Consider the following 144179-nt stretch of genomic DNA (forward strand, 5'->3'; position numbering starts at 1 on the left):
AAGATAAATATTACCTCACACAACAAAAAGATAAATATTGCCTCACATGACAAAGATAAATATTACCTCACATGACATAGTTAAAATATGACCTCACATGACATACAGGTAAATATTACCTCACATGACATACAGGTAAATATTACCTCACATGACATACAGATAAATATGAACTCAACCAAAAAGTGCAATGAGACTAATAACTTTTGAGCTCTTTACCAAAATATATGGTTTGATTTAATCAAGCAATGAGGAATTAAATTATGTTTGACAATGTCTAGTAAAAATCTGCGGGAATTAAATTACATACAACACTGTCTTGTAAACATTCTGCTAAAAGCAATTAGTAAACGTTTTTATTTATTTGTGATTTAAATGTGATATTTATTGATTTCCAGTATAAATATTCCGTGAGTATTCATTTTCACATTATATAGTGACCACAAATAGAGCAAAACTGAATCAACAATCATTACCGACTATGCCAATACCATTTAACAACAGTTGGATGATACAGGCCCCTTTGGCCTTTTGCCTAAAGAATAAGGTTGTATTTTGATTTACATCAAATATCTATGGGAGCGAATCCCTGTCTCTTTTATGGTTGAAGAATGGGTGACATTAGGCATTTTCACTGTACAGTTGTCGGGGACATCCTAACAAAACAGTGTTTAAACATATAAACAGGACCAGCGTGGGATCGGAGTGTCCCATAGAAAAGGGATGGGTACAGCCCCTAGTGTAGGAACATGTGACACTAATTGTAGGGTGCCATCGATGTAACACAGGGCAATTGTTAGGTACGGGGTACCTGTTTCCCAACAAATGATTCACTTGAAGTAGACCGGAGTCCAGTGTGCTTCAGTATATATACATCATAATACCTTTTATAGTTAGTCATTTGGGTTTTTACTCAATTCTAAAATCATGTACCAGGTAATTCACTTATTGAGTATTTATAGAATTAGATTTCTACATGATCATTTAAGTATGAAAAAGATATTCCTGAATACATTTCATCAACAGAAAGATATTCCTTGGTAACACATTTCAACAAGAGAAAGATATTCCTTGGTAACACATTTCAACAAGAGAAAGATATTCCTTGGTAACACATTTCATCAAGAGAAAGATATTCCTTGGTAATAAATTTCATCAAGAGAAAGACATTCCTTGGTAATACATTTCATCAAGCTTTATCCCATAATGATCATGATTAGTGATAGTCAGGTTTTACTTTGAAAACTTAGCAGAATTATTTTACCTCAGTTTGAGATAAGGTCCAGAAAGATCTCACCTTAATAAGTAATGTAGATTTCATTGTGTTGTATATGTTTCCATAATTAAGAGTCATTGGTCAAAGGGCGTGTCTCCAATTAGTGCAGCCATGCCCTTACAACTTAATGTACTCTTAAGTTCAACATGACTAAGTGTAACCGGCCACAATATTATCCTCCACAACATCCTGGTCATAAAAAATCTTAAACCCATACTAACTTAATGTTAACATGGGGATCTATAGATCAGTGGTGCCAGCTAAAAGCTAAGTCATGGCCGATTTGCCTCCTTGTCGGCCTGTGAACAGCTATGTCAATATTTTTGTGGTCAATCAGCTGATGTTTTATGATTCATGTCTTGTTTGACAACAAACCTGTCTCCCAAGGTAAAAACCTGTTTTTCACTACTACAACGATTTGGCGTGGTGATTCACAGGAAGAAAGGGGCTACATGCCACACTTGTCTGCACCCATCCATCTTTGTGCTGTGGTTGACCTCTCACTAATGCATCTCACTAATTCAATGCTAGTTTAAAATGTCTGTGTCTTCACAATTTGTTATTAAATTAATCTTACAAATAAAACAAAAATACAAAAATAAATATATTTGACAGTTTGCTGTAAAACATTAATTGACCATTTCTTGGTAGAAATTATCTCCACCAAAATATTCTAAGTTTATTTTATTTTATTTTTTTTTTAGCTTATTTCAATCATCATAGCATGGATTTCCAGATTAAAAAAAGTGATTTGTCATAAAAATGGGTGAAGTTTATAACTACATTTATATAGGTAGATGGATGGGAACAATATCCGTCAGAATCACAGTCCAGAACCGCACATTAAAGCACATCTAGACCTATATATAGCTACTGTATTTAACTGCCCTTACACTCTTGCCTGGTAATAAGCCCACAGTTATCTATTTCTGCCAAAAAAATACCAAGCTGGTGCAGATATTATTTGATCGTATTGTAATGAGTTCATCCTCTACTTCAGTCACAGTTTGTGATGTCACTCCCTGGGCTAATTAGATTAAATAAAGATTGTGATCATGACTTCTGTTTGTTTGTTTGTTTGTTTGTTTGTTTGTTTGTTTGTTTGTTTGCTGGATTTATCACCCCATGAACAGCCAAGGTCATTTTGAGGCAGGGTTGACTTGTAGTAGCTGGTGTCAAGCCCAAGGACACAACCATGACAGCACAGACTGGCCCATTTCTCAAGGAATAACCATTAGCACTTTCATTTTTTTCAATCTTCATGATGCTTAAAATGCCTTATTACACTGATGCTATAGATAGTAATATATGACATCATTACAAGGGTGATTATCTGACGTCATGGTTATGCTTAAGCTGAAGTCTGTGTGTTGTTGTAATTTTATTTGAAGGGACATGGTGACCGATTGGTTAAGGTGTCCCGACACATAATCATTAGCATTCACTACTGGGTCGCGAGTTCGAAACCCATGTTGAGCAGTTGCCTGGTACTAACTTTAAGCCAGTGGTTTTTCTGGGGGTACTCCAACTTTTATCCACTTCCAAAACCAGGCACGTCCTTGAATGACCCCAGCTGTTAACAAGATGTTACACAAAATAAACAAAAATTTATTTTGATATTATTTCCAGGGAATTAATCTGTAATATTTCATTGTATATATAATGAAATTGTTAAATATGAGCCCTACGGACTAGGAAATGCGTATAGGAAAAGAAAAACTCAAGATTTTTATATGAAATGTATAGAGCTTCTTTTGTATCAGTGACTTTCTTTCAACTTCCTCTTGTAGACTTATATATTTGTTACAATTAGCCTTCTCCCCCACAGGGTTGGAACTAGATTTTTGATTACCTAAAGATATAATATTGTCACAAAATCTCCTCCTCTGTAGGGCGGAAGTATCCAGTACCTTTATAACAAAGAAACAAGAGTCTTAATAACCAGGATATACAATGAATCTGTCACAAAACCTCCTCTTCCGTAGGGCCGGAAGTCTCTCCTTGTCTCAGCAAAGAAACACGAGTTTTAATAACCCAGATAACAGGAAATTATAGTGACCAATAGCTAATTGACACATTAAGAGATTGTTGACCTCCGCTAACCCGAATATCTGAAACACCAATACCATGTATCTTATTTAAATTCGGTACTGTAATGCTATCGGTATATAGCAATCAAACTCTACATCACATTAAAATATATGACACTACTAGAATTACTTTTAACAACTGCAGAAGACTGACATTAAATAGTTAAATAAGTACTTATGTCCTCACTTTGACAACCCTCGACACCCGATTAGGTCAGTGTTCTATCTACCGTTGGTCAGGATCGTGTGGTAATGACCTTGAGAACGCAGAGGTCAAGTTAAATTTTTCTCTACTGGAAATCCATTAGACTGATGTATTTAACGAAGATCATTCAACTTTCTCTTTCGATAGATTTGAGATCATAGATATCGGAAATAAGATGTTATATAAACATTTCAACAGTGATACATTAAAATGTATTGGCTGTCTGTGGTATCTCGTAGTTTTACATCAGAACTGGAGGTCAGTGGTCTTCGCTGTCTAAGATCCCCCAGATCGGTAAGTTTAGGATAAATAACCTTCACACCCTCAATTATGTATCGCTTACCTATCGGTCACCTATGCTAACTCTTTCATTTACCTGTCGGTCGGACTGATTGACCATACCGTTTAGTTAGCGTTTACTTGTCGGTCAGTTTATAATTGACCACACAGTCCTATAACACAATGAAGTTTGTATAGTTGCGACACCTGTACTATCATGACGACGCGGCTATGGAGTTAAATAGCCAGGTATACCGCACTATTGTAAATTATAATTGAATCACAACAAATAAAGTTGACATAACACCAGGGGTTTTGAATTTGTGGTTTATTTTTTGCACCTGGATATATTCTTTGACTAACAGAATCGATCCCCTGAGTGCTATGATTACACCTGTCGAAGGTAATATCAGGTAAGAAAAAGACAGGTAAGTCAAAGACAAGCAGGTTGGTGTCGGTCACCTTGGGAGGGCTTTACCAGCCGGGGACGTAAACCTTTCTGTAAACAGTCCCCACGAGAGTCTTTGATGTGCCTGTAAGGTTGAGGACAGGTCCAACCCCCTAGGAGCCTGGCCCTGCTGGCCTGTCATATTTATATCATAATGTGTTTAACAAGGTCAAATGCTGGCTTGTTTGTGTGATCTAACTGTGTGTTGGGTCAGATCTGGGGAAGGTGGTGATAGGCCTGAAATTGTTATTAAATGGAATCCCATGTTTACACTTTATTTGTCCCCTACCAGTGAAACCGGTTCCCTCCCCATCCGTCTGTCTGTCAGTCCATCCACTCAGTTTTCTGCACTTTCTCAGCCATGCTTCAAGGTATGTTAGTGAAAGTTGGTATGTAACTTCAGTACGAGTAGCTACACATAAAATCCAAGTTTCAAGGTTTTTTGGTCAAGGTCAAGGTCACTGTTACTATTTTTAGCAGGGGGTCGGTAGAAGACATCTACAATAGTTGATTACCGGTAAACTTATGGGTAATGAAATGTTAACGGTAATGTTTGTGTGTAATTTTGATCATATTTAATGATAAAAAGTGCCCCAATTCCCAGCAACCTTGGACAAAATTAATGCACCTGAAAAATTGAGAAAAAGTGCTTATAATTGCTGGTATGAAAAATCTAAGGATGTCAATGATGTTAAGATACATGTATGTCAAGTAGATAGTCTATAGGACTGTTTTAAAGCTTGAAATTTAACTGAATTAAATATCGCAATATTATAATACGAAGTTGCAAAGAATACGCGACCTGCAATCTGTATGATCCGAACTGCAAATAGCATTCGATAATGACACAATTATGCATTAGTTCTAGTAAGCAGGGTTCATGACTTTCTGATCCCAGATAAACCAGGGGAGGTCTAAGACTTACCTGTGTTCAAAATAGTTAAATTTGACGTGACATCATTTGATAAATCGATCAGTTCTTGTCAAATCAATAATACTCTAGTTATTTGGGATTTGTATACCCGGAACACAGCGGTGAGTCATGACAGTTACGTAGATATCGATGGATCAGGGTAAATCCAGAGACTATGGAATTCTGTGACAGTTAAAAGAATTAAGCTATAGTTAAAGCTTGTTTCAGAAATGTTCTCCAACGTTTATAGGCAACACACATATAGTCGGGGATACTTTTAAGTTTTCTTCGCAATTGCAGCATACATGTATAATGCAAGAAGTAGCTATTTGACTGTAACTAAAGCTGTAATGAAAATTTTATTTAATTTACAACAATTGCAAAGCAAATGATATTAACTTATGTTGGACTGATAAAATTGTGCAAGGGGCTCTTACTGTGGAAGGAAATAAAATACCCAAAGAAACCCACCTGGTCAGGCACCACCACCACCCCCATATTTCAGCAGGTTTTTTAGGATGAAAATTGTCCCACTTTGAAATACAAAAAAAAATCTTTTTGACACTATCTTGCAAATAAACTAAGCTCCGGTGATTTGAGGAAGTCAGATGTTTCAGACAGTTGCTCAAAAAGTGACCTTGCAGTTGCATCATATAATATTTCTCAAAGAGTTACTGTATACCCTGTATCTTCAGTCCTGTAATGTATTGAAGAAATATTGATTTTGCATTTCTATAAAACTGTTGAAAAAAAAAATATAGAAAATATTCAATATATTCTATCTACAGTCCTGTAGTGTATTGAAAAAATTTAGATTTTTCAGATTATTTCTCAAAAAGTGATCTCTCATTTGCATAAAACTGGGGGGAAAAAATTGGAAAATATTCAATATATTTCCAAAGAGATTTTTCATACATTTTCACCAGAGTTCTGTAATGTATTGGGTAATCAGTCTGATGGGGCCGGCCATTGTTCCCTACATGATACCAGGAATTCTACATTAATTGGATGGTTCCTGGTATAGGCCGTGTATTGCAGGTGTCCATTATATGGCCCAGACGTTGGTCAACACCTGGAGTTTTCGCACCACAGTCCTGTATCATCTCGCTCCACTGGGAGATCTCCTGTTTATGTTTAAGTGCTCTGCACCAAGATTTAACACATTAAATCACATCGCCACCCTTGGCCCCCTCTGTGTTTTCTAAATAAAACCAGTCAATCTAGTCATTGTTCATGGTATGGGGATGGACTCTGTAGAAGGAACGGCTGCCGATTATTGTTTATCATCGGAGGATATTTCCAGCTCATGAACAGCATATTAACATTGTTTTATGGGTTGTGTTATTTAAAAGGAAATTGAAAATTGTTAGATGATATATACACTCTGTTTTCTAACCAGCAACTACATTTTTTTTTTCTATGAGTTAGAATTCTCAGACTCTTTCATTAGGCAAGTTTTAGTAAATTTCTTTTAACATTGTTAAGTTTGCAGATGTAAGACACCAGGTGTATCCTTAAGTACCTACATGTACCTAGCAATGATTTCTGATAGACACTGCCGTATATAACAAAACTTTCCGATAGACACTGCCGTATATAACGAAAGTTTCTGATAAACACTGCCGTATATAACAAAAGCACATGCTACTGAAAATTCATTAGCCAAAAATCTATGTTTTAAGGAGATTTTCTCATCCTCGCTTTGTAACAAACAGGAACTACACAGTTCCAGCAGCTCCCTTTGGGTATCGCAGAGATATACTTAAAGGGACCTCACACAAGAAAGAAAGTAGCACGGAAATCAATTTCATCGGTGGTTTGTATTTTTTGAGAATTGATAGCCCTCTGGTGTAGCTATCTATAATTTTGGCAGTTAGAAGACTTGGCAGGTATTCACAACACATTTTCCCGTCATGTCCACTAAACCTCTCTGTAAATCACATACTATGAAACTCAACATCCTAGAGGTTTTCAGAAGGTTTGAGTCACTCCATAGTATTCCTAAAGATTTTCCCATGTTGGAGGGACCAGAGTTTGAAAATTTACATGTATAATGTCCATGTTTCCTGAAATAACAGTTGAGTAAATGCAACAGGCTTAATACAATACAGGCCAACAGGTTTAATACAATACAGGCCAACAGGCTTAATACAATACAGGCCAACAGGCTTAACGCAATACAGGCCAACAGGCTAAACACAATACAGGCCAACAGGCTCAATACAATACAGGCCAACAGGCTTAATACAATACAGGCCAACAGGCTTAACGCAATACAGGCCAACAGGCTAAACACAATACAGGCCAACAGGCTCAATACAATACAGGCCAACAGGCTTGATACAATACAGGCCAACAGGCTTAACACAATACAGGCCAACAGGCTCAATACAATACAGGCCAACAGGCTTAATACAATACAGGCCAACAGGCTTGATACAATACAGGCCAACAGGCTTAACACAATACAGGCCAACAGGCTTAATACAATACAGGCCAACAGGCTTGATACAATACAGGCCAACAGGCTAAACACAATACAGGCCAACAGGCTCAATACAATACAGGCCAACAGGCTTAATGCAATACAGGCCAACAGGCTTAATACAATACAGGCCAACAGGCTTAACACAATACAGGCCAACAGGCTTAATACAATACAGGCCAATAGGCTTAATACAATACATGCCAACAGGCTAAACACAATACAGGCCAACAGGCTTAATACAATACAGGCCAACAGGCTTAATGCAATACAGGCCAACAGGCTTAATACAATACAGGCCAACAGGCTTAACACAATACAGGCCAACAGGCTTAATACAATACAGGCCAACAGGCTTAATACAATACAGGCCAACAGGCTTAACACAATACAGGACAACAGGCTTAACACATTACAGGCCAACAGGCTTAACACAATACAGGACAACAGGCTTAACACATTACAGGCCAACAGGCTTAATGCAATACAGGCTAACAGGCTTAATGCAATACAGGCCAACAGGCTTGATACAATACAGGCCAACAGGCTTGATACAATACAGGCCAACAGGCTTGACACAATACAGGCCAACAGGCTTAACACAATACAGGCCAACAGGCTTGATACAATACAGGCCAATGTTGCCTCTTGGAAACATGGGAAAATCCTACTTCCATCCAATGTCCTATCCAGAATAAAAACATCAGAAATTGTGGACGAGACAGACTTTCATTCAGACTTTCACACACCGACAAATATACAAGTGCTATATGTGTTTTCTTTCTCTCATCATCGTCATCGTCATTGTTGTCGTTGCCGTTGCTGTCGTCGTCATCATCATTAACAAATATACCATATAGAAAGCCAAAATGGCATTACTTTCTTTTTTATACAAATATAAAAGTGCTGTATTTGTTTTCTTTTATCATAATCAGTGTCGTTGTCACTGTTGTCCTTGTCATCATCATCATTCATCAAATATATCTGTTAATATAGAAAGCTAAAACGGCATTATTATTTTCTTTTTTATACAAATACATATCATCATTAGCGTGTATATATATTTCATTCTAGTTGACACTCAAATGTAGACATAGGACGGACTTACATGTCGGGCACAATGGAATTCGACTGAAAGCTATCACCCAGACTGAAGTTTTGATGTAATAATATATGTTATACGATGATATCGATATATACAGTCGTAAGGTTATACAGTCGCAGACACAGTTAATATTTAGAGAGTATCGCTATAAAAGGATGATATCTCCTATAGCCTTGGTAACCATTGAAGAACACAATGACATCCCCCGGAGGATAGTCGTGTGCTGTCTACAGGTAATCACATGGGTACCAATGATATCGGAACTTTTGTATCAAACAGCCTCAATTTTCTCGTCTTTCCTCTGTATAAGTGTGGCTCACAGTTTCACATCTTGATCGTTTACTACCTAGCTATATTGTATAAGTTGGATTCAAATATCTGAGAAACTCAAAGATCTATCTGGTGGATAACATCAATGGGGATGGCAATCAGTTTCACTTTCAGAGTGGAAACTGTTTTACAGTACTCTTTTATTTATTTATTTTTTTTATTTATTTCATATTTTAATTTAGACAATTATCTGGGTGCATTTTGGTGAAGATCTTATTAGCTACACCTCATATATCTAATCAGTTAATAATAAACATAATACATGCCGGTAATTGAAAGTTCTTAATAAAACATAATGTATACCAGTAATTGAATGTTCTTAATTAGGGTGTATTTTCAAGTTTTACTAATTACTAAAATTATGTGACACAAAAATAATTTTATTTCTAAACATTTGGTGGATACCAACCAGTAGCAGACGTGGATAAGTTTTGAATGACATTTCTGAACACATGCCAATTAACAATTTACATGGAGATGAAGGATATATTGATGTGAGGGGACTGGCCGGGGTGGGATTGGTCGGGACTCGCAGGAAACAGGAAGGAACCTATTAGAGAAATACAAGTACAACAGAACAATGTCGGGCAGAATTAGCTTTATTTGTCCATATTTCAAACCAACTAAGGCTTTAAATCAGATGATGAAGACATATTGCTTCTAGTATTGATCGTTTGGGATGGTCACACCATGGACCGGTAACCGCGGAAACAAGGCGGGGCCTTCTGATTATCCCTTCTGTTGGTTTGATCGAGTCGCAGTACAATAGCAATCAAACAATTCCATTAAAATTGTCATTGGATGATAATTAGGCATGAACAAAAGGGAACAGCAATCAGAAAACCACAGCAAGGAATTGTAGTGGCCACACTTAGTGGGGAACTGTTACAACCAGTTACCAAGCATCGACCTTGATCATAAACTTTGACCTGCTTTAAAAAAAAACTTAAACCTTGGCCACAGCACCCATAGGTTAACCATATGAGATAGGTCTTTCATTTTTAACAAGTGTTCCTTGTAATAAGACCTTTGGATTAATTGGTACTAGATTTGCAAACCTGCTGACATTGACTGTGACCTTTGAACTTCTTTTAAAAATTTAATTAAGAATTTCAACCCACTCAGCAAGCAATGTTGTTTTCCATACAACTCTTGTTCATTTTAATGACTTCTCAAAAAACAAAAGGTCCAAGATTTGTGATATTTGTGGTAAGTTTCTGGAGTAAGACCCATCAAAATATTCAAGGTCACAGGGTCAAATATGTCACAGTACATAAACAAGTTCTTTTGAATAAATGAAAGGCAGAAAATTATGAAAGAAGTAAATACCAGGTGAGAGATACAGGCCCATTTTGCCTCTTGTTGTTCCAATTGTATACCATGAATTCTGATGAATGATGGCATTGGTTCAGAGTATACCTGCATACCAGGTATATTCCTTGTTATTTCAAAATAACCAATATCTAAAAGGTCAGGAAGTAAATGTAAAAAGCATTTTGTTATGCAATATTTTTATCATTACTTCTTTTAGGCCTATTTTAAAATGTAACGCTGGATTTCAATATTAAATGCTGGCCTGAATCAAGGCACTTTTAACAGGAATCTGCTTTGCGATAAAAGGATGACAAATTTGGTTAGAGTAATCTATTTTTGGCGAACAAAACTGACCAGACAGCAGCATCAAATGCTGACCAAGCACAATTTCTCGTCAAAAATTGGTTTAGGATTCATTTTCTGTGAGCGTAAATTGAATTATTGACAAGAATTACACTGATTGTAGTCTGAGAAGTTGTATGGTGCTGTGCTTAGCTTAGACAAGTTATCACCTCCCTGGCGGTCAACTGAGAGAATATTTGATTTTTTTTGGACCTGTGGCAACATCAGAACTTTCGAGATGTAGCTAATGCAATCAAAGCAAATGACATTAGGCTCGGGAAGTGTCTTCCATCTCACTCAGGGCAGCGGAGAATTACTTGACAGAGAAAATGAGTAAGAAGCACTATTGTAGACAAGGTACAATCTGTTTATAAGGCTTGGTATTTCCTTAAAACTTAAGAAAATTCCACAACTCTATGATAAAGACGAAATTTCTTTTTCATTCTTAAGGATTAAAAAGAATTTCAGAAAATTGGATCCACTTTCTGCTTCAGGAAGCTTGTTTAGTCCAATTGTTTGAGTTTTGATGTTGGAACAGTGTGTAGGTCTAGTTGTTAGAGTCTGGATGTGGAACAGTGTGTAGGTCTAGTTGTTTGTGTCTGGACATTGGAACAGTGTGTAGGTCTAGTTGTTTGAGTCTGGACGTTGGAACAGTGTGTAGGTCTAGTTGTTAGAGTCTAGATGTTGGAACAGTGTGTAGGTCTAGTTGTTTGTGTCTGGATGTGGAACAGTGTGTAGGTCTAGGTGTGGAGTCTGGATGTTGGAACAGTGTGTAGGTCTAGTTGTTAGAGTCTGGATGTTGGAACAGTGTGTAGGTCTAGTTGTTAGAGTCTGGATGTGGAACAGTGTGTAGGTCTAGTTGTTTAGAGTCTGGATGTTGGAACAGTGTGTAGGTCTAGTTGTTTAGAGTCTGGACGTTGGAACAGTGTGTAGGTCTAGTTGTTTGTGTCTGGATGTTGGAACAGTGTGTAGGTCTAGTTGTTTGAGTCTGGATGTTGGAACAGTGTGTAGGTCTAGTTGTCTGGATGTTGGAACAGTGTGTAGGTCTAGTTGTGTCTGGATGTTGGAACAGTGTGTAGGTCTAGTTGTTAGAGTCTGGATGTTGGAACAGTGTGTAGGTCTAGTTGTTAGTGTCTGGATGTTGGAACAGTGTGTAGGTCTAGTTGTTAGTGTCTGGATGTTGGAACAGTGTGTAGGTCTAGTTGTTAGTGTCTGGATGTTGGAACAGTGTGTAGGTCTAGTTGTTAGTGTCTGGATGTTGGAACAGTGTGTAGGTCTAGTTGTCTGGATGTTGGAACAGTGTGTAGGTCTAGTTGTTAGAGTCTAGATGTTGGAACAGTGTGTAGGTCTAGTTGTTAGAGTCTAGATGTTGGAACAGTGTGTAGGTCTAGTTGTTAGAGTCTGGATGTTGGAACAGTGTGTAGGTCTAGATGTTGGAACAGTGTGTAGGTCTAGTTGTCTGAGTCTGGATGTTGGAACAGTGTGTAGGTCTAGATGTTGGAACAGTGTGTAGGTCTAGATGTTGGAACAGTGTGTAGGTCTAGTTGTTAGAGTCTGGATGTTGGAACAGTGTGTAGGTCTAGATGTTGGAACAGTGTGTAGGTCTAGTTGTTAGAGTCTGGATGTTGGAACAGTGTGTAGGTCTAGATGTTGGAACAGTGTGTAGGTCTAGATGTTGGAACAGTGTGTAGGTCTAGTTGTTGGAACAGTGTGTAGGTCTAGTTGTTTGGATGTTGGAACAGTGTGTAGGTCTAGTTGTTAGAGTCTGGATGTTGGAACAGTGTGTAGGTCTAGTTGTCTGAGTCTGGATGTTGGAACAGTGTGTAGGTCTAGTTGTTAGAGTCTAGATGTTGGAACAGTGTGTAGGTCTAGTTGTTAGAGTCTGGATGTTGGAACAGTGTGTAGGTCTAGATGTTGGAACAGTGTGTAGGTCTAGTTGTTAGAGTCTAGATGTTGGAACAGTGTGTAGGTCTAGTTGTTAGAGTCTGGATGTTGGAACAGTGTGTAGGTCTAGTTGTCTGAGTCTGGATGTTGGAACAGTGTGTAGGTCTAGTTGTTAGAGTCTAGATGTTGGAACAGTGTGTAGGTCTAGTTGTTAGAGTCTAGATGTTGGAACAGTGTGTAGGTCTAGTTGTTTGGATGTTGGAACAGTGTGTAGGTCTAGTTGTTTGAGTTTTGATGTTGGAACAGTGTGTAGGTCTAGTTGTTAGAGTCTGGATATTGGAACAGTGTGTAGGTCTAGATGTGTGAGTCTAGATGTTGGAACAGTGTGTAGGTCTAGTTGTCTGGGTCTGGATGTTGGAACAGTGTGTAGGTCTAGTTGTTTGAGTCTGGATGTTGGAACAGTGTGTAGGTCTAGTTGTCTGGGTCTGGATGTTGGAACAGTGTGTAGGTCTAGTTGTTAGTCTCTGGATGTTGGAACAGTGTGTAGGTCTAGTTGTCTGGATGTTGGAACAGTGTGTAGGTCTAGTTGTTAGAGTCTGGATGTTGGAACAGTGTGTAGGTCTAGTTGTTAGAGTCTGGATGTTGGAACAGTGTGTAGGTCTAGTTGTTAGTGTCTGGATGTTGGAACAGTGTGTAGGTCTAGTTGTCTTGAGTCTGGATGTTGGAACAGTGTGTAGGTCTAGTTGTCTAGATGTTGGAACAGTGTGTAGGTCTAGTTGTTTGTGTCTGGATGTTGGGAAAGTGTGTAGGTCTAGTTGTAAAGTCTGGATGTTGGAACAGTGTGTAGGTCTAGTTGTTGGAGTCTGGATGTTGGAACAGTGTGTAGGTCTAGTTGTCTAGATGTTGGAACAGTGTGTAGGTCTAGTTGTTTGAGTCTGGACGTTGGAACAGTGTGTAGGACTAGTTGTTAGAGTCTGGATGTTGTAACAGTGTGTAGGTCTAGTTGTTGGAGTGTGGATGTTGGAACAGTGTGTAGGTCTAGTTGTTTGAGTCTGGACGTTGGAACAGTGTGTAGGACTAGTTGTTTGAGTCTGGACGTTGGAACAGTGTGTAGGTCTAGTTGTTAGAGTCTGGATGTTGTAACAGTGTGTAGGTCTAGTTGTTGGAGTGTGGATGTTGGAACAGTGTGTAGGTCTAGTTGTCTGGATGTTGGAACAGTGTGTAGGTCGAGTTGTCTGGATGTTGGAACAGTGTGTAGGTCTAGTTGTCTGGATGTTGGAACAGTGTGTAGGTCGAGTTGTCTGGATGTTGGAACAGTGTGTAGGTCTAGTTGTCTGAATGTTGGAACAGTGTGTATAGGTCTAGTTGTTCGAGTCTTGATGTCAGAACATTATAAGTTATCAGAATTTGGATGTACATTGTACATCTTGTAGACAGAACCTGGGAAAAAGTGTACTCTCAGGTAGACCCTGTCAGTCTCCCTGTATAAAGTTGAAGCTATGAATGGCTGGTATGAGGAAGGTATGAGTGTTGATGGATTCACCTTTAATCAATGGTATGCTTTAGTGTACTGCAGTAGAATAGCTGGTTCATTACCTGGTCTGAAATCTTTCTCTTCTGTCAGGATGTGCAAGATGAACGAATCGGAAATAGGAGGGTTTGTCAGTTTTATTTGGTCAGTTATCATTGGGTCGTGATTTACAGCCGAGGTTGACATCACACTGGCACGGTCAATGAGATGAGAGGTAGAAAGTACACCTGATGTATCGTCTACCTACCTAGCTAAGACAATGAGAGGACTCCTCTGAAGAGCTTGTCTGATATACATCCGCCTTCACAATATGTACCCTACAAGTACACATTAACATACTGACCCTACCGAGAGACAGACATGGCTGTCCTGATCTGGTCACCAGCTTGTCCCCTGATGTGCAAGCTTCCATAGAACACTCTGTCCTAGTCGCAAGTCAACCAGAGCTATATAAAATCTGATCTATTGTAGACGGGCCTGTATGAAATGTCAGTTTTATATAAATATCTTGTAAATATGACAACATTGATGATGATTTTGTAACGATCGTAAGGATGTAGTTCATTTGATGGAGATTTATTAATTGAGAGAGATTTAGTTCATTGATAAAGATTTAGTCAATTAATAGAGATTTAGTTCATCAATAGAGATTTAGTTCATTAATAGAGATTTAGTTCATCAATAGAGATTTATTCATTTATAGAGAATTAGTCAATTAATACATATTTAGTTCATTAATAGAGATTTAGTTCATCAATAGAGATTTATTCATTAATAGAGATTCAGTTCATTAATAGAGATTCATTCTTTGATAGAGAATTAGTCAATTAATACAAATTTAGTTAATTAATAAAAATTTAGTTCATTAATAAAAATTTAGTTCATTAATAGAAATTTAGTTCATTAATAGAGACTTAGTTCATTAATAGAGATTTATTCTTTGATAGAATTTAGTAATTTAGTAGTTTTATTTATCTGTCCGTACATCACAAGAGGTTTTCCTGAGTTTGTCATACACTCAATAATACTGATAGAATGACTATATTTTTCTAATGAGTGATCTTTTTGAATCAATCATCAATTCTGTGCATTCAAGTTCAAAAATTTGACATTAATCGTCTGTGTAAGAAGCCTCCCATTGTCTTGGATGTTTTACTTCTCTCTTTAGTCTGATACTAAAGGTTTTTTCTCTCTTTAGTCTGATACTAAAGGTTTTGTCCTAGATACAATCAAGAAAAAAATAAGGTCATCATGCTTTTGAAGAACATTCTTGATAAACTATTATGAAACAAAAGAGTGAACATTTAAGCAAAATTGTAATTCAAACTCTCTGATGTGCTGACTCGGCAATATTCCTCAATTTTGTGTATTTTACCGACTAGAAGTCATCCGACATTGGCAGAATCTTGTCATAAAGAACTGTCTTCTTCTTAATTGTCATTTGAACTCGTGTTTCTTGACACAACAGGTCCCTAGGGCCTGCTTCTTGCCCGGGGATGAAAACTGATGAGGTGTTATGACCGTGGAATATGGCCTTTGTTGTCCATTAGTGTACGCATATAATACCATTTATACAGGCGATGGGCTTCTATAAACGGAGCTATTGGAGACCGTCAAGAAAATACAAAAAAACCTGATAGTAGACATTAAGCTAAAACTAAACATTAATGGCTATAATCGGAACCAGGGGGGGAAAAATAATGTGTTACTATGGCGATTTGGAATATAATCAGCTATTGATAACGGCAGCCTATGGTGATATTTAAAGCTAAGCGTACATGTAACACCTAATTTGCATATTGAATTTCTGTATCATCATACGTATTGATTAAGTAATCAAGTTCTGAAATGTGAAAAAGCCGAGAAGGTGAATCTTGTATTCGAATATGTGACGTTTGACCCTGGCTGTAGTCAGAGCACGTTAATAAATGTCTATTTTATGATTTTATCTGAGATATTGATAGCGAGATAATATTCATCGGGCATAATTACAATGAGAAAATCACATTCTTCTTGGAAATGGCCTTATCTAAGGATGAAGATAAAATACCACCAGGGTCCGTGGGACAAGCTGACATTGAACAGTACCTGATTCGTTATTATCGATTACAACCATTCAGGTACAAATCCGTATTCTCCATTACAGAATCGTCCAGGATTGGCAGCATGGAATCGATCCATGCTTAGAAAAAAAAAAAAATTCTAATATTTTATGACAAGTTTGATCAATGGAATTTTGATTATCATTGTATCAAGATCAATAAATATTATAGAAAGCTGTCTAATTATTCATAATTAATTACTAGGGGTCTTTGGTGTAATTTTTTAGCCCACCATCATCAGATGGTGGGCTATTCAAATCGCCCTGCGTCCGTGGTCCGTCGTCCGTCCGTCCGTCCCTCCGTCCGTCCGTAAACAATTCTTGTTATCGCTATTTCTCCGAAAGTACTGAAGGGATCTTTCTCAAACTTCATATGTAGGTTCCCCTTGGTGCCTAGTTATGCATATTGCATTTTGAGACCAATCAGAAAACAACATAGCCGACAGGCAGCCATCTTGGATTTTGACAATTGAAGTTTGTTATCGCTAATTCTCAGAAAGCACTGAAGGGATCTTTCTCAAATTTCATATATAGGTTCCTCTTGGTGCCTAGTTATGCATATTGCATTTTGAGACCAATCGGAAAACAACATGGCCGACAGGCAGCCATCTTGGATTTTGACAATTGAAGTTTGTTATCGCTAATTCTCAGAAAGCACTGAAGGGATCTTCCTCAAATTTCAAATATAGGTACCCCTTGGTGCCTAGTTATGCATATTGCATTTTGAGACCAATCGGAAAACAACATGGCCGACAGGCAGCCATCTTGGATTTTGACAATTGAAGTTTGTTATCGCTATTTCTCAGAAAATACTGAAGGGATCTTTCTCAAATTTAATATGTAGGTTCCCCTTGATGCTTAGTTATGCATATTGCATTTTGAGACTAATCGGAAAAACAACATGGCCGACAGGCAGCCATCTTGGATTTTGACATTTGAAGTTTGTTATCGCTATTTCGTAGAAAGTACTGAAGGGATTTTTCTAAAATTTCATATGTAGGTTTCCCTTGATGCTTAATTATGCATATTGCATTTTGAGACTAATCGGAAAACAACATGGCCGACAGGCAGCCATCTTGGATTTTGACAATTGGAAGTTTGTTATCGCTTTTTCTAAGAAAATAATAAAGGGATCTTCCTCAAATTTCATATGTAGGTTCCCCTTGGTGCCTAGTTATGCATATTGTATTTTGAGACTAATCAGAAAACAACATGGCCGACAGGCAGCCATCTTGGATTTCGAAAATTGAAACTTGTTGTCGCTATTTCTAAGAAACTGATGAAGGGATCTTCCTGAAATTTCATATGTAGGTTCCCCTCGGTGTCTAGTTATGCATATTGCATTTTGAGACCAATCAGAAAACAACATGGCCGACAGGTAGCCATCTTGGATTTTGACAATTGAAGTTTGTTATCGCTATTTCTAAGATAGTATTGAAGGAATCTTCCTGAAATTTCATATGTAGGTTCCCCTTGGTGCCTAGTTATGCATATTGTATTTTGAGACTAATCGGAAAACAACATGGCTGACAGGCAGCCATCTTGGATTTCGAAAATTGAAACTTGTTATCGCTATTTGTAAGAAACTGATGAAGGGATCTTCCTGAAATTTCATATGTAGGTTCCCCTCGATGTTTAGTTATGCATATTGAGACCAATCGGAAAACAACATGGCCAACAGGCAGCCATCTTGGATTTTGACAATTGAAGTTTGTTATCGCTATTTCTCAGAAAGTACTGAAGGAATCTTTCTCAAATTCCATGTATAGGTTCCCCTTGGTGCCTAAATCTTAAATTTTATATATAGGTTGCCCTTGTTTGAAAAGTACTAGAGGCTTCTTCTGAATTTACACAGATTAGTAAGACTTAGAAGAAGAGAAAAGTAGGGAAAAGATCAATCTGACATGGAACCTATGAAGAACATTCAATGGTGGGCGCCAAGATCCCTCTGGGATCTCTTGTTTTTATTGACTTTACCGTGTTTATCGTAGTTTTATTCTAAAAGCATTCATTCTATTATTCCACTGTTGAAACATATCTTATTTGCAAAAAACTAAATTCATAGGTCCACAAATGAATATAGATTTCTAATAAGTCTTCTCACTCATAAACTGACACTAGAGAAAGATGGAGACATTTTTTTTCAATTTTAATTCTTTTTTATTTCCTCCTTTCCTTGGCATTTTACATAATATTATACATTCTCGTTTGTTTGTATGCTGGGTTTATCGCCCCATGAACAGCCAGGTTCATTTTTAGATGGAGTCTCTTTGTAGTAGCTGGTGACTACCTCACTGAACAACATACGAGAGACTAGTCACATGCCATCCAGAGCAGCAAGGGTAAAGTGTCTTGCCCAAGGACACAACCGCAAGTCAGCACAGACCGGTCCGTTTCTCAGCTTCCCGAGAAACGAAAACCAACACGGGTATAGGAAGTGTTAAACCAATCATCTCGGATCTTCACCCGAGTTTAAGTTACTGGTACTGACTAAGCTGCCGTGGCTCCCTCTACATACATATACAAAATAGTACTCTTACATATAGGTATAGAAGTACTACATAAAGCTATAAGGAACCTCTTGAATAAGTAATATTTTATTGGTAGCTCGATTCTGTGTTGAATATGTATATATATTTATATACGGTATACATATGTAGCGGAACTGGAGAGGGTCGATTGTCGACGATCAGGTAGCTCAGACAGTAGTGTGTCCGTCTAGAGTTCGGAGGGTCCTGGATTCGAACCCCAGTCTGGTTGTCATTTTCTCTTTCTCCTGTTACACATATATTGAAATCAATAAAACTCTGATATGCAATCAAATTATGTTTAATTAGCATAAGATATTAAAAAAAAAAATCGCATTTGCAATTAGTAATATTGCATTGATATATAGTGTTGGTAAGAGAAATCATATTGATTGACAAATATCAATCCCCCTACCTAATATCAAAGCTTCTTTTCTTACAGTAAACAATCTTTATTAAAATACTGGCCTTCATATTTAGCCAATTTCAATTACTGTGTTATTATTAGCTTATAATCTACTGTTAAGTAACTACATACTTTATATATGACAATGCACACATCTTGCTGGTAATAACCGTTTGAATTATTTAAAATTGGATGTATTTATTTTCTCTTTGAGTATAAGCCTATTGATCTATTATGGTATAGATTTAATTCTAACAAATACTATATTTGCTATTTGCTACATGTTTTTGAAGTTTTATAATCAATGTACAATTGATTGTTACAGATAATAATATCCTATATTTGTTATTATCTAATATAATAGTACTACAATATTATTAGATCACAGATTATACATCGGATTAGGTTTTGTTAAACTTGACAAGATTAACTTTAATAAAAGGAACATTATGTGTTATTTAAAGATCTTAATAATTATCTAATTCATCTGCATTTTAAATCCTGGCAATAATGGCCTTAGGCACCAGAGATCAAAGCAAAGATTTTTTTTATAAATATAATATTTTGTAACCTTGCTTTCTAAATTAGGAAATCAACATTGCAGTTAGAATTTAACGTGTGCGGTCATGTGGAACAGTCCATGATAAACTCCTGATTAGAAAAAATCTCCTGTGTTATGTACTTATGGCTAATTTCATTGTTACCTAACATTACCCCTTAACACCTTGATGATGTTATCCAAGGTAAGATTTAGAGGATTAACATGTTCACACTGACCACGGCCGGCACACTTCTCATCAATGGTTATCAAAAGTTACATCTCAACGCATATTTCATTTTCGGCTTTTGTACCTGGCCAGGTATTGTGATTAGTTTCTCCCCAGGTAAACTGACACACCTGGCCAGAGGCAACACATGTACAATAGTCAACACAACATGTGTTTTTATCTGTCCTTTTCCCAGCGGCCCTTGTGGCATGTCCTTCAGCTTACATATAGCATACTTTTGTCTGGAAATATGTCAAGGACATGACCAGAGTTCTGTTAAAGCTCCCAGCATGCATGTGTGCGTTGTGTAATGGGCCTGCCCCCTAGTTGTGACCATTCCCCTTACAAAGGGAGGTAATTACCAGTATGGAGGACCCTTGTGTTATCCAATCAAATATCCGCTCAATCATTGTAGCTATTCAAACATGAGGAGAGGCTTTGTAAGGGATTTTGATATAAACCATGTCAGATGCAAGAGAACATTGGAGGGGCTTTGTGTAAGGTGTCAGAAATTAGATTTACAATGACTAGAGAAAGGGGCAGGGAGGGGGCCGATGTTGCAGATGTTTTATTTGGTACTTCAACACATTGTCCCCCTCGAGCATCATTTTATCCTAAAGAAAAATGTAACAAAAGAAGAAAAATGAATTATAAAATATTGAATGAAGAAAATAAAGTAAATTTGAGATTCTGTATGCATTGGTCATGATATTCTAAGCTGGTCATTCTGAACAGGAATCTAGGACTTGATGTGCTGGTCAGTTAGAGCACCCATTGGTATCTTAAGACTGGTCAGTGGTATCAAGTCTAAGCATTTCTATGCTGGTCAGTTGGAACACCCATAGGTATCTATAAGACTGGTCAGTGGTTCAAGTCTGGTCATTGGTCACTTTCTGCGCTGGTCAGTTGGAACACCCATAGGTATCTATAAGACTGGTCAGTGGTTCAAGTCTGGTCATTGGTCACTTTCTGTGCTGGTCAGTTGGAACACCCATAGGTATCTATAAGACTGGTCAGTGGTTCAAGTCTGGTCATTGGTCACTTTCTGTGCTGGTCAGTTGGAACACCCATAGGTATCGATAAGACTGGTCAGTGGTTCAAGTCTGATTGGTCACTTTCTGTACTGGTCAATTGGAACACCCATAGGTATCTAATTATAAGATCAGTGGTATATTACTGATTATATTTCTCACCCTTCATCATACCAAGCTCAGCACCATTACAAAATACAAGTCTATTGCCTTCAAGTGGCAAACCCAATTTTCCCTTGAGAGAAAGTTAATCGTCACAGTGACCAAATCATATACAGAACATGGCCACTAATTGAAGCAATTGCTCCATTTTTGTAGCACTCCGAACTAATCTGTACTAATTAAGGTAGTAAGTACCGTGCTTAGTACCTACATCCAATTCACCTGACAGTAATTGACGGTCATTGTTGTCCCCCTAAGTCATTTGTAACCAGCTAATGGTCCGAAGTATTGACCTAAGTACTTGCTAATCACACGTGATTGCAATGCCCACTGGCCCATTCTAAAGTTGTTGCCTGCACAATGTCCGTTGTAAAAGGTTTTCCACATTTTGTATGCCATATCTGAACTAGACTAACAAACTCTAATACGGCACCTGATCTCTGTCAAGGAGACTCTTCAAGTTGGCAATACATTTAGATTATGTGTGACATGACACTAAACCTTTAGAAGATGGTGATTTGGTCATAAAATGGACCCTGTTGGTCTGATGTTTGTAATTGAATTTTTTCATTATGACACAGATGGGGATTTTTATTCAAACACTTCCTCATGTCACATTGAGATTTCTATTGTGGTTTAAATGTTTTCTTCCTAGGTCATTGTATAATGATAAAGCGAGCCAATGTCATGACCTCTGTGTGGGGTTTGACAGATATCAATGTGTCAGTTATACCCTGTACCCTTGACATCGTAAAACAGGTGGAAAGCGATGTTCTCCGACGGAACAAAAATCACCAGCAACTTGACGAAAAAGTGTAGCTATAATCTACATTTATTAAAATACCTTCAAATTTTTTTGAAAAACACACACAAACAGACGTCTGCACATTTTTGATTATTGATAGAAACTGCAGTTATAGCAGTACACATCAAATTAAGGTAAAAAAAAATCTGTCAAAATATTGTCTTTCATTTCATTGTCACCGCCTGTAAGATGTCCAAAAAATTTAACACAGGGCGATTAGGTTATGGCGGAACATTTCACAGGGTTTAATTTCTATGTAAGGCAGAATACTATTATAACAGTTTAGAGTATTTTTTGTAAGAAGATATTGGGAGGAGTTAACTACACTTACACACAGAGTCTAAATCAGAATTTGTGTAACAGAAAAGGAGATGAAACCTTACTGGGTGCCGGCTTTATACGATTAATCAGGAGTAACGAGGTCCTGATGGCTGCTTGTTTGCCGTGTCCACCCAGACATCTAATAGCCCGGAAACGTCCAGCAGGGACATTCTCCCTATCTCCCCGCCATAGTGGAAACAAGTGTCTCGCAGATGGTCAATTTTACTTTCTGTTTGGGTTGCCAAGGACAATTGTGAAAAGAGGTTTGGCCAGGCCAGGAGATTTCCATTGATTTTGTGATTTTTCCCCCGGACTATACAGCTTGATGGATTCAACACTTATCTTAGGGACATAAAAAACTCCTACACAAATTTGTTTTACGTAATAAACATATTGAAAATCACATCATATTGATGAAAGTCTCATGTATTCTCATGGTTTTTTCAATTGGCCAATTTTTGTACTGATCTTTTCAAAAAAAAAATTTTTGTTTACATCTCGTAAAACTGACCATACTTTGGTGAAGTGGACAGTGGTCATTAGATGGAGGAACTGACCACATCAGGATGGATCAGTGCTAAAACCCAATGACAGGGTCCATAATTACATAGTGTCTTAATAACGATATCTACTGGTCAGCAACTTGTCACTCTTTCTTGTCTGGACGCTGGTCAAGGACTTCCAATGTCTCCCACCTTCCAGGACTTGAATGGTCAGAGTAATTTTAATTTCACGGTTAGTCCACTCATAAAAACTTGCTTATAAATATATTCTGAAGAATTTCTTTTTGAATTTGAAATATAATAAAGTGTTCCGCAGTCTTGTGGTCTTAATTATTCAGTCTGTTTAAATTTAATGTAGTAAATAACATTGATGAATTTCAAAAAAGCAGTTTAGATAAAATTCCAGACGGTCATTTGACTTGAGATGGTCATTTGGCTCACGAGTTACGGAGTTTAAGATGTCATTGACAGTAAATCAGCGAAACGAACTACTAATGACCCTCATCATCGTGTTGATTCAGCCATTCTAGACATTGTCTCTGGATTTCATGTCTACAACATTGATCATGGACCATATAAATAGCTTCATTCCTCCTCCACTTTTGCACTCTAGGAAAAAATTGTCACCAAATTGTCTGGAGGACAAAGGAAAGGGATACTGATAGATTTCTAGCTTCCCTAATGCTGACATTTTCACTCTTGTATATATTCTCAACTTGTGTACTTGTGAAGCCGGTGACAGGCAAGTCACATCCATACTACCCTAGGTCAGAAGATCTATGGAGGAACTAGATCATTTCAATTGGCAGACGGGGGTATGTTTATATTTATCTATTTTTTTAACGTTATTAGTCCCCTACTGATAAAATTGGGGGGACTATGTTTCCTCCTAATCCATCTGTCCATCCGTCCGTCTGTCCTCTCAGTTTTCCACTCTTTTCTCGGTCATGTTTCAAGGTGTGTAGGTGAAAGTTGGTATGTAACTTCAGCATGAGTAGCTATACAGATGAGGTTTTAGAGTTTTTGGCTCAAGGTCAAGGTCACTGTTACTATTCTTAATAGAGGTCAATAGGGGACATGTATTGCTTTAGCAATACCCGCAGTATACTTGTTTATTTTACAGCCATTGCCAAACAAGTCACATCAGCCTATAGTAATCACACTGCCATGGACCGGATGGAAGTGAGCGAGAGGTCTTAGTATGAGAGAAAGCCAGAGTAGACCCAGGGAAAACCAACGTTGGTCGAACAGGTGACCCCATACCTTTTTCACGTCTGATCAGGGAATCCAACCCCGGTCGCCTAGGTGAGAGGCCAGTGTTACCAGCTTTGTCACCTTGAGTGTTTATCACCTTCACAATAACAGGAATTAACATTTGTCAGGATTCTTGTATTCCCTTTGACTATCTATCCGTTTGGCTGCAAAATAAACTGCCCCAGTACAACATCCTTGGTGAGAATTACGGTTTCTGCCGTAATGTAATTGTCGGGGGTGAAATATGACACTCTGGTATTATCGATACTTGTCCATGACATTTCATTAATTCATATGCCAAATGTAATAAAAATAATATTGCCTTCTGTTTAATCCAATCTTTCATAAATTGTTCAATGAATATCATTTGTATTATACAGAAGTGGGTGGACTGTCGTAGCATCATATCTTATAGCCCATTCATGCTTTTTAATCATGTTTAACCCAGAACTTGCCTAACATTTAAATGTAATATAGATTAACATTGGATTGAGCGAGTCCACAGAAGCCTGTAGGTTTAAAAGGTCTCAAAACGGTCAGCATGGTGTGACCTGACTTTGACAGCTAAATCATATTATGCTGTAACTTATGTTATGTACTAAGCAGAATTGACCACAGAGCTTTCTATAGGTTTAATGGTTTACAGCCCCATGTGTTATTTCACCTTGAAATACTGCCCGAAAGACTATTTCACTGTTGAATATTGCCCCATGTTCTGTTTCACCATGTAATACTGCCCCACGTGTAATACTGACCCAAATAAATATTATTTCAACATGTAATACTGCCCCACATACCATTTCACCATGTAATACTGCCCCACATACTATTTCACCATGTAATACTGCCCCACATACTATTTCACCGTGTAATACTGCACCACATGTAATACTGCCCCACATACTATTTCACCATGTAATACTGCCCCACATACTATTTCACCATGTAATACTGCCCCACATGTAATACTGCCCCACATACTATTTCACCGTGTAATACTGCCCCACATGTAATACTGCCCCACATTCTATTTCACTGTGTAATACTGCCCCACATACTATTTCACCATGTAATACTGCCCCACATACTATTTCACTGTGTAATACTGCCCCACATACTATTTCACCATGTAATACTGCCCCACATACTATTTCACCATGTAATACTGCCCCACATACCATTTCATCATGTAATACTGCCCCACATACCATTTCATCATGTAATACTGCCCCACATACTATTTCACCATGTAATACTGACCCACATGTAATACTGACCCACATGTAATACTGCCCCACATACCATTTCATCATGTAATACTGCCCCACATACCATTTCATCATGTAATACTGCCCCACATACCATTTCATCATGTAATACTGCCCCACATACTATTTCACCATGTAATACTGACCCACATGTAATACTGACCCACATACCATTTCACCATGTAATACGTATACTGCCCCACATACTATTTCACCATGTAATACTGCCCCACATACCATTTCATCATGTAATACTGCCCCACATACTATTTCACCACCAATACAAATGTTGCAACACAAATTGTTGTTCTATATGGTCTTTGCCAATTATATCTCATCAGTTACCAGAAACCATTATCAGCATGGTGTAATATTGGAAGATCGCTTTTCCAGACATACAAAATGGATGGCTCCTATTTTTGATTTGGCCCACATGATCCTGGGGTATGATGGCTGGAGTCTGATGACGGGCACAAAATACTGAATGTTGGCCTTCTGGTTCAGAGTAAATTTTTTGGTTATAAAATTACCATCTTCAATAGTGTCTTTGAAAATATCACCCCATGGAAAACGAACTTTCTGTACGTTTGCGTTCAATCAGATAACGAAATGGAGTCATACTTTTAATGATATTTTTTTATCAATTTAAGAATTTAACGAGTAATTAAACTAATTACTATTAATTCAGATGAACTGCTAATTGTGCTATGTAGGGCATCACGTCCTAATGGTGTAAAACTTGTGGGTACAGGTCACCTTGCCAGCTTCCTTGTGGGAATTTCCCTCCAGCAATGAGTTAGTATGCCCACTTACAGAGTGAGAGGGCGCTTGTTGGAGACTAGCACGGATAGTATGTTTCATTACTAATTCCCTTTACGGATTTGGTGCCTAATCACTCCAGGAAACTTAGAGAATCAGGGCTGTAATGGTCTTTGGGGACAAAATGTGCTTTAGAGGCGATATCCTTCACTCTAGTGGTTTATGTCAGCAAAAGGTTGTTGTACATTGAGTCACAACAGAATAAAATAATTTAATTTTCCTTCCTGTTGCACTGTTCGGACGGTAAAGTTGGTTTCTAGTAAACTTGATACATTATAATCATATGCTAATCATATGCAAATTAAATTAAGTGCTAATTAGTTATGCGAACATGTGATTGTAATTGCTTTTTTTTTTCGCTCCATTTACAACAGTTCAATACTCGTGTAGCTAAGTAATAAAATATCGGACCCGTAACAAAAGACTGGTTACCATATTTGACGAGCTTCAAAGGCTCGGGTACAGGCTAAATCTATAAACAAGTATTTAAACTGGGGTTACCATGGCAACAGTCATTGTCTCGAATATTTGTTCAAGATTAATTTACAGCCATTGAAAAAATATTGGCGTTTTTCATTGTTGTTTGAACAGTTGACAATAGCTGGTAAAGTCATGAAAATTTTGTTTGTTTCTGCTTTCAAGGTTGATTCCTGATAACTGTCAGCTGATATATGCGTAACCTTCAAACCGTGCATACAACCTTGTTTTCTATTGGATGGCTAAACTTGATGCATATATTAAATTTCATGGTTTGATTTTTTCTTCCTAATTTACAAATTCAAGATTCAGGTAAATACAGAAAAAACAAATTTAATGATGTACATGGTCTAGCTTTGTAACATGACTTTGTTTCCTGATAAATGTATAAACAAACGTCTAGCGTTGATTGATAGCGCATGATAAAAACTAAAAAACAAATTTTAAAAATAATTTAGTTCAAAAGATGAATGCATAATTTAAACTTTATCAAAAGGACTTTTAACTTTACCTGAATATTTCCTGATGTTTTGTAATTAATTCATTGTTAGGTAATTTGGCCCCAGTTTTTGTCATCCCTGTTGCAAATGTGTTGGGGACAATGTTCCAAGTGTCACTTGTAACTTTATAAATGGCTGTCATGCCTTTTGATTTTCTGCACTCCTGGGTTGGATGCTGTCCTGACAAATATCTATACATGTAAAATAAACTCAATTTATTTACAACAATCTTATATTAATCACTCTTTTTGTCCTGGATAGAAGAGCCTGAGGGGTCCTATATAACTGGGGGGGGGGGGGGGGGGGGGGACTGGTGTACCCGGAGAAATCCGGCATGGTCGAGCAGGTGACCCCATACCTTTTCATGTTTGATCGGTGGAGTCGAACCCCTGCCACCTAGGTGAAAGGCAAGTGTGCTACCACTGTGCCACCCAAACACCAATCTACACGAGTCTACGTGTACATGGACGATAGAAATGGACATCCTTGCTGTCTAACTGTCACATGATAGATATTGTTATGCATGTGACTACAGCATAATGTCACAAGCCTGCCAACAGGGGCGTCCATTGTTATGGTATCTAGATTGTCTTCTGTTGGGGGGGGGGGGGGGGGGGGGGTAGGAAGGCAGCATGTAAAAATTGACAGAAAAGTGTTGGTTTTTTTTTTCATTTATTTGCAGCAAGTCAATTTTGACTCTAGCACAATACATATGGGTAGACTTATTACCATGGCTTATTAGGCCTATTGTCAGATAAATATGTGGTACCTCCAACTCCATGACATTTCAACCATCTTATCCGCCTGACTATACAACTCATTAGCGTGATCAATAATCTATTTTTAGCTCTTTAATTAGGTCAATCCATATTCAGTATGGTTGCTCCTGAACTAGGTCTTCGTATTTCAGTATATAGTATTTTGCATATATTTTTCATTATAGATGGCAGGCATGGTACGATTTCACCAAAACCTAACCACAGCTGGCTGACTATATAGCTGCAATCAATGACTGAAACAATGTTAGGATGTCAATAATCAAACCTTAAATTACCAGGTAAGTAATGTATAGTATTAAGTAACAAACCAGAGTAAGGTACGGAGTTACAGCACATATCTATCGAGTGTTTATGGTTATATGTCTTCGTTAATACCTTGATTTTAATGCTACAGGAATAATTTGTTATAATGAATCTTGTACATCTGTTCCTTGTCAGTAGAAGACTCTAGATCCATAATATCTTATGTACATGTAATCCATAGAAAGCAAGGTCAGATAAGGTCACAAAAGGCGAACATGCAGCATTGCATGGCAGTAAATGTAGAATGCATGTTTAGGTATTGAAACTGAAAATGATGTATAGGTGTAAGAGTCTGGGTGTTACCTGGTGTAAGAGTGTAGTGTTACCTGGTGTAATAGTGTGTGTGTTACCTGGTGTAAGAGTCTGGGTGTTACCTGGTGTAAGAGTGTAGTGTTACCTGGTGTAAGAGTGTAGTGTTACCTGGTGTAATAGTGTGTGTGTTACCTGGTGTAAGAGTCTGGGTGTTACCTGGTGTAAGAGTGTAGTGTTACCTGGTGTAATAGTGTGTGTGTTACCTGGTCTAAGAGTGTGGTGTTACCTGGTGTAAGAGTCTGGGTGTTACCTGGTGTAAGAGTGTAGTGTTACCTGGTGTAATAGTGTGTGTGTTACCTGGTCTAAGAGTGTAGTGTTACCTGGTGTAAGAGTCTGGGTGTTACCTGGTGTAAGAGTCTGGGTGTTACCTGGTGTAAGAGTCTGGGTGTTACCTGGTGTAAGAGTCTGGGTGTTACCTGGTGTAAGAGTGTGGGTGTTACCCGTTGTAAGAGTGTAGTGTTACCTGGTGTAAGAGTGTGTGTGTTACCTGGTGTAAGAGTGTGTGTGTTACCTGGTCTAAGAGTGTAGTGTTACCTGGTGTAAGAGTGTAGTGTTACCTGGTGTAAGAGTGTAGTGTTACCTGGTGTAAGAGTCTGGGTGTTACCTGGTGTAAGAGTGTAGTGTTACCTGGTGTAAGAGTGTAGTGTTACCTGGTGTAAGAGTCTGGGTGTTACCTGGTGTAAGAGTGTAGTGTTACCTGGTGTAAGAGTGTGTGTGTTACCTGGTGTAAGAGTGTAGTGTTACCTGGTGTAAGAGGAGTGTAGTGTTACCTGGTGTAAGAGTGTAGTGTTACCTGGTGTAAGAGTGTAGTGTTACCTGGTGTAAGAGTGTAGTGTTACCTGGTGTAAGAGTGTAGTGTTACCTGGTGTAAGAGTGTAGTGTTACCTGGTGTAAGAGTGTGTGTGTTACCTGGTGTAAGAGTGTGTGTGTTACCTGGTGTAAGAGTGTAGTGTTACCTGGTGTAAGAGTGTGGGTGTTACCTGGTGTAAGAGTGTAGTGTTACCTGGTGTAAGAGTCTGGGTGTTACCTGGTGTAAGAGTGTAGTGTTACCTGGTGTAAGAGTGTAGTGTTACCTGGTGTAAGAGTCTGGGTGTTACCTGGTGTAAGAGTGTAGTGTTACCTGGTGTAATAGTGTGTGTGTTACCTGGTCTAAGAGTGTGGTGTTACCTGGTGTAAGAGTCTGGGTGTTACCTGGTGTAAGAGTGTGGGTGTTACCCGTTGTAAGAGTGTAGTGTTACCTGGTGTAAGAGTGTGTGTGTTACCTGGTCTAAGAGTGTAGTGTTACCTGGTGTAAGAGTGTGTGTGTTACCTGGTGTAATAGTGTGTGTGTTACCTGGTCTAAGAGTGTGGTGTTACCTGGTGTAAGAGTCTGGGTGTTACCTGGTGTAATAGTGTGGGTGTTACCCGTTGTAAGAGTGTAGTGTTACCTGGTGTAAGAGTGTGTGTGTTACCTGGTCTAAGAGTGTAGTGTTACCTGGTGTAAGAGTGTGTGTGTTACCTGGTCTAAGAGTGTGTGTGTTACCTGGTCTAAGAGTCTGGGTGTTACCCGTTGTAAGAGTGTGTGTGTTACCTGGTGTAAGAGTGTGGTGTTACCTGGTGTAAGAGTCTGGGTGTTACCTGGTGTAATAATGTGGAGTTACCTATGTTTGTATATTTACTATATGTGTACGTGCGTTTACACACTACAACCCTATATATGATCAGGGCGGCCATTGTTTTATCTACTGTTATCAGTTGTGTGGTTGGCTCACACTGAATAATCTCTGACCTACTGAATAAGGAAGCCAAGGTCATCAGGTCAAGGTCATAGTTCAGTGATCTGCCGTTTTAAGATTAGGATATTGCGTCATATGTATGATGAAAAATGTCACCCATGTATTTCCGTTTTGTACCCAATCCTTCAAAGAACGATACCTCTATGCTGGAGTAGAACTTTGTATTGACAATTGGGGCAATCCTGTCCAATGGTCCCTAATAATCCTGTAATATTCTTGTCCATTAAACCAATACCAATCCTGTGCCACTAAATCCTTGTCATTAATCCTGTGCCACTAACCCATTTCCATTAATTCGTACATAAAATACTGAGGAGTTCTTTTACATGTATTACAATTTGAAGCCTCCAAAATAATGGCAGGTCTGTGAGATTCTAACAAGTAACTATTTCATGTTCTTTTCAATCTGATTTCTTTGATCTTTTTTCTAGAGTATGATCTTTTCTGTGACCTACATTTTGATACATTGTTGTGACCTACATTACGATACATTGCTGTGACCTTCATTTTAATTCAATCCTGTGGCTTTCATGTTAATCCATTGTGACCTTCATTTTAATCAATTTATGTGGCCTTCATTTTAATCCATTTCTGTGACTTTCTTTTTAATCCATTTCTGTGACCTACATTACGATCCATTTCTGTGACCTTCATTTTAATCCATTTCTGTGACCTTCATTTTGATGATTTGCTGAGTTCCCTGGCCTATAATGGTATCTACATGCACTAGTATCAGTGTACCTATATGTAAAACAACTTGAATCATTTTGAAAAATTTACCTGAATCCTATGGGAAACATTTAATTGCTGGCTAACAAGAGCTGCTCACCCCAAAGATAGGGACACTTCTAACTTTGTGGTATACAGTTAGTTTGTGGTGTAATATGCCTACGAAAGTTATGTAATATGTGGTCAGCTAATCCCAGACTGTGCTTGACCAGTGGCCTTTGTCAACAAATGTCGTGAATCAGAATCAATTTGTAGAGAGCTGGCTGTACACCTGGTCGTACACCTGTCTGTCCAGGTAAGTCACACCCATGTCTCATTATGCCTGGTCAGATCTCTTCACATGCCAGTCGGGCCTTGTCCTAAATATCCCAATGATTTGTGAGGCTCACCGTCTTCCTTACCTTAGACGTGAGTTTGCCTGCTATCTACAATGAGAATTCATCTCAACATGTACATTTGTTATACTGCTCATCCTTTGTTACCATGGAAACAATTGTCACAAAACCAGAACCTGTGTAATGAGGACAAACCACTTCTGGATATCAAAACACTATGTTGAAAACACCCCTGGCTTGCTGAATCTAACAAACACCAATATAAACTGTGTTGTTGATGCGTTTGTAATCTATACTGGCCTCTATTATGCTTAAACAAACGTTTATAGGTAATATAATATTTATAATGTAGAAATTGCAGATTTGCTTTGTAAAGAGATTCTCTGAGTGTCCGCTGAGAAATTCAAATTGGGCCAATTAAGTTTTTTTTTATAGCTGGAGAATTGCTATGATTTGTCTGTGTCTGGCGAAAGCGCTGACAGCGTGACGCTACCTCTATTGTGCCGTCTTCCATATCCATTGTAGTAGGTCATTGTAACCCGCTCCACATTTAAACCCTGTGCTAATTTCTTTAAATGTACTAGATTTGTTGCTTTTGAGCATCATAATGGACTGCTTTCTACTTTTCTATAGAAATGTAAATGGGTGTATTAAATGGGTGTTATATATGCTGCACAGGGTCTGCTGGTTAATTGTGCGTACATAGGCTTCAAAAACCTGTACTTTAATGCAGAGTTGTAGCCTTGAACTATATAAAACCAATTCTCAACGTGTACAGATCCGTTTCTCATCTGTTTGTTTATACTGAACGATCACAAGTGTAAAAAGCTGCGACCGATATCCATTTTGTAATGCATGCAAACTCAGTCATTTGGTCTCTTGCCAAATATACAGAATTGATTTTGAATATAATAATTTAGATGGCAATTAAATAAAAATAAATATGTATGGAATAATGCTCAATGGATGAGTCAAATGAATATTAATATTTCATGAGAGAGGAACGTTCTCGAACACTGCCAAAGGAAGGTCATCTTAACCTATCTTACAATCTAATGCAGCAATTCAATTAAGTGAACAGGCGTATTTAACATTGGTGATCTCAAGTTTGCTGGAAGTTACACTCCCGAACTGACAAGCCCAAGATATAAGATTATGAAAACCTTTTGAATGACATTTCAAAGACTCCCAATTGGTCTGAAGATTCCTGGATAGTTGATACAGTCATTTTATTCATTATAAGCTTTCCTGATTCTGCTTTGCCAGCCATTCGCCAATACCTTGTGTCAGTTTAACGATGGAAATGTGTCTACTCTTTTGTGCCTGCTTTAATTACCAGCCATTCTTTCCATTTGGTTTCTGCTTGAACTGCCTCACCATCTATTCTTTAGTTCCTACTTCTACAACCACAGTCCTTACTAGATGGTTTCTAATCTTCCAACCATCATCCAAGCTCCCTGGTTTCCGCTTTTCTAACCATAATTGTCCCCACTCCCTGGTTTCTACTTTTCCAACCATTGTCAATGCTCCCTGGTTTCCGCTTTTATAACCATTGTCTTTGCTCCCTGGTTTAAGCTTTTCCAACCATTGTCCTTCTCCCTGGTTTTTACTTTTCCAACCATTGTCAATGCTCCCTGGTTTCTGCTTGTTGAACTGTTGGCCCTTTCCCCTGGTTTCCGCTTTTCTAACTATTGCCCTTTCCCCTGGTTTCCGTCTTTCCAACCATTGCCCTTTCCCCTGGTTTCCGCTTTTCCAATCATTGTCCCCACTCCCTGGTTTCTACCTTTCCAACCATTGTCCTTTCTCCCTGGTTTCTATTTTTCTAACCATCATCCATACTCCCTGGTTTCTGCTTTTCTAACATTGTCTATGCTCCCTAGTTCCAACCATTGTCCTTCTCCCTGGTTTTTACTTTTCCAACCATTGTCAATGCTCCCTGGTTTCTGCTTATCGAACTGTTGGCCCTTTCCCCTGGTTTCCGCTTTTCCAACCATTGTCCCCACTCCCTGGTTTCTACCTTTCCAACCATTGCCCTTTCCCCTGGTTTCCGCTTTTTCAATCATTGTCCCCACTCCCTGGTTTCTACCTTTCCAACCATTGTCCTTTCTCCCTGGTTTCTACCTTTCCAACCATTGTCCATACTGCCTGGTTTCTATTTTTCTAACCATTGTCCATACTGCCTGGTTTCTATCTTTCCAACCATTGTCCATACTGCCTGGTTTCTATCTTTCCAACTTATTGTCCCTTTTCCCTGGTTTCTACTTTTCTGACCACTGTCCCCTCTTCCTACTCCCCCCATCAACCCTATCACATTGTTTGTGCTTTCCCAACCATTGTTAAGGTAAAAGTGGGTTCAAACAATTGTTGGCTTACCAAATGAGTGTCTGGTCATCAACAATATGTCTGTTATTACCCATCAGTACAAACTACAAAATTAACAATTGCAATTTGGCAAAAAGTCCATTCATCTCATTTGAAATGGTCAAGGTCTGATAGAACCAAACCCACTTGGACCAAAGTGATCTCGTTTCATCCAAGTATATGATAGGACAGTTTCACAGTTTCAAGGTCAAATCAAGTCCTTATCATTTCACTGTTTCAAGGTCAGATCAAGTCCTTATCCTTTCACAGTTTCAAGGTCAGATCAAGTCCTAATCCTTTCACAGTTTCAAGGTCAGATCAAGTCCTAATTCTTTCACAGTTTCAAGGTCTGATCAAGTCCTAATCCTTTCACAGTTTCAAGGTCAGATCAAGTCCTAATCCTTTCACAGTTTCAAGGTCAAATAAAGTCCTACCTGTCTCTGTCATTTACGTTCCATCAGGCTCAACCAAAGAGACCAAAACGTCTCAGCTTTAGGCAATATCGGGAAACTCTAGTAAACAGAAGTTCTTCTATAAAACATTTCCCAGGCTTTTCTCTACAAGAGGCCTTCACCTAAGAAATCTTTAAACATACAATTACATTCAACTTGTATTGTGAAACGAGGTGTTCTTCTGTGTGAATTGATAAAAAAGCATTCAGTTGCAGAAAACTCAATTAAAAAGCTGTTGTTAATTTCTAGATATTTAAAAGGACGATAGTGTCCTTGTGATAGTCGTGTCATCGGTCGTGTACGTTAACGAACGTTCTCAAGGTTTACTGAGTACGTACAGTGTAGAATGAGTCACTTTTTATTATAGATAAGAAATATATACATAAAAATGAAATAAGACTTTGAACCAATGTAAACAAATGTTTAAATACGTGTCAGTATTCCGTGACGTATTCTTTAGTGTTGCACAGATTTATAACTGATAATGCCACGAGGGGGGCATTCCAAGGCTGGGGAGTTGTTGTCAGGAAACTAACATTCAGTGGAATGGACATGCGAGAGAATTTGGTCTGGTTTTTTTGGTTTTTTTTTACTTGTTTACAGTCTTATTTTTAATCTTAAGATATGCAACAGGTTAGTTTTACCTGAAATGTTTTCTTTTATTCTGACCTAGTCTTTCCCAGAATTAATCTGGGAACAGTTGCTTTCCTTATTACAGGGATGTAATGATACCATGCAAGGACATAGGGTGTATATATTACATAGTTTAACATAAGTTTGATTTAAAGGTGTTTACAAACATTTGAATGCATGTCCGTGCTCAAGGTCTTTATTGCATAATTTAACTGAGATTTGACATGGAAAAGTCTGAAGCAACACTCTGCTGTCACAATATCTTGTCTGTAAAGTCAAGTTATCATCAGATGATAGTTACCTCCCTTACTCAACCATAGCTCCCTAACCTCATAACCCTCACACAACAGTTACCTCCAACATGTAATTCTCTTAACCAAAGTTATCTCCCCTTATAATTATCTCTTAAGTTATCTTACTTGTAATCTTTCCACTAATTTTATCTCCCCTTTTGATACCAAGGTTATCTCGCCTTCTGATACCAAAGTTACCTCCCCTCCTGATACCAAAGTTACCTCCCCTCCTGATACCAAAGTTATCTCCCCTCCTGATACCAAAGTTACCTCCTCTCCTGATACCAAAGTAATCTCCCCTTCTGATACCAAAGTTACCTCTCCTCCTGATACCAAAGTTACCTCCCCTCCTGATACCAAAGTTACCTCCCCTCCTGATACCAAAGTTACCTCCCCTCCTGATACCAAAGTTACCTCCCCTCCTGATACCAAAGTTATCTCCCCTCCTGATACCAAAGTTACCTCCTCCTCCTGATACCAAAGTTATCTCCCCTTCTGATACCAAAGTTACCTCCCCTTATGATACCAAAGTTACCTCCCCTTCTGATACCAAAGTTATCTCCCCTTCTGATACCAAATTATCTCCCCTTTTGATACCAAAGTTACCTCCCCTTCTGATACCAAAGTTACCTCCCCTTCATAACCAATCAGACTAGCATGAATGACAAGCACAGGTGATGGTAACAAAGTTATTCATTATTGATAAAAATGATTTCTGCTTGATATATATAGCTTGAAATCTAGATTTCAGAAGATTTCCAGGGAGGGAGAAATATGGTAGCTGTTCATATCTCTTGTAATTTAATATGTTTGATATATGTTGTCAAAAGGTGAATGAATATTTGAAGACAGTCATTGTATTTATGTGTGATTTCTACCATTACACTACCTAATTAACAATCCTGTGAGTGTCCCTAAAGACAAGTGACATCTGAGAATCCTATATCGATGTGTAGAAGCATTACTGTGCAAAATTTTAGGCCTTGAAATACAGTACCTTCATAACAGACTTGAAAAAAGTACATGAACATATCTTGGACAAGTACCCTATCCAATTTTATTTCCACAGTTACTATTAATCAATGTTACAGAAACAATAGAATATTTTTTCTGTGTGATGCGATCGTCATATTTTATGTTAGCATTGGTTGGAGTTTCAAGGCTGTTTTTCCATTGCAGTCTTCCACCCATTTCAATTTTGAAAAGTCATTCCTGGGTATATCATATTCTACAAGCTCTTCTGAAAGAAATTGTTAACAAATAACAAAAATACCTTCATAAGAATTTGTCCTGTAATCACGATTCCCTCCCACCCTGCTCTAAATACACATCGTCAAGAAGCCTATTAGCTCTAATTACCCCACAAATTAGGAGTGTCACTTTGGTCTTGAAATTTAAGTACTTGTAAGTATTACACAACAAATATACATCACAAACACTTCATCTTGATGTCATATGTATCATGCTATTTTCTCCAAGATCCAATTGCAATAATTTAAAATATAATTGGAGGGAAATTTCTTATCAAAAGATGAAAGTTTTTCATCCTTCTGTTGAAAAAGTAAGTGTTGAAATATGATCGTTTCTGCAGACTTGATTGATGTATACAAAAAAACAACCTTTCAGGGTTTGATAGCGGTAAATTTTTAATTCTAAGAAACAGTGCTTCAATAAAAGATGAAATATATTTTAAATGACCCAGGGTCTATTAGTTCTGTGGTAAATTGATGTGTAAGAGTTACACAGCAAATCCAGACATCCACTTTACATGCTGTCACCCTGACACGTTCCACAATGGACATTTTAATTGGGTAAAAAGTCTCGGACACTGAATGGCCTGAATAGGTGAGCTGCAGGTAGCTAGAGGTCAGGTATTGTGTCCCCGTCGGCTGGACGGAGATCACAGCTGGGGGAATGTGAGGCCCTATCCCAGGTAACCGCCAAACAACCTGCCGCGGCACGATTCCATTTTATCTGGCCCCAGCTTCTAGTGTCATATTATTAGATCACGGGACCTGAGCAGAGCTAAGCTCGCTTCTGATTGGTTGACGCTCACATAAATGTTTACTATCAACTTTACTACGTTGTTTATACTGATGGCGTGACTACGGTTTTATATATACGGCAAAGCTTTAAACCTTTGTGGAAGGGAACTGATTCGGAAGAATTAACGGTAAGTTGCTTGTTCCTAAGATTGTCCGTGCATGCATGCAGCTGATTACGATTATTGAGTGCACATGCATTTATGTAGAGGGGCACAACGAGTAGGGTCACAGGTGTGTGTGGAGTTAGCGTGAGAGCCCCGGTTATGGTGATGAGGTCAGTGTTACCTGTGTGTGTGTACAGGTGTGAAGACTTGTTCGCTCACCTGGTCAAGCACATTGAGTAAGGACAAACAATATCATTATTCATACTACCAATAGCCGAAAATACCTGTGTGTCAATTTTAACATTGAGCAGATTCAGATTTTGTTTTCAAACTTTTTGTTTAATATGTTGCATAAGAGATACGAGGTTTGTCTATCTGTTACATGCTCTCTAGGTGCTGGGACTAGTAAGTGTGGGGCAGATCTGATATAGCAGCTCGCAGCTCACTGTCAGATATATATTAGTTAAAGACCATTAGCAATGATGTGGATTAGTCATGGTGTAATTAATTAACTGTCCCCCTCTACCATGGACTTGTTATTACAGGATGGTAGGGGGACTGATGAAGTGTTACAGGGGAGGAGTGAGGGAATTAGGGAGGTGAGAGGGAAATAGGCTAGGGTATTAGAGAGGAGGGGGGACTGACAAAGTGTTACAGGGGAGAAGTGAGGGAATTAGGGAGGTGAGAGGGAAATAGGCTAGGGTATTAGAGAGGAGGGGAGGGGGACTGACAAGGTGTTACAGGTGAGGAGTGAGGGAATTAGGGAGGTGGGAGGGAAATAGGCTAGGGAATTAGAGAGGGGTGAGAGGGAGATAGGCTAGGGTATTAGAGAGGAGAGAGGGGGAACTAGAGAGGTGGTGAGGGTATTAGAGGGAAGGGGAGGGGGAACTGGAGAGGAGGTGAGGGGGAAATAGAGAGGTGGTGAGGGAAAATGGAGGTATTAGAGGGAAGGGGAGAGAGGACTGGAAAAGTGGTAAGAAAAAATGAGGATATTGGAGGGAAAGAGGAAGGAGAATTAAAAAGATGGGTGGCAAGGGAAATGGGAGGGTATTAGAGGGAAGAGGATGAGGAACTAAAGAGCTTGTGAGGGAAATGGGAGGGTATTAGAGGGAAGAGGATGAGGAACTAAAGAGCTTGTGAGGGAAATGGGAGGGTATTAGAGGGAAGAGGATGAGGAACTAAAGAGCTTGTGAGGGAAATGGGAGGGTATTAGAGGGAAGAGGATGAGGAACTAAAGAGCTTGTGAGGGAAATGGGAGGGTATTAGAGGGAAGAGGATGAGGAACTAAAGAGCTTGTGAGGGAAATGGGAGGGTATTAGAAGGGAGGGTTGATATAGTTAGTATTCACTCTTCAGAACATTTCCTGTGTCAGACGAAAATTTGCAGACCTGATCCACTCTGGTGGTAGCGCACCCATTGACTGCATGATCATGGTTGCATGTGCATTGCATGTGAGTGATGTTGATTGGTGTTGTATTGTTATGTGGGTTTGTGAGACAGATATTCGTCTGGTCCATGTATCAGCAGCTCTCTCTACCCTGAGGTACAGATGTGCAGTGATTATAACGCCAGTTCTCTTACATAAGTTCCCAGGGTTTCCATGACAACAGTAAACAAGCCAGTTTGTGTGTATACTTATATTGTTGTGGTTTACCTGCATTGTTAAATATAAGTGTTGGGAGAGGCAGTAGTTTGACTCTTTTCCAAGTTCGTATAACTACAAAAAGAAAGATTCCGGAGGATTTTTTTTTTAAAATGAGTTCATGTAACTACAGAAAAATGGAAAACCTCTTCCCAAAATGTAAGGAAATATGAAGAATTGATAATTCAGCATCTGGTTTGTGTGAAGGTTTACATTCAAGGGAAGCTTCTTATGAGGTTCTGCACTGTATCATTAATCTAGATTTTACAATCAGAAGTTTTTGTTTGGAAACCTCTGACATATGGAATGACGTAACTTAATTACTCTGTAGTTTGGAGAAACATCATTTAGTAGGAAAATCTTATAATGGACTTCATTTTAAAACTCTGAAGTTCGTTTTAAAACCAATATTATGTTAACACTACCTATATTCGTGAAGGGGACTAAAGGTTTTTGCTGTTATTAGTTTAACTTAAGGGGGTTTTGATATTCTGACACCAGTTTCATCTTTCTAGTTAATTGCTAATTAACTTTTGAAAAATATATAGCAAAGCACTGCAGAATATGTGAGGGAAGTTTCTTAGCCAGGATTTTTTGTTAAAAATCCAATACTACTCAGAATGGAAAATTTTCAGTTAGAGAAGTTAGGAACGCTGATGATCGAAACATTTTTTAGCCCACCATCATCAGATGGTGGGCTATTCAAATCGCCCTGCGTCCGTGGTCCGTCGTCCGTCCGTCCGTCCCTCCGTCCGTCCGTCCGTCCGTCCGTAAACAATTCTTGTTATCGCTATTTCTCAGAAAGTGCTGAAGGGATCTTTCTCAAATTTCATATGTAGGTTCCCCTTGGTACCTAGTTATGCATATCGCATTTTGAGACCTATCGGAAAACAACATGGCCGACAGGCAGCCATCTTGGATTTTGACAATTGAAGTTTGTTATCGCTATTTCTCAGAAAGTACTGAAGGGATCTTTCTCAAATTTCAGATGTATGTTCCCCTTGGTGTCTAGTTATGCATATTGCATTTTGAGACCAATCTGAAAACAACATGGCCGACAGGCAGCCATCTTGGATTTTGACAATTGAAGTTTGTTATCGCTATTTCTCAGAATGTACTGAAGGGATCTTTCTCAAATTTCATATGTAGGTTCCCCTTGGTGCCTAGTTATGCATATCGCATTTTGAGACCAATCGCAAAACAACATGGCCGACAGGCAGCCATCTTGGATTTTGACAATTGAAGTTTGTTATTGCTATTTCTCAGAATGTACTGAAGGGATCTTTCTCAAATTTCATATGTAGGTTCCCCTTGGTACCAAGTTATGCATATTGCATTTTGAGACCAATCAAAAAGACAACATGGCCGACAGGCAGCCATCTTGGATTTTGACAATTGAAGTTTGTTATCGCTATTTCTCAGAATGCACTGACGAGATCTTTCTCACATTTCATATGTAGCATCCCCTTGGTGCCTAGTTATGCATATTGCATTTTGGGACCAATCGGAAAACAACATGGCCGACAGGCAGCCATCTTGGATTTTGACAATTGAAGTTTGTTATTGCTATTTCGCAGAAAGTACTGAAGGGATCTTTCTCAAATTTCATATGTAGGTTCCCCTTGGTACCAAGTTATGCATATTGCATTTTGAGACCAATCAAAAAAACAACATGGCCGACAGGCAGCCATCTTGGATTTTGACAATTGAAGTTTGTTATCGCTATTTCTCAGAATGCACTGACGGGATCTTTCTCACATTTCATATGTAGCATCCCCTTGGTGCCTAGTTATGCATATTGCATTTTGGGACCAATCGGAAAACAACATGGCCGACAGGCAGCCATCTTGGATTTTGACAATTGAAGTTTGTTATTGCTATTTCTCAGAAAGTACTGAAGGGATCTTTCTCAAATTTCATATGTAGGTTCCCCTTGGTACCAAGTTATGCATATTGCATTTTGAGACCAATCGGAAAACAACATGGCCGACAGGCAGCCATCTTGGATTTTGACAATTGAAGTTTGTTATCGCTATTTCTCAGAATGTACTGAAGAGATCTTTCTCAAATTTCATATGTATGTTTCCCTTGGTGCCTAGTTATGCATATCGCATTTTGAGACCTATTGGAAAACAACATGGCCGACAGGCAGCCATCTTGGATTTTGACAATTGAAGTTTGTTATCGCTATTTCTCAGAATGTACTGAAGAGATCTTTCTCAAATTTCATATATAGGTTCCTCTTGGTGCCTAGTTATGCATATTGCATTTTTGAGACCAAACGGAAAATAACATGGCCGACAGGCAGCGATCTTGGATTTTGACAATTGAAGTTTGTTATCGCTATTTCTCAGAAAGTAATGAAGGGATCGTTCTCAAACTTCATATGTAGGTTTCCCTCGGTGCCTAGTTATGCATATTGCATTTTGAGACCAGTCAGAAAACAACCTGGCCGACAGGCAGCCATCTTGTATTTTGACAATTGAAGTTTGTTATCGCTATTTTACAGAAGGTACTGAAGGGATCTTTCTCAAATTTCATATGTAGGTTCCCCTTGGTCCCTGGTGTTGCATTTTGGGACCAATCCGAAAACAACATGGCCGACAGACGGCCATTATCGCTAAATCTTAAATTTTATATATAGGTTTCCCTTGTTTGAAAAGTACTAGAGGGCTGTTTCTGAATTTACACAGATTAGTAAGACTTAGAGGAAGGGAAAAGTAGAGAAAAGATCAATCTGACATGGAACCTATAAAGATCATTCAATGGTGGGCGCCAAGATCCCTCTGGGATCTCTTGTTTACAGAAGGCCCTGTTAGGTGACTTTGTATTGAAGTTCCTGTTTCCTGATGGCCGAATGGCTAAGGTGTCCGGACACTTTATCACTATAGCCCTCCACCTCTGGGTCACGAGTTCGAAACCTAAATAGGGCAGTTGCCTAGTACTGACCATAGGCCAATGTTTTTTCTCTGGGTACTCAGCTTTCTTCCATCTCCAAAACCTAGTACGTCCTTATATGACACTGGTTGTTAATAGGACGTTAAACAAAATAAACCAAACCAAATTATAAAGAATATGTTTGCATAATGCATCATTCATCGGATTTTGGTTTATCTAGTACTTGTGCCAAGATAGCAACTGGGTAGATTAGGGCAATATAGTTATAGCAACACCCAAGTAAATATATCCATTTTAATCAGAATGATCACTTCTGTCAACCTGGCTACATGTGAAAGCTTTTTACTTTCAAGAATAGAGACCGAAAACTAGCCTTTGGTACTAACATGGTGGAACTTCAGATTTAAGTGAACAACAAAAGAGTTTTCTCTTCACTCATCCTAAACAAACTCCCATTTTGCAAATTAAAACTAAAAACAACTTCTTTTCTTATTAAAAAAAAAGACAAGTGTATGTTTATTTAAATTCATTCTTGCGAATTAAGTAAATATGCACGCACATGTAATGCAAATAGCTTTCATGGCTGCAGCTTTGTGCATGCTTTTTGAATCTGAACATCAAACAGATTTCTGTTTGGTTTTTATCATTTGTAGCTAATATTGTCTGAGACAGAACATGTGTGTGTATAACAAATCATATTAACAGTTATTTTATTTGAATTTGTATGGACAGGAAGAGGGGTGATCAAGTGTTTGTTTGAGAGTTGAGACCAAAGTTTGTAAAGTTTTGAGTTTCTGAGACTTTCAAACTCTTTATCCAATGAAAATGCAAGTAGGCAAACAGACAGAGTTTAAAATCGGTCTGACTCATTGTGATTCTAATAATTCCCGGGTGGACTGAGCTTGTAGAAATGGCCTTGAACTTATTGCAAAGGGATTTATACTACTTAGAATGAAATCACATCACGTTTGCCCAGGTAAAATTAGTTGTAAAGGGTCCGACAGGATATACATGCGTTTCTCTGGGTAGCCGGACAGGCTGTAACGATAAGGTTTGTTTACACAACGTAAATCACCGACGGCTCTGATTGAAAATAAATACATCGCTCTTTTTTTTTTTTTTCCAAAACATGATAGTGCAAAATAGTGTTGAATTCGTCGATAAGAGTAAGAATTTTAAACTTTTGAAATATTAACAGAATTTATACCATAAAAAGTTGGTACTTGTTATGTAAGTTTGGTGTGGCAGTTTATTTTTGCTATCGGAACGTCGACACATTTACCGTAGTGATACAGGTGTACTGTAGTAAAATGTATGTTTATCGTAGTATATGCGTTACTATTTGCGTCAATAGTGGCTATACATTGTGAGTCATGCATAAGGTGCCGTAAGACGTGAAAATCAGCTGATCACAACTTTGAGTTGCATGGCTGCACTAAACAATTTAGGTATGATGTGTGTTGTCCAGAGTGATATCGGCTCATCTGCGCGACAGCCACAATTTGACAAAAATACCGGGGACACATATAGATACATTTTGTGACCTGGGAACAAACATTTTTATTACCTAGTGATGATATTAATACATGGTGTGATACAGAAATAGATTTAGCCAGACTGGTGTCGTATAGCTGACATGTAAATACATTGTGTGACACATAAATACATTGTATGACACAGTGACACATAGATACACTATTGATACATTGTAGGACACATAGATACATTGAGTGATACATTGTAGGACACATAGATACATTATATGACACATAGATACATTGTAGGACACATAAATACATTGTAGGACACATAGATACATTGTAGGACACATAGATACATTGTAGGACACATAGATACATTGTAGGATACATAAATACATTGTTGACACAGATACATTGTAGACACATAGATACATTTTAGGACACATAGATACATTGTAGGACACACCAATACACTGTAGGACACATAGATACATTGTAGACACATAGATACATTTAAGGAAACATAGATACATTGTAGGACACATAGATACATTGTAGGACACATAGATGCATTGTAGGACACAAAGATACATTGGACAATGCATAGAAACATTGTAGGACACATAGAACCATTGTAGGACACATAGATACATTGTAGGACACATTGATACATTGTAAGACACATTGATACTTTGTAGGACACATAGATACATTGTATAATACATAGATACATTGTACAATACAAAGATATATTGTAGGACACATAGATACATTGTATACTACATAGAAATATTATAAGACACATAGATACATTGTACAATACATAGATATATTATAGGACACATAGATACATTGTACAATGCATAGATATATTGTAGGACACATATATACATTGTAGGACACATAAATACATTATATGACACAGGGACAATTTGTATGACACAATTTCTATTACCTATATTGATCTACCTTATAAAACTTATCTACTCAGTTTTACTGAACCTTAATATGATATTCTAATCATAAAAATCAGACAATAACTCACGATCAGCTATTTATTCAACAATTGATATCAATGTTGTAAATAACATTTTAAGAAAGATTTTTTGCTAAAGTTGTATCAGGTAATATAACACTATCTCAATTTTGGCATCTTGCATTTTACCTAACACTATATGCATGTATAAAATTCAATTAAAGACTTTTTGTTTATTCCACTTTTTTAAAATCAATATAAAAATACCTATTAAAATTTTGAAATACTGTAGTGACATAGCAAATTTTAATCATTACTATATAACTGGTTATTAGTGAAGATTCGGAGTATGCAAATGTAATGTTGGACTGTTTTACCATCACTGAAATAGGTAAGAAACTTGTGCATTCTTCCTAGGGGGGGCCAATATCTTAACGAGGATTAGTTATTTTTTATTTCGCATTTTTTGTTATTTGTTTAGGAAGTGTTACAGAGGGCTTTATCTGTAAATATTGATCCGGAATGGTTAGACCCCCACATCGGTCGTGTATCTGATCTTGTGTAAAGCTATTAAAGAATCCTAGGGGTGTTACATGTGACACCTTTAATCAAGGTTAACGACACCTGTTGCCTTACATATATCTCCTACCTGCCTATATAAGTGGTAAGTAAAGCAGTTATTTTCCGTTTATTAAAGCTACATGTATCTGATTTATGTATATTTTGGAAGTTTTCTGAAATTACCTTTTTACTTTAGATCTGCTTAAAGTTGTTAATTAGACAGCTCACTTACTTTACAAATCTATTATTTTGTTTGGGTACACAAACCCAAAGACCTCATGTCACTAAGGCTGTATGCTATATACCTTATATATTTGTTTTACCCCCTACAAACTATCCACAGAGATTGCTGGAAATAATACAACAGATATACCTCAAATAATAATGATATCAAATTTATTCCATATCTGTTAATTATCCAGATAATTTCTTTGAAAATGTGTCCTTATCTGGTGTGAGCCTGTGTTCTGTAATCGTGTAACTAAACAGTATAGTAACAACAGCACATGGTGCTTGTGTACCTCACTGACTGTGCCTGGCAATCAGCATGCTGACTGACAAGTCCATCGACCAATCAGCTGCCAGCACTTGTAAGCCCCGCCCACTGAGTAGCTATGTGTAGAGACAGGTTTTACTACAACACATTCAGAGTAATGAAAACAACAGCACATGCTGTTTGGTGAAAAGCAGAGTTGTGAGAATAGTGCTACTCACTTGATTATTGTGGATATTCTGTGCAGGATTGTTGTGTGTGTGATAGCCTGGATTATATAAAAAAATATCTATAAATATCAACTGCACTCCTGTAAAATATTTCTTCACTATGTACAGAGAGCACAGGTGATTTCATCTCAGGGATATATATATAACATACCTGTAAACTCTATAAGAATTAAGGGATTTTTACCTGAGAAACTAGTTCAGTGCCTGTTTTAAAGACTCAGGTAAAAAATTTGGCAAGACTGCAGTTGATGTACATTGATAGAATCATGGCATCAGATTTAATGAAATAATAAACAAATTTCTTGTGGATTATTATTATACACGAACGTGTTTGCAGGTGACCTGGGAGGTGTTTTGGAGGTACACGATTTACTGGAATAACATATATGTGCACCATGGACTTACTAACTATCCTGATTGTCTTCGTGGTCCATGTGACTCTCGCTCAGGACTGGCATCGAGATTTTGAAGCAATCAAGATTTGGAACATCGAAGGTAAATATTGTTCTGATAATTTGTCTGAATCTTTAACTAACTTCATTAATTTACTTGTGTGTTTCTCAATTATACTTTAAATAGTATTAATGGTCTTATAACTAACTCTATAAATATCAACTACCTGTAAAATATATATTTATATATATATTGTGTGGCGTTTCTATGTGAAATCGTATTCTATCCTACAACAATATAAGCTTATAGTTGACACGGACCCCTGCGAGATATTAATCTAGTTCTGTGTAGATAGTAATGATAGAGTTTTTGACCACCACAAAGACTGGCTAAATTTGTTGACTTAGCCAGGTAAGGTAAACCCTTCACGAGGCCTGATTTCTTAATGGTCAACTCTGTTATACAACTAGGTCAGGATAGGGATGGTCTCGTGAAGGTAACCTATGATTATACTGGGGGAAATCCCACAAGTACACCGACATTGATTGCACACCTGTGAAACTCTGGGGTTTTATCGTGACATATATCCCCTTATAGCTGTTGGGTATAAATACACTTCAGTAATGTAGATGAGATGGGAGCACTTTATTCTCCGACATGTATGGAAGCGCAAATGAATAAGTCCACAACACAGAGGGGATATTTATATTGAAATCCATCACGACTGCCTTTCAGTCCCCCTATTGGGCTCTTTAAAATAAAACTCCATAGTGGCACAAAAATATAAGCTCAACATCTTATATTGAAATTCATTTATTCATATCATTCTTATACAGAATAACAATGCAGGTTGAATTTAAATAGAGGGGGGAGGGCAATTTGATACAAAGGAGTCGTCAGGGTGGACATAATAGGCAGATCAGGGTAGGAGTGGTGGTTACCTGTAACTCAATACCTGGGCCCATGTTACCTGTCAGCCAGGACTGACACTACCAACATCTAATCCTCCCCTGACACTTCTCATCCACCAGCGCGGCAAAGTCACCAGACCGCGTCCAGGAAAGCGTGATGTGTTTACTAAAAGGGGGGCACGTAGAGTCAAAATACAGTCCGCTTGTTTTGTTGTAGGTATATAGTACGTAGTAATATATGGTACAATTTATGAAGGATTTGACCTTACGAAGCTGCTTTCGTCACTACAACAGTCTACCAGGGATGGGGAAATTTACATGAGAAATATGCATGCATAACAAATTATTCAGTAAAGGTGATATATTTCTATATAAACACTCCCATATCGACTGATAAAATTTCGCAATGGGGTTTTTTTTATCAACAAGCACAAAATGAATCATTTAACTTTCAAAATTAAATTTAGTAAATTTTGTACAACAATTATCCAACACAGCATGATTTGAGTTTTAGAAAGTGATGATGATGATTATTTAGAGATTTAGAGATTCCAGTCAGATGATAGTAGGTAGATGACAGTATATGTTACAGCTGTATGTTCTAGCAGTGCCACACGCACAGCTGGCCCAGATTCCTCATCAAAAGAGTCCCCTCACATCTGGATATTAGATACAGTGGCTGGGGAGGAATGAGTCCAACTCAGATTTGTAAACACTCACAAACCTGTCAAAATAATCATAAATTATCCCATAAAATATTCAAATGTCATTTGTCTGAAAGGAATCTGTAAATGGATATTGGGCTTTCTCACAAGTGAATGGTCCCCACTGATATTGAGGTTGCTGTGGTTATAAGATTTAGAGCTTATAGAGGTGGGGGGGGGGGGGGGGGGGGGGGGGGGTCTACTCATAATCAATATTCAGGTCAGGGAGGGCTGGAGGACATTACTTTTACCCACACATTAAAAAATCAATATAACCAAGGTTAGGCTGTAAATGGGAGTTATTGAGCACATTATATTCACAGTGATAGGGGACAGTGGTCAGTATACTTAAGCTGACTGACCCATCCTTTGACCTGCTGGCTCACCTGTTGAATCAACTGTGGTCAGCTTGTGACACCTGGGCTAGTCTGATAAGGTATAATTACCTGTGTACTGAAACTTTATCATCAGGCTGTGGACTTAGTCACAGCAGACACTGAAGGAACATGTGTAATATATTTACTATGTGATGAATGATGCACAGGACTTCAGTACTTAGGGGAGAGGACTGGTTCTGTAAAGAGAGAGAGAGAGGGAAGGAAGGAAGGAGGGAGAGAGAGAGAGAGAGGTGGGGGATTCAGCATGGAGGGCTGGATGATAGAAATTTATAATGATATGAGCATGAGTGAGACTAATTTAAAACAGGTAGATATATATATATACATATATACCAGATACTTTGTTAGGTCTTAATCTGGAGGCCAGCTCCTTTATTCCAGAGTCTGGCATGTTATTTACTGACCCCTATATAAAACTGACAAGATATTTTGAGGGGTAAATGAAGCGAGACTGGTTTTGGCACCAAGGGTTCTATGTAAACATCCCCAAATCACTTCCAGGGGTTGGTATATATCCCCACTTCTAACATGGAAGGCCTTGCAATCAAATCAGTACCAGGGATTGGTATCCTGACTCTTAAAAACGTTAATTTTACCCTTTCAACCCTAAGAAACTTTAGTGGACTCTGCCATTCATTCATCAATTAAAGTCCAATATGGTCAGCAGGGGTGAAAGAGTTAAAGGGACCAGGTATTTTATTATATAAAATTAGTTTGTTGTGCTAAATTAAGGTGTTAGTGGCGTTATGATAATTTGATTATAATTGGCTTGCTAGATTGCATTGAAGGTACCTGTAAATTAAAAGTAATAGTTTTAAATGTTTTGGAACCTTTGATCTGTGAACACTTTCTCAGGTGAGTAGTGAGTAGCAGTAAAACTTAATGAGTTCACAGGTAAAAAGTCGTCAGACATTTCTGGTCAGTTACAAAGGCCCACTAACAGGCCCAGGCGGCAAAGTCAGGGGTTCAAACACACAGGTGAGAAAACAATAGCTTTGGTTAACACCTACTGTCAACTCATTAACTTTTACACAGGTGTCACATCTAACAGGTTCCAACATATTTACCTGTTATAATCCCTCTACTGTATTCTCATTAACACCTCAAATCATCATGCCGACTCTTAGGTAAGCTATTTATGTTTTTGCAACGATCTTGTAAATAAACATAATTTAAAGCCAAGCCTATATCAAAAGTTTACAAAGACATTCATCAATTTTTATATTCCAGCCTTTTTAGCCAATATATAAATACATTTTTAAAAATAGATTAATAAATAAAATGAATAAATATTTCTTTTGACAAATTGCTTAAACAATTTGATTTTCAAATGAATAAATACATATTTGTTTTGACAAATTGCTTAAATGATTTACTTTCAATAAAGGGCATTATATAAAAATTATTGCTGTGATGAAAGGGAGAATTTTCATTTGAAAAATGAAATCAAAAAGGATTTACATTATAGAGTTGGTAAATTAATTAAAATTCATATTGCTATTTATAAAGTGATAAAAATAAATAGAAAATGTATATATGTAAATTGAATTCAGTAGAGAAGATGTATTTATATTAGTTGTAATACTAAAAACGTTTTGACAGATCAACTATAAACTTCAAACTTGATAAACTCTATAACCTTACTGCAACAATGTTTAGTTTTTGTGCGGATAAAATATCAATATTGTATATAATTATCACTGTACAACAGAAGGTAATTGTTTATAGAATGAATATGGATTAAATTCAATTGAATTTGAAATGACTTGGTAAATAGCTTATACAATGGAATAGCTGTACATTGTTTTAGAGGTTTTTAAACACCATTGTACTAGGTAACCCAACTTTTTTTTTTGGCAGAAAAAAAGTCTGAAATACATGTCAGGTGACAGCTAATATGCTTATATATCAGCAAAAAAATCCTGTCGTGTGATTGACTCTGTCGAATTGTCGAATTGGATGTCTCCCTGTTAGCTGATGATAAATACACCATGTATTTCAGGAGGGCTGGGTCACATTTTGTTTGCTGATGTTTGTACATGTGTATACAGAGAATGTTTGTGAGTCTGTTGGTCAAGGTTGGGTCGAGATATATACCTACCACATGAACAATGGTAATTTATACGGTTTTCATTGTCTCAATGTTTTGCAGTGTATGCACATTAACAGTTACAGGAGTGTAACAAATGTCAAAATCCGTCAGCATGATGGACAGTCAAATGTCAATGTGTTACAAACGTTTTACATGTAGACAACCATGCATTTACAAAAAATTGTCCTGAAACAGCTATAAAGAGAATCCTTTATATCAGCCATCCAACTTACCAACAAACGTGCTTCATATAATTTTTGACATTTATTTGAGCTGTGATCCACTTCTTATTGACATATGCTTTAATAAATTGTTTTAAAAACCTTATCCAGTGCATATTTGATATACTAGAAATAAAAACAGGCATTTAATAGGCTATAAAGTTGAGATTGTTGTTCGACCAGAGCTGTTTGCTGTCATATCTGTTTTGTCAACTTTATTGCTAACAACAAACAAATAAATATTTGTTACATCAATATATCATGTAAATAAATTTTGAATGATGATGAAATGCAAAAAAGATATACAATACAAACTTGTACACTGTTATCAAAAAATGAATGTCCCAACAAAATATTCAAATATGTTGGTTTCAAATATTATATATAAAGCATAACAATACTGGTATGCAAATTCCCGAGTGATTATTTCTTGTATCAATATTCCACACAGAATAATGCATCACTGGGGTATCGTAACCCGACTGAATCGTTAATGACCAGACTGTGAATTTCCGCGATGGGAGAAGTCTCTTGTTGTATCCGTCTATCTAAACTCCATCACGGAAGCAAACTTCAACCCAGTCTATTTTTAGTGTTTAAATTTATGCTCTTATGAATGACATGTTGAGTTGGTGATTCAGATAAAGTTATTTCCTTTTTCTACTTTTAACGTAATTTCCTGTTATACTAATTTCATTTTGATCATAATACACAGAAAATGCCTTCATTAATACAGATTTATTTTAGTGAGGAAATGATCAATCATTTGCAAGATGAATTTTAAGCAGCCGATTTAATTATAAAGGTTATCAGTATCACAGGCCGATCTTTATTTATAATTTTTAGATTCTTAATTACCTTGTCTTCATCTTTTTAATTAGCAGTTCTTCTAGATCTATACAAGTTACTAGTTTGAAAAACAACCGTAAAAATGTTTCCAACTACTTGAGATTTTTGACAAGTTACAATGCAACAGGAAGTAGAATTAGATGATTTGCGGTACGAGACCCTTCATACAAGTGTCTCATTAATGTAGCCGGATTTCCTACACTTAACACCCACCAAAGTCTACTTGTAATATCAGAGACTGAACCAGGTATTTCGTGAGACATAGGCCGTACTGAATATGTATTATATTTTTGTGGTTACGGTTTCGATTGCTAATATCCCTACGGCACAAAGAATTAACTCATTTTGTACAACTCTTTTGCGTTATTTTCTCGTTTGATGCTTGCGAAAATATTTTTTCTTCATACTTGTCTAACTCCGTTTGAATTGTTCAGGCGTGAGAATTAATCCCCTTTGAAAAAACATAGATTACGAAATAGATTTGTGCGATTCCTGCAGGCTTTAAAAGACTTGCCTATAACAGTGGACGGACATATCTATTGTTACCTAACAACAACAACCAGACGGACACAAAAGATAAACCAAACCGTGTCAACACACATCATGATAAGGCACAACTAGCTCAGTCATTTTAACCGATGTGTGTTCTGGGTTTAGTGTTTCTTGACCAAACATTTTCTATTTCCTTTTAAAGACAGGATTTTTTTTTAAAGAATTGCTAGTTTAACAATTAGAAACACTGAAATCTGAAGACAGTTGCTGTACATCGTTTGTGACCTTGTATGACCTTGGCAGTCACTGATTTGGCAGGATGTCTTTGTAGGCTTCTAATCTCGTCTGCTGGTTAGTTACTATAAAACCAAGCTTTCTGATAAACCCCACAATTCCATGGACAAGAAAACATGCATTGATAGTGAGAATGTTATTGTAAGAGCTGTAGAAATAGAGATTGGACAGGATAGACAAATTTGACTTCCTGCACATCCACACACAAACCACACTAGCTTATAGACAGCCCATTGGAGCTATCTCTAAAAATAAACTAGACCACTAAGGAAATATTTAGCCATTCCACCAGGGCAAATTTCATTTAGGGAAAGCTCGCTGATTCAACTGTAAATTGATTTCAAAAGCAATTCTCCTGGGTACAGATTCATTAAACAGGGGTGCTGAAAAATCTCACTTTGCATAATGAAATTTTCTGACAATGCCATGGCCAGAATTAAAAAAAAAAAGGAAAAAAAAGGAAGTTGTGTCAATTGGTTGCTGATAGAATACTGCTGGCTGGCTACATGTTTAAGTAGGATATATAGATTTTGTGTTGGCAAGTGAAGTATAGGTTTTATCTTTCCTTGATAAGTTTGGTACACTTCGACTTCAAACAAGCGTGCTACTAGTTATTGACTTTAATCTGAAGGCCAATCATCAGTTAACACAGGCAGGGCAGGATTAAATCAGATTTATGGCTACTGAGGAGAATTAGCACCTCGTGATAGCTGGTTTTGGCCTGGAGGTCTTGTCGATTACAACTACAGGTACAGGTGATCATGTATAGTCGATATCGCCAAAGATCTCCGTGTGGAAGAGTCCGGAGCTTCCGTGTAGGGAGATATAGGACGAGGAATAATATAGACAAACCTATACTGTACTATGATGTATAGTGTCATATCTCGATCCTCACACCCAGTTCCCTCCATCGAACCAGTTCATATTGAATCCATATTGCAGCCAATCTTAAGCCATTGGTGAATCATTTGCCAGCAAATGGCAAAGATAAATCAGAACTTTGCGATTAATATATAGATATAATGATGAATTGAAGTAATTTTAAGTTGAATGACCTAAGGAAGAAAACGACCACCAGCACTAGAATAGATATATCAGTGAATATAGACACCCAGTAACGATTATAGAAGTGGAGATCGTTAATTTTCGGTAATTACTGGTGACTTCTGTGAAGAGGGAGGGGGATCTGAACAAGATGCCAACAAGTGCTAGGTTCACAGGTTAAGTAATTCTGCCCTGGAGTCAAGCAGAACATCAGATACAGTCCAAGTACAGGTGCATATTTCTTTTCCACTGGAAAAGCAGCTGAGAGACATTATAATCGCGTAAAACATAAATAGTCTTTCTTCCTCGAGCTCACATTCATCTAGATCTGTACTCTCCGAGTTCATACTCAGGTAAACTATTCATGTCCCTTCAAACCTGATCTGCCGGGTGCAGTGACATAATCTTAGTAATAAACCTGAAATTTGTATCATAATACTCAAAATTATACCTGATGTGTCTTTGTGGTTAAGGTTGTTTTAATATTTTTCTAGCTTGTTGTACCTTCATGAGTCACCAGCTGAGGGCCAACACTTGACGAGTACAATGAATTCACGTAGATCTACACGTGTAGTACAAATGAAGCCCTAATGACAGACTTAGATCACATAACTTATCATCACACACCGCCTGAGGCACGGTCTGGCCCTTTCGTCTTTATTTTTGACCTATAAAATAACATTTAGCTGACCAAACCCATAGCCCAAGGGTCATCTGATAATGTCACTGGCTTGACATTTTTACCTCTAAATTAGGAGAGTTTCGTCTGTAGTACTCGGACAGTCTATACACAACAAGACAACAATGTCTTACAAGATAACACTGCCGACAGATAGTAATATTATGTAAAGATTACACGGTCATGGGAAAACATGTACAGTAGACTATAAAAATATCACATACACCATATACACAGACAAAACACTCATATATGTAGCCATACATTCACAACAATCATAGCACATTGTGATTTTCTTAGACAACTATCATTATTTTATTCAATTTACAGTTAATTACAGAGGTTGATATAATTTTTCAAATTAAAAATAATTTTGGTTTTTATTATAACAAATATAAGCAGGTCAGGTATCTTAAGGTGTGACAAGACAATCCTAAAGGATGATTTGAAGATCATTCCGGTGGATGTTTAAGAGATAAAATCGTGGATGTTCGCTGGTGCCTTTTTCGTTTGATGTGGAGTTTAATTGCTGGCTGCCTACACAAAAGTGCATCATGATTTTGCCCTTAGAACATGATCTCTCCTCACGATTGTGGATGGCATTTCAATATCGCCCCAAATCAATGCCTGATGTTCAAGTCTAGCTATCTACTCCGGCCGGTTTTTGAATTGTTTTATAACTGTTAGGCATGCATTCTCGAAACGAAACCTTTAAATCGAGCGCTCTATTTTTTCATTGAAGTTTCTTTGATTTGATGTTCACTTGATTTTTAAACTTGGGTCTTTGCGGCGACAACATAACAGATGACAGGCATCATTTGCATTTTAAAATATGCTAACACTTTTGTTTAAAAGTAGACAGACCTATGTAAGCCCTGAGGCCGTGAATACTTGCACTTACAAAATGTGTAGGTATGTGAAATCTATGTAAAAATATCCAAGGGCATTTTATTTTTGCTGAGTGCAAAATTGCGATGCATGCCATAAACAAATATCTTGTCTACTGTCGAGACCTTTGTAGATTCTCAATGAATTTCACCTGTCATTTCACACCTGCACAGGTAGGCATGTTAAAGAAAAAAAGATAGAACTTGATCACCCAGTTGATATTATTTGATGGAAGAAATGATGGTTCGAGGTTGATGTATGACAAGTAAAACAATTGGATGGACATGCACTCCCCCCCCCCTCTTCACATAATTTATTCTCTTGACTTTAGGTGTAGCCACTGAGAGGTTAAAAGTGCATGAAGTGTATTTTATCGGACATCAAAGTCGAGCTACAAAGAAGCTTGCTAGACTATACAAGTGATGCCCATTCAAGTCTCAGACATTTGTCTATACCTTGATGGTCAGCATGTCATGTTTGACCTAGGTCCAGTTCTGCTTCGCTTTTTTTAATAGACTAATAATCCTAATTGTTCAATTGTTGTCAGTAGAAATATGATGACTTGTTTTGATAGAGATCAGATCTAGACCTTGCTGGCCGGGAGGACGAAACAAAAAGTTCAAGATAGGGATCGCTTAAACAGGTAGAGGTAGCAGAACAGACGCACTCACAGATCGACACTGGGGTTATATGACTTAGGAACATATACACTCGATCGGGAGCGACACTCGGGTTATGACTTAGATCCAATAGGTGTTGCTTCTTGCCAAAATGAAGGGAGATTTGCCAGAAAACTGTTATTACAATATTAAATTGGTTCCGTATAAATTGTGTTTACTGTTTCGCTGTGCGTCAGATTGAGTTTTCGTGTCCGAACAACATCCTTTATACGTAAAAAGGATTAACAGTGCAAGGCCTTGAACAGCATATGCTTTTAACGTTTGTTTACCTGAGGCAGAACATTTGTTCTGTACATTTATTGGAGATCTCGAAAGGATAAGCAGTGTTAGAAGTGTTTTCTGCTATTCTGATCTAAATACATAAGCCAGTACGCCGATTAAAGCGTTGATCATTTGTTAATCACAAAGTAATCCTCGCTATTAACTAGAACCCTGTTTAAAAAACAATACTTAATTGCATTGGAAAGTTGACAAGGGATTTAGAGGCCTACAAACTTTATACAAATCTGTTAGGTTATGGAAATGTTTGAATGGCAGTACCAATGACTACATCAGGATAAGCCTTAAGAAGACTAAGATTATTAAAGTATACAGTTTTATTTCAAGTCTGTTTTAATTAAAGGTCCAACAATGGGGACTAATTTTGCTTTATCATATATGATCAGTTCAAGCATTTTACATGCAAATACGATTCAAAAAGAATTTTGAAATAAATATTATAGATGAAAAAAAATGAGTGATCGAACAATAAATTTTGTATAAGGAGTATTTACTTAAGGTTGGGACAGGCGCTGTTGACGTCATAGAAAAATAGGGTTTGACCTCTATAAACAAATAGAGTTTTTGTCAATATTTGTTCGGAGCTTTCCTATATGAAACTGGAATGGGTTTTATTCCTCTTAACTATTCATGTATATTTCCCAAACTATTTTAAGGTCCGGATAATAATGTCCAGGTGACATGGTGTTTGTTGTTCAGTAAACTGGAGTGATCTAAAAATGTTGAGAAGTTCATAAATCAGAGCAAAATATTTAGTGTTAAATACTGCTGTTGTGTAGTGGTATATCTGATACGAAAATCATTGTACCAACAAACCGACATTTTGTGTCTGACACCTACGGTAACTTATCACAAGATACTGACACCAGTACACCTACAGATATCTTGATTTACCTGGAAGGGCTGAATAGGGAAAGTAAAATAAATTTTTATGATTTATTCATTTAAAAAATAGCAACGCAAAACAAAATAATTTATTGTCCCGAATTCCTGACAAGAATAAGCTTTTTTGTAGATGTGTTGGATGAAGAATTATGAAATTAAAAAGTTCTATGTTGCTACATTTACCTTTATTAACACTGACAGATAGAGATGACGTCATCAGTGAAAAAAAACGACATTGATTTACAATCTGTGGTTAAGTTAAAGTGTTGGCCCGTGTGTGAAGGTGATGGATGGAGAGAAAGTATAACAAAGTATTGCCCCATTTCGTGAAATGTTTGAAAAGGTTTTGTAATGCAAGATACTGGTGTCGTTTTATTACGACAGTTTGTGAAATGTTGGAGAAAAGTTTTTTTTATTTTTTTTCGTATTGTACAACTTGTCTCTTACGAAATTTGGTGACACATTCGTAAACTTGTAATAGTTTGGCAGAATATCAAGCCTTGTAAAGCCGCACGTCACCCATTCACACTAGTCGGATCACTGCCAAATCGCCATACAAACTTTTCTATAGGCAGATGGGTATAAAGAGGAAAAATAAATCTATGATTGTAAATATGAACAAGTTTTTATATTGTATTAAATGTGACAGTGTGTATCATGTTTCCAATGGCCATGGAGTTCTGATATATACACCGAAACTTACAATACTGCTATCATATTTTTGGACGGGGTCAGTGATTATCCTACGAGATAAGCTGGTAGGAGATCCCAAGTTTAATGTTTAGACTTATGTAGTGATACTGTCATTGAAGTTGTCAAACTTTTTATAGAACACGACTTGTTAATATTGAATAAAGTTTACGTTGTCCTCAATATGACATAGTTACACAAGTAGTAATTATTTGATACTTTGAAGTGGCCAGCCAAGTTTAAATCCGATCTCGACACATAAACTACCCCCTACCCAACACATCGCTTTGTAGTCCAGAGCAGACGGCCATTATTATATGTTCGTCACCATATTAAATTTTTATTAATTACATCTTAAATTAATTCAAACAATACACGATGTTTCACAATCTGATTGATTTGATAAATAGACCAAAGACGGACTTTAGTTCTGAGTTTTTTACGGTGTCGAGCTGTGTAGGCTGAGAATCGTATGAACAGATATCAGCCCGACAGCTTTACATAATTACAAAACAAATCGATAAGAATATCATGATGCTTTTTAAATATCCTTCAATTAAATATTTATCAGATGGGCGTAGACCTTGTTTTAGTATCGTAATTAAATTTAGATATTGACGTCAACATATATACGGGTATGATAACACAGGATAGATATGGCGATCAACATTGATGGCACATTTAAATATAAACTTACCGGGTATTTAGATTATATTTCTATTTTATCGTAATCTTAAAGGCTTTACATGTAATTGAGAACATTGAAAGGTTCTATACCAAAGTTTTCATTTACGAAAAGTCGGAGACATTGGTTCAATACTAGCTAGACCACATGGAACATATATATTTGTGTATTTATTTCAATTATGTACCATACGTTTGCGAGATCAAATTTTTTTTAGAGTCTGCTGGGAATTATAGACCCAATATATGAAACATTTCCATTAGAAAGGTTTTTATTCAGTAGGCATTCTATAATTTTATTTTATAGGGCCACTTTCCCAGCATTTATTAAAAATCTCCATTTAATTTCAAACCTCTACCTTTTCAAATTATTCAAATGAACAAAAAAAAGTCAAAATCTTCACATCTGTTTTGAATGAAGTTTCAAAGTTGATTTTATGCATGTTAGTTCTGTTAAAGACGTATGAATTATTCAGTAGTTCTTGCTAGCCCGCTGACATTGATACAGGGGGTAACTAGGACCCAAGTCCTTCACTTTCACTGCAAGGTAAGGCAGAAGCATTCTGACCTGGCACACTGCCAATTCGGGTCAAAGGTCATAAAAACGAAAGATGTCTGCCACACAGATGAATCCCCTAACTAGAGGGTCTGCCTTGCGCTTATCATGTCTGTTCCTTGTAAATTTCGTTTGATATTTCCACAAATTATATCTCCTCCAACAAATTTTACAATTAAATTGTTGAGGAGCAACACATGTGTTTTATTCAGGAATCGAGCAAGGTGGTTCTGTACTGGCGTGTAGATCGACGTCTGCAGATCATTTTACATTTTATAAAGTACAAAACGTTAAAGAGGATTCTTTTGACACTTTTACAAAATCTGATGACTAGGTGAAGATTGTAACTTGAGAACTGTCACATTAGGGAGTGGGATGCTCTGTAAGTTATACAAAGGTGATTTGAGGTGTATGATATATACAACGCAAAAAGCACTTGAGATATTTGGTTAAATCTTCTTTACAACGTAGTAATCTTCACCTGCTGACAGTTTAAAACCACAGAAAGGATGGTCTCTTTAATATTCCAGTGAAACCCTTACCTTGAAACACTGAATTACAAATTATGATTTCGGAGGTGTTCTTGTTTGAGTCAGAATTAATTTATTCAATTAACACTAATTAATAAATGATACACAGTAAAGGTGTGAAAAAATTTAGAATTTAGAAATACACTCAAGAATTTCAAGTCTTTTAAGCATTGGGACAATATATGACGGTGAATCCAAAAAGGCTTTAAATAAGATTTTTTACCTTACACTTATACCAGTAAAAGGTCGGGAAAAATACAACTACGCATAGTCTTACAGTATATAATTAGTTAACATCACTTGTGGTGTGTCAACAGTCACGAAGATTACACCTCGCATCAGTCATGTAGCTGATATTAATTGTTGTTATTTGTCCAAGTTTTGAAGATATCTCTCCCAGTAATGGTATGCATACCTGGTGTGCATGCTGGCGACATCAGTCACCCAGTACATCAATGACAGACCAAGAAATGTCTGTATTTAGCTCTCTCTAGAGGTCGGATGCTTCATTTCACCCCTTTCCTAACTCCAATTCCGTCATTAATGATTCAAACAAACTCAGATAAAATACAGCTGTAGACTTTGAGCAAACAGTGAGTCTTTGAAACAGCCATCAAATATTAATACGGCATATCAATTGTTTGCCTTCCACAATACTGTAAACCACTGTAAAATTGATCAATGATATTTTCCTTTCCGATAAAGTTCTATAATTATAAATATAATCCTTTTAGGAAAAAAATACTTTATGAGTATCTGTTCCTGATAACAATTTGTCCCTAAAGAGATATTTTTGCCTGATTATAAATTATCTCTTCTTTTATAAAGAGATACCTTTTCCTGATAATGAAATCTGCCACTTGTAATGAGCAAATTATCTCCCTTTTGTAATGAGGTATCTTTTCTTGATTATGAATTATCTCCCTTTTTGCAATGAGCTATCTTTCCCTGATTATGAATGTTTCTTGTATTTTGCAGATGTACCAGGCACACAAGCGTACCCAGGTGTCAGTACCCATTCGGACAGCTTCAAACTTCTGTACACGGACAAAGAATCCATGTCAATGCTAGTTGGAGCAAGGTAGGATCCAAATTAAAACATCTTAATGATTTAATTATCATGTTTGTGTGGGACTATCACTGGTCAAAATTGTTTTAATGTCTATTGTATGAAAATTTATTCAAATTCTGATGTAGATTATTTTCAGTATTTGGATGTCATTGTACGAGACTTTACATTCTGGTGTTCATTTAACATTTTGAAATGTCAAAATACTTGCCATTCTATATCGGAATGCTATTGTGTTTTTTGACCTCTGACATTTACAGGTCATGTTAAACTATTGTTGAAGATGATATGACAATGTTGAACTGGATGTACCTTTGCGCCCCCATTGCTGGGGACTTTCTGATATGGCCAATCTATCGCAATCCCCCATCCTCTTATGTTGTTCCATTTCATGCCATATCTGCCCCTGACAGACTCTTAAGAGAACGGACTGTTTATAAGATTGAAGAGAACCTCTAGTTGATAAGACAAAGTTTCCAGTAACCATTAAAAGGTCAACTCAATTCAAGTGTGTAAGTTAAAAACAAGTGTGCCAGTCTTCGTCTGACATGTTTGTTTGTGGGATCAACAGGTCAGGCAGGCAGTGTTCGTGTTGATAAGGAGATTTGAGGAGTTCTACATTAGGCTAAACCTGGAGGGAGAACGCTGTACAGGCCTGACTGGTCTTGTCGACCATGAGAAGGTCAACTGCAGCGTGTTTGCACACAGATTACACACACTGTGCCAACAAGCATCCAATAGACTGTGATTGGGATAGCGTCCACAAATTGTTTAGACGTAATTTGTCAATCTTTTATTTATATTACCTCAATGCCCCACACCTAATCGTTGACTGCCATCAGAGAACTATTTGGCTTCCAACTTTGCTACACTGTAATTGATATTGTTATGTAATAGTTTAGATAATTCCAGTAATAAATTTTGTTTTTGATTTACAGAAACACGTTACATAACATCAGTATGGTGAACTTGAAGGAAAGTTTAGAGGTATGTAATAGCATTATTTTATATCAATGTAAAAAAAAAAAAAAATTGAAGCAAATATAGAATTGAAAGACTTGCTAAAGTCCCAAATCATAGTGAAAAATTTTCAATTGATATATATATTATTATTATTATATATATATATAAAAGTAGTGGTTTTCACAAGTGTAAGAAGGGGCCCGCATTATGACAAGTAAATATCTATATTTCACAGAGAATTGAGTGGTCCCCTAGACCGTTTGACATGGACGTCTGCAAGAAGAAACAGAAATCTGAGGTAAGTAAAGTTTTCTGTCTGGGGCACCCTACCAATAGCACGATTCACACACGACTGACAGAGGTTGGAATGATAGTCTCTATCTCTGTCGGTAACATAGAGGAAATGTCGGGGTTATTGTTTGGGCTAGGTCATCTAGTGCGTTTTGTGATAGCAGTCCCGGATTTTACGCAGTTTGTGCATTTTGGTGTTCGTTCGGGGAGCTTAGTGATTCATAGACGTATACCAGCCTCATAATTGTTTACCTCATTCTTAATAATCCATAATATGTCAGTACTCAGCCACATCTATAGAAAATGGCTGACTAAACTGGTCATGTCTGGTACAGGCGACTCTGCCTATGAAGAGTTGGGGGTATAGGTAGAAGACCTGTCAGGAGACCTATGAAGGTATCCTGGGTTTACAGGTAGAAGACCTGTCAGGAGATCTAACGAGGTATCCTGGGTTTACAGGTAGAAGACCTGTCAGGAGACCTATGGAGGTATCCTGGGTTTACAGGTAGAAGACCTGTCAGGAGACCTATGAAGGTATCCTGGGTTTACAGGTAGAAGACCTGTCAGGAGACTATGAAGGTATCCTGGGTTTACAGGTAGAAGACCTGTCAGGAGACTATGAAGGTATCCTGGGTTTACAGGTAGAAGACCTGTCCGGAGACCTATGGAGGTATCCTGGGTTTACAGGTAGAAGACCTGTCAGGAGACTTATGAGGGTATCCTGGGTTTACAGGTACTTGTCAGAATTAAGAGCTATGAAGTTATCCTGGGTTTACAGGTAGAAGACCTGTCAGGAGACCTATGAAGGTATCCTGGGTTTACAGGTACTTGTCAGAATTAAGAGCTATGAAGGGTATCACAAGTATACTGGTATATAGAAGACCTGTCAGACTGACCTATATAGACTGGGTCACAGGACTTGGCATCTTCTACACGCGGGTATCCATTTCCTACAGGTGAGCATGGATCATTTAGTGCTGGCTAAATGACCACGAGACATGCAGCCTTGATTACCACAGTCTTTAGGTGGCTAAACGCAGCCCGATTGTTTTACTAGTACCGGTTTTATATCGTAACCAGACACCAAGGACAAGCACCTGCGCCGAGACCTGCCTTTTGTTCAACCAGGTGACAGGGTTTTGGCCCACGTACCAAACGTAAGCGGCAATTGTCTTTTCTGTAACTCGATCTTGACTAATTCGTGGCACCATCACCCTGAATTACGGGAAATCTCGACCCAAGAGTTGGTACCAATAAAATACTGTCAGCTTTTATGAGGCTCTGAAAACGTTTATTTCATCATCATTATTTCATACAAGTATTTAAAATGTATCGGCCATTCCTACTTTTATTGGATGGATGACCACAGAAAAACCAGCACTGTTTGTCAGAGTACCGAGCCTGGTGTTCAGAGTCGATGAGCTGTACATGGTAGGGCTGAGAGAAAACTGTATATATTCCCTGGTGAAGTGTTCAGCTATGAAGTCGTGTTCAAGACCACGTATACCTGCCAATAACTTGTTGATTTGGTTTAAAGAGGTGTTTACACTGTCTGGCAAATGGTCAGCCTGCCAATCAATGGCTGTAGTCTGACCACAAACAACGATAAAACAATTCATTATTAAAATACTTGGCTAAATGTCAGCAGGTGAATGGAGCCCGCAGGTTAACAAGACTGGCAGCAAAATCCACATATACATCTATACAAATGTTGACGGCCATTAACTCAGAGTTTATTTGATGTACAAAACTCATCATGGGTTGCCGCTAGGTTTGACAATCAAATGTCGAGATGCTATATCCAGTGTTTTGGTTTGAAGGAATTTGCTGCCATTTTCAATATAAAACATCTGACATGCAAGCCAATTTCGGTATTGACCACGGCAGACCTGCCGATGGAGAAAAAATCATCAAAGTAATATGGCCGTCTGCTACATTGAACGAGGACAAGCTGAGTAAAGACACACTCCCGACGATCAGCTCTTTATTAACATCTGTGATGTAGCTACTGAAAGTGACGACAGGCTAATTTTCTGCTACCAGTCGAGAAAATTGGTATTTTAATCCTGCGCAACACAATCGTTGGGTTTACATTATTTTACAGTTTGGATCAATCTAAAAATGGAAATGATGTTGCAGATGCAGGGAATAACACTATTATTGGCCCGGGTTCTGTAGTAATGACGAAATTTCTTCACTGTTTTTATCGACCCGCAGCGTTAGTGAGATATGGCTCCTTTGACCAGAAGTCTGTAACAAGCATACCTAGTTAAATTGCCAGTACAAATACAAATACGACCTGTAGCCATTGGTGTATGGAGCACAGGTGAAAACCTAATCAGAATGTGAAAGAAAGCTGTGAGCATAAAAGGTGTTACGAGCCATGAATTTGCGTGAATGTAAGAGGGGGTTTTGTAGATGTTCGGATGTTGATGATGGTAATCTTCAATTAGAGCATCACATTGTTGAAGGAAAGCGGAGCCCGTGACAGGATCAAAAACACCAGTAACGAGCTCAATATCCTGGCAATCACTTTGTACACACCAACTTCAAAAGCTGCGGTACACAGGCTCCTGTTTCAAGCGGTGCCATTAAAAGCCAGAAATAAATACTGGCCATTGTACCAGGTAAATGTTTGCTGAGGTTTGCTCTTCCTGTAGAGTAAATACACAGCTGCAGGGTGACAATAGTTCACGGTAAATCTTGATCTGATAATGGTGGGTTAACCTCTAAATAGCCAGGTCAATCGCTGTTATGACACTACATCCATGTATTATATAGACAGAACCAATTCATTGATGTAAGCAGGTGTACAAAAATTGATCGTAAAATATTTCCAGATTTAATGAAATCATAAACTTATTAATTAATGATTTAGAAATATCTGATCTGGTATCTATAAAAAAAAATTCAATCTGGGGAAAATATATAATCGGAGATAAATGATACGTAAGCAATTGATTTGTTGATAATAGGAAGGTGAGTCTTATCAGGGTGGTCTGCATGTTCGGTACAAAGCTCGTCCATAACTGTACTTTTATCTAGACAATCACAGCGAACACAGCCCCTGTTGTCGTGTTCCTGCTCACGTCATTCCGTTCAGTACGAATGGCGCATTACAAAATCACCATATGTTTTAGTGCAGTGTTCCGCAAAATTTTTCGGAGGCGGGGTTTACTTGGTTGGCTTCACAATTTGAATCTAAAGTTTTTTTTAAATATATGCCGCAATTTTCAAAATGATATAAAAATGGGAGAAGTTTGTACAAGCAGAACTTTGTTGAGTTACACAGATTGAGTTTGTGTGTGTTTATACTTCTATACAAACGCTGCTATCAGTACAACTGTCGGAGTTCAATCACAGACTGTCAGAGATCTTAAAAAACAGATCTTTCAAGTGGCAGTTAGCTAGAGCTATCAGCCATGGTAAAGTTGTCTTAGTCATTGCAATCAGATAAAGTCCTTATCTGAAGATTTTAATGAAGTCTGGAGAGTCGCACTTGTTTATATGGCCTCCATATCACAACAGTAAATATAGGGACGAGCCAGGGGATGGATTGTAAAAGCAATCTTAGCAGAGGAGAAAGACGACGGGAAGGATGGTAGGAGGGATCTATAGAGGAGAAAGATGAGGGGAAGGATGGAAGGAGTATTCTACAGAGGGGAAGGATGGAAGGAGGAATCTAAAAAGGAGAAAGACGAGGGGAAGGATGGAAGGAGGAATCTAAAAAGGAGAAAGACGAGGGGAAGGATGGAAGTAGGAATCTAAAATGGAGAAAGACGAGGGGAAGGATGGAAGGAGGAATCTACAGAGGGGAAAGACGAGGGGAAGGATGGAAGGAGGAATCTACAAAGGAGAAATCTACAAAGGAGAAAGACGAGGGAAAAAAAGATAAACAGAGCATTGTTATTGAGATGGAATAGAAAATATGCTAAATGGAGGATTTTTACACAGAAACAGAGATATATATAATTGGGATGTGGGAGTAGACAGCATTGTATGGTGTATCAGACAGAAAGTGTGTCAATCACACAGGCCTGTCATGGCCACCTGTCTGTAGTACCACACTTTATGTGAGGACACTAATATCAGGATACTTAATGTTCAAACATGTTCTACATGGCATAGACCATCCCAGGCAAACATACGTGTTCTATATATATATATATATATAAAACAGATTTCGATAGCAATGGCTGTCATGCATGCTTTTCCTTAGTCTGTGTAATTTCCCCGCCCTTTTCGTTCCTGACGAACAATTGCTGTTTTGTAGATGTGGAATTTTATTGACTTTCTGAAGTGTCAATGTCAAACTTTTTCTACAGCTGGTAATTAAACAATATTTTCAAAACATGCAAACAAAAAAGTTTTAATTAGAGATTTAATACGCATAGATCTACAACTTGATCTTTCTGAACCGTTTTTTTGTCGGCCATATTTCCTTCTACAAACAATACCTGCATTGCTGTAAAGTACCAAATAAAAGCGTGATAATATGATTGAAAACAGCCACCAAACTGGTTGTGTATGTTTTACAGAAAGATCAGATTTTGTTTGGACCATGCCTGAGAGTTCTGCCTGACTTGCTTCAGTCCCTGGCAGAAGTTAGCTATCCTCCTTTCCTTCATTATGACCCTAGATTAAGCCCCCTCCAATGATTGTCCCTCCGGTAGAATGAAGACCAGACCAGGCAGTTGTATACGTTGCCTGTCAGGGAACAATGGCCTGATGCACGTAGACGCCTGCCAGATCTATTGTTTCAGTTGCCTGGAATCTATCCCTGTGTTTTTTATGGCCTGTCAGGGTCTGCTCGTGTGGAAGAACCTCAGAAAATAAATTCAGTTTTAATTTATGGCTTAAGTATAGTTAGTATATAATCTTTATGTAAATGGGCGACATTTTAAGATACAATTTTCCTAATTTTAGTTTCAGTAGATGTTCCGGTTTATGAGTGTGAGAATGTGTATGTTGGAGTGTGTGAGGTGATAGTGAGAAGGCTTTTGTCGTACATAGATAGACCTGACACTGTTGAAAAATTACCCGTTTTTAATGGGTCCTACAGAGACACATTATATCTCTCATAATTGTTGTGCTGGTGAGGTTCATATGAATCTTAACATATCACGGAAATTTATGAGTTTGTCCTAGCCATTGTGTTCATAGTGTGTCACCGAACACACGCTGTGTAAAAATCTCGACAAAACAAAATAATTGGAGCATTGAGAAGATTCAGATTCTGATACGAGGCACTAAATATGTATCCCTTAAATGCTTTACATTAAAAAAAAGATTGGACACTATGACAGGACATTTATGAAAGCATTAGTAAGGAACACACACCGTTGGGCCTGATGTGAAGTGGTATCCTACGATAGATTAAGGGTACTTCGTACCAGAATACCTTTCTGTGTGTCTCTCATCAGGGTCTACCTGACCCGCAGCAGATACTCCATACCTAACTGTTTACACATATTTTGCGTGACGTGCGGCATCTCCCCAAGCCTTGATGTTACAAATCTCTGAAGCAGTACCCCTCCCCAACCTTGAAATATCACCAGGCTTGCCAAACAGTTTTATCAACTAAAAGGCAGCAGTTATTTCTGTGAATATCGGTGCATGAATGCTATCAACAATATGTAGAGCTCGGTATACAATAGACTGTGTGTATACAACTTTGTAATGAGATAGCCGTTTATGTATGCTGGTCATAATGTATGCACGGTGCTTTCCCTCATCTGTACTCCATCATATTACAGCTAAGATATGATTTTATCTGTAGAGTCAGTTTTCTAGATTACTGGGTTAAACTTTTTTCGGCTTTATTTTTTCCCAGCTGTTGTTTCTGTTGTCATCGTACAACACACTCGCCAGCTGTGTTCTATATCACAATCGTGTAAAAAGAATGAACTCTTTGTGGATAAATGACAATGGTTTTAATACAAACATTTATGTCTTTTCAGGAGGAATGCCAAAATTTCATCCAAGTCCTCGGAAAAAAGGAATCCGGAGATCTGTTGGTTTGCGGAACGAATGCCTTTAAACCGATGTGCCGCCGTTACGCCAAAAGCACTGTAAGTTATTGCCCTTGTTGAAGTCAAAATCAAAATAGTTAAAGCCGAAAGGGATTGTCTCTTGGGTGAAGGGGTGAAGATTCTCTCCCAAGTATTATCAAACTCAGACACCTAATCAGTGAGTATATGATGTTATAGTACTGGGATGGCCACAGGCAGACAGGGTAGTTTTGGGGAATTAATGTTGATTTATATTGGCTGGTAGCCATCTTGGCTGACTGGGGGGAAACACACACCAACATTGTGATTAGTTACAATTAGGCTGCATCCCTCCAGCTACAGTCATAGCAGTGATGGCCATTAATTGTCTAATCATTGGTCAGACAGAACATTGGTTAATGGTCAAGTGGTAAATATTTCTGTTAAGATATAAACAGATGTTTGCTCCTGCTTCCGTTTGCTTGAAATCATAGCAGATACTTGATTACATGTTAAATAAGAGTAAAATCATTCATAATTTCATGAAGGAAAGGAAGGAACATTTGGAGCATGGTTGAAAAAGTTCACAAAAAAATGAAGACAAAGATATTGTAGTTGTGAATCGATTACTGTGGCTATAAAAAGGCTCAGACAGAAGTGTGGGGGATCTTTATGGATATAAGGGGCTGACAGGAGTGGAGGGGAGTTAACTCTGTGGCTATAAGGGGCTGACGGGAGTGTAGGGGAGTTAGCTCTGGCTATAAGGGGCTGACAGAAGTGGAGGGGAGATAACTCTGTGGCTACAAGGGGCTGGTTGGAGTGCTACTAGGGATCAGGATGTATGGGGACAGACAATAGTAGCACCTTTATTACAATTAGGACATACAATGTGTCGAGAGAGATATATGTCTACCAGCTTGGCTCCGTGTTAACTGTAGGTCTACTACAGTATAGCCCTGCATGGCCCCAGGAGATAACAAATCTACATACATATCTACATAAGCCTGTCATAAAACAGACAAGCTACAGTAAATATTGTACCATCTCCACTGAGTACTAGCTCTAAAGGCAGGTTTATGCACTGACCACAAGGCCAGGAACAGTTTTATGGTACAGTAATGAAAAATAAATACAGACTATTTAAAGATAAGAAAATTAGTACAGGGATATTGAAGATAACCGTATAATTAGGTTTTCAAGACAATTAAATGAGTTATGGATTTTAATGAATATTTCATTCATGGGTTCCCGTACACAGAGAATCCTGCCTTTGTATTGGAGATTGTTGAAGACCGCATTGTCGGTATAATAATACTGGCCCAGAAATATCGGCTTCTCTATGATTACACCTCACAGGGACACTGTAGCTAAAGAAATTATCTTAAATAATTTGCCCGGCTTCCTCCAAAAACATAATGAAATATGGCAATACATCGTTTTAAATAATACAGGGAGCTTCCCTGTCATGGTAATAGAAAATTAGGGACAATTTGCTGTTTGAATAGGAAAAGATTAGCGGAACATTAATGGGAGGTTGCGATGGTTTTACAGGCTGACGGATTCAATTTGGGGCTCAGACATATGTATTATGAATGAAGCCGAATGCTTGTGTAAGTGTACGGATACTTCAGGGATCCCCAAGCACAACCTGTTGATCTCATTTTACTGAATGACTGGAGAAAATGTCTTGTCTTTATTAGATTACAGTTTTTTACCTTCAATGTAAATATGAGAGGAAAATATTTATTTTTTATAGCAATCTGGTTTTTTTTTGGTTTTTGTTTTTTTATTGGGGGGGGGGGGGAGGGAAGGGCTGAAAAAATTGCTTTTATATTTAATAAGTCAACAACTTGTTTTTCTTTACTGAATTGTTTTCATTTGCTGACGTGTTTTCCCCCTCCACACTGACGTAAGAAGAAATATTTTTCTGATGCCAAACGATGGGTTTTAGATAGACTTACCCACACACTCCACCATCAGGCTGGCTCTGACTAATTGTACACACCGGCCATGTACCTATTCCTCCCATGTGGCCAAATTTATTAGTAATGAGGAGGTACAACTCTCAGTGATTGATTCCCCCCCACTGGTGTTATGCCTCCCCTCCCCACCCCTCCCCCTCCCGATGTTGGCAGACGGCACTTTCTTGGCAAAATGTCAGAGTATAAAAAGCCCAATAACAATTGTATTCTGGTTGTATTAGAAGAGATTATTGTAGCAGGCGTGTGGTTTACTAGGATTATTGTAATCCCTATGTTTGGACATAGGGCTAGGGGGTTAGTGACTGGGCTCGGTCTTACACACATTTTAATGGTTGTAGATGAAACTGAGGTCGGGAAAAGGGCCAAATACCCATTTGTTTGATACTTACACTCTACTCAAAGATATAAATTCTCTTCAACATAAACTCTCTGTCTGAGAGAAGATTGTTGTAAATCGGTAAAGAAATAAAACCAGTCGAGCTATGGTGCTGTGTTTGATTTCACCTGCCAAAACAAATTGATGCTGACTTGCTACCTATCGTTAGTTTCAGTTTTGTTCTGTTTGAAAATCTCATTAATGCATGGAACAAAAGTCAGCTCAAATTGATGGTTGTATTGCTAGAAAATAAGTTCTTTGATATTTTCTAATGCCACCCAAGATCATTCTCTATATTCTATAATAAAATAATAATAAAATGTTGTTTTTTTTTGTTTTCTGGGTTTTTTTGGAGTTTTTTTCATCTGTGATTCTGTATGGAAGCCATTTTGTTTTGTATTTTACAGGAGTCGATTGGCTACACTCAGATTGAAGAAGAGAGTGGAGTAGGAAAATGCCCGTACAATCCCACCCATAACAGTACATTTGTTTATGCTGGTAAGTCACCTAAGAATCCAAATCCGTCTATGTCACACTAAACTTTTTATAGGTCCATAAATTATGGCCGTGTCACTTGAATTTAGAAATAGTAAGTAAAACAATCAGGCAAGACAAATGTGGGTAGGGATATATTACATCAAGCATCTGATTCACCCAGATTACAAAATCATCGGGCCAGAGGTTACAAGTGGTGGTCTCTGCCATTGTGAAATCGTAAGGAACATATCATGGATATATAGGATACCCAGAGTGATGTGGAATGAGATAAGTTTTTATTGGCCGGGTGTTTGGTTACCATGGCTACATTACAGGTCACCCTTGGTTACTGGGTTTGTAGGGGACCACACATATATAATCTGCCACATATCTGTCACTGACAACACTTACGATCACTTACATGTGCACTCTAACGACTCTCCAAAATTATTTTTGGATAATTCTTTTTTTGTTTTTCGTTAAAAAATGATGAACTTGAATTGAATAAAGCTACAGCTGTGTGTGTCAGATTATAAACACTTCTTATAGCTCAAGACAGAATTTTACAGGATGAAAAAAAAACTCAACAGATTTCAAAACAGAAAACGTTTGTGATTTAATTTAATTGATTAAATTTTAATTATGTATTAAAGGCATCGCCAAGTTTTGTCTGCTCTGTAATGAAGATAAACTATAAAGCATCGTTAATTTGTTAGATTATACATGGTGGAATGGATATTGTACGGCTTCTGTATGTGATTTTCATGTTTTAATCAACAGATGGGAGATTGTTTGGAGCGACAGTGACTGACATTGCGGAACAAAACCCTCTTATCCTAAATGGTCAGATGATACGAACCCGATCACATGACTCAAGATGGCTCAACGGTATATTTCTTTCATATTAGACACTTCTGTATGAAATTAAGTAAATCACTTTTCTCAATTTTTTCTGATTTTCATAGAAATTTTGTTTTTAGAATTGAAGTGTTACCTTACTTGAATTCAAGACCTTAAGAAAATGAGATTGCTAAAGTTCTTTGTAATTCAAAGTTGAATTCAGCGCCATATGAAAATGAGATTTTGATATTACATATTCCCATATCCTTTTGTATTTGCAGATCCCAATTTTGTAGCTTCATTCGATATTGAAGACAAAATTTATTTCTTCTTCCGGGAGACAGCAGTTGAAAACATCAATTGTGGCAAGGTAATGATAAATCTTGAAACTTACACAAATTTTCATGATGAAAAAGATTCGTAAATCCAATCAGGGTCAAAGGTGAAATAGTCTGGTATTTAAATTTTTACCTAGCACAGACGAATGTTTAAAATACCAATATCTCTATGCCCACTGCATCAGGAAGATCGGGTTCTGGTGAAGAAGAATAGTATCGTACAGGAAGGAGTTTAATAACTAAGACGTTATCGTGCTTGTGTTTGCTGGTGCGTCCAGAGCAAGGTCCTATTGACGACCCCGCGACAGAGACTGTGACAATGCTACACTAACAATATACCTATATATTTGTGGAATTTCCTGTCTCTCGATATCGCCATTACAGAATCAGGATCGCATTACTGATTAAAATATTTGAATGATGTCAAGACTTCTGTTTTCTCACATGAATTACAGATTTTTTTTTTCTTGCCTTTTTCTTCCACATCAAGGATTTTCTATAAGCTTTTATTCGCAAATGTTTAAATCAAAATTAATTGCCACAGTTTTAGACAGATTTTCAGAAAAATAAATGTCTTTCTCATTCAGATAGTTTTCTTGACACTTATCAAACATATGATAAAAGAAAAGAAGAGTTTTATTTTGCACACCAGTAAAATTACCTGGGAGTGATCCTGCTTTTGGGGTGGGGGTGGGAAAGTGTTAGGAGGTTTGGGGGGGGGGGGGGGGGGGGCAGGGAGGAGGGTTAGGTTGCCCTACATACAACAATAAGCAATAAGGGGGATAGGAAGGAGTTGGCTACCCTGGATAATGAGTCTGACTGCGACAATGAGTCTGACTGATGACATAACGTTTATTACTACCAGTAGCAGACGATGTACAACTTATACCTATCTTGTCAGGTCTCCCAGTATTTGTGCTGTGGAATTGGCAGCCCTGACTATCAACTGATTACTCGTGTACTATATATAACATCAATGCACTTATACCAGAAATATCGCTGTAACTGGGGACTTCCTGATGACGCTGGAGATACAGTTGCTTCTCAAAGCATAAACCTGTGGGACGATTATTAGATACCAGCTAATGATGACGATATTGTTGTTAAGATGTGTAGATGTTGATGTTATTACGACATCTGATGACAAAGCTGTTATTACAAGGTTCTCATATAACACACACAAAAAATGAGAAAATTACCATGATTTTACAGTTGTGTATTCAGCAATGTACAGGCACATTGAGGCCATTTATACACAGGTAAGGGGGGGGGGGGGGGGGGGGTCATATCAGCTACCTCTTTAGATGTTTAAACATGCCACAATGATGACAAAAGATTGGATATGAAAGCATTTGACTAATAACATGTCAGATATTAGGGTTTTCTTTGTAAATATAGGTATTGAAGTCACAGATAATGGTTTCTCTGTAGAGGTAAATAATGAATGCTCCCTGGGAGACATCTAAATACAGGGGAGAAGCTGGGGAGATATAATTATATACATAAATATCCCTGTGGATTGGTAGTCTAATGACCAGGTTTTCGTCGTCGTAGTAATACCATAGGAATGCTGGGTAAACACTAATTATCGCCAAGTAGTACCATTCCCCAGTAATCAGTAGGTAAAATGTTTTTTTGTTGAATAAGCCATAATGGGGTAAAGTTACATGGTGAGATTTAAACATGTGGAACAAGTTAGGGTTCATCCCTTACGCCATATCCCCAACACCTACCGCCCTTTACTGAACATAGATCTAGACTTAACATATAATTGCATCTCTTCAATATACACTCATTTTTACAATTTCACACACACACACAGAGTCTCTGTAGTAGTAACTTTAATGATTTGTCCAAATATTCTCTTGTCTAATGGTTCCTTCTGTTTCAGGCTGTCTTCTCACGAATCGCACGAGTGTGTAAGAACGACAAGGGAGGGAACATGGTGCTGGAAAATACCTGGACATCTTTTTTCAAAGCACGCCTGAACTGCTCCATCCCTGGGGAATTTCCTTTCTACTTCAATGAAATTCGTAAGTGTAAAGTTTTTAGGAAACTTGTTCACTCATTTGGACATTTGAAAATGTAGAAATCAAGTTACAATATGAATCTATTGTTTTAAATTAAGAAAACTATGACTATCAACTTACTGTTTCTTATTTCAGAATCGACATCCAACTTTTTCCAAGGAAACTACCGATCAACAGATTTGAGTAAGGACAGACAGCAGATGTTTTATGCTGTTTTTACAACCCCAGAAAATAGTATTCGTGGATCAGCCGTGTGTGCTTTTAGATATGACGACATTGTCAATGTTTTCAAGGGGAAGTTCAAAGGTCAAGAAAACTTTGGACATGAATGGTTACCTGTCCCTGACGTGGATGTTCCAAAACCCCATCCGGAGTCCTGTTCGGAAAACAGCCAGAACCTTGGAGACGACACTATGAACTTTGTCAAATCCCACACGATGATGGATGGCGCTGTTCCATCATTTGGAGGTGCACCCTTGTTGATGAAACTCAGTCTTAAGTAAGATTTCAGGCTTTTATATTCTTCAACGTAATCACATTTCAGATCCGCCCCATACGCAGATAAGAGTTTTATGACGCTGCGAAATCTTCTGTTACCCTCTAATTCACTGTAGTTTCGATTTGCCATGAATAACGCTTGTTTTTTTTATATCTTTCACACATGTTGAAGTAACCATACATCTGAAAATTGCTTCGCTTTGTTGGGTTTTTTATTTATTTATGGTCGTTGAGGGAGTGCGAGTGTTGAGCCGGGAGTATTTGACATTTATTTATTGATCTGGTGATAGCAGCTCGAGAATCGGGGGATTATTCCGGTTGTAGAGTTACGTAAATGGATTTTTTCCTCTACTTAATGAATTCATTATAGCATGCCATACCAGAAATAACAAATTATATTGCATTGTAACGTTTCACTATTTTAATTCCAGGTCTAGATTCACAAAGATCGCCATCGACTGGCAGGTCCACGCTGCTGATAATCGTTATTATGACATCATGTTTGTCGGAACAGGTAAAAACACTGTGTTAATGTACTGATAAAAAGTGTGAACGAACGGGGGAAAAACCACCGATATTAAGCCAGACCATTTCCTGTTTATTGTTCAATTAACAAAATTTAAAAGACAATTTTCTAAGTTTAAAGACAAAATTACGTGTGTGTTGTCTCCAAATCTGCATTTAGAAAGTTAAGGTCATTTACAAATTGTTTAAAGCGTTCGGTGAGTGAGAGAAAAGTTAAATAAAATAGGCAGTAAATTGTTCCAAAAGTCTATGTCTTTATCCATAGACAGGGACTAAGTGCTAGATAAAAATTACCCACTTTAAAATCATTTAGAACAGTTTTTCATTGTAACTAGACCCTAAACAGATAATCACCTTTTTGTGTTGCACTTTTCTAAAGCACATGAAAGTCGACCATTGCCTCATTTCACTCCAATTGTCACAGAGAATAATGTGTGCATTGTAATTTTCCTTTGTCCTATAATATACAGAGGCTATTGTCCTTCTTGTTTTTTATTGACTATTTTATGATATCATAATAATAGTATAATGATAAAAAAAGATGAAAAATGTGCCAGAAGCAACATCAGGATTCTGAAAAGACCAGAATCGTCTGATAGAGAAGTAGTAATTGAGCTATGACCTGTCTGGGAGGGAAGTAGTAATTGAGCTATGACCTGTCTGAGAGGGAAGTAGTAATTTAGCTATGACCTGTCTGTTGGGGAATGAGTAATCGAGCTATGACCTGTCTGGGAGGGAAGTAGTAATCGAGCTATGACCTGTCTGGGAGGGAAGTAGTAATTGAGCTATGACCTGTCTGAGAGGGAAGTAGTAATTGAGCTATGACCTGTCTGGGAGGGAAGTAGTAATTGAGCTATGACCTGTCTGAGAGGGAAGTAGTAATTTAGCTATGACCTGTCTGTTGGGGAATGAGTAATCGAGCTATGACCTGTCTGAGAGGGAAGTAGTAATCGAGCTATGACCTGTAACTCATTTATTCTACAGAGGACGGCAGAGTGTTGAAGGCTATAAACAAGGGCCATGGTGAGGACATCGAATCTGTGATTCTGGAGGATATTCAGGTGTTCGAGGACAAACTGCCTGTTACTGATATGAAGATTTTCCACGATAAACAACATGGGTTGGACAAACTTATTGTGATGTCCAAGGAAAATATTATGTCAATACCTCTTCACCGCTGTGAACGAGCTCTTACCTGCAGGTAATGTTCTGATAAATCAACAGATACCAATTTTCTGGGAATAGCTGTTTGGTACAGATTTATAGACTTCAAAAAACTTTTATTAGAAAAATTTTCACTTACGAAAAGATTGTTTTCCAGGAAAGGTTGATGGGTGCAGATTTAAAAAGACTTCAAAAAAACTGATTTGAATATTTTCATTTATGAAAAACTGCATTCTCATTCAAACATTTTACAAATGTTGAAAGAAAAAAAACTCAATCTAATATATTTATATATACATTATATATATTACATAGATGAGATTTATGTTCGTATCTATATTACATATAGTTTCCTTAAGTTTAGACTAAATATAGCCTTTTTGACCCACGGTTAAGTAAATATATGTCTGGTTAGGTTTGTATGTATAGCTCCTCGATTGTATCATCACATCACCGGTACAATGACGTTAAATCGTCACTGTAAGGTGATCAACACTTAGGCTCTTATCTACTGGGTATCCCTAGCCTGACTTTCCACTTCACCGAACTTCTTTAGAAATAGCTCCTCACACACGGTGACAAAGCAGAATATACTCCATACAATTTACATTTGAAGTGGCCATAGATCTCTCCAATATCAACCGCGATAGGAACCTGACTTAGAATTTTAATTTAGAGTTGGCCGGGTCACCCGTAAGTCCAACTGGAGCCAATGTACTGTAGAACCATGCTCAGATTTTCAAAAATAGCCACGTAAGAAGATTAAAGGATCAAAAGAAACGCTGAAATTAGAAAACGTTGATTAATATAGAAGTGATTAATTTTTACCAGGTTTAATCTTGTAATGACTAACACACTGAATTATAATAAATGCATGATATCAAGTGTGCTGAAGTAATAGAAAGATATATATTTCTATATTATGTTTTATTTTGATTTTTAGTGAGTGTGTGGCCTTACAAGATCCATATTGTTCCTTTGTGGACACCACATGTGCGGCATCCGATAGAGGGTAGGTATCTCGTACGATGTACCTCAATATTGTAAAACTACTATCAACATGCCTTAATGTGTATGTTCTCTTCTAATAAGAGCAGGTAGTTCAAAAAATGACACAATCTATTTATATGTATGCATTGAAGCATAACAGCAGTTTATATTGTAGAATAATTTTGTATAGGTATTTTTAATGGCCAACAGCATTAAACATCATAGAGCACTATTGTTAGGGTATTTTTAATGGCCAACAAAAACCTTCATATAATTTAATTAAAAATAATCACATGCAAAAGTTCTGAAGGAATTGTATGATTTGAGTTATATAATAAGATTAAATTGATGTTTTAATGAAATTTTTTCTCTCCCAAACAGATTACAGAGTATTATTGACGGCAAATTACCAGCATGTGGAACTCCATTAGGTAGGAATATATTTTTGTTATATATAAGTGTTGTATATGCTTATATATTTTGTTGATTATTATTTTCTCTCTTCTGTTCAGTTTTTAACATGCATGGAAAATATTTTCAGTTTTAATATTGTTTCACCCTGAGTTCACCTACGCTCCCTATTTTTGATTCTGCCTGTAATTCAAAATTTTGGTAAAAGGGACATATTATCAGATTATATTTCACAATTCACAGCCACCAAATAGCCATCCATAGGATATATATGTACATTTGCACAGTTATCTATAATGTTGGTAATTTCTATAGAAACAACTACAAAGACAGTGACACCTGCGCCAACACCTGTTGTTGTCATGCCAACAGCCAGCCCACAATGCAACTGTTCCTGTGGAAGCGCTAGCAACAACATCCCCAATGCTCACTCTCATAACAACCTTGGTTAGTGGAGGCACTGCAATCTCTGTCAAGATTCTTGGTTCATTGATTTCTAGAATATAAGTCAATTTCGTTGATTAGTTTCCTGAACAATGTAATTATTCCATTTAATATGGTAAATTGTTCATTTTTTTTAAATTTTGGAATCGGTAAATTTAATTATTGAGTTAGAAGTTAAAAAATCAACCTAAAATAATTTTTTTTTTCTTTTTCTTATTCAAAGTCTTCACTATTCATGTAAAGGACATTTTCCCAGGGATGTTTTTCTTATGGGCTATGATTTTTCAAATCACAGGCGAGACAGACAATACAGTTACAAAAATGCCACCAGATGGCATGACAGGAAAACCTGATGAGAAGGTGTTCGCGTCCAACCAGATGGAGGAAAACTCTGTCGGTAAGGCAGTGAAGGCCTGTCCGCTGTGTATATATCACAATGGCTAATACTGTGTGTCTCATCATAGCCGCTTGTTACCTTGGTGAACTGTATTTACCTGGCAAATGTACCCTGCCTTACTAACACCGGTACCTTACGTGTATTCTGCATCACTGTAACACTTGTACCTCGCCTTACTAACACATGTGCCTCATATGTCCTCAGCGTCACGAATATTTATGTCCTGTATGCTGCCGTATGACCTATAGCCATCGTAATATCCTGTTGTCCCCTTGTATACATGTACTGCTATTTTACCTTTTCTCGCCGGCATTTCACCTGATATATCTCTAGTTGGTTCACGCTACTACATCAATTTATCAGTATTTGAAGCCATATATTACTCAACACTAACAAATATATGTGTATTTCGTTGTCGTAGATTAATAACACCAGATACATGTATAATGGAGCACCCCAACACCTAATTCTGCTTTGTCATTACTGCAGTAATCTGTTACGGCACCTTTATTATTACCAATCCATTATAATTTTTCTTCATCGCGGTTGTTTTATGACCTGTTCGTTTTCATCTCCCGTCACATAATTATGTCCCGGATCTCATATTGCTGTAGCTCAAACGTGATCCACCATACTGTAAGAAGTCTATAACATGTTTGATGTGTTGATAGGTTTTGTCACAACTTACTCTGCATCTTGTGTTGTACGTATACGGACAACATCAATCATTTGTCCTGAATTATTCATGCCCTGCCTAGCCTCGTGTCGCCTCAGACGTCAACTGGCCCTATCATCATAACATGTTCATGTAAAACAACCCTAATTTTATGGCTTTCACTTTCTTGTATTGCTTACTAATTTAATTATATTTTCTGTTAATTATTTCTAATTATTATGCATGTTCATAGCTTTAAGTATTTAATTACTAGCCTTACTTTGCTTTATTTTGTATTATTTATTTTAGTTTATATGATTTTGTTTTCTGTTGTTCCGTTGTAAGACTTCCCTTAAAGCCATTGTGAACATCACAGTTTCACTGCTTACAAAACAGTAACGGAATTCATCAAAATGCTTGCTACAGAAAAAGTTTTGAGAACATCAGAAATAACCATCGCTTAACTAATTGTCAAACGCATGTGGCTAAAAATCACTGGCTTATAGCCGGCATGGGTACTAGTAATGTTTAGTTTGAGATCAGGAAAGTTACGTGAAGGTCATGTGGTATTGGGTGGTAGATATCTATATATATAAGGTGGATTAGTGCATGAAATAGCTAGTGGATGACAGTGCCTCCAATATATAAGCATGGTGTCATGGTTACCGGGTAATCAGAATTTTCATAAGTTAGGGACATACATGTAAATATAAACCTGGTAATTTAATTCAATGTACATTTTTTTCTTAAGATAAAGTAAAAACTTCTAATTCCGAAAATAATGTAAATAATCCTGTTTCTTGTGTTGAGACTCGAATGTGCAGAATGTAACGTATTTCTTTTGTTTTACAGTTGTCGGTGAGAGACTAGAACAAGGAGAGCCCTCATCATTAAGTGTTGCAGAAACAGCCATCGCTATAGTGGTTGCCATCGTGATATCGTCCATATTGAGTTTTGTGGCAGGCTACAAAGTACGCTCATGTACCCACAGCAGCGATGACAATGACGATGCATTCCTCACCGAAAAACACGACATTTATGGTTCTTTACATAAAAATCATCAGCGGACATTGTCACAAGACTCTAATAAAGAACCGAGATATGTCAATCATTCCGAGATAAATAATTCAAATAAACAATTAAATTTAGTTGTGAACTTACCAAAAGGGTCAAATTTACCGAACGGCAATGCGCCCGCAAAACCGATTTCGAACATGAATCTGCCTGTGTCGACAGACAATAAGACATATGTGTAATATAGACGCAATCGCTGTGTTCTGTAAAACGCACACTTTAAGTGCTGTGATATACTCTTGGTTGACAAAGGTGAAAGGCCAGTGTTACCATGGATACGTGGTTTGGGCTCTCCCAGCCAGCGTGTCCGGCGTGCAGCCTGTAGGATTCCTGTAAGGCAGTCTGCACGTTCATTGATCACGCAGAGGGTGACATTTTTCATCTGTGATGTTAAAATGTGGAAAAACAATTATCGATTCTTACATTCCAAGGTGAGGTCAGGCGGAGGTACTCTCAGAAGCGGGTATTCTGTAGAAGTCCGGTTAGTTACTGTATGACCTTGACCATACAGTTTGCATCGTCATTCCAAAATGAAGGACGTTCTTGGACCCTCTTTAGCGTGACTTAGTAGACAAACTGCCATATATATTGTGGAGTTTTTTTAAGTGCTTAGAAACTACTGAAACATTTCACAAGCTGACATACATATTGTGTACATATTGTATTGTATATATATGTATATATACCTGTGTGGATCAAAGATGGCGACCCATTGATTGTAATGTTACAGCTAGGAGATCCGTGCATTCATCTCTTAGTAGATCCAAAAATAACTTCTGTTTTGAAGCTGGAGCAGATTCGTCAAAGAAAACCCACCTAAGCGGGAGAGTCTTGCAGACTTGGTTCAGAAATTGCTCTTCAGAGACAATGAATCATCGGAGACGAGATTACCCCAGCAGACTCCGCGATGATTAAAACTGGGCCTCTCAATCTCAACACCACCGAATCAGAACAAATCGGCTTCAATTTGATCAAACGTTCATGTTTTCTACGGAATGAAAACAACAGCATGATGGCAGCTATGTTAAGGTTAAAATTAATCGCACACCTCCTCCCGGGAATGCTCTCACGAGGATAATCAGTGGAGGTCAAGGTCAAAGGGCAGTCCACGGATTCATCGTCAATCCTCGGGACAAGAACAATTCCACCGGAGGGAGTGTTAATTTTGTGATAGCAAGAACCTATCTGAAATGGTAACATAATGTTTTTAAGCCAAACTCTCACCGATCAGTTAGGGGTAAGGTGGTGTATAGGGGCCATCGTTTAAACATCCTAACAGTGTCGATCACAGAAGGACCGTTGAGACCACCGGATAAAAAACATAGGTTGTGTTTACACAGCCATTCTATGCATTTGCTCTGTTCAAACACTGACTTTCCTACAGAGTTCCAAGTACTTAATTTTAATATAGCATAATTTTTTAGATTTTAACGAAATCTTCCGTTCATTTTAAAAGAATGTACCAAAGTGTTATTGAAGGATATCGGTGACTGTTCGGGATGCCCCATTGTTAATATAAATGATCTCAATGTTTATTTTATGTTTTAAGTCCAAAAGGCCAGTGCTTCCTCATCCACCCAATTATTTCAGCGACGAAATGTTCAAATTGTCATACATGTGATTTGATGAAAGGGTCTGATTGGTTGATTTCAAACGTCTAGTTTGTTCTAATGTCTGCTGTGATTTTTAGATGTTGATAAGATGACAAAAAGAAAACTGGTTTTTAAAATTATGAAAATTCATTGTCCAGCACAAAAACCAAAAATTATTTCTAATTAAGATTTTAAAAATGTAGTTTTCTTTGAATACGAGTTTGTGAAATAAATGAAATGGAATAACTAGACAATAAATTTTGCTGTCTGCACATGATCAGGTTTGATGTGGATTTACGAGATGATTGTGCAGACATGCTTATGTTGTACAATCTAATTATAAGATAGTTTTAAAAAATAGTGGGAATTGAAAACAAGAACTTAAATTATATCATGGTAATTTATATTCCAACATTTTTTTTATTTATTTGTTTTTTTAAGTTTTTAGAAAATATATGATTCCAAAATATTTATTTAATATTTTTATCCAAAAAAAACCGGTATAAATGGTAACAAAAAGAACTTTTGTTTACTAGTACCTATATTTTAGCGAGACCTAAAGAGGAGAGGATACTGGGTCTAGTACTGCTGCCTGTTGTAGAGTTAGAATTGGAATTGGCCAAAGGATTTCTGATATCACAATATCACAGTATAAAAATATACTACACAAATTTGGTCACCATGACAACGAAACTTCATTTTCTAACATTTTGAGAGATGATATCTTTTAGAAATCACACTTTTCGGATCATTTTAACATTTTAGGGTACAGACTGTGATAATGTGATACGGAAAACCTATTAGTCTGTTTTAATTAACATGTAATTACATTGTGGCTTTTTAATTCACTGTTAAGCCGTGCAAAGGAGAAAAAAAAATATTAAAAAAATAAAATAAAAATGTGTGTTTATAGTTGTAGCGTTGGCAGCGGTACTAGGACAGTCTGGACTGTATATATTATAATTTCCATGGTGCATTGTGACTTCTGTCACATCATGTATATAATGTACATACAAATGTTTATACTGCCAAATACATGTAAAATATATAAAAAAAACTATATTGTATATATTATTTAGTAATGAAATCAAGTGAACATATATCTTCATTTACAAATGGTTTCAAATTTATATCGTTAAACATATTAAATGTAATCTGTCACTCATTTTGGTATTTAAAAACATTTAAAACTTCATGATAAATTAATGATGATGTCACAGAAGTGTGTTGAACCATTATAAAGTTGGGTATTTGCAAATGAGGATATATGTTTTGATTGCGAGTTACGATGTACCTGAAAATGTAATAGGTGCATTTAAAAAAGGTGTGGACATAATTTGTTAATATCATAAGTTAATATTGTAATGAAAATGGTTGACCATTTTCCTTGTTTATTTTTATGTTAAATCATTTGTGGTTAAAATCTATCATCCCCCTGTTTGTTATTTATCTTTGTTACATCCGCTTCATACATCTGTGTCATATAAATGTTTGCTGGTAGAATCTGTGTCATGTGAATGTTTTCAGGTAGAATCTGTGTCGTGTGTATGGTTGCAGGTAAAATCTGTGTCATGTGAATGTTTGCAGGTAGAATCTGTGTCATATGAATGTTTGCATTTGTATACATTGCTAATTAGGACCCATCTGGATATGCTTACTCCTTATTAGCCATAGAACTAACTCCCATGGATATTTATTCCGAAGTAAAAGTATCAATCATTTTTATGAGATTTCCCAAAACAATTTTTTTTTTTTTTAAGAAATTTTTTCACTGCCATTTTTCTTAACAGAAAATTTTAGATAAACGATCTCAAAAGTTTTGAATTGTCTTGTTGAATATACATATTTCCATTTTATTTTCTGTTTTGCCTGATACACTTCTCAGGTTTCTACCGACATACTACATTATGCAACATAAATGGCCAATGCGTATATATTAAAACATATTCTATCCTAGACCAAATACTCGGTTTTGATACTGGACCCTAATGGAATATCTCCGATTTATCAGTATATTAGCTTGAGTTGTAACAGCGCAATCATACAGTTATTGGTGCTTTATGTAATATTACCGCTGTGGAGAGTGAGAGTTGTGGTAAAGAGCTTTAAATTATATCTCCCCACTGTACTGCATCACAAACCTATGGATGTGCTTAACATACTTTTCAAAATATTTTCCATTTATATTTTACTAGAGAGGTTTATTGTGTGTTAAGCATAATTTAATCTTTATTTTAAAGATAATTATAAAATCTAAGTCAGCTAAAAGTTTGTCTGAGGGAAACATTAATTAGAAATTAAAATCTGATTCATTAATTAGTAATAAAATACATTTACGAACAATTGACAATCTATTAAAAGGTGCTTTTTTTAACAATTACTGAATTTTTTCACCTTTGAACCTCTCTGACTGTGGTTGGGGTTTGGGGCATGTTGTGAGGACACTGACTCAATGAACTTGTGTATTCGATGACCTAGTATGGCCAAAGGATGCAGAATTCATGGTTCAGTGACCATAAAACATGGTTTTTAAATATGTGGATTTCATGTATGGATGGAAGAGAGTTTGTGGTGCTACTGAGTGTAAAGGAGCTTAGGACTGTGAATATTTTCACATTCATTTGTAATAATCATCCACAACGAAATTTATTTTTCTACACGTCCCGTTCTTGATTTATAAATACCTTGTAAAACAGCATCCTGGGTAAGGTATTTTGGCCAATTTCCTTTGTGGTTTTATTTATGAATATAATTTATAAAGGAAAGATGTGTAAAAACCAGGATGACCAAAACAACATATATGTATTCATTCTCATTCGTTAGCATATTGAACAAAATATATGTATATAACATTTATGAAATAAATATGACTTAAAAATGAATAAAAATACTTAATAAAAAATATCAAAATTGAATATAAATTTCTGTCTCTGTTTTCTTTTCTTCATTTGTGAGTATATTGAATTTCTGTAGATTTTACAAGATTTGCATTTATTTAATGAGATTTACATTAATCTCAAGATTGTTAAAATGAGCTCAATCGGCTAATAGATAAAAAAAAAATCTTCAGGGATTAATAAATCATGCTTTTAATGGAAAATTATGCAACATGCTGTTGATTATAACAATAATTTTAAAGTTTAAAAAAATGAATATGAATGCTCAGGAAACAACATTTCTTTGTTAACCTGAGATTGACTGGACGTATTTATTGGTGACGTCATCATGAAATGGAAAGTTGTGACGTCATGGAGTAATGACATAACTCTGCTGTGTTCATAACACAATTGCCTTGAGTTATCAGAGTCACTCAGGTGATGACAACCCATAATTTCCATGAACCGTCGCCATACCAAAGCATTTCTAATGAAGACTTCACTGCCAATACTTCCAGTCAGACTTATTCTTTTATTATGACCCACACACGAAAAGACGTTTTGCCAGCATCGCTAAGTGTTTCATTATTTTATTACCAGTGAAAGTCCAGATCACGATGAGTCAACGTTTATAGGCCGACTTGTATTGTTCTGAATAGTAGGTCACCTCTACAAGGTTCAGAGGAAGCGTTGCCCATCTATCACCACCGCCATCCATCTTCATTCAGGCTACACAGGGGGACCTGAAGATTTATTATTTCATTCTCGAGGATATTTTATTTCTGATACTGGAGACCCTAAACTTGAGGGAAATAATCTAGTATTAGAATTGGAGCTGGGCAGAGTTTTACAAATGGTGGCTAGTCAGGGGGACGTGTGTGCTGCGGGGGCAGCGAATTGTCATTATTGAACTGAAATCGAAATGGTCTCCGTATTTTAATTACAATGACACTACCGTCAAAAATGAACTGGAACTGTATCAGACAAGGATCTTAAATTAAAGCGATGGGGACCTGTCGCTGTATAAAACAAAGACATTGGATGTTTGGTAAATGATTGCAATTTCATAATGACGATCTGGTATACATTTAGCACAATACATTGTAGTTTAACGTTGTGTAAATGCGGAAGGATTGGCGCAGTCGTTGTACAACGACGTTTGAATGCTCTAGAATTGGCGCCGTCGCGTAGGAACAGTGCGTGAATGCGGTAGAATAGGCGCCGTCGCAGTGCAACGATGCGTGAATGCTGTAGAGTTGGCGCCGTCGTAGTGCAACGATGCGTGAATGCGGTAGAGTTTGCGCCGTCGCAGTGCAACGATGCGTGAATGCGGTAGAGTTGGCGCCGTCCCAGTGCAACGATGCGTGAATGCGGTAGAGTTTGGTGCCGTCGCAGTGGGTAGTACTATATATAGCGCTGTAGAGTGAGGTTGAGCGTCTTAGAAGAGGTTCTGTATTTTTTTGTAGTTTGTGACCAATAAGAAGGTGACATTGTCGTATTTAGGACATGGAGGAGTAATATGTCGTAATGAAGAGATGCCGTCGTATTTGGAGTCTGGAGGAGTGATCTGTCGTAATGAAGAGATGCCGTCGTATTTGGGGTCTGGAGGAGTGATCTGTCGTAATGAAGAGATGCCGTCGTACATATAATGTATTTGGGGTCTGGAGGAGAAATATGTCGTAACGAGACGATGTCGTATATGAGGCCTGGAGGGACAAGCTGCCGAAGGGATACAATCAGGTATAGAGTTTGGGGAGCGTCTTCGGACATGAGGAGACTTATAATATCACACCTCAACGTATCGTTTGATGTTTAAAATGAGGCATCATAAAAAGTCTGCTGAGAGACACGACGTTCGCTCTAGCTTAGCTCTGTATCTTTTTCTAACGGCAATAAAACCTGTCACACCGTCTGACGTTTGGGGAGGAGGGCTGCACGCCGTTAGTCACGATTTAGGTTACGTTCTCATACACAGGTACGAGGCGTCCGAGTCTGACTTGAGGGGATGTACCTCGACATTGGACGTGAAATGGCAAAATAAAATCGTGTCCACTTTTAAATGTCGACTTTATTTCTTGAAAACTCGCGAGAATACTCAAGGATTTTGTCGTTTTTGTGGGGTTTATTAACTATAGGCTAGTAAAATCAGTGCACGAATTACGGGCCGCGGTGGCTGAATGGTTAAGGTGTCCCGACACTTTATCACTAGCGTTCCACCTCTGGGTTGCGAGTTCAAAACGTACGTGGGGCAGTTGCCAGGTACTGACCGTAGGCCGGTGGTTTTTCTCCGGGTACTCCGACTTTCCTCCACCTCCAAAACCTGGCACGTCCTTAAATGACCCTGGCTGTTAATAGGACGATAGGGAAAAAAAAAAAAAAACATGACGGACCGCGTGGTTGGATTCGAGGTTACACGTCATGAATCTCCCTGTTGCGTCACTGTTTGTCCGTCTGTACCATATAATTATTTTGAGACGAACCCAATAAAGGAGTGTATCACTATATTCACAGGAGTTGCAATATAGTTTGAATGCTTGCATACAGAAATGTCATTCATACAGAATATAACTGTCATATTAATCAATATCATCATGAATTTAGATTAAAATTCTAATCTAAGTGATACAATTGCTAAAGACCTCCAAAACTTGATAAAATGTTATTATACCCAAGTAAGAGGTATTTCGGTCTACACGTTGGCCAAACAGAATCTTATCAATATGAAAGAATTTAATGAAATAAGAAACGTAAGAGATAGAGGATATCTAACAGTGTCTTTAGTAATACCAAATATATTTCACGAGTGGGGCTAATATTTTGATATTTTTCACGAGTGCGCAGCGCGAGTGAAAAATATCAAAATATTAGCCACACGAGTGAAATATATTTGGTTTTACTGAAGACACTGTTAGATATTCTGTTTATTACATTTTTTATCAACGAAAACCCTATCCCGTAAACTAACTAGGACTACAGCGATAATTTGTAAACAAAAAAAGTAGTTTCCCCTTTCCAGCTGCTGACGTATATGTCGGGCTTTCTGATTGGTCAATTATTTTGCTATTTTCTAATCATTAATTTGATTGGTCAAATCAGCAAAAGTGATATTTTTCACTAGTAAAAAATATGATATTCTTCACTAGTGAAAAATATCACTTTTATAGAATGAATAATTTTTGATATTTCACTGGTAAAAATGTAAGAGATAGAATCGATTACATCGTAATAGACATTTTCTATTTTGCCTAGTTGATTGAATCAAATTGAAGGAAGTGTGTTTGTGTATCGAAGTGTGCTTAAAATGGAGTAATATATTTTTGTTGTATCGCGCTAATTTTAAGATGATGGCGTCAAGAATGATTCTATAGCGTGTATGATGGAACAAGTGCACGTGGCAGTGGGTATTAATGTCTTATTGTTATGTATATTTACAATCATCGGATCCGATGAGCTGTGAAATGAATAACCACGTTGTTTGCTGGGTTTATCGTCCCGTGAACAGCCAGAGTCATTTTGAGGCGCAGTCACCTTGTAGTAGTTAGTGGCTACCTCACTGAACAACATACAGGAGACCCATCGCTTGCCATCCGGAGTTATAAGGGTAAAATGTCTTGCCAAGGACAAAGCCAAGGCAACACAGACCGGCCCGTTCCTCAACTTCCCGAGAAACACAAACCTACACGGGTAGGGAGCGTCGAAACACGAACCTCGGATCTAAACTGTGGCTACGTGAACTTTCTCTAACCGACTGACCTTCCGCGACCCCTAATTAAGATCTATCCATGACGTCAGTGTTAAAGAAGATAGACTATCGGTAGCGTTTCGGACAATCCCGTCTTCCGAGAATCCGTTCAAACTCTAGCAGGGATCCATATGCAAGTTTAACCGCAATGCACTATGGGAGAGATTGCCTCCTTTTGACGGGCTGATACACGTCTTCCCGGCTGCTGGGGCCTTATTACTACCGAGGTTATCACAAATATCGTCTGACATAGGTCAATAGGTCATATGTCAGCGATAACTTTGAAGCGCGCTTTTATATCAATTTCAGTGAAGAGATTTGGAGTGAAAACAATATGTATTATATTGTACACGGTGTATTTGTTATCGGGATTTTCTGAATAACTTAATATACCCTGTAACAATGCGCCTTTATGAACGGTATGAATGAGCAGATTTCTTGCCAGCAACACTATGGCATACAGAACCATATTACGCTAACACGATATTATAAAGAAACTAATTTTAAAATCAAGTTACAACATACGCCAAAAAAGCCGAAAAATACATGAACATTAAAAGGAAACAAGAAAACAGATCTTAAGAAAACTAAATCTGGAGTTTAAGACATTTAATAATAGCAGAGACATATATACAGATGTATATATGTCTCTGATAATAGATACAATCAAACCATTATATTATTTTAAAGTTCTGATATTAAATCACTCGGTGTTAAAGCTGAGACCAAAGTAACATACTTGAGGTATCTGGAGTTAGATATCTGTTATTCCGGTACCAGTTACTGTAAGGTAGTGGTCAGTAGTGGTCAGTTTACGACCACCTGATGTGCTGACCGCCCTTGTTTGTGAGGATTTACGTACATCGTGTCGATAATTACGATCACCTGGCTCCAATACGTCAATATTTATGGCGGATCGGAACATTTCTAGTCATTTGTTACAGTTTATGTGCTAGTGGCGATAATTTGTCACCGTGGCGTCCAGTGGTCAGTTTATTGCACGTGTCGGTGTCCGTCCTAATTCACCTGCTGAGCACCTGGAATTAACGCCCACATCTCACGCCGATAATGTCCATTATTGTGCGTATATAAGAATAGTAAAACGCCCATTCTTATGTGAGCTAAGCACCCATGTGTGGCAGCTTTGATTCTACATAGGAAACTGGTTTCTTCAGGTTGTTTGGGGTTTTCTACCGATGACTAGCAATTAAATGATATGGTGTGTCTTTGGATTTAGAGAACCTGTCCTCAGGAAGCGTTCGAGGACGTTACTGTGTAGTCGTTCCATTTTGCGGGACAAATATTTCGCGATTGTCCCAGTGGGAGCTAGTTCATAGGTATATAATTTCGCGCACCACCGACTAGTTTTGTCCACAGTAAAGTAGAATACAAAAGTTTATTAAGAACAAATTGTCTTGGTCATTCTATAATTAGTTTCATACATTTGTGTATACGTATTCGCTGGATATTTATTTTCGCGGTAAATACAACGGTCGGTAATATATCGAAAATAAATTCCCGCGAATATTACCATCTTCGCAGTATATGGGTTTTCCCTTTAGCACAGGGACGGACCGGGAATATGGTGGTCCGTGGTTCGATACACGATGGAAGTACGCTACTCAAATTCCCTTCCAGATCGACTCATGTAAAAGATCAGCTGAGAGTCTCTCGTGTCATAGCACTCTACACCTGTTGGTCCCGATTTCAAGGAAAATATCACAGGTGCCTGACTCGTTTTATAAAACAATAACATATAAGAGTTACATATAAATGAGTCTCATTCATATGTACTCTTATATGTTATTATTTTATAAAACGAGTCAGGCACCTGTAAAAATATCAACTGTTTTGTAACTTCAGACTGTGAAATTATTGAATAAAGTGCTGTTTAGATTAACTGACCAAATGGCGACAAATTATCGCCAATAGTTTTGTCCATAGAAAAACAGAAGACAAACGGGGTGTTTTTAATATCATTTTCCTTGGCCTGTCTCGGCCACCGGGACTTGATTCCCCTCGATCGGACGTGAAAAGGTTAGAGGTCACCTGCCTGATCACGTGATGTTTCTCCGGGTACTCCGGTTTCCTCCCTCAGTCAGACCCTCGCTCCCATCCGAGTCCACAAGCGTGATTAATATAAGTTGATATAACGTGTTCCGCAATTGTTGTGAAATGAATAAAGTTTACAGTACTTTTTTCATATAATCATATTATGACATACATTATTCCCGGAACAGGAGCCTGATAAAGGCGATGTGCCTTGTATGACATTTATGCATACAGATCAATATTTAGTTGGAAATTCTTTTCCAATAATTCAGTTTTCTTGTTATCAAATCGAAATGTTTTCTCTGATACGACATTTTTATTTATAGCTCGTGTGATACACGACTTTGGTGTCAGATTATCGTCCGAGGTTAACTGAACACAGCTGTTGTTGTAGGTGTAAATACGGGTGTCGTCTGCTACCGGTATACCCTCCGTACAGTGGCACTCGGAAGATGTTGTCGAACTTCCGACAGATTCGCCGACGATCGCGTAATACTATTAAAAATGGAATAGAAAAAATGCCCTGCCCACGCTGAGGCTTGAACTGGAAAAAATCATTTTAACATTTCGGTTTAACACATATTAAAAATAACATAATGTGTTTTTCGGATTTCACACAGCAGAATCATATATTGTACAGTATCTGGAATGATGTCCGAAGTGGTAATTTGTAGGCCGGACCATCACGGGTTGGTCGGATGTTTAATAGCTACGGTTCCACGAAGGCGACAAATTGAATGAGTAACAATGAAAAAAAAAACATGAAATGAAATCGTCATATGTTAATGAAATTCAAAGTGTTTTAAAGTCAGTGTGTCGGTAATTTTTACTAAATCATAAGCCTGCTTCGTGTTGCGAGTGGGCGGAGAAATTTGAAAACAACTACAAATGTTTAAAAAAAAGTACGAGTGTCGACTTGACGTGGACACAAGAACAACAATTAATCTAAAGTTTTTTATTTTATTCTTGGTTAATTGTGACATTGACAGAATTCTGTGCACGATTATCAAGTGGTGATTAGTATTCAATGTTGTCAAGTCACGCGCACATCCAGGCCGCGACTCACGTGTCGCTATAAGGACACCGATGTCAACACAAGACAAGATAGAAGATTTCATTTAGAACAAGGTAAGGTGAAGATGCTAGGATAGTATCACAGGGACATGACACGTGTCAAGCCCTGTGGTCATGGTGATACAGGCTACTACACGATTACGGAAACTTTTATCATACATTTGTCATAAAACAACATTTTTACGCCCCCTCCGTCCGGCGTAATTTTTCTCCCTTTGAATACTAGTAGCTCCTTCCTGAATTACAAAGATGTCACTAGTCATGCTATTTGGTCAGTGGCATGCTGGGATGACGGTCTTCCAAGTTTGTTCAAATGAATGACCTTGACATAGTTTCAAATTCACATGCGGGGAATCTAAAAAAAAATATACAAATAGTCATTATATTGGGCCAGTATTGGGGCGAAGGAATATCACGTTTATTCAAATGAATGACATTTACCTAATTAGCCAAATGTTTTAATTAAAATATTTAATGAATGGTTCACGGTGACCGACATTGATCGGGTTGTAATTCTAGGTCAGTACCATTTTGGGATTAAGGGCTGCAATGTTTACTCAAACACTTATGTTATGAGCGCCAAGTCAAATATTATTAAATATTTTAATAATTAGACACTGATGTTTTAAGATATTTAAACAATTCCTTCTAAATAGCCCAATGCCTCGGTGTCATATTTGACCAAAGACGTACAGGAATAAAGTCCTACCAAGTTTGTTAAAAGGTAGGACATTGAGGATGCAATTACATAAATGACCTTTGACCTCTCTCCTGAAGTTTTTCTCTTTAAGAGCAAGGGACTGCGGTGGCAGAGTGGTTTAAGGTGTCTCGACACTTTATCTCTAGCCCTCCACCTCTGGGTTGCGAGTTCGAAACCCACATGGGGCAGTTGCCTGATACTGACTGTATGTAGTATTTCTCCGGGTACTCCGGCTTTCCTCCACCTTCAAAACCTGGCACCTCCTGAAATGACCCTGGCTTTCAATAGGACGTTAAACAAAATAAACCAAACCAATCGTTATGTGCAGCAGCTGCAGAACAGTAAAGCGACTGCATGCCCATTGGGCCTCTTGCTTCTTCATTGATATTTTCTAGGTCAATGATGTATGTTACAAAACAGCATCCCATATATTGCTCCCTGTTTTAATTACGTATAATTACTGTTAGATGTGTTCGCATACAGAGAACTTACGATGTTATCGCGAAAGTTTTTCTTATTAATGATCATTAGTTTTCTCTAGATACATAAATATGAAATATATTTCATAATCATGCCGCTTCTTTCATCAACTATAAACTCTTCTTATGCACTCATCCAGTCTTCATAAACTTGTTGAATAAGGTACGGCCTGAATATGTCACGCGTAGTAATGAATTCTAAAATATTTGAAATTATTGTCCTTTCAGATGTTTTAGTGTACCAAGACTGACACAGTAGGGGTTCTTTCCGAGGACAATGTGTTGGAGGACCAGCCCAGGACGTAATAACCACTTAATGTCCAAGGTGAGGAATCCGAATTATGTCAAACCCGGACTATCCTACCCCATTTAATCTCAATAACAAGACAAAACATTTCAACTACGGTCTGTGATTTTTTCGATCTACATGTATACGTTTCAGTATTGTCGGTGTATATATACGTACGTATGAACTTGATGTATAGATCCCGATTTATGCTAATTTCCACGGCACGCCGCGTTAAGGAATGTTCACAAACATCATCACAACATGTTTGTTATTTTACGGAGTTTGTTTTGCCATAAAGTTAGAATCTAGATCTTGTTAACACGGATTTCGTGTGTAGAGTCCTAGAAATATCTGACAAGTAAAAATATCAATCAAATATATATAACATTGATATTCAGATCTTTATAATTTGGGAACCTTTAATTTGATGTACGCCCTACGGCACGACGAAAACTGTTATTTTTATCTCACACTTATTAAACAATTTATTACAAATAATTTTCTGGTGAAAAAAAACCATTAGGTCAAGACGTACTTATGTTAGTTCATAGCACAGGGGAAACAGGAGTATCCGAAGAGTTCTCGATCGAGAAATCGAGCCCCTGCCGTCTTAGTGAATGACGACTGTGCTATCCATTGTGCCACTCGTCCGCCAAACGAAGGAGGGCGTACGGTCGCTATGAAACAATGCAACGAGTAAACATGTCATCGGCACCTGTGGGGTAACTAGACAATTTCATCAAGTAGCAATATAATTAGATTCACTTCCGGTCAATGACCGTTTAACGGATACTAGTACTAAACTTCCGCTGACGGTGATGCCTGTTTACGTACCGCGGCAGATTACACTTCCGTCTCGTTGGGCTCGTGTCTAATTTACCATGATTTTTAATTATAAACGGTTCCCCACGTAATCTGCTAGTCATGGCTTGGATACGCAATGTTTGAAAACATCACGATGACGTTACATTATCGGCTCCTGAGTAGAACAGACACGTGGTTGATACATATGTAGCACGCATGTCTCCCCGAACAGAACCTAGACAAACAAGATAATCTTGTTACGGAGGCTGGGGATATACGTCAGTGATACCAGGGGTGATGGCGTTCAGATCTGTCGTACTGAAACACGCAGAAATCAACAATCAACGGAGAAATAAACACGGGGAAATCAACAATTAACGAAGAAAACAAAAATTAACGGGAAATCAACAATTAACCGAGAAATCAATAATTAACGGGGAAATCAACAATTAACCAAGAAATCGACATTTAATAGAGAAATCAACAATTAACGAAGAAATCAACAATTAACCGAGAAATCAATAATTAACGGGGAAATCAACAATTAACCAAGAAATCGACATTTAATAGAGAAATCAACAATTAACGAAGAAATCAACAATTAACCGAAAAATCAAAAATAAACAGAGAAATCAACAATAAGCAGAGAAATCAACAATTAACCGAGAAATCAACAATTAACGGAGAAATCAACAATTAACCGAGAAATCAACAATTTACCGAGAAATCAACAATTAACGGGGAAATCAATAATTAACCGAGAAATCAACAATTAACCGAGAAATCAACAATTAACGGGGAAATCAACAATTAATTGAGAAATCAACAATTTATAGAGAAATCAACAATCAACGGGGAAATCAACAATTAACCGAGAAAACACCAATTAACAGAGAAATCAACAATTAACGGAGAAATCGACAATTAACGGGGAAATCAATAATTAACCGAGAAATCAACAACTAAGGGGGAAATAAACAATAAACCGAGAAATCAACAATTCACGGAGAAATCAACAATTAGCGGAGAAATTAACAATTAACGGGGAAATCAACAATTAACGGGGAAATCAGCAATTAACCGAGAAATCAGCAATTAACGGTGAAATCAACAATTAACGAAGAAATCAACTATTAACAGGAAATCAACAATTAACAGAGAAATCAACAATTAACGGAGAAATCAACAATTGACCGAGAAATCAACAATTAACCGAGAAATCAACAATTAACCGAGAAATCAACAATTTATAGGGAAATCAACAATTAAACGAGAAATCATTAATAAAAATACAGGGGACAAAACAGGGAAAAACCAAGAGGAAATCCGGAGGAAAAGGAGGGAAGTTGCCTTTATATTTATGTCACTTGAAACACAGATCGAAGTTGACTAATGCTGACAAAGCCATAACTGTGAAATATTTTATTACCACGTCATATGACGGGGAACGTAATTATACGGAATATAATGTTACTAGTGATGTAAAGTTAGGGATGAATTATACGGACGATTATGTTAGTGTAGCCACAACAGTGTAGTACTGTATTCGTCTGATTCACCAGCACTTCACATTAAAAACATCAATTATATTTTGTACTTGGTGAACCCTAGTTCAAAATATATTACAGGGTTTCCGATAACAATCAATAATTTAATGAATCAATAAATAAACAAATAACGTATATACATATATATATATATTAATAAATAAATCGTGTAATGAAGTGTGACGGTTCGAATAAATCATGCAAATTATATATATATACACACACACATGTATATGATATAGAAAATGTTGAAGTTGACGAAATGCAGGTAAGCTACATAGTTATAAAGTTATCTGTGACAAAATAGGACGTTATATTATGCACAAGCGCTTTAAAGCGAAAATATACCGTCTTTTATCATTTACCAGTTATATATATATGATTTTATAATCTAAATTTCTCTAAGAGCAACTGTCATTGACATTCAGAATCCATATTACCAAAAGTACATGAACTATGACCTTATAGACTTTATATACTCGTAGACAGGACAAAGTCATCGTGGCTATAAACAAACCGAAATGTATTCATCGAAATCACGCTGGAACCTTTGGCTCGTGCCCTTTATCAGAGAAACATATCTGTAAGGGAACTTCCTGGTACTGACGGAAGTCGAGGGAGAAAACACCCCACACACCGCCATATTTATACTCTGAAATGTTACGCCGGATAATTTATATATGTTAAGTATACATGTACATGTAAAGTGAAAATGATAAAATAATTAGATCATGTCTGTGATGTAGATTCATATTGTGTCGTCGATAAATATTGTATATCATGTTAGATTGTCTATTATAGATGGACAACAAGACTGTCCTTTGAAGTTTCGGTGTCAAAAATACTATCACTTGAATGTTCGGGGACAACAAGAATGTATGTCGAGGTTTGGTGACAACAAGACTGTCCCTTGAAGGTTCGGTGACAACAAGACTGTCTGTCGAGGTTCGGTGACAACAAGACTGTCCCTTGAATGTTCGGGACTGTATGTCGAGGTTCGGTGACAACAAGACTGCCCCTTGAATGTTCGGGGACAACAAGACTGTCCCTTGAATGTTCAGGGACAACAAAACTGTCCCTTGAAGGTTCGGTGACAACAAGACTTTCCCTTCAAGGTTCGGTGACAACAAGACTTTCCCTTGAATGTTCGGGGACAACAAGGCTGTCCCCTTGAAGGTTCGGTGACAACAAGACTGTATGTCGAGGTTTGATGACAACAAGAATGTCTCTTGAAGGTTCAGTGACAACACGACTGTCTGTCGAGGTTCGGTGACAACAAGACTGTATGTCGAGGTTCAGTGACAACAAGACTGCCCCTTGAATGTTCGGGGACAACAAGACTGTCCTTTGAAGGTTCGGTGACAACAAGACTGTCTGTTGAATGATCGGGGACAACAAGACTGTCCCTTGAATGTTCGGGGACAACAAGACTGTCCATTGACTGTTCGGGGACAACAAGACTGTCCCTTGAATGTTTGGGGACAACAATGCTGTCCCTTGAAGGCTCAGAGACATCAAAGCTGTATCTTGAGGGTTCGGGGAAACAAGACTTTCTGTTGGAGGTTCGAGGAGAACAGGTCTGTCCCTTGAAGGCTCAGGGACTACAGGACTGTCCTTTGAGGGTTCTCGAAGACATTAAAATTGTCCATGTGTAAGTTTAAGATAGAAGAAACTATTAGGACTTGCTGTATATCAATATCTTAGATAGCTTATTTGGGGTCCATAAACGGTGTAACGGTTTACTGTGTCCACTGCAATGTCTGATATTCTGTTTCTCTTTGACTCACTGTTTCTCGTGTGTTGTGTACTGGTGGCCTGACGTTCGATTTAACGTGACGTACATTGTAACTATATGTTGCTCTCCCGGGAAGACAATACATATTTCATCACCCAGTACAGTTCATGTACTGAATGGTTGTTTTTCCTCGATATTATCAAGTTAGGTCGTACTTGTGTCGGCGTGAGAACCAACACGAAGACACGGCCCGAATGGTCGCGGTAAAGTACGAAAACATAACCAATGATAAACAATTCTTGATATTACAAATAGATATGAACCAATTCTGGACGTAACAAGCTTGATAAAGAATTAGATGGTTATCGACGGCATTTCGTGCCTAACAACACCCAACCACTCAAATAGCGGCTATATTTGGGGTTGTCTTTTTTGGTTCCAATCGCCAGGGCCTACCATACGTCACAGAACGCCGGTCTGACGAGTGTGTAACAGTGGGTATTATTGTTTTAGTATTATATATAGGAGTTTTGTAGTCACATATAATCTATATCGGAATTCTATCTGATTTAATGACAATTACCATTGTCACCGAGATCGATGTAATCGACATTATAATCGTGACAAGATAAAGACGCCGGAAGTTAGGTTTGTGAAGCATATGACGTCAGAGCATGATTTTGTTTATCAAAGTTTTGGAAATAGACTACAGTTGTAACCATAGAGGGCGCCACACATTATTTTTTACACGTATTTTAGACGATGAAATCAACAACATTATACATTTGTTAGTAATCGTCCTTATGATAGAATATCACCAATTTAATGAACTTAATTAACTTATAATTTCTACATAGGAACACATTGCAGAGTTTAAGGAAAGTTTTCAGCAAAGACGTTTCCTTTACTCCAATGATGATGGAAACATTAAGCTGAACAACTTCCTTAATTTAAGGAACATTAATAAAACTGGGATAAATGCAATTAAAAGTTTCATTAGTTTCTTTTAATTCACAAAGTAATTTCTATGGTTTCATCCATTTACGGAAAGTACCGAAGGTTCCCGATTATGGGTTCATTCTTGGGTCGATATTACTCGGTCTTGCCTTAACAAGAAATGTATTAGCGTTGCGTGTAAAAATGTATTTTATACAAGATTATAGATCAGCTGAATAAATGTATTCTACATCTGAATCATATGTTAAAGTCGTCCCATAGTTCTGGTAGATCGGCAAGCAATGATGTGGCCATTGATGGAAATGTAAACGTGTCCATTAATGGACGTGTGACCTTGGTCATTGATGGAACTGTGAATTTGGCCATTGATGAAAATGCGACTGTGGCCATTACTGAACATGCGACCTTGGCAATTGATGAAAATGCGGCCTTGGTCATTAATGAACTTTGACCCTGTGATGCCCTTTTTTCATCGTTACAGATCAACGCATTTCTATCCCATGTTTGCTGTTTACGGAAAATGAAATCAGTAATCATCTGGTGGAAAGGTCAAGGACATATCAGTCATTCAATCATGGCAAATCATACTTTATATAATCGTCCTTGACATTGGGACTGATGTCGATATCGGAGAAAATTGGTGTTCGACATTTGCATGGCACTATTATAAACTCTGATCTATATACTAATGCTACTACTACACTTGTTTAGGATTTTGTGACACGTCCAATATTTCATCATAACTCAACCGAAAACAACATCCGGACATGCAAATTGATGTTAATTGATACCGTAAATACTCACCTAAAATTGATACTATTTTTCATTATTGTCTTCCTGGTTAAAGTGTGCCGGGGTTGGTTATGTACAGAATGTCTGTATAGTTGTCCCGGGGTACCGGTATACATACCGAAGTTGTCCCGGGGTACCGGTATACATACCGAAGTTGTCCCGTGGTACCGGTATACATACAGAAGTTGTCCCGGGGTACCGGTATACATACCGAAGTTGTCCCGGGGTACCGGTATACATACCGACGTTGCCCTTGGGTACCGGTATACATACCGAAGCTCAGAAGTCGAGAAGGCCATGCTCCCTCACGCCCCTTCCCGCCATTTTAGATCCGAATTAGACTTTATTGGAGGTTTATGGTCAGTGTTGAGTCTAGATGAGATTCGTGCCTGTCGGCAAGGAGAAATTGCGTTAAACAAGAGAATCCGATCGATTATCTTTTAAACATCTGCTCACTTCCATCTCATCTTGGTTACGATAAGTTGGCATTAATCCCTTCTACAACACGAAGGCAACAGTTAAATCTTATATTCTAATTTCTCTGTAACCCTGACGAGTTTATCAATGGATGATGATTTAAATGATGTTTATAATTGTTTCCGTGGCTTGATATAACGATATGGAAGGGACTCGGTAAGAACACGCCGTACTTTTACAACACACCGTAGTCACAATGACAATGATGGTCATTTAATGTCCAAAGACAAATGCCAACATCAAATCGAAATTATGCTCAAAGCTTTCCTGGGGCGAAACATTTCTTGGAAAGGATGTATTTTACACTGGCAAGAAGGGAAAGTATATTAAATATCTGACAGAAAGCTAGCATTTAACACGTTATGTTCAGTATAAGACCATACAAAACTGTTCAATATAACACCATACAACACTGTTCAGTATAACACCATACAACACTGTTCAGTATAACACCATACAACACTGTTCAATATAACACCATATAACACTGTTCAGTATAACACCATACAAAACTGTTCAGTACATAACACCATACAACACCGTTGAGTATAACATTATACAACACCGTTCAGTATAACACCATATAAAACTGTTCAGTACATAAAACCATACAACACCGTTCAGTATAACATTTTACAACACTGTTCAGTCTAACACCATACAACACCGTTCAGTATAACATTATACAACACTGTTCAGTATAACACCATACAACACTGTTCAGTATAACACCATACAACAATGTTCAGTATAACACCATATAACAATGTTCAGTATAACACCATACAAAACTGTTCAGTACATAACACCATACAGCTCTGTTCAGTACAACATCATACAACACTGTTCAGTATAACACCATACAACACTGTTCAGTATAACACCATACAACACTGTTCAGTATAACACCATACAACACTGTTCAATATAACACCATATAACACTGTTCAGTATAACACCATTATAACACCATACAAAACTGTTCAGTACATAACACCATACAACACCGTTGAGTATAACATTATACAACACCGTTCAGTATAACACCATACAAAACTGTTCAGTACATAAAACCATACAACACCGTTCAGTATAACATTTTACAACACTGTTCAGTCTAACACCATACAACACCGTTCAGTATAACATTATACAACACTGTTCAGTATAACACCATACAACACTGTTCAGTATAACACCATACAACACCGTTCAGTATAATATTATACAACACTGTTCAGTACATAACACCATACAACAATGTTCAGTATAACACCATATAACAATGTTCAGTATAACACCATACAAAACTGTTCAGTACATAACACCATACAGCTCTGTTCAGTACAACATCATACAACACTGTTCAGTATAACACCATACAACACTGTTCAGTATAACACCATACAACACTGTTCAGTATAACACCATACAACACTGTTCAGTATAACACCATACAAAACTGTTCAGTACATAACACCATACAGCTCTGTTCAGTACAACATCATACAACACTGTTCAATATAACACCGTACAACACTGTTCAGTATATAACACCATACAACACTGTTCAGTATAACACCATACAAAACTGTTCAGTACATAACACCATACAACACCGTTCAGTATAACATTATACAACACAGTTCAGTATAACATTATACAACATTGTTCAGTATAACACACCATACAACATTGTTCAGTATGTAACACCATACAACACTGTTCAGTATAACACCATACAACACTGTTCAGTATAACATTATGCAACACTGTTCAGTATAACATCATACAACACTGTTCAGTATAACACCATGCAACACTGTTCAGTATAACACCATACAACACTGTTCAGTATAACACCATGCAACACTGTTCAGTATAACACCATGCAACACTGTTCAGTATAACACCATGCAACACTGTTCAGTATAACACCATGCAACACTGTTCAGTATAACACCATACAACACTGTTCAGTATAACACCATGTAACACTGTTCAGTATAACACCATACAACACTGTTCAGTATAACACCATACAACACTGTTCAGTATAACACCATGCAACACTGTTCAGTATAACACCATGCAACACTGTTCAGTATAACACCATGCAACAATGTTGACTATAACACCATACAACACTGTTCAATATAACACCATACAACACTGTTCAATATAACACCATACAACACTGTTCAATATAACACCATACAACACTGTTCAGTATAACACCATACAACACTGTTCAATATAACACCATACAACACTGTTCAGTATAACATCATACAACACTGTTCAATATAACACCATACAACACTGTTCAGTATAACATCATACAACACTGTTCAATATAACACCATACAACACCGTTCAGTATAACATCATACAACACTGTTCAGTATATAACACCATACAACACTGTTCAGTATAACACCATACAAAACTGTTCAGTACATAACACCATACAACACTGTTCAGTATAACACCATACAACACTGTTCAATATAACACCATACAACACTGTTCAGTATATAACATTATACAACACTGTTCAGTATAACATTATACAACACTGTTCAGCCGACATTTTCTCGGGGTATCCTTAACCATGTGTCAAGTATACACAAGACAGGGCTAATTTACATTTAGATACGTTTCTTGGGCATGCCGAAGAAGAAGGAAATTGAATTTGGGAAATTTGGTATTGACTAGTTTTCCTCTCGTTGAATTCTATTTTACATGAGGGACGGTTATCGTACATTAAGTGAGCGTCACGTCGCCAGCAAAATGGTTCCACTATTTTTAGTTGCTGCCCTCGGGGTTATCTAAGATATCGAATGTTTGGAATGAATAAAACCTGATTATTTCAGGGTTGTTGCGACGCGCTTATTGGCGACACCAGAGGGCGTGATATCGTCCTGATAACTTCCGGTGGCGACACAGTCGGGTGGACGGGGTAAAAGGTATAATGCGGTATTGTCGCCTCCAGATTTTACGACCGTTGTAGTCAATATTATCAATCGCGATCAATTTCGATAATTTTTGTACCTTCACGTACATTTTTTTATCCGTGTAAGCTTATACGTCAAGTCATGTTGACTTTAATTTTACACACATTAACGTGTCAACGTTAAAAATCAGACCCTGGATGTCGTCTGACCCTGGATGGTGTGATAATATTATAGTCACGTGATTCGATTTCCACACACAAGTCATACTGTTAGCTGGCGTCCTGTCAATCACCGTGAATCGTCTCCACGCCGTTATGGTCCGAACGCTAACATTTCACTCCCATCACCACAGGGACCTACGAATTGGATACAGTCTAGTATTTGGGCCCAACCTAGTGTGAATAGCACATTTTCAAACGTTTTAGTGGGCTAGATTGAAGTTCGGTAAAATGACATCCCCGGTGTTCATTGTAAGTTAATCTAGCCCCCCTCCCCCCCCCCCCCCCCCCCCCCCCCCCCCCTTAAAAAAGCGTCAGTTTTCGGAGCCTACTTTAAAAAGAAGAAGAAAAAAACAGTTCTGCAATGCTATGTTGATCACTTCGAGGTCTCACTTAGTCAAATTAAATGATTACATTTGGGACTTGTAATATGGTGTAAAGTTTAATATCAAGTTGAGTTATAGCAGTGCTGAAATACTGAAATAGTGGTGTAATACTTAGTTTAGGAATTCAAATTTTAAAATCTATTGTTATTCTCAAAATTACTTTGAACTAAAAAATTTAAATTGTATTTTCCATGCTTAAAAACCTGTAGTTTTAAGTTTGATTTTCACAAGTCTATTTCAATCCACTTCCAAGGGGCTAATATCATTAAACTAAAATAAAATCTGGCTCAGTATAATAGAACGTATCTTTCAAAATTTGGTTGGAACCACTTAGCCATCGGTTAGACCCGCTCACTGCCTGTAGGTACGGGGTTAAGTTTAAGGTTGTGTATACTTGTGAAATCGGTATCCAGTAGTCAATGAAGTGTTGTTTTTTTGTTTTTGTTTTTGTTTTTGTTTTTTTGATCTGTTTGTTTGTTTTGTTTGTTTGTTTGTTGTTAGTTGTTGTATTTTTTGTAATCAGTTTTGTGGCGAACTACGTGAATGATTTCGTGTCCTTGGAGTGATTACTTCTCGGTTATTAACTTCAAAACCTTGGAGGTGGATATAGATTTCTAACTATCATAAGTTATCAACGTATTTTGGTAGCATGCTACCAATGATTGGTTTATAGTAAACCTTGGCTGATCTGATCAAACCAGTGCTCACTAGATCTGTGTGTTTCTATAATCTCTCTCTAGCTACGAGAGGAATCACATTGTCGAGAATACAAATGAAGCCGATCACCACATGAGGTAAATCCATTCTGTGTTGGAAACGAAATTTACATTTCTCTACGTTACATCAGAAGCGTTTCACAAGTTTCCTTTATTGCTTTCAAAATTGTGTTTATTATTTTCGTCTAAAAATAATACACAATTACTCCGCCGTAATCCGCGTCCCAGGTTTTGGTTGGCAGGGTGAGGTTTCTAACGCGTCTGACGTTAACAAGACTCAAGGACGTAGTTTTGGTGGGCACGTGCAGGAATTCCAGTGCTTGTAGCTCTCGCAAGCCATGAAATGTTATTGTAAGCTTGTCTTCATGTCGGGTTTTCGCCCTTCCGCCATCTTGGTGCCGCGTTGTAATTTTACTATTTCTGTCCCTTTGATATTTATGCATTAACATGGTTTTGTGACTTTCGCCATCAAAGTGTGTCGCGTTGCTATTGTGTTGTATAGAGATTCTGGGAATCGAACTCATACCCGTGGTGCAATTGACGTATCAAGACCCCATGCTCTCAATCAATGTCAAGCATGCGGTGTTTAAAGAGGTCAGATAACTTTTCAATAATAAACATCAATACAAACATTTGTACTATTGAACGTATATTACACAGTTCGGGCCCCGGTGAGTCACGTGTCAATAGTAACTAGGGGACGTGTATTACCCTGTGTGGGGACCGATGAGTCACGTATCGATAGGAACCAGGGGACGCGTGGTACATTATGCACCTAGATTAGCTGGTCTAATTTTATAGTCTACCGTCATTGGCTGGTCTAATTTGATAATCTACCGTCATTGGCTAGTCTAATTTGATAATCTACCATCATTGGCTGGTCTAATTTTATAATCTACCGTCATTTGCCAGTCCAATTTGATAATCTACCGTCATTGGCTGGTCTAATTTTATAATCTACCGTCATTGGCTAGTCCAATTTGATAATCTACCGTGATTGGCTAGTCTAATTTTATAATCTACCGTCATTGGCTAGTCTAATTTTATAATCTACCGTCATTGGCTAGTCTAATTTGATAGTCTACCGCCATTGGCTGGTCTAATTTGATAATCTACCGTCATTGGCTGGTCAGATTTTGTAATCTATCGTCATTGGCTGATCAGTATAAGGTTGAACACCATCTGTTTAAGTCACTACTTTATATTCTGTCAATAGTTTATCTAATTCTATAGTCATTCTACAGCCATAAGTCAAATGTCATTAGATGGTCCCGGGTTCGATCCCTAGCGGAGGCGGTGATTTCAATGTATTCAATTGTGCGCTCTGTTACATTCTTATAGTGTTTTGTTTTACAGTGGAAATCCAACATCTAAAAAAGCCACCATTACTTCTCGACATACCATTATAACATAATACCATGAGAAGATCAATGCTTTTGTTGTGGTCGATTTGTATGATTGGAATGTCACTTTCCCGACATTTCCCTCTCAAATTGCCCCTTCGTCTTACATATTTTATATATTTATATATTTTTTTCTGAAAGCAATACTTTTACATTCCATGAATTACAGTGCACTGTTACCTGACGTTGTAGGTATGTATTTTTTCTCCCCATATCCGGACAGATATCCCTACAACATGTCTTCCCAAACACGACCGCCGGATCACACGGCCGACTGACTTGGGGATACCCCAGGGAATCTAGAATTACTGAACCCATAGTATAGAGATACAAACTTTTACCAAAAAAAGTACGTAAAAACCTACATACAAGTCTTCAATGTGTCTCGATGCACTATATGTATAACATGTCAGCCTGCTACGTGACGATATATTTTTTCTCTGTACCACGGAGACGGATCACTGACTGTTGAGCAATATCTGTGTAACCATCAGCAGAAAAAACAATCGTCGGCCCACCGGAAGTCAAGTGACCCCTTCCATTAAACTTCACCAGCTACCAGAACACTATCTGTCAAGACCTATTGTGAAAGTGTGAGAAACACACTGCACTTTTTCTTTGAGTAATTGATGTATTTTATTTTTTTAACACTTAATAAAAGCGATACATCCTCTACCACTTCGAATAGGACACCTTACAAGGCCTGATGTTTGATATTCCATTTCCGTCCATGGTTGGGTCGAGGCCAATGTGACACCTGACATGGCATAGTATACCCAATGATGTTCCGGCGCATTCGTGAACAATTTAAGAGTAAAGTTTATGACTTGGTAATTGAATGCTTTGTTCTTAAATCCTTTAAAGAATCAAAGTTTCACATGTGTATACTCTTTTTATACGAGCGAAATTTGTGGTTTCGTGCTCGACGTATCACAAGGCGAATATCTTCCTATTTCCCGTGGGGCATCATTTATTTGTGTATTTTATACGTAATTATTGTTTACTTTCATGTTGTAATCTATTTGACTTTGTACGGTAATAGACATTTAGCTAAATATAAAAACTTTATACCAGAACAATTTTCTTGTAGACACTTGTGGTAATGCGAGCCATGGCCATCAGACATTCGGATCATCCTCGGGTTGGCTACATTTTGAAGAAAAGAACCGAGGAGTTCCGGATGGGACATCAGACAGTGTTACGTAACGATCGGATAGAGTAGTGGCGAGTTCTATTTACTCAACGTCTTGAAACATGTCCAATAGATAGTTGAACAGCAGACAGTACCGTACACGTCATATATAGTCTACTTCCGGTGGACGTAATGGATGGTTGGCCTCACCGGAAGGGAGCGCTGTTTAGCTCCAGTGTGCAGGTGTAGTTTGGTCTGGACCTTACAGCTCGGCTATTATAATGTCCCTCTTTATGGCCGATCATCACGCGATATCACGCACGTTCGCGTGTGTGGGTTTCCATGCATACGTACTGATGCATATACTCTGTATCAAACCTGCCTCGGACCATTTCCTGTGACTAATTGATTCAAAGATCGCAAAGAAAATTCACGTGTTATTTAGTTTTCAATGGTAGCCTAATTGTTTCCTAATATCACGTTTATATATTTTAAAGTGTGGATTAGTTTTTATAACAAATTACATTCGCTATCGTCATTGCTGCACCCCATTTAAGTATTCAATAACTATCACAAGTGTTTGTTAAGTGTGACGTACGTGTATAAATCGCAATGCTGACGTTTAAAGTTTGCTCTTGTTACATCTTTCCTCGCGGTATGAGCAAAATAATTCGTAGAAATGAAGCGTAACTACAATGATATCATATAAAACAAATTGTTCTTAATGGTATCGTGTTCTGTTAAAAACATCACGTGATAACTCTTCCTTCCAGCAGTATAACACTGGTATGAAGACCTGTGAAAACAAAAAGCATAAAGCTTGGCGCAAAATATTCTCACCCCGTTGAAATGAACACCGAATGCAAAGTGTAAAATACGACACCTACACACCTGTAATTAGGGCAAGGGTTACCTGCAGCTCGTGCCAGCCATTTGAGAGATCATTTCATTGTCGTCCGAAAGCGGACCAAAATAATAAATCACTTCTTAATTACAGGTGTCAATATCTATATCAGAGCTACAAGGCTCGGAGGGTTTGAAATAATTGGTGAGACAAGTCTTGGGGATAGAATTTCATCTCCAGTAGTGAATGGTGGACCGTCACAGTATTGAACAGGTATCGGTAATATCGTAATCCGAATCATTGGATAATGCTGTCATTGAAATTCACGTTCAGTAATAAGGACACGGAGAGGCCTGCAGGGCCATCACTGAATAAGAAATTATAACCGATGTTATCACTGGGAGGGCGTACTTGGCCAGGCAGCCTGGCGACACCCGGGCACTGGGCGCACTCGAACAGAACACAGTGGGGATCTATTCGGGCATTGTTTCCTTCTCAATATAGTATTTGATAGATAAGATCAGACGCCGCGATTTTCAAAGCTCACTCATTGGTATTATTGACTGTGAAATAGAATTATCTCACTTAAACGCCATTTTACCTGGTCTGCTGCCGTCAACCACGTGTCTTAGACTACGGTAAATGTCCCCAAAACTTTGTCACATTTAAATCTGTAATATCTCTGTTGTGTATTTGGTAAATACGAGAGTATTGAAAAAAATTCTTCAAAATCGATATTACTTTAAAAACATAATTGGCAGTTTCGGTAATTATGATAAATAATGTATTGTTTAGAATATCCGTCGCGCGTTTCAAAAGCGAATTTGAAAATCTCTTTGATAAGACAACGTACGTAACACCACCCATTACAGATAGTTATGGCCTGATGGATGGAACAGTAGGTTTTAAACGAAACGTAACCTGTAGGAATGTCAGGGCGATGATTGTCAGATCTGTAATTAAATGACCGCCCCATCATTAACCTAGTTACCTCCCTTGTTATTGCCCTAGATCTAGCCACACACGGGTGTTAGGGTCGCTGTATCTCTCCTCGGGTCACACCTCATCTGGTCAGGAGTGGGTGTGACGGAGTAAAACTATTTCTTCTTAATATGTTGACCTTTTACATAAAACTCACAAAGGGGTATAAACTACCCGAGCTTGGCCAATGTTACGACCGTTACAGAATGTGATGGGGAAGGATGGTATTGTTTGGTTTTGGAGAACACCGACACGTGACCACATCACAGGGTTGCCAATCGTAACACACCATAAAACAACAATAACAGTCGAAAATGGCGTACCAAAGGAGAGTCCATCATTGGGAGTGGTCACTAGGCATGAAGGAGACGAAATCGTCAATGAAACGGATTCCTATGTATTATTGGTATAGGGGTTAGGTGTGTCGTACGTTTATTACGGTTTTATGTTTAGAAGTTTTGTTGCGATTGAATGTTTTGTATTGTTAAAGGTTTCAGAGTTGAAGGTTAAGTATGATTGGGTTGAAGGTTTGGTAGATTTGAAGTTTGGGTATATTTGAAGGCTTGGTAGGGTTGAAGGTTTGGTAGGGTTGAAGGTTTGGTAGGGATGAAGGTTTGGTAGAATTGAAGGATTGGAACGATTGAACGTTTGGTAGGTATGGGGGTTTGGTAGAATTGAAGGATTGGAACGATTGAACGTTTGGTAGGGATGAAGGTTTGGTAGGGTTGAAGGTTCGGTAGGGTTGAAGAATTGGTAGAGTTGACGGTTTGGTGCAGATGAGGGTTCGGTAGGGTTGAATGTTTGGTAAGGTTGAAGGATTGGTAGAGCTGAAGGTTTGGTAGGGTTGAAGGTTTGGTAGAGTTGAAGGTTTGGTACAGATGAGGGTTTGGTAGGGTTGAAGGTTTGGTAGGGTTGAAGGTTTGGTAGAGTTGAAGGTTTGGTAGAGTTGAAGGTTTGGTAGATTTGAAGGTTTGGTAGAGTTGAAGGTTTGGTACAGATGAGGGTTTGGTAGGGTTGAAGGTTTGGTACAGATGAAGGTTTGGTAGGGTTGAAGGTTTGGTAGAGTTGAAGGTTTGGTAGAGTTGAAGGTTTGGTACAGATGAAGGTTTGGTAGGGTTGAAGGATTGGTAGAGTTGAAGGTTTTGTAGATTTGAAGGTTTGGTAGAGTTGACGTTTTGGTACAGATGAGGCTTTGGTAGGGTTGTAGGATTATTACATGTGCGGGTTTGATACTATTAAGATTCAACACGACTGAAGGTTTTAAAGAATAAGGATTTCTTTGGTGTGTGTGATTCAAGTTGAACTTATCTATTTTATTACATGGCTCGAGACTTTGGGAGCAGGATGTAAAGTCTTCATCCACAAATATATCTCGCGACGTGGTAAACGAGACCTGTTATGTAAATTAAAACCAATCTCCTGGTAAATGTGTATGACCTTGTTCATTAGAACTGTTTACATGTCTTTAATCACGGCATACACAGGTAAACGGTACACAGTCGTTGTCATTAACATGCAAGATCAGTGGTCGCGGAGGCACGCGGACAGCTCGCGCGGTCAGGGCACGGATCCTAGCGAGACACATGATGGATGTGACTGAGCTCTTCCTTATATTACATTTGTTTATTATGCAAGGTGAAATACTTGCGGAACCAAAACAACAATACAATTAGCTGGACTTCCTTATTTACGACGAACACACCTGAAGAGAGTTTTTTGTATTACCTTGGGGTCAAAGTTTATTAATGTAGCAAGTGATTTAAAAAAAAAAAACATCGCTTGAATCGTGTCTGTCCTGTCAACGACATGAACTTATGTCGCTGTATATATTTTTTTGTAGCAATAAGTCGAGAATTTAAATAATACTGCAGCTCTACTTATGATCAAACTTCATCAATGTCCAATATCTTGATGTCTCGCTCTCAATGTTGAAAATCGCCAAACCATCAAATTCAAAAGATTTAAGGTTGTCACACTCTCAATTTCCAAGGTCGTCACATCATTAGTTTTCAAGGTCGTTTCCCTATGAATGTTATTATCCTTCACACCCTCAATGTTCAAGGTCGTCACACTCAATATTCAAGGTCATCACATCCTCAATGTGCAAGGTTGTCTTACTATAATTGTTCAGGGTCGTCACATAATTAGAGTCCGATGTCGTCACGCTATCAAAGGTCAAGGCCGTCACACTATCAAGGTCAAAGTCGCCTTACCATCAATGTTCACACCCTCAATGTTCAAGGTCGTCACACTCAATATTCAAGGTCGTCACATCCTCAATGTGAAAGGTTGTCTTACTATAATTGTTCAGGGTCGTCACATAATTAGAGTCCGATGTCGGCACGCTATCAAAGGTCAAGGCCGTCACACTATCAAGGTCCAAGTCGCCTTACCATCAATGTTCACACTATCAATGTTCAAGGTCGTCACACTGTCAATGTTCAAGGTCGCCGTTCACCATCAGTGTTCAAGCTCGTCACCATCATTGTCCAAGGTCTTTCACCATAAATCACGAAATGAAGGTGTTCATAATATCAATCCATCTGACGAACTTCTACCCTTTAATCTTTACTTATACAATAAGTACTAGCGAGTAAACTCCGTCCCTGATCGAAGAGGAACATGTCCCTCCCTCCGTCCGTTCGTACGTCGTGGCCAAAGTCATGGTAGCCGTACTAGAACGGGTTCAACTAGACGTTTGCTGCAGAGGGCTGTTGAGAATGTAGTTTATCAATTATTTCGTACAGCAGAAAATCTGAAGAAGTACATGTATTGCTCCTGGTATAAGGCCACGGCAACAAGTCACGTGTCGGGGTCGTGTTACACCCGTTAATTGACTGACAGAAATTACGTCCACGCACGCAAACACGTCAGACACGCATCAGTCAAAGTAACAGACAAGCACGTGTTGATATTCTCCAATCCTGTTAAATGGCCAGTCATTGGTCTGATATGGTGTTGAAACCGATTTGACGTCACTTCCTGTTTACTGAATTGTTCAGTTCGCACTATTTCTACAAAATCATTTCTGGTTCATTTTGCAAGCAATTGCAATGTTGGTTATTACATCAATATCACCCGTTCAGTGTAGGTTAAGTAAAGAAAGAAAGAAATAAAGAAGAAAGAAAGAAAGAAAGAAATTGGTTGTGTTATGTGAATAGGTCACATAGACACAACAGCTATGCCATTAAATTGATCATCCTCGGTTGTCCCGAAGAAAAGATTTGAATATAGTTCGTTGTGTATAACGGTTCATTGTGTATAACTTTAAAGGGAAAAATTTGTTGATAAAGAAAGGTAATGGACAGAAGAAATTGGAGTAGTTTGGGATATATAAGAAGTGGATAAGGGGTGAACGTTTGTCTGTAGGGAGATCTGAGTAAACGTAGTGGTTTTCTACAATTAACTTTGATACGGGGCTCATAATTCTCAAATTGAAAACACAGACCCCAGATGACGTGCGGGTCGCTTATCTCACCGGAAAGGTCAAGATATTGTGGCTGCATTTATTAGAACATCACGCTTTTTATAACGATTATATTTTCAAATCGTTTTATGTTTTACAAATGTAGTAACTGCGTTTACGCTTCAATACTGCTGTTTTACAAAAAGTTGAAAAGGTCGTTCTTTTATAGTCCTGGACGAAAAGGCCGCGTCAACGAAATATTACCCCCTCGTCTTACTGGCGTGCGCGTGATTACGAGGACTTAGATACATGTAAACAGTTATTTTACTAAATAAGTAGCGAAAAAATCACGTCAGTGATCACGATGACGTCATATTCTTGACTCATTTAGATTTACCTCCCTTCGGTCGAGGGACTAATGGGTATTTCCCCACAGACTAACCCAGCGTATTATATTTCAGGGTCAAAATCACGAGGCTAATCACTACAGGAAATTTTAAAGATGTTTAAAAGTTATTTTGATTAAAAATATAAACAGATGCTACCACAACTTCACTATCCAAGGGTGTTCAATATGAAACTCTCCTTTTATCGTGTTCAACACCCTTGGCAAGCGAAGTTGGATCGTTCAAGGTTTTAAAATCTTGACAGGGTCGTACAAGGTCCTAGAGTCTTGACAAGGTCGTACGAAAAGAAATAGTAATGAAAGTAAGCAATGGAGTATGAAACATGAAGTGTATTGTAAAAATTGTAAGAATTGTAGAAAGTCGAGATCATTATAAACTTTGGCTAGTTTGGTTTAGCTGATAGTCATAACCTCTTGGCTCTGAGTGCAAAAAAAAAAAAGTCAGAGAGAGAAAAAAGGTCGTACAAGGCTTTAAATTTTTACAAGGTCGTACAAGGTTATAAAATCTTTACAAGGTCGCACAAGGTTATAAAGTCTTTACAAGGTCGTACAAGGTTTTAAAATCTTTACAGGGTCGTACAAGGTTATAAAGTCTTTACAGGGTCGTACAAGGTTATAAAGTCTTTACAAGGTCGTACAAGGTTTTCAAACCTTTACAGGGTCGTACAAGGTTTTAAAATCTTTACAAGGTCGTACAAGGTTATAAAGTCTTTACAAGGCCGTACAAGGTTTTAAAATCTTTACAAGGCCGTACAAGGTTATAAAGTCTTTACAAGGTCGTACAAGGTTTTAAAATCTTTCCAAGGCCGTACAAGGTTATAAAATCTTTCCAAGGCCGTACAAGGTTATAAAATCTTTACAAGGTCGTACAAGGTTATAAAGTCTTTACAGGGTCGTACAAGGTTATAAAGTCTTTACAGGGTCGTACAAGGTTTTCAAACCTTTACAGGGTCGTACAAGGTTTTAAAATCTTTACAAGGTCGTACAAGGTTATAAAGTCTTTACAAGGTCGCACAAGGTTATAAAGTCTTTACAAGGTCGTACAAGGTTATAAAGTCTTTACAAGGTCGTACAAGGTTTTAAAATCTTTACAAGGTCGTACAAGGTTATAAAATCTTTACAAGGTCGTACAAGGTTATAAAATCTTTACAGGGCCGTACAAGGTTATAAAATCTTTACAGGGCCGTACAAGGTTATAAAATCTTTACAGGGCCGTACAAGGTTTTAAAATCTTTACATGGTCGTACAAGGTTTAAAACGTTTGAACTACAAGTGATTCTTTACAGAACCATTTCCGGTCCGAGTAAGACCCCGTAGGAGAAACTTGTAGCTAGTCATCGCGTGGTGTGCGGTGATAACAAGCATTGATCGCACCAGAAAGCAAATGGTCGGACATGATCGTCAACAAGTCGTGAATGAGTTTACGTCAGACACATTAGTAGTGCATACAGCATCTTGATTGATGGTGTGTTGTGACGTAACACAAATCCATGTTTTAAGTAAGCTAACCATTTTCTACGTATACACTCTAACAATGAAGGGGGTATCGGTTCCTGTTACAGACACTCGGCAAAGGTCAAGGACGCCGAGGGAGTCATTACCAAACTAGCTGAAAACAAATATCGCCGAGATAAATTTTAGTTCTATCATATTTCGGTGAAACTATGAGCTGGAAAGTCCTAAAGTAGATAAACACCGAGCACAACACAACAGGGAAGTTCTACCGGAAACACATGTCCGGCTCAAATTATTGTTATTCTCCACTCCCAAGAATGAAATTGACTGGACGAATACTGTAGGGCATGCACGCGGAAGTGTTTGAAGCGAGTCTATACCAGAAGCTTGCTTGCTTGTTTGCAACAACCAGGGTCATTTTGAGGCGAGGTTTCATTGTAGTAGTTGGTGACTACTTCACTGAACATCATACGCGAAATCCGTCGCACGACATCCAGAGCAATAAGAGTAAATTTCTTTACCATGGACACAACCACGACCGGACAGACAGGCTCGTTTCTCAGCTTTCCGAGCCTCGAGCTATTCACCTCGGATCTTCACCTGAGATGACGTCATTCTAACCGACGGAGCCATCATCGCCGCCAGAAAACGGTCCGAAAAAACTGTCTCTAGCATTAGAAGTCGATACAATAGTCATTGAATAAAACACCCGTGAAATTAAGTAATTACCATTTTTCTGAGATTTACATTCTTTCTTTCTAACAATGTTGTTCATTAAGATAATTGATGTCGTGCGAATAGTTTGCTTTTCCAGGCTAAGAGATCATTCTCGTGTCAACCTTGCTGTTACAGCCTCTCTTTAAGCGTTATCATAAATTCACGGGTTTTCAGATACATTGCCAGCAAGATTATATCAATAGACCATTGGAAATTACACAAAACGAAAGATGAAATTACGAAGATAAAATCTGGCTCTTTAAACTAGTGGGGTTGTTGACAGCAATTTGTCCTTTTTTTCTGATGCCCACTCGAGTAAATTTGCTTATATCATCAATGAAGTTAGATTTCTATCTTTATGAACTTTTTTGCCAATTTCAGCAATGTACAGTTGATAAATCGAAGACTCTGTCTACCGCAAAGTTAAAATCCAGTTATAATAGAAAAAAAATCTATATAAAGTATACTTGGTAACCAATTAATGACCTCAATGACAGGAATTTGTCCTTTTTTCTGATACCCGCTCGAGACTTTAGCCAATTCTCACTCCAGATCTACGTGTTTTGGCGGAAACTTCCGACTTGTTGAACCACAAAAGTCCCACAAGATATATATCTGGCCTGTCTGTCACTTCAGACAAATATATATAAAAAAAATATTGAGATTAATTTTGGTTCCACCATCTAACGAAACTTTGGACTGTCGAGTCGCACCAATGTATGTCCGTGTTTTTATTTCCGTGGATGACAGTGATCTTCACAATAAACTCCTAGGAAACAATGGTCAGTCACCGCTGGGACGGAAACGGACGTGATTGAACTGGGTTTAGTGATACCGGGAAGCTTTCCATCGGGGACTGGTACATTAAACGATATTTTTTCAAGAAAATAAGTGCTGGTATATTTTTGTTTTTTTTGCGCTAAAAAATAGGTCAGACGTTTTGAAACTAGTCCTAATTCTGAACCTTTTCTCTATGGTTTACTTGCTATCTTTAGAAACAACAGCGTCTCACAAGCCACATTAGGCCGTCACAAGACACACTAGGCCTGGAGAACTATCAGAGTGTCACAAGACACACTAGGCCTGGAGAACTATCAGAGTGTCACAAGACACACTAGGCTAGGAGAACTATCAGAGTGTCACAAGACACATCAGGCTAGGAGAACTATCAGAGTGTCACAAGACACATTAGGCTAGGAGAACTATCAGAGTGTCACAAGACACACTAGGCTAGGAGAACTATCAGAGTGTCACAAGACACATTAGGCTAGGAGAACTATCAGAGTGTCACAAGACACACTAGGCCTGGAGAACTATCAGAGTGTCACAAGACACACTAGGCTAGGAGAACTATCAGAGTGTCACAAGACACACTAGGCTAGGAGAACTATCAGAGTGTCACAAGACACACTAAGCCTGGAGAACTATCAGAGTGTCACAAGACACACTAGGCCTGGAGAACTATCAGAGTGTCACAAGACACATCAGGCCTGGAGAACTATCAGAGTGTCACAAGACACACTAGGCTAGGAGAACTATCAGAGGGTCACAAGACACACTAGGCTAGGAGAACTATCAGAGTGTCACAAGACACACTAGGCTAGGAGAACTATCAGAGTGTCACAAGACACACTAGGCTAGGAGAACTATCAGAGTGTCACAAGACACATTAGGCCTGGAGAACTATCAGAGTGTCACAAGACACATCAGGCTAGGAGAACTATCAGAGTGTCACAAGACACACTAGGCTAGGAGAACTATCAGAGTGTCACAAGACACACTAGGCCTGGAGAACTATCAGAGTCTCACAAGACACACTAGGCCTGTAGAACTATCAGAGTCTCACAAGACACACTAGGCCTGGAGAACTATCAGAGTGTCACAAGACATATTAGGCTAGGAGAACTATCAGAGTCTCACAAGACATATTAGGCTAGGAGAACTATCAGAGTCTCACAAGACACATCAGGCTAGGAGAACTATCAGAGTGTCACAAGACACACTAGGCCTGGAGAACTATCAGAGTGGCACAAGACACACTAGGCTAGGAGAACTATCAGAGTGTCACAAGACACATTAGGCCTGGAGAACTATCAGAGTGTCACAAGACACACTAAGCCTGGAGAACTATCAGAGTGTCACAAGACACACTAGGCCTGGAGAACTATCAGAGTGTCACAAGACACACTTGGCCTGGAGAACTATCAGAGTGTCACAAGACACACTAGGCCTGGAGAACTATCAGAGTGTCACAAGACACACTAGGCCTGGAGAACTATCAGAGTGTCACAAGACACATAAGGCTAGGAGAACTATCAGAGTATCACAAGACACACTAGGCCTGGAGAACTATCAGAGTGTCACAAGACACACTAGGCCTGAAGAACTATCAGAGTGTCACAAGACACACTAGGCCTGGAGAACTATCAGAGTGTCGAAAGACACACTAGGCCTGGAGAACTATCAGAGTGTCACAAGACACATTAGGCTAGGAGAACTATCAGAGTGTCACAAGACACACTAGGCTAGGAGAACTATCAGAGTGTCACAAGACACATTAGGCTAGGAGAACTATCAGAGTGTCACAAGACACACTAGGCTAGGAGAACTATCAGAGTGTCACAAGACACATTAGGCTAGGAGAACTATCAGAGTATCACAAGACACACTAGGCCTGGAGAACTATCAGAATGTCACAAGACACACTAGGCTAGGAGAACTATCAGAGTGTCACAAGACACATCAGGCTAGGAGAACTATCAGAGTCTCACAAGACACACTAGGCCTGGAGAACTATCAGAGTGTCACAAGACACACTAGGCATGGAGAACTATCAGAGTGTCACAAGACACACTAGGCCTGGAGAACTATCAGAGTGTCACAAGACACACTAGGCCTGGAAAACTATCAGAGTGTCACAAGACACACTAGGCTAGGAGAACTATCAGAGTGTCACAAGACATATTAGGCATGGAGAACTATCAGAGTCTCACAAAGACACTTCAGGTCAGGAGAACCAACCGTGTCTCTCAAAGATGCATAAAGTTAGGAAAACCGCCTGAGTTTCACAAAGACACGTCAGGCCAAGGCCCGGAAAACTACCCGGATCACAAGACATGTTTATCCTTGTTCACCACCCGAGTCCCACAAAACATTTTTGTCCTTTTTCGCCACCAGAGTCCCACAAGACTCATTTTGGTTAACCAGAGTCTCGTAAGACAAATATCAAAAATATAACCGAGAATAATTTTGGTTCTACCATCCAATGAAACTTCGAGCTGTAGAGTCCTATAATAATGTCCGTGTTTTCATTTCCGTGGATGACAGTGATCTACACAATTAACCCATAGGAAATAATGGCCAGTCACCGCTGGGTACGGAAACGGACGTGATTGAACTGGGTCTAGTAATACAGGGAAGCGACCAATCGGGGACTGGTACCTAAAATGCCCTAGCATTAGAGGCGAGGCAGTCCGCATCGGACATCCAATATTCGCCATTTTCCCAAACAATATTGTTCATAAAAATAAGCGCTGGTATGTTTTGCTTTCTTTAATCCTAATTCTGAACCTTCCATCTGCCTTCTGCCGATTTAATGTCCTCATTCGTCATGTCGAATATTTTGATACCGGCGAATGCGCGAAAAACAATTTGTATCTACGTTTTTGTGGTTAGAGAAGGGCAGATTTGATGGATTATAATGATGCTGAGTGAATGATTTCAAGAGTGACAGAGACTGTTCCATCTGAACGAGGGATATATGATCACATTTTTTTCTGCTGAAATCGTGTTGATCTTTATATAGTCTTATTTGGGTAAGAGTTTATTTTTGGGATCATCGAAAATCTTATCCCCGAAAGATTGCAAAATTTGCTATAATTATTTCATTATCCGAAATTTTGGCCCTCAGACCCCTAGCCAAAAAAAGTTCGGCTCGCGCCTACGGCGCTCGCATTACCACTAGATTACTGCCCCCCCCCCCCCTTTTCAAATTCCTGGATCCGTGCCTGCAAATTTAACCCTTATGTCTAAACTTAAATTTACAAATATCTCCCACACGCTGTATCTATGTCCATGTTGACTTTAGAGTCTAGCCCCAACTATCCCCTATCTAGCTTCTCTCTATTTTGTTGACGTCTTGTTCCAAATAAGGATTCCATACTGATACTCAAATGTTGGCCTGACCAATTACTTGTTGCTTGTTCGTTTATGTTTTTTGAATTGATTTTTTATTTCTACGTAGTAAGCCTTATTCGATGTTCTGGTATGTTTCCCGTCGAAGGCCAGAAGCTATAGTAATGCCTAAATATTTTTGAAGACTTTACATGCTTCATATTCTGGCCGTAAAATATTATACATATTATTTGCATTGTTTTTTTTTTTTAAGATTTATTTCTAGTAGCGGATGTTACATTTGTCAGTGGAGTGTTATGTGTGAGATGCGTTAGTCAATGTTTGATAAAGACACCCAAACACTACGCTCGTCCGCTGTAGTCCTCAGAACTTTACATTCCAATGTATATATGGAACATCACAGTTCTAATTTTAAAAGAAAAATTGCTCGTCAGTATTTTTTTTTTTAAAGTTATGTAGAAGTCAAATGTCCCTGCTAGCCTTGTGTTCAGGATGAAAGTCTGGAGTGTCGCTGTTTTTTTCGGCGAAGTATTCATCGCTTGAAGCGATGTTTGGTACATTGTATGTTTGGGTCAACTTGGAAACTTTGGGTACGATGTATGTTTTCTTTTGTGATACCAACAAACAATAGGCGTTATTACAAATCCTGTCACACCACCTACATGTACGTATAATACGGTACTAAAACAATAATCGATGACGTGGGTGATCAGTGTTCCCGATCCATCACATCATTGATGACGCGGCACACATCTAGATGTGACATCATCCCCGACACGTGACTATAACAACAAGCTGACACTTGAAAGAAATAACTGCCGATGTCGATGAAATCATTGATACTTTACATGTAATACAACCCCCAGGGCTGTTAAATACATACGTAATAATGTACTTGAGCAGCTCGGGGTTGTTGTAACAGATGAATCGTGCTAGTTTGCTAATTGCTACGTTCTCAGTGTTTTGTTGTTGTTTATTTTACGATTACGATCAGAGGTTGGATGGCTTGTCCATATTTAGGACTCATTTAAGCATAGTTCGCAGTCTGGTCAGTGATTAAAACTTGTAAAATGCGGTCAACAACATTTCACCAAGCAAATTGCGTCAAAAACAGAGGTGGAGCTTTTAGTATCAATGCTAGCAGTAGACTTTTAGCGTGCACGTGTATATATGTTACATGATTTAAATTTCAGTTTAAACATATTTTATTGCCAATATAGCATAAGGAGTGGAACTTGTGACGTCTGTTCCTGCTAAAGAAACATATAGGGAGCAAAATAAGTTTTCCTCTTGACGTTGTCTAGGTTTTGCTCCAGAGAAATTAAAGATTTAAGTAAAGTATCACAAACAAGAAATATCTTTAAAAAAAAGATAAACTTCATAGTTTTAATGCTGGTGGTTATAATGTAAAACTGCTGGTGAAATAAATTAACGAACTAATGTGTTTCAGCACGGATAACAAAATTATATCAGTTTGAATCAATTTTGGTGATAATAAGACTGCATTTGAATCAGGAATATAATTTTATCAATGTGTCATTTGAAAAGATACAACCACTTATTCAGCTTGCATTCAATCTTAACATTGTTTCGTTTTTAACTGCATATCTGTATTTACCGCTACATTGACCAATCACATACTTCATCTTGACCAGTAACGCCACCTGTGGCGTCATATCTGGGATCAAAAGAACATTATATGGCTATGCCGAAAAATGCATATTATAAAGTGAACACCGTGACTTCAAATGTAGTATTAAAACACAAACGAGGCACAAACCAGTAGAGACCTAATGTATTCGGGACAACGTTGATGGATGTGTAGATGACGCTGCAAGAAGATAATGGTTTTAATGGAAGAAGTCTCCAACTGTACGATTTATTTGAAAATTGAAAAAAGTTCCACAATTTATTTTTGTTCGTAACGTGTTGTACTGGACTTGGTGTAAGGGAGGTAATTCAAATTATAAATCTTCAAACCCGGATTGCTACTACATGTTTCGTGTTTGTGGTGAAAGTTTATAAAAAAACAACAAAAAAACAGTGTATTTTCCCCTTATATTCAATTTTGATAGTCTTCTGTCATATTTGATGATTTTTTTTATTTATTTTATTTTAATTTTAGTTTTTATAGTTTTCTAAATAATTAAAACACACCAAATATAATATGAAAATAGGTGAAGTCAGACCTTAGCCTTTGTATATTTTTTCTCATCAAAATATATTGACAAAGTTATGGAAGCTTGGATATTGGAGAACTTCATCTAAATATCACGATTTCTGTGTCAGCCGACAGCACTTGATTTCAAGACGACTATTGTGATGTTCCTAGTGCAATGAAAAGTTTGAAATAAGTCCGATATACAAGATCAGAAATTTCCATTGTGTGATCACCATAATTCTAATTTTGAGGACCGACAAAAAACCAGATTTGACCTACAAACAGAATATGCGTCCTCTCCTCTCCGGAACCCGGTCCAATTCTCTGGATACGTAGATTCAGTTAGAAATGCGTGATGATTTTAATAGTTGATTTTGACAGAATTCCGTCATATTTGATAAAGAAAAGTTTCTGCTGAAACAATTGACATACACTCACAGTGATTTTCCCACAATAGAATCTGGGTCTGTTAGAAGGACTAAAAATCTTCCAAAAATAAACGTCATTTTTTCAAGATTAAATTTGCTTGATGTGAAAAGAACTTCAAAAAAATTTTGAATGTATAACAGATAGATGAAAATACCAAATGAAATAAATAGAATAAAGGATTTCACTTTTCTTTGTTTTCCAAATTTCACATTTTGTCGCATAAAAAAAAATCCCAATTCAATGGACCCTGGACCTGGATGAAAAATTGCAGAAAAATCCCTGACTCGTGTAATATGTAATTAGGTGAGGTCGGACCTCAGCCTTTGTATGTTTTTTAAGTCTGTAGAAAACGCAATGTGAACAGTCAATATAAAGATACTCCAAATATCATTACAAGTCCAGTTGTCCTTCCAGCAACCAATTAGCAACATACAATTTTATAAACGAAGAATGAAAAAAGAAAAAGAAAAAGCATTTAAGTGGTTACTGGTAATGTCTCATAAACTTTATTTACAAACACTTGGAAGGAAGAATGTTCTCGTAAACAATTCTAACCATACGCTCCCAAACCAAAAAATAGTTCACTACATGTTGCTAAAACTTTACTTCGTAGAAACCCTTGTTTTCTTGTCCCAACTAAAATTGGCTCCGTACGATTTAGGTTTAAATGTTGACACCTGTTTCTGATCTATAGAAAAAGACCAGCCTGAAACAGAACAAGAAACATCGTAAACAAATAAATTCGGCAAATTAAGTAACGGGAGATTTATACCGAACTAAGGAGTCACTATGAAGCTATTTCATCCAAATATCATATCATTTACATAGTATCTACTTCACATACCTTAAATTTACTAATATGATATATTATATCATCAATGAACCAGATTTCTATCTTCATAGCAATTAATTTTGCCATTTTAAGCGATGCACAGTCAAACTTTGTTTCTTGAACTCTGAACGCAAAGACTCTGCATAGCTCGAAATTTAAATTCACTTCTGACAGAAAAAAAATATATTTAAAGTATACTCTGTAACCTTGAGGTTCGAGTGTAATAAAATTCAGTCTGTTATTGTGATAACAAAAGAAGAAATCTTGGGACTTGTTTAAAAGTCTACCGCACACATGCATTATACAGAAAACACAAAAGTATCATTTACGATTGGAAAATTCAAATTTCCTGCTATATAAAGATGAAAATATTTAGGAAAATAACTTAAATTATACCATAAATATATCTCAAGTCTTGAATCAAATAGCAACACTGTTTCTTCAGTTTGTTCATATGTAAATATAAAATGACAATATGAAACCAAAATTATATTTTATCCTTTGGTCATCATTAACAGTCACTTTATTATTTTGTTGCACAAAAAGGAAAACATTCAATAAAGGCTCACCGTTTTTCTCACAGAAAACAGCAGCATCTTCTGCACTTATAAAATCTACATTCATATTGGACAGCGGATCCCCTCTGAGAATGGAGAAAACATAAGTAAGCATTAGGACAGCCAAACTTCAAGTCGAAAAATGTTAAAAAGATGCCCATTACAATGAAGTTGTAAGCTATTGCTTTTCAAAAATGATGAACTAGCTGCGATTTCATGAAAGATTCAAGGGGGCTCCTTTTGGCAAAATTTAGTTTGTGTGATCATTTGTTTGTTTGCTGAATGCTAGGTTTATTGCCCTATTATATTAACAGCCATTTAGAGGCGGGTCTTCTTGTCGTAGTTGGTGACTACCTCACTGGACAACATACAGGAGGCCAATCCAGAGCAATTACTGTAGTGTAAAGTGTCTGCCTAAGGACACAACTATGACAGCACAGACTGGCCAGTTTCTCCCATGAAACATAGTTTGTGTAAATGACACCATCATCCCCATTGAAGTAAGACCTCAGTTGGCAGGATTTAAATTGTATGATCTCATTACCTTAATCCTCATTATTGAAATTTTCATTGAAAAAAAACTGTCCACGACTTGTAAATAACAGAAGAAATGGACAGTTTAGGATTGTACAAGTTAATGTACATAAACATCCTGTATCTGACTTACGTTGACAGCCAGCCCATCAACACCCTGTATCTGACTTACGTTGACACCCAGCCCATTAACACCCTGTATCTGACTAACGTTAACACCCAGCCCATCAACACCCTGTATCTGACTTACATTGACACCCAGCCCATTAACACCCTGTATCAGACTTACATTGACACCCAGCCCATTAACACCCTGTATCTTATGTTGACACTCAGACCATTAACACCCTGTATCAGACTTACGTTGACACCCAGCCCATTAACACCCTGTATCTGATTTACGTTGACACCCAGACAATGAACACCCTGTATCTGATGACTTACGTTGACACCCAGCCCATTAACACCCTGTATCTGACTTACGTTGACACCCAGCCCATTAACACCCTGTATCTGACTTACATTGACACCCAGCCCATTAACACCCTGTATCAGACTTACGTTGACACCCAGTCCATGAACACCCTGTATCTGACTTACGTTGACACCCAGCCCAGTAACACCCTGTATCTGACTTACATTGACACCCAGCCCATTCACACCATGTATCTGACTTACCTTGACACCCAGACCATTAACACCCTGTATCAGACTTACGTTGACACCCAGACCATTAACACCCCATATCTGACTTACATTGACATCCAGCCCAGTAACACCCTGTATCTGACTTACGTTGACACCCAGCCCATACATGGGTTTTCCCATCTCTCCCTGTTGTCAAACTCAATTCTCCAGCGGTTGGTGTTGAAAGATCCTGACTGCATGGCATTTCTAGCTGGACAGAAAATCCTGACATGCCTTGTTTTAATATGCTCTTCTGGTACACCGGTCAATGATGAGATATCCGTCTGAACAAAGGGAGACAACACTCATATAAATAGATGACTACAGTTACAGTTTGTATACTGACAAACAGTCCTCAGACCATAATTAATTCCCCTCTATATTCTACCTGAGAATAAAAATTAAAATATTTCAAAATTTTGCAAAAATCAAGATCACATAGATGGAATTTGAGAAGATTAAAATGTGTTTTTCAAGATGGTGGCCATGGCAACTATTTTGGATATGCAGGGCATCCAGTGAATCCAGAAGGTTTTTTACTCCCAAAAATCAGACTTGACTTGTGGGATTGAAGGAATTGTCTATTTGACATTTGTTTTGACTCTTCAGATTTCTCTGATATAGTTATTTGATTTCTGACATTGCTTAAATGCAAGGGTCAACTGGATGCTCTGGATATGGCCATTTACTGACACAGAATTAAAAACACTGACTTACTCATAGAACCATTCTAGAATCTTTTCAGGCAAGATTGAGCTGAATCCCACTGTTGGAACTGGAGAAGTTTGAAATATGTTTGATTTTTAAAAAGTAACTACACTTGGTCAGACCATTTCAGGATCATTTTAGGCAAGATTTAGCTGAATACCGCTGGTGGAACTTTAGAAATTTGAAATGTGAAAAGTTTACTCATGGCAGACGACAGATTGAGTACAATTACTGATGAAAATCATCATGAATATGGAACACAGTGGCCATATAGGGTCAATTTGCCCCTTCTGGTCATATGACCTTCAAAGGAAAGGTATTGAGGCAGTTGACAAATCTTTGTAATATCAATAATTTAGAAAAGGCTGTTTGTTATGATTTGCTGACTTATCTAGGTAAGTAATGCAGCTTGGCCTTCTGGGCTTCTTGTATTGTCGACATTGTGAGTTATCCATTTGAATGTATGGTTACCACCAGTAACTTTAGTGTAGGACTATATTAACACCTTCATTCAAGGATGTACAGTAGATTCCAGTTTACAAACAGAATTTGATATTAGAAACAATAATTATAAGTAGGCCACTCAAATCAGATTAGGTAGCTTTTTCAGCATCTTAATTTGAAAAGGTAAACTTTAATAACTTACATTCTCTTTCACAATAATACGTAATTCTTCTTCTTCCTTTTTAGTAATGACATTCTTTCCTTCAGTCCAATCTGTTTCTGCCAGACCATCACTTCTCTTTGATGAGCAACTTCGGCTGAAAGAACGCAATCATATATATAATGCACAGGGCAATGAGGTACTTGCATATAAAAAGATGTTAAATGTTTTGATATGACAGGGTTCCACTTCTAGGTAAGGATTGCTTTGGACAAGCTTTAAGGTAAACGTTGGTAACTACGCATCTAGCTGTGATGTTGTAGCTAAGTATGACAGATTTTTTTATGACAGGTGTTGTCAGATCTATGATTTGGTCCCATGTATGACAATGTAGTAAATCCTTCTTTGTTGATAAAGTGCCCGGACATAACCCGGAGAAAAAACATCCGCCTACGGCAAGTACCAGGCAACAGCCCCTTGTAGTTTTCGAACTCACAACCCAGAGGTGGAGGGCTAGTGATAAAGTGTCGGGACACCTTAACTACTTGGCCACCGCAGCCCCCAGATACAACACCATAGAGTAGTTCGGGACATGCTGTACTGTCAAAACTGTATTAAAATACAGAAATAAAATATTGATGCATTTCAGAGCGGTAAAGCCCGGTAAATAGTGTCGTACTGATTCACTCTGACATCGCTACACTAGAACATATGGGGGTCCATTCATACAATACCCGACTGAGGTATAATTAGCTAAAGGTCAGGCTAGGAGTATATATTCAGAGCATATACAAATCTCTTCCAATTCAGGAATTTTCTTCACAAAATGAGACAAAAAGGCCCCAATCCCAAACAAACCAGTGAGAAAAAGTCCTGATATTCATACTGCTATTTACATGTAAACACATGCACAACATGGGAGACAGCACCCAACATATCACGTCAATCGACTCACGTATACTATAGTCTTACAAACACATTTATTGAATGTGACACAGTATATACAGTAGTACTTAACTAAATATATTGCATAGTTGCTAACCTTGTCCCCATCTCCTTACCAACCACTGTACATGTCATATCAAACATTTAAAAAAATAACTTTGTATATATGCCAGTGCCTGTTTTCGATCTGTACAATTATAATTACATTGTATTTTAGCACGAGCTTTCGCTGGCGCTTAATTATACACCAGATATTCTGAGTCCTGACTGTGTAGGTCAGACACAACTAGATCTGTCTGGTGTTTGGGTCTGAGGAAATTCGGGCTTATTGTATTTGTAGCTGTCAGCTGACAATATATGGAACCCATATATATGTAGCGGGACTGGACTGGGTCGATCATCGGTGACCAGGTAGCTCAATTGGTAGAGCATCTGGCTAGTGTTCGGAGGTCCCGGGTTCGAACCCCGGTCTGGCCGCTACAGTTTCTCCTCTCCTGTTACATATATATATATATGTGTAACCACAGGTGCCTGACTTGTTTTATAAAATGATAACATATATGAGTACATATAGATGAATCTCATTTATTTGTACTCTTATATGTTATTATTTTATAAAACGAGTCAGGCACCTGTGATGTGAACAATGATTTATGAACATCAGAATAGACTGCAAGAGTTGAAGTCTGACACTGATCACATCATCCATTTTCTGCTTTACTCGCTTCAAACTGGTGTCACACAACAATACGTCCTTATCTATAGTTGTATCACTGAAGAATACATTTGATATAAAGAATGAACATTATTAAAACGAGTGACTTTGAAACGACTTTTGTGATTGCAGTGGGAAATAAGACGTTATCATAAACCGGACACTGGTATTAGGTATACAGTACTATATCTAACATATGCTTTTAACGAGTTTGAGTAGATCTTTGTTTTATTAAATTAACGATGTCAATGGTCTCTTACCTCGAAATTACCCTGGGAAGGAAGCTTTTGGCAGACCAGGCTCTTCTTAAAGCCAAGGAAGCCATATTTGTTGTGAGAGAGCTCTTCTACACACGAAGGGAGATAACGCAATTGTGTCGATGGAATTACATGCATAGTTAAAAGTTCCGGGCATGGGATGCATCCGAGGAAACAAAAATTAAAAAATGTTACAAATGTCACGGTGGTCAAACTATTATTCAATTTTGACCAACACGTGTATATATGTCTCTGTTGTGACGTATGAGAGGTGAGCGCAAGGATTGGTTGAGTGTGTCACTTTGTCCCTGCATGACCCTATACAATGTACCTGTGCACGTGGAAAACCTCACCTTGGTCCTTGCTCAGGTGAGTGCAGCCACAACGGCTATATACACCCTATCTATTAAAATGCCCATTTTTGACTTTGGAAAGAAAATTATATATTAATAAATACTATTATACGATACCAAATATTATAAAATTTTCACAGCTAATGAACTCTACAAATATCAAAACATTAAGAAATTTATGTATTTATCAAAGTTCTGTTTTAAAAAGTTATATATAATTTGTCCTCCTTATATATTGTATTTGTTGAATGTTGTAAATACAGATGTATGTTTCTCTATACATTGAACTTTTGTAAAGAGATTGAATAAAGAAAGTTTAAAGTTGAATGCACCCACATACACGTCCTAGATAAGCCTGTGTGCTTTACGGCCACAGTGCTTCAAGGTAAGTTTATTTAACTTAAAATGATATAAATACATTATTTAATATAATTTAGCTATTTAATATAGATAAAATACATTAAACTAATATATTTGCATTTTAAATATCTTGCCCGTAATGTTAAACTATTTAACATAGGACATACACGTGGTCGTGCTCCATAGGGTCAAAGTTAGTGTAAAAATAATGTAATTTTTAAAAGTGTAACTATGAAATAAAATAGAATATAATATATACATATAAAATATACCTAAATGAATATTTAATGCGTTCGGTTTAAATTATGTAATTATCGGCATCGTTTATACGTGTCCGTATGTATTTTAGGTATTGTTCTTTTTATTTCAGGTCACTTTCTCCGTGTCTGTGTTTATGTCCAATAAACTGTGTTCAAATTGTAAAACATTGTTTGTGCATAATTGCAAGAAATATCCACATATCAAAATACTCGTGTGACACAGAGATCGGTAATATGGAGAGGCAATAAGAAACAGAAGTCTAGGTTGTTTTCCCAGTTATTGCAGTATAGAACAGATTTTAAAAAAAAACAAACACGGAATGATTGTAATAAAAAAAATTACATAGGCGAATCTGACATTTCCTAAAACTCAATAATTTCTATGAAAATCCTTTTCAGATGGACACAACTATTATATGGTTTTAAGGGGTGGTATCACTATCAATGAAAAAGTTGCGACTTAAGGGCCGTCATTTCTACAGAGATATTTTTTTACTTAAGCGCCGCCATCTATTTTTGGGAAAGTTGTTACTTTAGCGCCGTCATTCCTACAGAAAAAGTAGTTTCTCTCATATCTCGCTATATGTTCAGTTGTATGTCGTCCATACAAGTTCGTAGTATTTCACGAAAAATTTGAATTCAAGGGGGACAACTCTTACAACGTCTTCTGCTTGTGTTCTCATCTGTCAACCTTCAATCGCCTGTGTCAGGGTTTAAAAGTTATAATTAGCTATAAAAATAAATAGATATATATTCAGTAGATACAGGAATCGTACCAGCTATAAACCGATAGGGCGACAAGGTTAAACAATTAGAGATTTCTCTTCGATACTGTACAGGCCTACTGTAAAAGTAAAAACAAACAAAAAACCACATACAGACACACACAATCACAGGGTGATGATAGGACTTTGAAGTAAAGCTTTAAATACATGTTTTTAAACAAAAATATCAAATACCAAAAACGACGAAATGGTTCCGTCTACGTCAGCACATGGACCCGACATCTTGTCTACTCTAGGTTTATTTGGACTTCTCCTAGTTTGTGCATGGAGCACCTTTTCAGACGTTTTTTGGCAGTTAGATTAACAACCCATTCGGTAAAACGGACACCCCTTGATGTTCATATAAGAAAAATATTTGTTTTAATTGTAACGCAAAGTCTACATTAAAATTATTTGTGTAGAACAGACTTGATAACAGTCACCCTTCCAACGATCGTCGTTATCTACCTACTTGTTACTTACTTAGGCTACTTGTTACTTTTGTTACAAGTTTGTCATCGAGCTTTTCTGTAAGACTTGGGGGCTTCTCTGAGCCATTGGTCGACGGACTCGTCACTTGGTCAAGAAATCCATTAACATTTATAATCCTACGTCACAGAAAAAATCAAATACTTACGAGTATCGAATCACTGTTCGCTGGTTCATAATAAAGTTACCAAAATCACCGTGAATAATCTTCGCATCATTGCATCATTCCCAATAGCCTTGAACTATGATTGGAATTCCGATGACAGTCGTGACGTCATGCAGTGACGTAGTATTTTTATTTGTTAAAGTGACTGAACAATAAAAAAAATACAGTGTATTCCGTAAAAACATTAAATGTGTAGAATTGCAAATCAAATTATTTGTAAAATTGAAAACTCATTTCTTCTTTTTTCTTATTTTTTTTCTCGAATGTGACAAGTGGATCAGGGACACATCAAAAATCGGTGACGTAACAGCGGTTTTTTATCGGCGAATTATAGAACCTACTTCCGTTCGTCATTGAACCATAAAAAATGACATTTATTTGCAAACTCAAAGTCTGTCAAAAATGGGTAGGCCTATGATCTTTCAGAATATCCTAAGTATTTTGGGTAATTTAGGGATATTGGCAAGCCTTCGCTATCTGATTCCGTTACACTATCACCTGTACCCCAGTGACGTACAGTTGAGTGTAAGCTAACCTTTACACCCTAGTGCACTCCTAGTGCACTACGTTTAAACTAGTAGTGCACTACATTTAAGCTACAGGTAAACTAGTAGTGCACTACTTCCAGTCAGGTGTGACCACAAATCCCCCTATACAGGTAATGGACAGTGCCACTGGCCACCTGTGTTAGTTCAGTTCATTTTATTCCGTAGGCCTTTCGGCCCATAGGTGAAAATGACAACATGTGATAACATATCAATTAATAAATTATACAAGTAAAACGGAGAGTGACCAACATAATATCATATTATGGTGCAATGACATGTAATTTCATAAATTCATTTTACATTTTACATGAAACGATAATTCGAAAAAAAAATATACATGTATCTTTCAAAATGGTTTTACTTAGAAAACATATCATGCTTATCAAGATATAGAGGATAATAACCAAGATAATATCTATATATATATATAATACATTTGTCTATATGATCAATACAGTTTTCAATTACGCCTTTTTGATGCTAGGTAAAGATATTAACCTAAATTGGACAATTCTCTTACATTATGGACACTTAGAAGTTGCGTTAATTTAAAAACAGATGATCTTTTATGATAATATTGTTTGATAAATCTTAACCTTAAATCATTATAATAAGGGCATATCAAAATGAAATGGAATTCATCCTCTACATCTCTTAAATTACATTTATTACATATTCTGTTTCTACGTATAATACCATGATGTCTACCGAATTCAATATTCAGTTTGTGACATGACGGCCTGAATTTTGTAATCATATGTTTATATTTATCTTCAATAGGTTTACGTAAATAAAGCTGGACACAGAAATGATCTATCAAATGTTGATATAATAAACCTTTTGGTGAAACAGACATCTTTGCTAGAATGTTTTGGGTGGTAATGTCGATTAATCTCTGTCTTATTATTTGAAAAGCATAGTTGATCGGAATGAAAGCATCGAACATATAATCAAGCCCTAATATTGCTAAGTCAGTCTTGATATTACTTACCCACTCATCATTTTCTGTCACACGTTCATCATAACAAGTTTTCACAATTAGGTTTTCTGTTTTCTTCAATTTTAGCCAATACTTAAACACTCTTAGTTTCCTAACAACCAACATAGGAAAACGACCCAATTCACAATATACTAGGTCATTGCTTGTAGATTTTTGAACCTTCAGTATTTTCTTACAAAAGTTTAAGTGTACTCTTTCTACATCAGGCGCTTTGTGCTGTCCCCATATTTCGGCTGCATAACATAATATACTACTTACATGTGAATCAAAAACTGAGCAGTACGTTTCTATGTTAAGGCAATGGTTTTTAAAGGCAGATGCTAACGAAAATAATGCCTTCCTACCCTGTTCTGCCAGATGGCCACCTGTGTTAGATACCTGTAGTTGTTACATATGCAGCCCTGTGTAAATTGACTGCCTTATATCGATCATCCTGACTTTACCAGGTATATTTAAATGTTGATAAAATTTTATCTAAGATTAACTCAAAATAAAATTGGCTGCGGCTCTTATATGATATATTGCACAAGAGGAATTAAAACTCGTATCAATTGGATTTGTAGTGGTTTTTTTATCATTAATTTTTTTTTAAGATTTCATTTTAGTATAAAACTAAGGTTAATAACTCGGAATTTATGAATTGTACTAGACAAGATTCTATCTTAAAATCTCCTCTTTGGTATAATAATGATATCCAGGTTAATAACAAATTTGTTTTTTATCCAAACTGGTTTAAGGTGGGTGTGTTTACATTGAATGATATGATAAAGGATGCAGACAATTTGACCTTTTTATCCTTTGATGAGTTTTTATATAATTTTCAAATTAACACAAACTTTTTGCAGTATCATGGACTAGTTTCTGCTATCCAATGCTTTTTAAGTAAACATGATTTCCTGTGGGAAAAACCTTCTCAGCCTTTTGTACCACTCCTATGGGATATATTCTTCAAGAGTAACAGAGGTTCTAAAGATTTTTATAATGCTATTATTGCACCCGTGACAGTGCCTACTGGAGTCATAAAATGGAATCAGGACTATGATATAGATAAAGAAAAATGGACAAAAATATTTAAATTACCTTTTGTTGTCACAAAAAATTCTAAATTACAATGGTTCCAGGTTAGAATTATACATAATATTCTGGTAACAAATACTTTTCTTTTTAAAGTCAAATTGATTCAAAGTCATCTTTGTACATTTTGTAATATGGAGCCTGAAACAATAGTGCACTGTTTATGGGAATGTACAGAAGTGCAAGATCTACTTCAAAGATTTGAATCCTTACTCGACACGCTCCTTATTCCTTTTGCATATAATAAAGAATCATTCCTTTTTGGAATTATTTCACAAATTTCAAGTCATGTGGATAATGGAATTTTAATTCTCTTGAAGCATTATATTTGTAAGACCAGATGCCTGAGCAACTCTTTGAACCTGAACGCACTTATACATGTCATCAAAGACAACTTCCTCATTCAAAAATATCTAAATAATAGTAAAAGTGTAATAATTCAAAGGGAATTTGAACTTAACTGGAGAAAATGGGCACCTCTATTAGAGCTTAGTGGTTAAATTTTTAATACATTAATTATACCTTTTTGTTTTGCCAAGTCCCTGGCATAGCCTCATTAGCTCTTTGCATTAGCTACTTACTTACTTACTTACTTTTTTTAGGTGTAATTGATATACATTTTATATTAATGATTAATTCTACCTTAGGCCTTGATGACTGTTTGTAGATTTTTTTTCTCAAGTATACTGTATATGTACATAAATATATTTTAATATTTTTTTTTATCAGACAAAAATATTTTCAAATTCAATGTATTGTTACTTCACTATTATCTGTTAATTCAACCATTAAATCATTCCATAGTTCATAATCAAGAATCAGAAGTTTCGTATATTCTCATTTATGTTCTGTAGAAGACATCTAATATCTACACAACAAGTTATGTACATGTACCTGTATGTATAATTGGTACTCTCAGGACATGCCTATTGTCATGGGAACCCAGGGCCCAGACCCCACCCCACCACCACCTTATGGACCTCCATAACACCTTACCTATATATATTATCAGATGAGGATCAGGTCTTAGATGAGGATAAGGTCTTAAGGTGTGCCTGTTTTAACACATGGCTATAGTTTTGTCAAGTCACAATTACCCCCCCCCCCCCCCCCTCCCCCAGGGGTCCATTTATAGCATGCTGTGCCAGGCTCCTCTGCCTTACCTACCTGTAATTAGCATCTAACACTACCCATATATAACAGAGATCTATGTATATAATAACTGTGGGTGTTTATAGGCTATTTTTTTTGCGAATTATCAGAAAATAATAAACTTTTATATACATTTTTCTTCACAATAAAGACATTCAATAAATATAGTTTATATGCTGATTTTCTTTAATTACAAGAAGAGGTAAAATCCCCATCAGTTATACATTTTAAGGTAAAGAACAATTAATCATTTTCTTAATGCAATAGGAACACACTTAAATGCTGATCAAAATGTATCCGAAAAATTGGTTTAAACAATAAACAGTCCATGTCTCGTTTTTGTCTGATATCTGATATACATATAGATTATACTACAGATGTAATGAACGTATTCTACTCAATCTATGTAGCCAATTATATATATATATATATATTGTCTTCCCAACTGACAGCCATTTACAAATTTATTGTCATAAAACACGTATTATTTTCTGTACACGTCTCCATTTTACTGAATATACAAAGTACAATATGCGTAAGTTGAATTTCATAAATATCCAATTCAAATTCAAGCTTACAGGAAACTTTTTCTTTTTCTGACTTGATTGCGTACCTCGTAAACTTAAATGCCTCTTAATTTCTTGTTTATTTTACAAAAATATTCCCCAGGATGTGCTCATGGCTTTTGTACATAAATGAAATAGCAAAAAGCTGTTCATATTCATACAATTTGATACTCCGATATTCAATTGGTGTATCCAACTACAACTAAATATATATTTTTTGCAAAGGTATCTTAAGCTTGCAATTGTAAACCTATGTATGTGCGTACTTACCATTCCTGTTTATGTTATATACATGTTGTATGTATGTGTGTTTGTAAGCATTGAATGATAACGTTACTATTAATTAACAGTATTCACATGACAACGTAGTATACTGTATCTGCAAGCTTTGTGTATGCGAACGTTTGTACATAAGCACATATATATAGACATGAACGTGAAATTATAGATCTAAACCATGCGTGTATACATACACATTATTATGTTGTACAATCTCATGTACATTCACATCTAAATACTGTATTTAGTTTCCATGTTATTACTTGTGTGCATAATATATACATTTAACCATGATATATATTTCGGATGGCCGAGCTTCTCGTGCTGTTAATACGATAAGCATAAAACAACCTTTTTTTTCGGATCGACCAGAGGTTTGGTATCTTTACAACATTCTAAAATTTGAAACCTTAAACCTCAGCCATCCTCTGTCTGTGTAGCATGCATGTACCCAGGATACAAATAAGTGTATAAAATATATGTACATAAATTGAAAATATTATCCTTGTACCCACTCAACCCTTCCCAAGATATACGATGGAAATATTACCCATCGAATTAGTTCTCCGTATCATCCTTCTCTTCCGCTGTCCTACCTATTTACTTTCCTTACACTGTTACCTCCCCTTCCCCACTACCTACGTGAACAAGCACAATGTAACCTATTTTTTGTTGTGTTACCATGTTTTTGATCTTATCGATGGCTTCCAATTATACCATATCCGGACACGAATATTAAGTTCCCTACTATGGTTAACCTCTGTAACTTGAAAGCCTATATGTCCTAATCTTTACCGTGTCCGGATAGGTACTTTTTATAACCGTTACTATCATAGATCATGTAACTATACATACATGACCGGGTCTGTACTTTTACTTGTATTAATTGTATCATACGTCTTACATTTATTAAGCGTTATGTTACATGCGTCAATTCAGCTTAGACATGACTTTGATACCCGATTTAGGCATGCACCTTACAAAGTGAAGAGCGTCATTTCTCTTTCCACTACCATGTGTATAACATTAATATTCCTTCAATTATTACTCCTTCTCTCTGGAGACATCGAAAGTAATCCTGGGCCTAGTGATTCCAAATTATCATCCCTTTCCTCATGTTTCTCTAATTTTACAACGTTGTTTGACGACGCCAAGTATTCTTTTGTTCACCTTAACGTTCAAAATATAAAGCAAAAAATTGATATACACTTCAGCGAACTCTACAAGGTTAGTATCCTATCCTTTACCGAAACATGGCTTAGTCCTGATGAGGTAACTTCCGTTTATGACTTTCCTGGTTTTACTCCCCGTTACTGCTATTGTAGACCGCATAGACAAGGAGGAGGAGTTTCGGTATATATCAGTAACAGTATAACATCCAAGCGTCGATCAGACCTAGAATTACCTTCAGTCGAGTGCGTGTGGGTGCAACTTAACATATCAGGAAAAATAATTCTATATGGGACATTTTATAGACCCCCTGATGAACCTGTTTCTTCTTGGGACCATAATGCTCATTCTATTGAACTTGCTTTCAACACTGGAATACCTAATATTGTCATAACTTATTAAACAATAACAACCACTCTGTTCACCTTCGCAATCTACTTACTACATACGACCTTAACCAGAGTGTTGATAGTCCTACCTTCTTTACCGAATCTTCTTCTTCCCTTCTAGATATTGTATGTGCTAATGATCCGTCCCTTATAAACTTCTGTCATGTCGGCGAAAGCTTCCTAGACCAGCCCATTAGATATCATTGTCCTGTTTATGGCAGCCTCAATATTTCCAAACCAGTCCAATCATATTTCAAACGTAATATCTGGCTTTAAGACCTTGGTGACTACGACGACTACAGAGACAAACTTTCTAAAATTGACTGGGACAGCATTCTCGACATTCATGACGTAGAAAAAGTACTGATTTACTAACTGACATTATACTTAAGACGGCTAGAGAATGTATACCAAATAAGATTATAACTGTAAGAAGCAACGCTCCTGTATGGCTAAACAACACTATAAGGAAATTGATTCGTAAAAGAAAATACTTTCATCGGAAAGCAAAGAAATCTGGTAAAATAGACGATTGGGCTAAATTTAGAAAATATAGAAATACATGTATCAACGCCATTCGCAATTCCAAACGAAATCATTTTAACAAACTCTGTGATAAACTTAACCATAGTAATAATACTGGAGTGGAAAATTATCAATAGTTTTATGTCCAACTCCAAAAGGAAAAGCAGCATTCCTCCTATTTCTGACAATAACGATATTTTACTTGACGACCTGGATAAGGCAAACGCTTTCAACTCTTTTTTCTCTTCACAATCTACTATTGATGACACTGTATTAAACCAGTCTCATACACATATACTTTCTGATATTGTAATATCTCGCCAGTACGTTCTTTATGCTATATATTCCCTCGACACGAAGAATGCCTCTGGTCCCGACCTTGTAAGTCCACGTTTGATTAAGGAAGCTGCCGATATTTTAAGCTATCCACTACAAGCAGTATTTTCCCATCATCTTGGAAAATTGCTAATGTTACACCAGTATATAAAAAAGATGACCCATCTGCTTTAAGTAATTACCGACCTATATCACTACTGTCAACTGTTGATAAAATGATGGAACGATGCGTATATAAATATGTTTACAACTATCTCGTTGACAAGTCCCTACTAACACCTTGTCAGCCTGGTTTCAGATCCGGCGACTCCACTATTAATCAGCAAGGCCTTTGACCGGGTTTGGCATCGAGGCCTTCTTTCTAAAATGAGATCGTTGGGTATCACATGAAATCTTTTTACTTGGTTCACGGATTACTTAAAAATGGTAAGCAATCTTATTTAGCATATATCACAGCGGGAGTTCCCCAGGGATCAATTTTAGGACCATTACTATTTTTAATTTTCATAAATGATATTGTTCATGACATCCATTGTAATATAAAACTATTTGCTGACGATACGTCTCTATATGTCGAATTGGAATCGCCTGGTCTGGCCAAAAATCTGTTAAATAACGATCTAACCAAAATGCATGAGTGGTCTCAAACATGGCTGGTAAATTTTAATCCTAACAAAACTGTTACAATGACTGTAATTAAGAAACTTGACAAACCTATCCATCCACCCCGATCATGAATAACATTTCCCTAACTGAAGTAACGTGCCATAAACACCTCGGTGTATCAATATCTGCTAACGGGAGTTGGACTGACCATATCCAATATATAACTAGTAAAGCCTCTAAAAAACTTAGTTTACTTAGAAACCTCAAATTTAGTATTGACAGGAAGTCTCTTCAAACTATTCATTATACTTTCATTAGACCCCTATTAGAATATGGTGATATTGTATGGGACAACCTAACTCTAGGCCAAAACCAGATTCTTGAAAATATACAGCTTGAAGCAGCTAGAATCGTGACTGGTGCAACTAAACTCACAAGCCACGCTAGACTTTATGTAGAAACCGGTTGGGACCCCCTAAGTGCTCGCAGGAGAAAGCATAAAATTATTCAATTCCACAAGATTGTTCATGGTCAGTGCCCTCCTTATCTGAATAACTTCCTACCTGCTCGTCAATCTGATATTCATACTCATAACACAAGAAGAGCTAATAATTTCTGTCAAAGAAACTGTCGAACAAAACTCTATAAAGATTCTTTTATACCCTCTTCTGTTGATTTATGGAACACACTTCCTGAAAACATCAAATCCAATCCGTCCATAACTAACTTAAAAACATTTCTTAACTCCGACACTCTTTCTGCTCACTCTGTCCCTCAGCACTATTACCACTGCAGAAGCAGACACGGCCAGATCCATCATGCACGTCTAAGAATGAATTGCAGCTCATTGAATACTCATCTGTTCGCTCGAAACTTAGTTGATAGCCCTATGTGTTCGTGTAATCTGTCTACTGAAACTACTGAACACTTCCTCCTCCATTGTGCCAATTACCGGCAGCTTAGACTTCAATGTTTTAATCGCCTTCCTCCTAACTATAATGTTAACCTTTTACTCTATGGTAGTCCAGAATTCCCTGTTCAGTTCAACGAAGTTATTTTTGATTGTGTTCAAAGTTTCATCATTCAATCTAAACGTTTCTGAAATTACCATTGTCTTTATGCTAGAAATCCTATTTATCGTCGCGATACTTATATACACTTTGTATGGCGCAGATTTCGTTAAGATTTTGTGTTTGTATTGTTTTACTATATACTAATAGTAAATATCTAGAGAAAATACATGTACAGTCCCAATACTTATATCATATAGTGTAAGTACATTTTTATTATGAACTCGGATGATAAACAACCAGTGTTTGTTCCATTCTTGCATTTTGATGCCAACCCTGATGCCACCCAGTAATCCCCAATCCGACCCCTGCACCCGTTCTCTTTCTCTTCCCTGCACATTATATACATATATATATATAAATAAATATATATGACATATGTATTATTAATTTTGTCAATATCGGTCCATAGCCTATATCTACATCAGGAGACGGATTAATATAAGTACCAAGTACTTGTTTCTGTATCCTTATATTTGTTTTATTTGTATGTACCATTGCTATAACCAAATAAAATACAGTTTAAACCAAAAACATCAAAGGACCTAGAACTGATCCTTGTTGGACACCAACTGAGATTTCACGTCAATTTGACGTTTTACCATTTATGTGTTATTGTACAGATTTTTGACATGTATGCTTGGATTTTATTTAGGAAAATATTTCTGCTTTTGCAAAATTTTGGACTTGTATATTTCGAACAATACGGACTTAATTTCTGGTAATGATTTCTATTTTTCTATAAATATTTTTTCTACATTTTTGGACTTTAAACTTTTAGGAGAGTTATTAATTAACAAATGCAAGAATAGTTTAAATATCAAACGAAGAAAATAATATTATTGGATAGGGTCAGACAGGCGCGTGATGCATCCGTTTGCGATATTCTTGTTTGAAGATTGTATCTCTTAAAATAAAAATATCGGTACAGTCTGTAACAAAATGTCTGATAGTATCAAAAAATAGTTTTCTATACAGCATACACATATTTTAATTAATATTTTCCCATCGGAGCATATAAATACTTTGCTTATAAGGAAGACTGTTCTTTTTTTTCGATACCCGGTGTTTTAAAAATGTCATTTGACTCGCTATAAACACAGACGGTCTAATATTTTATATAACAGCCAGTTTGAGACTTACATCCTACTTAAAAGACATCACTCTTTGTGTCTATATTGAACAGTTTCGATATATGTTGGGTATGTGCAATCAACCATGACGGCTATTGATCCAGTATAGGCTAGTTTTGCGTACGTACAAGCATCGTCCGGCAGTGAAAGTTCTAACATTCAGTATAGAAATGGATGAAATTCCAATAATGTGATTGATCTATTGAAGAAAGCGATTGCAGTATATCTCTGGGATTATATCTGTCAGAAAATGAAATTAAAGAAACCCTACAAGTTCATCACAGCATCTCTAAAACGTGTTCATTAAGGATATTGCATGTATATTTTCGGGAGTATACATTAATCTGTCAAGGGAGGGAATGGAAAATCTCACATCATTTGTGGAGGAAACCACAAGACCTCCAAAGCGCTACTGCTAAAGATATATGATGTCAAAGGAAATCACTATTTATCAAAACTGGAAATGTGTCTTTCGGAAGAGTGTTCCGATATATATACGTCTACATGTATGTAGTCTCGCGCAAAAGGAGTGTTAGGTAAATCATAGTTTCTGTTCGGAAATGACATCATGACTGTGTTTTAGTTCTGCATCATGTGTGGGAAGTGAGTGACCTTATATAATCTTATCTGATATAATGAAAACGAAACTAAATTGTACAGCAGTCGACCACGATTGTGTACATCTTTATGAAAATAATCGCAGGGACATGGCGCAGGTCTCTCACACTACGGTCGTATATATGTGTATACATTTGTAATTATAAACGATATAGAGCGTTTAAAATCTGTGCCAAGAGCCTATGACTAGGCTGTTAACTTTCCAGAGTAATCAAATTATATTGGTTTCTGAAGAAATACTGTCTGTAGTGTCGATAGTTTACTTCGAGCATTCACATAACCGTCAAACATTTAAGTAGACATGATCTGCCACACGAGACGGTGATATAGACACGTGACCGAAAGTCTTCAAATGCGCATGCGCAAACTGATCTGTTGCATGGGTTTGGGAGGGCTCGACTAATTGATGTTGTGGAAAAGCAGATCAACTTCCACCTCCGTCTTAAGTGGAACCATTTCTCATGTCAATTAACATTGATTGTTTCATTATATTTTTATTATTCTAATTATGCCAGGAATGTGAGTGTCTGTATAAACACGCCTATTTCATGGTGATCTATATGATGAAGCTTGGGATATAGGTCAGATGTACCTCCCTAAAGGCGATCTGGATTTTAATATTAAGGGGATATATTAACCAGTAATTTTTAGATTAAAAGCAGAGGCGTCGACAACCTACAGGGAAAAAAATCAGCTAGTGGTAAGAGGCCGGGTCAAATGAATCTGCAGATCTGCATTGCTTGGGAATTGTTTTAGATTTATTGCGTTTTTCATATCTCCTTTTCTCTCATCATGATTCTCTCGTGTCACTGAGGAGTCCGGGATGCCCGAAAAATATGATTCAGTTATCAAATAAATCAAAATATTTCGTTGATAAATTGGCGGCCAATGTCTTTAATAAAGATCATATATAAAATTGCTGCTGAATCAATAGCTAACATAATTAAGGAAATCATAAATAAAATAGACCGGGGCGTTATTGAGGGGAACTACTTGTCTTATGTATAATACAATGCAATGCACATAAAATGATATTACCAGAATGCTGTTTATAATTGAGCAGGAAAAAGCTTTTGATTCTCCTGGGAAATTGATAAAACCCCTACGTTATGATGAAGGTGATTCGATCGCCCTGTTATATATGTGCGTTATAACCCTATATTTACATTCTGAGTGATGCTTATTTATATGAACATACCAAGTGAAAACAACAAACATTTGACCTTGGAAACACTATGAATACAGTATGAAAACATCGTTTCACATGCTGATTTTTCCCACATTACTAAGTTAAATATTTATACGCCTGAAAAATAGTCGCCGTTTCATTTCCGTAAATTGTGTTTTCTGCGCTATTTATTGACAAAAATATTTCTAATTTAACAAGAATGATTGTATTTCATGTTATTTGATGTCTTTTTGTTTTAAATAAAACAAAAAATCTACTGGAATTTGCGGAGCGGAAGGACTCGGTAAACGATGGTGCATTGGCGGATCACCGGCCGCTGTTCCATTAGTTTAGCATCTTTTCGTATATCTTTTCGCGCCACGGGATATGTAGATAGCTACTGCTATTCATAGCCGCCATGAAAATGAAATAAATCTATTCAATCCCTATATATATAAATGTTTATATATTTATAACTATCTACAGGGGATACGGTAGTATGTATTTGTAGGTATATCATAGTGAATTACATGTATGTGTTAGAGTTGTCTCCCTTGTGTGAACTCTCTTATGTAGGAAAAGTAATAAAAGTTTTTGGTCAAGAAGCATGATTTGAGCCCTAACTACAAAGACTTCGTAACAGACATAACCCATAATACTACATGATACCGAGTATGGGTACGGACGGTTTTGATATAGTCCCATTGCATTATTGGCCGACAGTTGCCGCTACAGCTGTTAATTTGTTTAATATAAGTAACAAAAAATGTCTCCTCTTCTCTGCCATCGCGCACGTGGCACGTGGTCATCGGTGTCGTCGGTTTGCAATCATATATTTTCTTTAGACTTGAAGCCACAGATAACCACCTGTTAACCATGTTTCCTAATCATTCTAAGAACATAATGACCCTGGTTGTTAATAGGACGTTAAACAAAATAAAACCAAAAAACCAAATGTAAGAACATTCCTGAATACTAGTAGTACAATTGAGTATATGACAATTTCAGGCCGCCGTGTGTCATAAAAGAAGACGGCGTTTACTCTGTTACTGTGATGACGATGGACATCCTACAGGTGATGCTGTTATCAAGAGTATATCCCCAATATCCCCTCGCCGACTCTTCGAGTGGAAAAAATAAATGTGAAACCATGTAACTGAGAAGTATATCACATGAAACAATAGTGAAGCGGGAATGCCATGAGGGTTTCGATCAATCTTATGATACCCATGCCACCTAGAGCTTGGTGTCTCTGTCGCCCGCATCATATGGTGACAAATTAGGGGAGTTACAAATACTTCTGCATGGTCGAATCACACAGGTTGTAGAGGACACTACAGTTCGTTGGCTTTCACTAGAGGCAGCTGTAATAATGATCTACAACTACTTTGCTGCTATCACCTTGTCTTTGGAGGATGACAAATACAAAACTGGTAAGGCTAGTGGTAATTGGAAAGTCTTTTCAGCATCCCTCTATCCGAGGATTACAGCATTCCTCATTTATATTTTGGTAGTAATTGCATTGTCGAGTCTTACATTACAAAATTATTGCATTAATTTATCTGCAATCAGGCATGAGGTTGATTTCACAATCAATGCTCTTGAAGACATGAGGAATGGCTTCCTCAATGCTGATAAAGTTCTTCAAGATCTCGGTGCACCGGTCCGACTGGAAGAGAGAAAACACTACAAGGATGTAGAGCTGTAGGACAATCCAATGTTCCGGCAAAGATACGAAAATATCAAAAACTCATGTCTTGACAATTTGGTTTCCAGCATTCAAATTCGATTTCCAAAAGACAACATTGACATCCTAGAAGTCCTTGACTGTCTCTTTAATCCAAGGTGCTTCCCACAGCTGAATCTCCATCAGTATGGAGACCACTCTCTGAATCTTTGCTGCAACACTTCAGCTCTTGTACAGATAAACTGAGATGCAAAGCTCATTTTCTACACTTCCAACACTTGGCAAGGCCCTACAAGGACATTCTGTCATTTGAATAATTTGTTGTCTTTTTGATCAGCAATCACGGTGATCAATACCCAAACTTTGTAACTCTTGGCAAAATTGCTATGATTTTCCCTGTCTCCATGTGAAAGGGGATTTCCACATTAAGTTGCCCTGAGGAGCAAAGTCAGAAACCCTGAAAGACTATACAGAGTGATGCTTATCAAGCTTGTCGGTTCTACAGTTCAGGAAATGAACTTTGATGATGTAGTCAGGGCATTCGGAGCCATGAAAAAGAGACAAAAATAACTGCAATGCGTTTCTCCTTATGGTACATTTGGTTTGGTTTATTTTGTTTAACGTCCTATTAACAGCCAAGGTCATTTAAGGACGTGCCAGGTTTTGGATGTGGAGGCAAGCCGGAGTACCCGGAGAAAAACCACCGGCCTACGGTCAGTACCTGGCAACTGCACCACGTAGGTTTCGAATTCTCAACCCAGAGGTGGAGGGCTGGTGATAAAGTGTCGAAACACCTTAACCACTCGGCCACCGCGGCCCCTCCTTATGACACATGTATCACTCGGAACACCTCCGCCGATTCTCCACGGTCGTAGAGAATCGGCCGAGGTGTTCCGAGTGATACATGTATATATATAATATGTATACCAAACACTGATGATATTCAATACAGTGAAGTGCAATGATTACATGTATTTTCATATTTTAATTTTACATTCCAATTCAAATTTTGAAATGTTTTAATTGATTTTCTCTGAAATTTGATTTTACTTCGTGTAACTGTTCAGTGATATCAAAAGTTTTCTTTGGTTAAATTGAAACTAAGAAAATGATAATTGTTGTTTTATTAGTTATCATAGTTGACTTGTATAATTCAAATGCTCACTCTCAGCCAAATGGGGAAAATATGGGCAAAATATTTAAAATGAAAAAGATCAACGACCTAACCAATTAACACAAGTCATAAGATTTGATAACAATAATATATATGCTGTCAGCTTAAGTTACTCAGGAAAACAAAGTGACATTAGTAAGGATTTTCCTACAGCATATTGACACACCCATGTTAACAAACGGAATCCCTCTGTTGGCGGACTTGTTTTTGTTTTCATACAAAGGTGGCTTTATTGAAGAGCCTATCAGAACCAGTATCATAAACCTTGCAAATTCCTCCTATTTCACCTATATAATATATTGATCAATGTTTGATTATATATTACCTTTAAAGCCACATACTCCCGAACAACCTAACATTCTAGTTGCACACGTGTATTAATGGCAATCCAAGATGCTCATTCACGCTCTCCCAACATTAAAATGACCACTGATCTGGACGTTTGACCGGGGGAGTCCTTGAGACATCAGTGTATAAAAATAACTCGCCGCATTTATATTTATAGCGAGATTTGTCACGGAGCCGGGAACGAGGCTATAACAACGTGCACTGCACATAAACTACACACATGGCCGTTGTTTACATATCGAGCATACGTGAACTTTGCCTAATGATGCTTTCATTTAAACATACTTACAGAATATTCGCCCAATACCCAGGTAACTGAACAAAATAAACAAACATAGTTTGCATTTAAATACTTAATTTTAAAATGTAGCAATATGCATACAACAAAACATCGATAAAAGTTTAGATCGGTGAAGTTGACAATGTTCAAAAGCTAACAAGCAATCCAATAGACGTCCGGCAAAATCGGAATTCAAGTCTTTTCCTTTTTCTTCTCTCGCTAAGTTCCATCGAATCATTTCCTTTCCTAAGGAAATACTCCGGTTTTGCCTATTCCACTCATCTTTGCGTCTTTTTTTGGCAGAATCTGTCTGCGTTTTCGCAGTTCAACACTTGCGGCGTTCCGCCATTTTGTTTGGACTGTAAAACCCGCCGTTGCATGGTGGGACTAATTTTCAGAGGTCCAGCAGCCACAATCATTATTTTTGGGAATTCCCCGTATACTTTCATAAATACACATTTTCTTTCAGTTTCTGATTCACGATAGTCTGTTAGGTATGTGTCAAGTCCGAAAACTGTAAAAAGCTCAAAATGTAAACATTGATATATGTTTCTCGTGAGTATGTGGCTTTAAATAATGAAATCTTTAATGATCATGTCGATCAGATATACCCAACTGACCTTGAAATTAAGGACAGAACTAGCTCTTCTTTGAAGGATGCATGGTGATGAAAATCACGGTAAAGTTGTATGATCGACACCATGGTCTTATTTGGAGACATTCTATTTCCTTATGCGAACTGAAGTCAGACTTGTTTGGTGTTTGTTTTATATACCTAGTGGTTCCATTGTCAACATCCTAGTTCTCATTCTGAGTATGATATGTATGACGGGTTTCGTCGACAAGACGCTTATTTTGCCGGAACACCTGGTCTTATTCATGCAAATATCTTTGTTCTTTTGTCATTGTTATATCGATTTTGATCTAAAATCTCGGTTTCGCTATGATGTCGGTATTCTCGGTTTTTACGGTCAGCAATCTAGTGTACTAGTGTACAAGGGCTAATTGATATGTTGTGGGCCTCGTATTGAAGGA

At 37.5% G+C, this 144179-nt stretch overlaps 2 protein-coding genes across 6 annotated transcripts; one reads left to right on the forward strand and one right to left on the reverse strand.

The window, feature by feature from the left end:
- The first annotated feature begins 37164 nt into the window (after positions 1-37164).
- LOC117335247 (semaphorin-1A-like) lies at positions 37165-83532 on the forward strand. 5 transcript variants are annotated; one of them, XM_033895252.1, is made up of 18 exons: positions 37165-37289; positions 45884-46041; positions 59794-59896; positions 60823-60871; positions 61083-61145; positions 67099-67209; positions 69894-69984; positions 70744-70851; positions 71085-71173; positions 73033-73174; positions 73307-73670; positions 74101-74183; positions 75179-75395; positions 76302-76370; positions 76730-76779; positions 77075-77206; positions 77499-77600; positions 79108-83532. In XM_033895252.1, exons 2-18 carry the CDS (start codon positions 45933-45935, stop codon positions 79509-79511), a joined length of 2286 nt encoding a protein of 761 aa, XP_033751143.1. In that variant the 5' UTR covers positions 37165-37289; positions 45884-45932; the 3' UTR covers positions 79512-83532. The 5 variants fall into 5 exon arrangements, with proteins under 5 accessions (XP_033751143.1, XP_033751145.1, XP_033751142.1 ...); XM_033895251.1 differs by lacking the exon at positions 37165-37289 and adding an exon at positions 45462-45767; XM_033895253.1 differs by lacking the exon at positions 37165-37289 and adding an exon at positions 45462-45663.
- Positions 83533-120264: 36732 nt separating this feature from the next.
- Positions 120265-125827, reverse strand: LOC117334761 (NADH dehydrogenase [ubiquinone] iron-sulfur protein 4, mitochondrial-like). The gene is made up of 5 exons (XM_033894560.1): positions 125633-125827; positions 123755-123869; positions 122509-122684; positions 121192-121265; positions 120265-120496 (listed from the first exon to the last, which is right to left on the reverse strand). Exons 1-5 carry the CDS (start codon positions 125695-125697, stop codon positions 120393-120395), a joined length of 534 nt encoding a protein of 177 aa, XP_033750451.1. The 5' UTR covers positions 125698-125827; the 3' UTR covers positions 120265-120392.
- Positions 125828-144179: the final 18352 nt, after the last annotated feature.

Source organism: Pecten maximus, chromosome 9 (genome assembly GCF_902652985.1).
Source record: "Pecten maximus chromosome 9, xPecMax1.1, whole genome shotgun sequence".
Taxonomy (NCBI): Eukaryota; Metazoa; Mollusca; class Bivalvia; order Pectinida; family Pectinidae; genus Pecten; species Pecten maximus.

Bases quoted from the DNA above. Each gene is read 5' to 3' on its own strand.
- LOC117334761 (XM_033894560.1), bottom strand. From the start codon at position 125,697: ATGGCTTCCTTGGCTTTAAGAAGAGCCTGGTCTGCCAAAAGCTTCCTT. The intron at 121,266-122,508 runs GTAAGTCAGATA...CTCCATTCTCAG, and splicing joins TGTATGGGCTGGGTGTCAAC to AGGGGATCCGCTGTCCAATA. The intron at 120,497-121,191 runs GTGAGCCTTTAT...GTTCTGTTTCAG, and splicing joins TGTTTTCTGTGAGAAAAACG to GCTGGTCTTTTTCTATAGAT.
- LOC117335247 (XM_033895252.1), top strand. From the start codon at position 45,933: ATGTGCACCATGGACTTACTAACTATCCTGATTGTCTTCGTGGTCCAT. The intron at 46,042-59,793 runs GTAAATATTGTT...TGTATTTTGCAG, and splicing joins CAAGATTTGGAACATCGAAG to ATGTACCAGGCACACAAGCG. The intron at 71,174-73,032 runs GTAATGATAAAT...CTTCTGTTTCAG, and splicing joins AAAACATCAATTGTGGCAAG to GCTGTCTTCTCACGAATCGC.